This window comes from Cyanistes caeruleus, chromosome 11 (genome assembly GCF_971803275.1).
Source record: "Cyanistes caeruleus chromosome 11, bCyaCae1.hap1.1, whole genome shotgun sequence".
NCBI lineage: Eukaryota > Metazoa > Chordata > Aves > Passeriformes > Paridae > Cyanistes > Cyanistes caeruleus.
This window is the reverse complement of record NC_141711.1, coordinates 10054353-10197339: the sequence shown is the minus strand read 5'-3', so window position 1 is coordinate 10197339 and position 142987 is coordinate 10054353. Positions and strand designations below refer to the sequence as shown.

Genomic DNA, 142987 nt, shown 5'->3' with positions numbered 1-142987 from the left:
GTTCTCATCTCCACCCAGAAGCTGGCATTCTCAGGCCTGCAGTAAGCCATCTACCACCAGCCATCTGTCTTGCTGTCGTCCCCATTAAATTAAACATGCTTTATTTCTTGCCATTTACCTCGCCTTGATGCGTCGCTGGAAAACAGAAGCCTGCAGTTTGGGAAAATTACTCCTCTGCATAATTTGAAGACTTGTGGTTTGACGTAAGCATTATAAGAGAAACAGATCTGAAGATCAGCGCTCCTAGACATGCACTCCCCCATCACCCCAGGAATTACTGGGGAGAGCAGTTTGGCAATGCAGGCTGGGCTTCTATGTTGGCACCTTTCACAGAGTGCAGAGGGTCCCCTGACCCTTTCCCACAGCAGCTCCCCAGCTGTGGCAGCACACACCACACGCTCTCAGTGCCAAGATCTTGCACAATTTACTTGCAAGCCTTTAAGACGGACTCTGCTGCCTGTTCTGTGCTTAGGCTGGAGAGAAAGGGAATACTCCCATTTTAGCTTTGGATTATTTTGAACACATGATGACAGATGCTCTGCAGTGAGGAGGGTTCTGCAGCACGAGAGCACACAGGCACAAATGCCTATGAGTGCAGGAGATGGGGAGAAGAGCTCACACATGTTCTTGCCCAGCCAGGTGTCCCTGCTGTATGCTGAGCTGCAGTGATACAACCTGGGCTCCAAATTAGGCGTCTTCTGGTCACGTGTTTCTGCCATGAACACCACACATTAAAAAACACACGGGAAACAAATCAATGTGAAAGCAGATGAAAGCTCACTCCATGGTATTTGCTTCCATCCCCTCAGTCCAAATGCCTAGGATTGCCACAGCTCAAAGACACTCTCTGCCAGACTTCAGGGACGAGCACTGGATGGTTTTGGTGCAGGAAACTGTACTGTCTCTCTTCTTTGAACTTCCACAGCTCTGTATGAACTGGATATAAATTCCTAAACTTGGGGGAAGAAATATTTGAAAGCAGATTTAAGCATCACAGTCATCCCCCTTTTGTGGAATGGTCTGAGCTAACTTTGTCACCTTTTCGACTGACGGAGTGCAATGCAGATCTGTCTTCAAGTCTCCACAGCATCAACACCTTCCACAGGCCTTTATGTCCTCTAAAATCCAAGACAACACATTTTTTTCCAGTATTATTGGAAACAAGCATCAAACAAATCTGCTTAGACACCGAAGACTTACGTCATATTCTGTGAAACAAGAATAGGCCTTCAGCCTAGCACTGCATTGAAGAGGATTTCCCAGAGCTGGAGGACACTGACATTTTAAGTCTATAGTCAGCTCTCTACCTGTAAGCACAGCTGTTCTCAAGAAACCTTGCTTGACAAAGGACAAGGTCCAAGATCAGAGCAGAAACAGGACTTGGAAAATAGCACTTGTGAAAAAGGCTTGCAGAGCACCACACCAAGATGTGCCCACTGGCAGCAGGCACTGAGGAGCAGACAGATCTTCTGTGCTTCTCCCTGGAGCACGGACCAACCTCTGCCCCATGCTAACTCAGAACCGCCCAGCTGCTCCTCTTTAGCTGCAGAAAGAGCCACACACATCTTATTTTACCAAAGGTTTTAGCACATGCTGAATCAAAAAGCCACAGATGTATTTCAGAACTTCTCACTCTGCAGAATGACTCTGGTTCCATGCCTTCCTAAATTCCCTTCAGACAGCACCTGGAGGTCCCTTTCATTAGATATCCAAGGTGACCCTACAATACCCATTACTTTGTTGACATTGAAGATCTCTGCCCATAAATCCCTTCACACCAAGTGATGCTTGAACAAGACCCTGTGAGACGGAGATGATCACCTTGCCACATTAGAAATTGATCCCATCCCGTGTCAAAAGCAGCTATCACAACTTAAATTATTTTTGTTCTGCTTCCTTTTTTCCTAGAAAAAGGACTCTCACTCAGACACAGTAAAATGGATGCATTTCAAGAGCAAATTTAAAGCACATCAGAGGGTTACAAAGAAAAAAAGCACACACTCTCTGGGACATTTTTCTTCAGTTCTCTCAGGCTGCAATTATACAAACACATAGGCCTGTACTTCATTTTAGTACAGAAACCAGCAGGTTTTGTATCACAGATGTGGAAAGGGCAGGCACACTCCCATCTGAAGAATCAGGGCCAAAACCGTGGCCTCTTACTGGCGTGAGGGCTGAGAAATCTCTCCCTCCACAAGACAGAAGTGAGCAAAGCTAGGTCACACAATTGGAGCAGAAGCTGTAGGGGAAAAAAACCAACCTTGTTGGTAAAGCCACAGTAGATGGGTCTGCAGCACCAGTTTAATTTGGTTCTTTAATTTGGGGAAAAACTGCAGTCTGAAGAGCTTTCCATTTCTATCCACATTCACATGGGACATTTAAAAGGATTCCAATACAGTACATTTTACAGAAAAAACGCCAAAGGGTTAAGCTCATAATCACACAAAAGGAAAACTAGGGAAGCACAAGCCTAGAGTATTCCTAATCCCAGCTCACATATTGGAGCAGCAGTTTTAAGCAAGTGCTGTGGCCACCTTCTTGCTGTTGTCCGGCTGGAACTCATCCGGGTGCATCTTACCTCCCAGAAGCCTTGGGGAAAAAAAGAGACATAAAAAAAAAAAACAAACCTGTTTTTTACAATCTGGGAGGCATCCACTCAGCAATAAATAGCACAGCATTCATTTAGCAATATCCCCTTTCCTCCACCCACTCAGCCTGGGCTAAGCTTTTAGCACCTCATAGTCTATTCATTCTTAAAAGCCATCAGGATGCAAACAAGTACTCAGAGGGGATCAAGGATCTGTGCCTTCCTGTGTATGAATCATTACAGCAGACTCACCGTGTTCAAGTGAGTCTCAGTAAAGGTACTTTCATGAGAGTTTCTCTCCAAGAACATGAATAGAACGGTTGAGTAGAACATTCTAGTCTGCACAGGCTCTTGAAATGCAGCTGCCTGTCCTCAAGTGCCTGGCCCTGTGACATGTCCAGCAGCATCAGCAGGAGCCAGGGGACTCAGCTGAACTGTTTGATTGTTCCCTTCCCAGATACTGCGACTTCCACGCAGGACTTCTTACAGCTTCACTCCACAACTTGAAAGTTTCCTATCACAAATGATTATCTAGTCAATGTTTTAGACAGCTTCACAATCTGAGCTGCATTGCTGGTTTTCCAGAAATTTGGCATAGCATGTTAGCAGATGATCTGTTTGGCATTTGAAGAGCTTTGCTTTTTTACATTGGTCAGATTTAAGAGTTTGGCCTGCCCCAGGTAGCAGCTTATTTTACTGGCTTTCTGTATTGATACAGAGATCAAGGATCTCAATCATAAGCAGTCTTGCTGAGCAGGAGCTGTACAAATGCTGAACAAAAAGACATCTCATGCTTTTTACTTCACTTTGAAATAGATATTTCAATGTGAGACAAAAAGATCTTTCTTCCTCACAATAAGTACTCGGAGCAGCCTAAAGAGAGATGGCCAGCAGAAAAAAGTTCTTTCATGGAACTCCTCAGAGGAGGGGCTGAATAGATTGGTAAGCAGGCCTAGATCTGAAGCAGGCTTTGGGAGACTTCTACAAAGCAGTGGTTCACTGTGTTTTTTTCTCCCATCACTTAAAATCACCCATATAAATACATACACAGAGCAAACATTGATTTCACTCAGCATGTTCCCAACAGTGTCTGCTTAATTTTTTTAATGCATCAATTCTTTGCTCATAAAGGCACCAAGTGTGTACTCATAAAAGTACACACTAAAAATCCTGTGAATTTCAATCTTTCCTTTTGGGTGACGATTTTACTGTTATTGTTTCTAGACAAACATGCTCCTGACAACTCCATAGTTCATTGCAATTCCCAAAAAAAGCCCAGAAAATGCTGACTAACCCTGGTTTTGAGGGAAAGAATAAGTGATGATGCAGACAGCTGTGAGACATAACCTGGTCAAAGTATGAAATTGCAAGGCCATGGAAACAAAACCCCTGTGAATGCCTATGGAGAGCTGTATCTGGCACGATAGCTCTTATTCACTGTCACACACACACCGCTTTTGCATCAGCTGCTGCTGTGGACCTCAGATCTAAAGAGCTGCAGAGCCCATTAGATGTCTAATCACCCATGATTAATTCAGATGGAGCTTTCCCATTCACAGGAACACTCCCTGCTTCCGAACAAGAACAGCAGTGTTCTCAATTGTGTCTCAACATGCTCTATAAAGTGTGATGAAAGAGGACAAGAAATTTTCCTCGAGAAAGACAACAGTCTACTCTTGTTTTAATAAACTTGTACATTTAGTTCTTCATGAGTGCAGACTTTTATTACCTGTGGCAAGCCAAAACTGCTAAGCAGCACCCGCCTCTGGGATAGCCCCTTTAGAGCTCTCAGAGCCCACATTAACATGCCAAACACGCTAAGGTTTACTTCTCTTTGTCCCTCTCACAGGCCCATCTGCTATTTCCTTAAAGTGAGACCCAGTTTCAACAACACACACCACTCACACGGAGAAAGATACGTTCTGGCAGGTTTGTAGCTACATCTGCTGTCCCTTGCATAAAACTTGTATATTTTAGAAATAGCAAGTCATGTCCTTGGCAGCCCATTCTCACCTGTGTACTACAGCAGACAAAAGCTAAGTAGGTTTCTCTGAATCAGCCTCTAGCTTTAGGGTACACATAGATGGAACTATTCCCCGCAGGTACTTTAACTCAAGGAAGAAGGTGGGTTCAGGGTAAGAATTTTTCAAATTACATATATTATTCAGACAATTCACTTCTACAGGACCCAGAATTGTGCACTGAAAAGGCACCATACACCTCACAGACAGGAGTGCACACCTACAGTGGAGAAAGGGAACAAGATGGGGTACACAGACAGGGCTGGTGCAAAACAACAAACAGATAAAACCCAAAAAAACACACACCAGATTCTATTAGGGGTCTTGCACTGAGACACCCAAAATCATCAGTTCTAACTTAAAGTCCCACCCCAAACCCTTGGATGACATTCTAAGCTCTCTCAATGATTTCTGTGTCACTCCCTGCCTCAGTTTCCTCAGTTACACAATCAAGAGATTAAATCTTATTTGCCAATACTGAATGTGGATGGCAGCAGTTTGGGGGGCAGGGCGGTGATGGTGGTGCTGTTTTCTTCTTTTAATCTGGGACACTGCCCATGAATTACTGCTTCATTTAATGCAAAAGCTCTGACTTTTCTTTTTAACAACTGCAGAAGCCCCAACCTTGAATTGGGACATGCAGTTCCAATTGAAAATACCCAGAAATCCTCTCCCAACCATAAAATTTCAGGAAGAACCATGCCAGCTGCAACAGCCAAATTCTGCTTCTATATACATTTCTATGTGGAATGTAAAGAGATAATAAACCCAGCGTGGAGACCAAAAAGCTCCTCCAGTATTGTACTGAGACAGCCAAACCTTTCTCTTGCCATCAGTTGTACCAAACAACCCCTTGGTACTTCAGTTCCAGCCAGACAACAATGTGAATGCTACCTTATGGAAAATGAATTGTAGTAGCAGCAAAAAGAGGTGTTACAAGTTTCCAGGTAAGCATAGACAAACAGGAAACTAAGATGGATAAAGCAAGAGCAAATCAAAGAGAACAGCCTAACATTACAGAATAGATGTCAGGAGCTCTACACTCAGCTGCCCCAATCCAGCTCTCCAAACATACCCAAAGGGTGAAACAAGCTGCTCCCACCCACAGGCTGTGACTAGAGTCTGCAGCAGCAAGGTGACACTGAGACAAATGAACCCAGAAAGTACAGAGAGCCTTCCTTACCTGCTGCCCTGCACCTTCCCCACCTGGGCCTGCCAGCTCCATCCAGGCAGGGCTCTCCTCCAGTGCCTCTTGGGATGAGGGGACAAGGCCAGTGCTTCCCTGTCCCAGCCAAGCTGCTCATTCCTACAGTAAAGACAGTTTAACACAGCTGGTTTTTAGTGTTTGAACGCTCTGCAAACTGAGCCCACACACAGTCCTCCTGCCCAGCTCCAAACCCTATCAGCTGAAGCGGTGTCCCTGAGCACCTGGGTGCTTTCAGACAGCCACAGGCCCTGATAGCTGCAGCCACCATCCCTCAGCTCTCACAGGGGAAGAAGGAAAGAGAGAAATTGCTAGAAAAGAGTCACCTTCCTCCCAGTGTCCTGCCCAGGGCTGTTATTGACTCCTTGCTGAGAGAAGTGTACCAGTCCCTCAGCACTTTTCAGGAGTAGGCTCTGGAGCCTGTGGGGAAATGACAGCTTTGCCCAGAGCTGAGAAGGGCATGGGCAGAAATTTGGAAGCCTCTTTCTCCTCCTGGTAAATTATGAAGTGTCTTGGGATCCATTTTCAGATTAGCAGAGTACTTCAGGCATCACAGGGTTTGTACTCTTGCAGTACAGAAGAAGCCGTGGCCTACTGTGGGTTGGCCACCAGCTGAGGTACTGCATTGCTTTGAAAATCATGAGGTGATACAAGGCCAGAGCACACAGTTAATGCAGTTTTTAAAAGATCTCTGCACAGCCACAAGTCACTGTGTGATTTTACATCCTGCTCTGGTCATCCTGTGAAACTACCTCTACCTCTCCCTTGAGTTCACTTGCATCTTTACTGTGAGTAAGAAGAATAAATGAAGCTTTGTTTAACAGGGAGGTTAACCTGCCCTCTCAAACCAAAGAAAATGTGTGGTTAAGGCTGTGAATTTCCCTGGTGCATCAGAATCATCAGTTTCATGGAAAGAAAGGAAGAAAGCTCTGGCCTACTCAATTTCCCAGGAAGAAGCCTTGGTGCTGTAAAGTCTGTCCTCTGTCAATAAAGGAAGCTATAAGACTAAGACTTAGTTCATTCCTCCCACACATGACTCCTTTAAATTACCACATCACTGCCCTAGGTTGATGCAGTTTATTCTGTTTTCTTCACCATCTCCTGTTTGTCCTTAGAACTGATGAAATAATTTGTCCTGTAACTTGATAGTAAAATTCACCTATAGAATGCACACAAGCTCCCAACTGGCTGCCAGATGGCAAGAAAGCCATCTGATTTCTATTAACTCCATTGGATTTGAACCTGGGAGCTGAAAAGCCCCCACATCTCACAGCCAGTCCTTGGCTGAGTCCCTTCCCTGCTGCTCTCCTTTTTTTGAAGACTGAGATTCCATTCTCACAAGTCTGGCCAAGCACCACCTCCAGCCCCAGCTAAACTAAACCCAGCTACCCAGGTGAATGATGGGCACAAACTTAACTATGCAAATCTTTGAAATAGTGTCTGAGCAGACACTTGGAGGTGAGCTCTCCCACAACAAGTGTAGCCAAGCCACCTGCATCTGCGTCTTCCAGAAAAATAACTTCAAATATAGTAATGATTTTAAATTCAGTAATTGTGACAGCTCACACCACATTGCAGTTTGAAAGCCATGAGGCAAAGGTATGCTAATCAACCCAGATCTATGTCAAAGCTTATAACAAAACCCAACTCTCTCTGCCTGTAGTGTTAAGCTGAGACTAAAAACACAACCTTTCTTTATATTAACACCTCCTCTGTGCAGTGTCATTGAGAATAATGAGATAAAAATTGCAGCAACTGTAACTGGAATGGAAATTAGTTGGAAGTCCTTGATAAGATTGTCTTCATTGGAAGGTGATACTGCTTTGTTAGCTTCCAGCTGACACACAGAGAACTGGCAGTAGCTCTGTGGTCTTGCACAGGAGCCTGAAATGGATCCACTCCCACCTCTTCAGTTGAATGAATGTGTGTGAATGTCATGCACTGATTTTTTATATTCAGCCCAGAGGTGTCCTTCACGACCTGGGGGCTCAGGCAGTTGCCCTGAGAACTCACCCTAGAACTGGAGATTTTGACAGGAAAGTTCTGTCAGATGTTACACCACAACTTTGTTTGAAGGGCGTGGAGGAAATGCTGTCCAACCTGTTAAATGCGTAAAAGGCCCTTTGAACTGTAGTTACCTGTTGGCACAGAGCTCAGTTAGGCAATCTTAATTGTTTGCATTTAATTAGACATATAAAGAAAATGTGGAGCTGTGTCACATTGAACTAAGATATTTTCAAAAAGACGTGGATAAACAGCTCAGGAACACACTGCATGAACACTTGGAAGTCTGCCAGGGGGAAAACAGAGGAGACCTCAGGTCAGCCTTTTACATTCATTCATCTGGTTGCATCTATTTTACATCTATTCACATCACCATCCTCCTCCTTAAGTGCTTAAGCGGGTTTTGGTAGAGCACAAAGAAGGAAAGTTTTGAGTGGACCAACACAGAATCAGTATCCTCATATTTGAGTGGACAAAATTCAAAATCAGTATCCTCACGGTAGCCAGTCCTCATGTTTGGACTGGGTTCTTCCACAGCATCCACATTTTGGGAGAGTGAGGGCTCACGTTCCAGACCCAGGTTCAGGTTGCACACATGCAAAGAAACACAGCAATAGGAACTTATCATGGGGTTTTATGGGACTGGTGGTAGCCTACAAACACACCGGGGAGCACAAAGTGCTCTGGTCACCCTGTGTACAGGCATCCCCCACTCCCTGTGGCCAGGCTCTCAGAGGGCATTTATTGTGTAGTGTGGGAGTTTTGGTGATGGGGAGACTACCAGAGATACAGAAAGGCAGCTAGTTTGGTTAACAGAGGATGTGCTGTGATTGTTTTGTAGAGGAAAAATATAGTGATGACTAAGGGAGGAAAAAAAGGAGAAGAAGAAGATATTTAATGTCAAAGGGCTCCAGTGTACATCCTGATTTTTAGCATCAGCCTTCTCGGGCTGACACACATTTATATGGAATAATTCCTGGATGGTGAGAAAGCAAATAAATGTAGTCCTGTAGGCTATATGTCAGAATGTTCATGACAGCTGTAGATGATTTATAGCTTACCAGACACTGAGATCAGTGCTTGGACCACACTGGCTCTTTCCCTAAGACAAGGCACAGGTCTACATAACACAGGGAGACTATGGCCTATCTGTCCATCTGAGACACTCATGGGACATCAGATTTCTGATGCCAGGGGAAAAAAAGTTTCCATTTACTGCCTCCTGGCTCTGCCCCATGAGCTGCAGCATGTCCTGTGCACCACTTGAGCCGCTCTGTTTGCTTACAAAGCAGATGTTTGACAGGCACAGAAATAATGCCTTCAAGATCTGCAACAGCTGTGGCCAGCTCTTATTCAGATAAGAGGCCCTGTATTTCTACAGCCACCCAGCCAAGGCCTTATGCAACTTGGTTAAATTGCCTTTTGAGACGCTGCCTTGCCAGCTCGAGTAAGTGGCAGATACCTCTCCATGGGAGAAGAAAATAAGTCTTTTGTTAGACGTCAATTTGCTTTTCCTTTGGGCTAACATTTTGAAATACTTTATTTTTTCTTTGTTTTGGGAAGGTTTTCATAATGTGGAGACTTCATGCATCAAAACATGTGCTGCTCCTGCCCCTGCCAGCCTTCTGTGCTTTGGTGGGGAGGCATGTCAGTTCTGTACACAGAGCTTTCCTGAGGTCCATTGTTGGACTCATCAGTATTGAGTGGCCATTTTCATAACCCCAGACCTCATCCTCTCTTGCTGACACTGTTCACTCTGTATAGGGTAGAGTCTACAGCTGACATGGAAAATTTAAAAGATTCTCTTTCTGGAACTAAAATACCATTCCGTAACTACCCTTTAAGGAAGGGGAAAGAGAAACCTGGCTGAACTCGTCAAAATCCTTCTCTCAAGAAGCAGAAGAGAGTCCCAAGACATTTTTGCACACAAATGGGAAATGTAGGAACATATAATACAGAGGTACCCACCCTGTGTGGACACAAGCCATCTGTAGTAGCTTAGCACTGACCTAGTATTGTACCCACACAATAGAGCAAACCCAGCATCAGGGATTAGTGCATGGTCCCAACAGCACCAGGTGCTACAGACTCAGCTTTTGTTGGTTTAGATGAGTTTTTCTCTAGTCCCTATCTATGATGTTATCAAAACATCCTGGTTCCCTGAAATGACACCTGGCTCAGAATTTAAACACAGGAGCTGTGTACATGAGGCAACAGAAGGTCTACCTGGCATATTTCACATGTGGTTTTTTTGACCCTAGAAGTAACAGGATATGTGCTGATGACATGGAAAAGCTGACACCAAAGCAGCCAGAATTAACCACAGTTCTTTAATTAGGAACACCATGGGAAAAATGCAGATAGAAGAAAAACTTCCATATTTCCAATGAGAAGCTGAGAATAAAACTGAGCGTCATCAGCTCAGACATGAATTTCCTCCAGGTTGGTTGCTCCAGAAGAGGCCATCAAAAAGGCAGATCTAGGAAACAGAAAAAACGTGAGTAAAGTTCAAAACAACAGCACATGACTACTCTTTGCAAAACAGGAGTCATAAGAAGTCAGAAGAACTATAACCACTTCACCCCTCTATTGTACCTCCTCTGGAGGACTTCACTAGAGACACATGCCAGATTGTGGCACCTTTACTCTGCACCTCACTATCTACATGACCCCATTTGATTTTATGGTTCAAAGCAGTATCTGAAGTACAAAGGGATCAGACTCCTGCTCTAGCTGGTGCAGTGTAAGTCAGCTTAGCATTGATGAAAACAGAGCAAAAAATTACTGTCACTTTCCCTTGGCATTAGTTTTGATATTCAGAGTCCAGTGTAGCATCACTTACAAATACAGAAGTCTGATAATCAAGGTACTTGTCAAGGAAAAATTGAAAACTCCCTGAGGTGTTAAGCACTGCTCTCAGTGGTTGATAGACGACATATGCAACATTATTTGCTGCATGAAAAGGTATGAAGGGCTCTGGCCTGCTCTCACACTTGATCTTCCAGATTCATATGAGGGACAAGCTCAGCTCCTCCTTGGAAAGGCCACTGAGGTCAGGCCCCCTGAGGTAAGGGAAGGTGAATCAGGAGCCTGCTCTGTGCTGCATTTCACCCTTGCTGAAATGAAGGTCACCCACAATGGCAATTCCACGGTGAGTAAAGTGGTGATCATTAGATCATCACAGCATGGCACAATCCTATTGTTGTTATAATGATCCTAATAAAAAAATCTTCATGAGGCTTCTCTTGGGTGTAGCTATCATTAATAAGCATTTCCTCTTGCAATTTATCTCAGTTAAGTTAAATGAAAATTCCACTAAGAATGAATGTCCATATAGCAATGGTATGCATGACATGGTCCTGCAGGTAGCCAACATTTAAAAGAACTAAAAATATCTTAAATGTTTTTATGGACATTTCACAGCACTGAGAAATTAAATTACTTTAGATAGGAAGGGATTAGAATAATTTTTTTCTGGCCTATATTGTGGGGGATTTCTGGGAACCTGAAATCATATGGTGAATCCATTCTTCAAAGGAGAAAGACATGGAGCAGAATTTCCTAGAGATTCTCTGTTGTTTTCTCAACTCTCAGGTGCAAATTGTGTTGATTCTTCCCTTTTGGCCTCCTCCTCTGTATTTTGAGTGTTTAGAGGAAGTCCTCCTTGGCTCTTGCCAGGCTTATTGAGGTAGGGACTGCCTGAAGGTCCCCTGCCTGTACATCCCCTTCACAGCCCAGGACTGGGGGTCCTCTGCTCTGCCATAATCAATCAGCATCTCAAAATCCTCATTAGAATCTTTCTGACTTTGTGTCATGTTCAGGTGTTGAAGTGCCCACTAATACTAGAGATGCTTCAGTGTAGGAATCAGACGTAATTAGAGCCTGTACCTTCGTGCTTCAGCCAATAGCCCACATTTTGAATCAAAGCAAGCAGCTGAAACACTGATGGAGGGCAGTGACCCTCTCATTTGTCAGTGGCACAGAACAACTAAAATATCAGCTGCCCAAGAAGATGAGGAAGAATGCTTTGAAGCACCAGTGCAGACCTGGGAGCTGTTTCACAGTGAAGATCTACATTACAGTGGTGCTCTTTAACCAAGTATTTCCATTTCTGGCTCTCATTGCTGGTGTTTTATCTTATAGACGTTCTACGGAATGGGTTAGATCTTCACTTGCCCTGAACAGTTGCTCAACATGCTCACAATTTTGAGACCATCTGTGTTAATCAAGGGCAGAACTTGGACTGCCATGCCAGAATTTGGCATTCGCAACTTTTTTGCAAGCATAGTTTTTGGTTTAACCCTCAGGTCCAACATCTAGCTGATATATATAGAAATTACTTTCTGTGGACCCAACTCAAATGAATCTGAGGGAATTATTATTTGCAACTGATTGCACTTAGAGTTGCAACACAGTGGAGAGTGGTATTTTTCCTTTTTGCTTTTTTCCCCCTTGTTGCCTTTGGAAATTTCACAACCGTCAGTTAGCCAGACTGAGTCCGAGCTGAGGATCTTGCAACACTGGTTCATCAATGCCACTGAAAAACAAATCTGTACAGTGTCATAACTTTCATTGATCCACCGGGTTGGATCCAAGCTGATAGCAGATCAGATGAGAACTCAGGAAAAAAAAAAAGTCAGATCTCTTGATTCAGACTGATGAGGACTTGCAGCCTGGCAGCACATCAGGTTTCTGGCTAGCACAGAGACCCAGGGCCCAAGGCTTCACCCAGAACTAGCTCTGGCACAGTGCAGTAAATCAGGCATGTCCCACCACAAAGAGAAGGATTCTCACATCCTGGGACCTGTGGGGCACAGCCAGGAGAGGCTCTACAGCCATGTTATAGTGCAGGGCCTCAAAGCTATAGCCCAGGCCACAGACCCAGATGCCATTTATCTAGATAACCCCATATAATCAATGTTCACTAGTCCTGCTCTTGCCCAACAAGACAAGCTCAGGAATGCTCTCATTGATGCTTTTGGAATATGTGACCTAGGAGCTGTTGGTTTTGTTTGCATTTTCCTCTTTATTTGCTCTCTGTTACTACATTAATGTAGTTCTCCCTACATGTACCATAGCCTGGATCCGTCCCATGGTCCTGTTAGTGATGTCACAAGCAGGGTTATGACCACTTGTGACAGGACATGCTAAAACAACACTTCAGAAGATAAGGAAGCCACTGGGGGGACTGACATCCTGGAGGCAGAAATCCCACTTCTGTGTGAAATGTCCCATGTCAGTAAACCTTTAAAGAAGGGAGAAAAATGTAGAGCTTAAGGAACTCTGCATCAAGCACTGGATTTTCCTTTATATCTCATTCCAGGCTCAACAGAGAGACAAAGGATCAGGGGCTTCATGTTGACTTCGTCTCTTTCATTCTGTATTCATGAAGGAAACAACTGAAAACGTGAGAACTGACCTTTCCTAGAACCCCTTCCGCTTTTCCTGGAAATCAGTCTTCAGTCACATGATAGGGTTTTGCTGCTCTTTAGGAATTCCAGATCCTGAATGAGGCAGACTGTAAACAAGGAAACCTGATACCTCAAGGACAGAAGGAGAGAACAAGATGTCCATAGACACACTGGAGTGTTTTCAAGCATTGCAATGTGTTCTGTGGCTTGTTTATAAATGTGACTCTAAATGTGTCTCTGTGTGTATATACACACATATATACACACACTCCTACAGAGTACATACTATTGTTTTTTCTCACACATCAATGTGATGGTTTGGCATTTAAGAAAAATCTACTACAATCACTGTGAGCAGAGAGACTCAGCCATAAACAAAGTGACATTCTCCAGGACAGGCACTTCTCTTTCAGCCCAGTCCCAACCACAATTTTGTGTCTGCAGCTCTGTGGTTTGATACCCAGTTATTTTCTAACATAAGGCCAAGATTGCAGGGCCCTGTTTGTGGGTGCAAGCAGGTATATGAGTACCCACAAGCTACCACTCAATACCAACCTCTCTTGACAAGCTGGCTACTTAAAACCTGTCTGGCTTTTAAGGAATGTATCTGACTTTTTGGTTGCTGGAGAAGAGACATGGGGTAGGCAAAGAATTTTTTTGGCAAATAAGAAGTGTGGTTAAAAAAGAGAGGGCACAGATTCTTCAAAATGCACAAGGAGAAAAAAGAAACTTGTGGAATCAGGGTAGCAGCTGAATTGGTACACCCCAAGGGAAAATGAGAACTGCAGGAGAAGCTGAACCTTTACACTAGAGCATGTTCTTTTTCCTCCAAGTCAGATGCAGTTTGCAGTCCTGTGCCAAATATTCACATTAACTACTAGGAGCTCCTTATTTCTAGGATATTTTTATTCTTAATATTAAACATTTACCCCTTATCAGAAAACTACCCTTAAACCTAATGCAGCTGGAAATCAGTCAGAAACAGGGTCAAAAATGGCTTATTCACCCTCCATTTATAACAGACAACTTTCAGACAGTTGGAGACAAATATTTGTTAACAAGAACTTCCCAAGTGAGTTAATTTCTTGCCATTTGCAAAATGTTGATTAAGGAGCCCTGCTTACTCAAGTCTGTTTTGGAGGCACAGCTCTGAGTGGTACTGTAAGAGGAACACTCACAATCACAGCATCCAGGCCATTAATTAAAGCCTTATAAAATCCCAGCAGAAATGACTGGAAGGATTCCCATTGATCCATTAGATTTTGGATAAGTCTTGAAATACAACAACTCAACTGATAAAGACAGAGACCTCTTCCCTCCCTTGCAGCTTTTTTCCTGCTATTTGAATCCTTTGTATGTCAAATGCCATCAGGATCAGTGGCCAAAATCTCTGCCAGAAAGGAAAAGTGTCTGGACACTTCAGGATTGGTGTTAGGGCTCGGTTTGAGCTGCCAGGTGCTGTGTCTCCATCTTCCTTTTGTTGTGGGATCTCCAAGGTCTTGCAATCCCAACATGAGTGTGCCTGTACTTCACAGAGTAAGGAAAGAGCCCTATGGCCAGTTTTGCCATATCCAACTGAAACGGGCTGAGCTCTCCTGTGTGAGCTCTCTCAGTGTGGGTAGTGACCTCTGGGTATTTATCTGAACAACTTCACATAACAAAACTGTTTGTTTACACTGCATGTGGAGCCACCTTGTAGAATCTTTTCTCAGTCCTCTCCATCATCAAACTCTGCTTTAGCCGAGGAAACACCAAGACCAAAATAGTGAAGAGGTGTAAATCTGAAACTACTGGAAAGAAAAAGCTTCCATCATCTCAAGGACTCTGGCAGTGAAGCTTCTTGATTAGGCAGCTGCTGGGAACTCATTTTGTTCTAGCCCTGAGCTAAGCACCTGCCAGGCCATTTCCCTGCTGCAGTTTTACTTTCTGTAAAAATAGAACTAATTATTAGATGTCACTAATACAATTTATACCCATCTTAAGAGGCCTAATAAATAGTGGCAAATTCGTGAGGAGATACACTTAGACTTGAAATACAATGTTAATACTAATCACATAATTGAAAAATTCAGCTCCCCTGGAAAATCAGTGGGGTTATGATGTTCCTGTTTTTCCTGCTGTCCAAGTACAGCTACACAAACAACTCTCTGTGACTTTGCCATCCAGCAACGAGCTGCCTCTGTGCAGTTGGATACACCCTTGGATAAATGTCAGCGTGCTTCCTTGGCCATGGAAACATGGGAAGATGCTTTCTACCCTCTGCAGTGCCATAGTGGGCAGCTGGACTCTTACTGGGACAAGCCAGAAATCAGCTCAAATTTATCTTGCTCATGCAGTCATAGCCTGAAGCTGCTGCAAAACAATTCTGGTCACAGATTTTCATCTCTGGATCCTCTGGAGATAGTTCTAATGGGCTGAAACATCTCAGAGGAAGATTAAAAAAAAACCCAAAAAACAGCCAACAGCAATATCTTTGGCCAGTCAGCAATTTTTTTTTCCCCAAAAATCCACCAGCATGTGGATGCCTGATAGTTTATGTCCTGATATTTTTGATATTTTTCTCTCCTATCACTTATAACTGTGAATCCCCTCATTAGTCATACTGCACTCATTCCAGCACATAATTTAATCTTTCTTCATCAAAACACCGTTTAGACAAAGATGATCTGATTTGAAATGTGGCTGCTGTCATTGCTTCCCTCTCTGCTGTATTTGTTCGCTGCTCTATTCTTTTTTTAGGTAGTCGTGCCAGGTAGCTTTTGATGAGTAACGTGCTGTTCATCTGTTGCTGTCATGTAGCCAACAAAGCCCCAAAGATGCCATTAGAAGTAAAAATAAAGCCCATTGCATGATACTGAAATAATCTTTTCTGCATGAGTGTGAGCTCTTCCCCATCAGACAGTTCTTTTCCCTACCATTCTCTTAATCCCTCTCAAGAAAATATCTTATTTGCACAAAAAGGAAGCACAAATCCCCTAGAGTTCATTTGAAAGAAGCGTTAGAAGAGTAATTGCAGATAAAAGTTGCTAGAGAGGGTGCAGGATACTGCACAGCTGCTTAGAGAGGCAAATTGTCCACACTGAGCTTGGTGTGAGCATGACTCTTTCTTGGCTGAAAAGTCATGTATGCATCATGGATGTTTGTAAACATAAGGTAATTTATGTCATTGATGAAAATGTGTTTGCAAGTAAAGGACTCAGCTTCAGAAACCTGCTGTGTTGCCTTGCTGGTCAGAAGTGGCCAGCAGAATGCACTGTACGTGCAGCACAGATAGAATCTGCATCATTGCTCAATGCCCACAGGGCCAGGGTTAATAAAGCAAAAGGGAACAGAGCACCAAAGCACTGCTGATATCTGTATGTGCACCAGGGACCATTTCATTGGCTTTGTGGAGGAGCTTTCTGTCATGTAATTGCTCAATATCCAAAGCAGTACTTGATACTGCTTTTCCAGAGATCTACAGTTCCAACCAGAAAAATATATAGACTGACAAAAAGGGCAGTGTTGGGAAAGTCATAGCAGGAGTTGCAATGAAAAAGCAAGTAGCCAAAGAAAGAAATTCAGTAATCAAGCAATATGACATAAAGTTTGGTCTAGGATCTCAAATGAAACTCAAATTTTGAATGTTTGGATAGCATGGATGTAATTCTGGAAGGAATTAATGGATTCTGATTTGAAGTGGGCTGCAAATTATTCCTATCACAAAGGTAGGAATGAAGGTTAAGCATCTGCCTAACGTTTTGTGGCAGACAATTAAGCAAATATGGACTTCTGGTGACTCCTGCATGTGAAACCAGTTCCTTTCAGCAGGTACCTCCCCCTTGCCTAGAACAGTAGTCAAATTTGTGAGGACACCCATGGAGAAAGAACTGCTGTTCAAGGGAAAGTTTTAAACAGGAATGAGAAGGAAAAGAAAACTGCTGTGTCTTGGTCATAGCAGAAGTGGAGCTGGGGGTGCAGAAGGATACAAGACTGGAGTGAGCAGGGCTGTCAAAACAACACCCAGCCATCTCTGGAAGGAAGGCCTGGGGCACCCCCACGTTCCCTTCTCTAACACACAGGAAGAGAATTTGGGATCTGAACTAGAGGGGGTAGGAGAAGGAGGAGGAAAGAGAGACACTTGCAGGCCAGATGTGACCAACATTGCCCCCCAGAGTCAGGTCCAGCTGGGGGAAGGAAGGAACCTGGCCAACCTGGGAGTCAGCTGTAATTTTCACAACCACATGGCAGGGTCCCTGCCCAGCCTGAGGGCAGAAGCCTGGAGGTTTTCCTCCAGCAGCCAGGTCACCTTTTCATTTCTCACCCTACACTGACAACCTCCTCTTCAGCATGATGTGCTGTCACAAAGACACAGAAACCAAGCCAGACACTGCCAGATTTAGAGAGCTTTGAGACAGCCACGTAGTCACACTCATGTTGGTGGAGGAGCAGTTTGAATCCATCTTTCACAAAGTGGCCTTCCATGGGACAGCGGCTCACAGCACTTCTCTCTAGCACGGGCTCACAGAGGGTCTCAGCTGGGCCTGGCTGGGCCTGACACAGTTTGTCTTGCACATGTTTTAACCAGCAGAACAGAGCTTCCTGAGCTCTCTTGTACAGGCCAGAAACAACCCTCCCAAGCAGAGCTGTCAGGGATGTTAAACAGAGTGAGGAGGCGAGAGGGCCCAACCTGACACGGGCCAGAGCCGCTATTTTCAGGGTCAGATCAGGAGCCTGAGGGCTGGGCTCGGACTTAGGAGATTTCCCTCCCAGTTCTACTGGACCGAGTGAACAGGCTCTGCATCGTTCTGCATCTGAGGATGTGGCAGGGGCAACAGGAACCCTCTGCAGAAGCTTTTTATGACAGGCAGGAAAATCTAAGGTTCTCCACAACTGCTTGAATGAGCAAGTGGCTGTCTTTGCTGAGTTTGCATTTGTTCTTCTCAGCAGTGCTAGATTGCTGTTCTACTACAGCCCAATGGCTGATGATAATAAAATAATGCAGAGTTTGGACTGCTCATTATTACTTCTTTGGAAAGTAATTGTAAGTATATGTACGTGTTCTCACACATATACATGCACACACATGTGCACGTATATATGCTCACATATTGATACCCTGCATATCCTCTGTAAAAAGCAGGGAGAAGAAAATAATACTTAAAGACACTAAATAATGAGTCACAGATTGTAGGGGCTTAACCCCTTGTGTTGCCACTAACAACAGAAGCACTTTTGCCCTCAGTGGGGTGAAAAGTCTACTGTAGTGTTCTGTGTGGAATCTATGCTCAAACAGTCACAGACTCATAGATCCTTATTTGATCCTCATTGATCCTCATTTGATCCTCCTTATTTTTATTTATTTTTGGCAAAAAATTATCTTTTTATTCCATTTGTAGTAATACAAAGCTCCTTTTGAGCATTATAATAATTACCATTGGGAATAATTTCTGTAATGATGAGTAGCAAACTCCTCCGGCAAAATACAAGAAATACCTGCGCTCTCCCCTAAAATGATGCCAGGGAATGCTCAGGGTTTCTAACTATATTCTCCCATCCTTTACCACATTGGAAGCAGGAAGAAATGACAGCAAAGCCAATTGTTGTTGGTTGTTCCCCAAAACTTGTATCCACCACCAAATCAGAACTAGGAATGCTGGTGCACAAATGGAATCTGCCATGGGAAAAAAATCTTGCTCTCAGCAGCTTCCTAGGTTTGCTGTGGTGAGTGCAGGGTTTCTCATCTGCAGGTCTAATCCTGTCCAACACAAGCAATTTAAGTACAGACTGCTAAAGATCCCCTCGCCTTCCATGGGCTCATGATCAACTTGTAATTGCGCAGCTATTGCATCTGTTTGCCTAATTAAAACCAGCTGTCTCTGTGCGAGCTCCCATCCAAGAAATAGCTGTGCAAATACATTTTTTACTGTTAATGTAAAGAACAAATCTGTGCCCCCTGCCCTAACTGGCCCTTCAAAAGCAGCATTGGTGTTTTAATTCCTTTCAAGTTCACACAAAAATGTGATCCCCCAAAGCAATCAGTTCCTGTCCTTTCCTACTATCCAGCACAAGGCCTGAGATATTTCCCATTTGTATGGATTTATGGCCTAGTAATTATAGTTCATGAAATCCATTCACAGTAAAGTGTGTCCTGGATACTCCCACTCATCCTGGCAAGCCAAATGTTTAACATCATGAGGGGTATAAAAATATAAGCAGTCATGTTTGAGTCACTTTTAGTACAACAGATTAGTTTGCAGGGTCTGGCAGTGTTTATAGTATAAATCACACTTTAGAGATGGGAAAATACTCTGAGATTATCTAGTTCAACTGAGTTTTTATGTAAGTATGTATTTTCTGCTGCCTTCATCAAAATCCAAATTGAGAAACGTCTCCATGTACAAGATTTCCACCACTTCCCTTTGGGATTATCCAACAACTTGACAGAAATCACTATTAGGAAATATACCCTGACATTTAGATCTACAGTCTCCATTGCTCAGTTTAAGTTTTTTACTCATTTTAGCATCCCATTCCCTTCCTTTTTTATATCCTTCAGCATTCACAGCCTCCAGATCCTTACAGCGGGTTCAAACATCCTGTCACTGTTACTGTTTCTCCCAACTCACCTGAGTGACAGTATAGACAAGGACACTTCTCCAGCTCTGCTTCCCTTCAGGTCAGGAATCACCCTACAGCTCTTGAACATGGGTTTGTCAGCAGCAGAGAAAAAAAAGAATTGCTAAGGACTGGTCAGTGGACAAATCAAATAGGTGTGCTCACATAAAGGAGCCACTTCCAGTTTTGAATTATTTCATTTTTAATAGGTGTTTTTGCCCTCTGGTAATGGTTCAATCACCTTTCCCTTAGCTGAACCACTCCCCTGACAAGAAAACAGGAGCAACCAACCGAGACATGTTTGGAGCTAAAGGCAGCTGCTGTTTACTTGCGTATTTTGCTTTCTCACAGAAGTGCTCGGTACGTTGTGGCCTTGACGCTGGGCAAGGAGAGACTGTGTGCATGGGGCATGGAAAGGGCATATTCCCCTCCTTGGCAGGAGTCCCTTGGCAGCAGTGGCAGCTTAATGCACAGCTCAGTGCCCTGACTTCCTCCTCCTGACCCCTGCTTTATTCTGCACTTGCCCCAAGCGAGCGCTCGCCCCTCTGCTCGCTCAGTGCCCTTGTGGGGACAGGAGAGCTGGGGCCCTGGCTGAAGGCAGTGCAGAATTCCCACTGACTCCTCTGAGGACAGGATTTCATTTTAAATGACCATTCTGCAGAAGCAATGAAGGATTAAAATTGTGCCATGAGTGCATTGGTTAAAATGGAAGACTTGCTAAGCAGTTGCAGGGTCCAAAAAGAGTTACAGAGGGTCAAGTTTCCAGTTCAGTGAACCCTGTCAGCTGTCCCAGGGCACTGCCTCACTTGGGACAACAGACACACACACCAAGGAGAGTGACACACACAGGCACACACATACATCCTGAGATTTCCAAAAGTCAGGGCATTGGACACACAAAATCCATTTGCTTTTATGCTGGTTGGGAATCAGACTCCTACCAGAGCTAAGCCCAGAAAGGCACGCATTCTCCTCCAAGTTCTGAATCAGGTTTTCTGGATCTGTCAATGCCTGGCATTGGCACAGCACCTGCAACATCTCCACTCACCACCACACATCCCACATGGCTCCTGGAGAAGCTGCTCCAGGCAGAGCCATGCTGACTGGTGCAGTCACTGCTTTGGTGGCCACAGGGCTTCACTGCTCCCTCTGCATCACTGCTTTTTGGCACAGAGGAAGCTGATAGCAAAGACATCAGGGAGGGACTGAGATTAGTGGAAAGGGAAGAAATGAAGGAAAGAATCCAAGGCAAAGAGAAAACCTTTCTCTTTCAGACGGTCTCACCTCTTAGCAGTTTGATGTTCATACCACTCGAATATAAAAAAAGGCAGTTTAAGGTGCACATCATGGAATTACCGGGGTTATTTTACAAATGCAGAGGTATCTTGCAGCAAGCACTGAACTATTTAGCTGCCAACAATTTAGCCATATTTTGAATAAGTGCAGAACAAAGTATCTCTTTAAAAATGTCTGAAACAAGCACCTGGCCAAACTAGGCAGCCCTGTCCCTCTGTTACTGAGGGCAAAGCTCCTGCTTGATCATCTTACAGCATGCTGTAACCTGCAGCTGGGAGAAGAATAAACCCTTTGCATAGAGATGAAGTGTTTATAAAACAGTGACCTGCAGCAATGGTAGAACAAGCACAATAGAAAATATCAGGTTCAGCTACTTCTGTGCCCACTTTACCTGTGTGGAAATGTCACCAACTAGACAAGGTTGGCACACAACCAGAAAAGCACCTCAGCCCTTTGTACAAATTCCTGCTCATGAGGAATTTCCCTTCTTAGTCCCTAAAACACATATCTCCAAAATGCTGCTTTCCTCACCCTAGCACCCAGGTGAGGCAGGATGTAAGAAGCAGTACAACACAGAATGCCTGAGCTCCTGCACACACTGCTCCTGCTGACAGCCTGAAGCAGAGCTGGTCCCACCAGCACAGCACAAGCATAGGTGTGTGCCAAAACCCCTATTTTGACAAAACAAGACCTATCTGTACAGAGCTCTACAGGGCCAAGAGTGAGGTGCCAGCGAACCAAATGTCCTCACATTACCTCCTCTTCTGTCATAGGCTTAGTGCTCTAATTGTTACTCTGAACATGTACCACAAAATGCCTCTGCTGTGCTGGGATCCCAGTTATACAGGATGGAAAGTTCTTAAGATAAAAATTTCTAGGGCTTAAATGGAAAACCATTCTGAATGCAAAGCTGAATTCAGTTCAGAGGTCAGAGTTTTTCTTGTTCAACATATCAGACCACAACATCATTTGTAGCATGAATATGCCAGTCAAAAATTCTGCAGTTTGCTGACAAACTCTTGCCCTTTGCAATGTGCACCTCTCTCTTGGGACAGTGCAGTGTGAGGACCTACACAGTGTCCTGTCATCTCTGCAAGGTATTTCATCAGTCACCAAGCTGTTCTGCAATATGCTTAACAGCAATATTGTGTAAGCTCAAAAAAAGTGAAGGCAAAGAGCAACTTTGGTAATCCCTGGCCAGGCCAGTGAAGGCGATGAAGTCTGGTAATGGTCCTGCCATTCAGTCACGTTAAAGGTGGTGATTAGATATTTGCCAAGGGTTTTGAAGGTGTTTGCAGCACTGAAGCAAGGAAGCAAAGGCTCTGAAAAAAACATAGATTTAAGCTCTTTTATTGCATCAAGCTGGTTGACTAAATACAGAAAAGAGTGTAAAGTGTCATGTCTGTGTTGCTTCCCTTTGCTGGAAATTATACCTTAAGATAAAATTGAGCTTTATAATATCTTTATCAAAAAATGGTTATCAGCAGTAATCGTAATCAATATTTTGCAAAAGAACAGCCAAGGAAGGAAGCTGAGCCCAAGGGAATGGATTTAATCAGCTTCATTGACATTTGGCCTGGTTAATATCGAAAAAATTGGAACTGATCTCCTGTCCTGTTTAAGGAAAGAAAGTCTTGCCAGCTCAGCACTAGTAAACCCCAGACTGTTCATGAGAACCAGTCTTAGCATTAGAACAAGGAGGGGGAGGAAAAACCCAGCAAAGCACCAACACCAAACCATGTTTGTCTTGTGCTTCCAACAAAGCTTTCTCCCCCTCTGAATGACACTGCAAAAGCTGACAGTGGCTTCCTCCTGCCCACAGGATTTCACTTAAAAAACACCTCACTTTACTCCCTGGAAATGGATACACTAATGTAGCTCACACTAGAGCATGAGATGGGGGTCTTTGTAGCCTTGATCTTCCTTTCATTCCCCCATGCACTGGGGGTGCCTTTCATGCTGCTCTTCTAATTTGAGAGATAAACAGCAAAAGCCATGGTTTCCAGGAGCAGAGGCTCCAGACAGGAACCACTCCGTGCAAGCCACCCAACAGGACACACGTGCTGCCCTGAATGGGAACTTGGGATGCACCTGGATTTTTTTCACATGTTAAATGCACGTGAGGATTGTTCCAATGAAAGGTGCAGAAGTCCCGTATTGATCTCCCTAACAGGCAACAGCAGCACAACGTGCCCTGGCCCTGACCCCAGGGGTGAGCACTGGGCCCCTTCAGGGCCAGAGCCAGCACAGAGGGCAGGTAATGTCACCAGTCTGGTGACCAGACAGAGGACACTTATCAGCTGGGCATGTGAACCCATTCCCATCAGGAGACAATTTTGTTTAACACTGCTAAACATCTCCAAAGGACTTCTGAAGGCTCATAACCTGGCACTGCAAGCTACTGAGGAAATCTGTACAGTGGGTGCTTTCTATGGAAGGATGACATTAGGGCCAGCCTCTGGCAGTTCATGCAGCAGCATCCTGCCTGCTCCAGGGGTGCTGCAGACAGCAAATACCCACTTACTGATCACAGACAAGGATGCAAATAGTCCACAGAAAAACCTTACCTTCAATAAAGGTTGAAGCAATTAAAAGCTGAATTGTTTTGTGCTGAGATACAACATTTTTTTGGCTCTAGATAACCAGTGTTAATGACACAGATTTTATTTTATGATGATGTTGCAGTCAAAATAACTCAGACAGTTCCTAGGTGAAATGAGCCCAGTTCAGCTCAGAGAGGGCTTCAGGCAATGAAAGCCCAAAAGCAGTTGCCTTTAGGCAGAGCCCTGGCTTGTTACCTCAGCTTCAGGGCCAAGGCTTGGCAATCCTAAAACAAAAAGGCTTTCAAAAATGGCTCTTCCCTGTTGAGAAACAAACCATGTTTCTGCCATTCTCCCAACAGCACAGTGGTAAAAAGGTGTTTTACAGACAGTCTTGAAGACAAGATTCCCCACATTAAAGACTTACAGTCAAAATAAAAAGCTAAAGAAGTAAGAGAATACAAAAGGGAAAAAAATGGAAAAAATGAAACAAGAACTGGAGTGCACTGATTGGGGTCCTTTGGGACACTCTGCCAGAGTTGTCCTGGGGACTGGCAGATAATCCCAGAGCTTTGACTGAAAACTTTTGCCAGCAGCATCCTTTGGTCTGAGTAACAAAACAGTCAAACACCTCAAAAGGGGCTGCCAAAGGCATTTGGGTTCCCTTGTGACTAATTATAGATTTTAAAGCTGTTGAGGGAGCGGGTGTTTCCCCATTAATAAAAAAGTATAATTGTATAACTCCACACTCCCTTCCTTTCTAATGCAGCACACATAGGGAACCTCATACATCAATTACAAAGTGTGCATTGTTCTGTGTCAGCAGATAAATAATTTGCCATCTGAAGACTTGGAAGCTGTTCTCTTAGTTCAGGATTATTGTTCCACTTGAAGCATGAAGTTGGCAGCTTTACTTTCTTCTTCTTCTCAAGAGAATTGGATCGCTCTAAGACTTGAGTGACTTCCAGGCTAATAACTCACCAAGATATTTGTGTGAGCACACACATGCATTCTCTGGAAGGAGTTAGGTGGAGAGGTGATTTCATTTGCCTTTTATTGTCATGCATTCTTAACTATACACTCAAAAAAAACCCCAAAAAACCCATGGTGTTGAAACTATTGCCTCTTGAATTTCTTTTGGTCATCTTTAAAATCTTTGATGTTCTATCAGCCAAAAGTTTCAAGGGAGGACGAAAGGGCTGTGCTCCTGTTGGAGGGTTTATTTTTGTTTTGCTTTTATTTTTATTTATTTTTGAAAAAGTATGGTTGTGAAATTCTATTAACACACATCTGACCAGGTTATTGCTTTGTGGTCATGTCTGTCCATTATGACAGCCTGCCCCTTGCTAGACTGCTGCAGCAATCAAAGAAACACATGTTTTTTAGCAGGCATGGACTGGTCTCATACCCCATTTTTCAAACCAAGGCAAAGTCCACACTGTTATCCAGTAGCCCCATTCCTAATTTTGAGTAGTCCAGAAAAACAAAAAATCAATATAAACCTCCATCAAGAGAGCAAATTTTCAATGTGGTTATGCTTTTATTCTGGTACTCTTAATAGTAATTAAAACCTCTTGAAGAAGTATGTTTTTCATTGACTTCAGCAGGCTTTGGATGAGAAACAGTCTGGAGGTTTTTGACAAAATGTTATTTTGACAGAAAATGCAGACTCGCTAAAACTGAAACAGTTCCTGGGAATAGCTTTCACAGTGACAGCTCAGTGAAAACGCTGTTGTTATCTCAGGTCCACAATGTACCTTTCAGAATCAGAGCTGGAAGAGAAAACATGAAGTAGCAAAGTGCTCTTGGCCAGGCCATCCATCCTGACGCAGCAGGCTGAGTTGGGTTCAGACTGTGGATTTAAACATCTCTCAGCTTCTCCAAGAGAACACAAATTACTGGGGCTTTAAGTAGTTATAATGGGCTGCTTCTTCTCTGCAGTTTGGGAGCTGTCAGTCCATCTCTGCACAGAGCAGGACTATTTTTTGAAGGTTTCAAGTGTTCCTCAGGATAGGAAAAAGCATTTCCTCCCAGCTGTATTTTAAATTGAGCCATAAAGCTTTACATTTAAAAACAATTGTGAAACATGACTCAAACAAGATGCCCTCAGGGCTGCACACTAAAGACAACAGCAGCTCTGGCATGAGCTTTGATGAGCACTCAGCTCACATTTGCAGCCCCACATTTCATTAAAATATTTATACCTCTCTAAGAAAGAGTGTGAGCATTCTGCCTAGAAAGAAAAATGTGTGTAGTGCTCACAGTCTCATTCTGGATCTCTGCCTATATCAGGGATGGAGATGCAATTGCCCAGATTAAGAAAAAATTATTGACATTGAAAATCAGAGAATTCAAACAACATGTTTAAGACAAACATTCTGAGAAGTAAACAGGACTGAGGAGGTTTTCTACTGCTGGAAAAACAAGTTGCCAGAACCTCATTTGGTTTTAAGTGGCATACTTGCTGTGAATTCAAGAAGGCGATATTGATTTACACCTGCTTAGAAGTCATCACAAAAAGTTCGTAAAACAGAACTAGCATTCAGGGGAAATTTGAACATTTCAAGTCTGGGAGAGGTCCAAGATGGAAGGACCTTCTAGCCAGAAGTTGTATGTGAAAGGGAGAGAAAAGAAGCAGCTGAGATCTGGCATGGTGCTGTGTCCAAACACACGCTGGAAGGGGGGCACAGAGGAGCTCTGTCCCTCCAGCCGTGTCACACCTCAGACACCGGGACATGGCACACCGAGGGCAGAACTGCAGAGTGTACAAAGATAACCCTGCAAGAGGAACAAACCAGTCTGTTTGCTTTCTTAAAACAACATCACTGAATGGCTTAGTGCATGTCAGAAGAGGTTTGTTGGTTTGTTGTGTTGTGTTTTGTTTTTTTTTAACAGCGCACAAGAGCCCATGGCTTGGAATGGGGTTGCGCAAGGATTGCATTAAACCCTGTGGTACATTTCCAAGCCTTGTTTGTCTGAACAATTGACTCTGAGCACAGACACTTATCAATAGAAGCCTAAGCAAATTTCAGAACAAGCTTTAATTTTTTTTTCTTACTTGAACATCAAGGTCTTCCAGGGCTGCAGTTGCTGTAGCAACAGAAAGGAGCTCATTAAATGACCAGCCTGAAGGCCAAAGCTATCAGAGTTGAAATGACCAAAAGTTAATATTTAACCAAAATTCTCTTATTTGTTTAAAAACCTGCACGTCACTTGTATTAGCAGCTGCCTCATGGACCTACTTCAAAAATAAATGTAGAACCACAAGATGACCAAAATTTTCATGTATGTCCCAAAATAACGTGCAGTTCCTCAGTGGGGCAGGCTCTGAAAGCTGCTTCCTACCAGAAATCATGCAACAGCATACTTAGGTAGAGACCTGTTTCCTCTGATCTTTTGGGTCTGACAGTCCTTTGTCACTTTAATGATTTCCACAGTTAATTGGCATTATATGTTAAAGGAGCATGATCCTTTTTTGGCTTCACTAGATTCTGTCCTTTGGACAACTGCTCCGGGGACAAGATTTGCTTTGCCTTGGGCCAGCAGACCCAAATGGAAATAGATTGCTGTGGCAAAATTATGTGACCTATCTCCTACTATTGCTTAAACGTGTCTAGACTCCCTCACTGCTGTTTCAAGTGCCTGGCAGGCCACTCTTTGCACAGCTTTCTGTGCTAGCTGCCGGTCTTCTTCAATGAAATAGTATCTGTGGACAGCCAAGAGGGACCTATTAACTGGGACTGCTTTAGGCTTGTCCACCAGTGGAGCAAGAACACATTACAGATGGCACTCACTTGGTCAGCTCCAACTTGAGGAACATACACATTTTCTTCAGCTCCCAGATGCCAAAGGACCTCAGCAGACCATTGCTTTCAGTGATTTCTTGTGGCTACATGGCCAGACTAGGTCCCACATGTCTCTGACAACACCCATCCCAACTGAACATAACTTATAATGAAAATACTAGGAGGAAAAAATGCTTCTCTAATTCCTACTAGCAGTCCTGGGTGAAAGAAGGGTTCTGCCAGCCCTGGATGTATTCCTCTGCCTATAGTTTCTTTTTGGGAGATCTCATTGCAGGTAGCAGCTGCTGACACCAATCATTTACACACAACCAGAAATTAGTTGGACAGTAATGTTCAGGTCTGCCCTGTCCCAAGGTAAAGGCAGTTTCTCAGGGCAGATAGGGCATGGCAAGTCTACTTCATGGGATTTCTTCAGGCTATTCAAGACTTTTATTACACAGAAGAAATGACAGTTCACTGCCATTTGTGACTTAATTAAACACCATTTTTGTGATTCTGATTAAACAGCAGCTGACCCCAGGCAGAAAAATGCAGGTCGTGCAACCAAGTGCAGTGACATACACATCACTGAATCACAGCACTTTCTTACATTTCTGATCCTCCTTCCACTAGGTGTCAAATCCGGAGTGAAGACCGCATGAATAAATCCAACATTTGGGTTTTGCCCATTAATGGTCAGCAAAATCACCATTTAAGTAAAGCTGCGAAGCTGATTATGTTACCCAACAGCTTCACAATCTTTATTGCCACTGCTGATGGAGTGGGAGGACCCAAAGCTCTATAAATATGTCGAAGGAGCCCAGCCCAGGTGCAACTGCCTGTCCTGGGCTCACACCATTTTCAGGCATGAACCTGAATTGCCTTTGCACCAGCTGGAGGCAGTGGGGTGGGAGGCTTGGTCTTAATCCAGTGCAAGACTATTTGTTTAATTCTAAAGAGACATCATCCTTAATTAAACTTTTGGGTCACTTGCAGAGCTAGGAAACAGTGTAGAAAGACCTGAGACACCCACCCACACATCTTAACGTGTCCCAGTTGCTTCAGTTTTTTTTGCTTTCCTTTTTCCCCTTGTTCAGCACGTTTCAGCTGACCCTGTGACAGAGCAGAAATGGCAGCATGGCTGGGAGGGTGGTACACCACAGCTTGCAAACAGGAATGGGAAGGAAGAAAAGGAGCCATAGTGATGGATGCATCCACTTGGAGTTTTTCAGTCGCCCTGACCTCGCAGCACAGGAATGATACTTATCACTGTGAGACCCTGGGCCAGGGCCTGGCATGCCTTGGGCACACTCCTCCCCCAGCTTCCTCCTGTGTCTCCATCATCCTTTACTCCTATATTCAGCTTTGACACAAATGACCATGAAACCAGCCAGGACAAGTTTGCTTGAATCACCTTTACACTGATGCTGTGAAAGGAATGCTCTGCAAATCAGCAGAAATATTTCTGCAAGGATAAGGCATGCTTTGAGCCTTCCCAAGGAACAGCCCCCCCAAGCAGTAAGCCCCAGAAAACTAATAAATAAAACAATAATTTTAAAAGCCTCCACAAAACAAAGCACAACAGCAAAGATGAGCTGTGGTGGTGGCATCTCCTGGCTGCTTTCTCCAAGCTGCACACTCCAAGGAGGAAGTGCATTTGGACTTTACACGGGTACAGTCAGCATGGAGAGAGGCTGGGGACGACTTCTTGCCCATCTCATCTCTGAAATGCTCCCCTGTGTGATCCAGCTGCACATCTGCAGCTGGCATGGAGTCATCTCTCTCCCTGTGCTTGGTAATCCGAGGCTCTGCAAGCCAGCAGGAGCTGTTCCCCTCGCCTGCCTTCCTAAGGCAACACTTGCTCAGCAAACACAAATATGTTTACTGTGGAAACTTTGTACTTGCCTTGCTGCCCTCGCTCTTTGCCAGGTGTTTTTCTTTTTATACCCACAGGAGACGCAGAGCCATGTTCTAATATAGAAATATAGGTTCATGTCCGTGTGTTTATTAATAAACAGGTGGGCAAATCTATTTGCTTACTGCCTCATTTGAGTGATTTATTTAGTTATTTTTAGACTTGGTAGCTGTACAGACTCAAAGCAGCAACATCAAGGGCTGACTATTGTAATATATTGAAGCTACATTCAAGACTGATTTTTCCAGAGAGAGAAAATAAGGAAAAAAAACAACAAGAAAAAGGAGACATATTTATAAGGGCAGCCAGCACGAATCAGCCCTGCTTTCTGCTCACCAATTTTAATGTTGCTGTCATTATTGTCTTTCCTAATGGTGCCTTGGGGATAAGCTGGAAAGAAATTCAGTGCCTAGGTATACCAGGATGCCCCTCAAAGGGCTGCAGTGCAGCATCATGTCAAGGCATCCTGATTGCCTTGCTTAGAGCAGCAACTTTCTGTACTATCTATGGGAATATATATGCACACATGTAGGAGGCCATGGTTTTATCTTCTGCTACATAAAGGAGCTTGAGACATGGCTTTTATACCCCCAGCTTCAGGGGACATCAGAAGCAGACCAGGCAGCCCATGAGAAAGCCACACAAAGCAGAAGAGGATGGTGCCAGTATACAGCACCTGGTATCTCCCCTTCTTCCCTCACAAGGAATCTTGAGAGATGCTAGGCATTCAACACAAACAAATCCTTATCACCTGAGACCTGTCTGCTTAGGGATTCTCCCAGCAACAAAAACTTGTGTTATTCACAAGTGAAAGAAGATAAAATGCAAAACCTCCTTTCTTGGGGTACTGCTTTCACTTCCTGAGGATAAGTCCTGCCCAGATCCGTGAGGACACACCACAAGGAGGGGGCCTAACACAGCACAGCCAGACAAGAAGCGCTGGTGAGATGCAAGAGCTCCTGAATGGTTATGGGTCTGACAGGGTCCCTCAAAAGCTTTTGCTTTGACAAGACCATTCTTGCTGGTTCCTGGACCCCGTCTCCCTCTGAAAATTGCACAGAGCTTCCCCAAGGTGTCTGCCCTGTGCTTTGGATCCCCCTGGGGGTGCAAACAGAGCTGAAGAAGCACTTACACTGTTTTGAGCATCCTCCCGGCTGCCCTGTTGCAACAAGCAGAGTTGCTTGTCAACTCCAGCCAAATAAGCAAGTATAAATGCCAGTAAAAGAAAACATTGCATATATCCCTCATCTGGAAATTATTTTTGTTTGTATTTATGTTCCCACATGTTGTCAGGGTGATGTCTGGGCTCAAGCCCGCACGTGGAAAAATCTGGACTGTGCCCTGTACTAGGAAACTCTCTAGCTCAGAGGCAAAACTGTGTTTGTTCCTCCTGGTCTCACAAAAAACAGCCTGTGTGCTTGTCTCTGTGGTTCAGAGCACAGCCTCTTTTATCCAGAGAAGAAGAAAATAAAGAATTTAAAATAGGTTTATTTTTACACTAGGACACTGGAGAAGGAGGAAGCCCTCTCTTCTGTGCCAGGAGAAAGAAAAGGAGAACAGGTCCAGAAAGGAGCATGATCCCCTGAGTCATGATTTTTGGCACAGCCTAGGCTCAGCCACCTGAGCTGAGCCAGGGACCTATCCTACATCTTTGAGCAGAGCCAAAGACAAACAGGACACTAAGCTCAAACACCTCACTGAGGGAGCACCACAACGTCCTGCCAGCCAATAACAATTCATCATTGCCTGGCCTTAAACACCAGCAAACTGGCTTCAGCCACCAGCCTCGAGTGCCTTTCACACCTAAATGGAACCCATTTTCCCAAAAAACTCAAAAGGTTCAACCATGTCAATCACAGCCTTCCCTACACAGTGCCTGTTGAAGGTCCATTCCTCACAGCATCTCACTACACAGGTCTAGTGTCTACACCCACACCACCATCCCACCCCTTCCCCTGAGCTCCTCAGCTAAGACCTCTGATTAAACCCAGGCCCAGGTGAGGCTCCCTGTTCCCTCCCAGACCAGCCCAGCAAGCAGAGTCATTAGCCCTGGGAGGGAAGGAGGGAGGGAGGGCTGCCTCAGTACAAACGGGGCAAGAAGCCATGGCTCTGGCAAACTCAGTGGGGCTTTTGCCTTCACTGACAGAAATGATACTTCAGCTGGGTGAGAGTTCTTTTTTTGTGGCTCCCTGCACCCAGAGCCTGAACAGGAGAGGCTCCAAATCCGTGTGCTGCTGTTTATCAGGCTCCCACATTAAAGATGAGGCAGGGCATCGAAAGCTGCTGTTCCACCTTTAGCAAGGAGGCCAACCTCTGTTCTTGTGCCCATCCAAAAAATTAGGGGAGCAAATGCCTCTGCATTGCCCCAACAATACAGATGGGCAAACATAGCAAAGGATGGTGGAGAATGACTGAACTTAGGAATAATATGACCTTGAATGTTTAAACCTCTTCTCTCTCCAGAGTTTTTCTCTTTGCTAACATAGTTTTAACAATGGTTTCATGAGGAGTCTTCAAGGACAAGCTTAGAGAAGATTCCACTCCTCATTGTCTCTGCACAGTTGTGTGACCACAACAAGTCCCCAAACAGCATTTCACTTAAATGAACCCCCGGCTGGCTGCCACGTTCTGCACTGGGAACTTTATTTGTCTCTAACATTAGCTCGCTCATAGAGCCCTTCTGGCAAAATCACTTCTTCATTTCACAAGGGGAGCCTCAGTGGAAAGGAAATGAGGAAGAAGGAGCACCACCTCAAACCACCCCACTTGGGCAGGTGCAGGTGTTGCATTGCCACAGTGAGGGACCAACAAGCCAGCACAGTCAGCAGCCCCAGTGACTGCCTGCCACCATATCACGAGTCCTGCTGTCTCTCTTGCCTCCATTGCTCTTTTGGTGAATACATTAATTTTTTTCCTAATGAGAAATAATTTCTTTATTATTTATTTATTTTACTCTTGCTTTATTTTCTCAACAGCCCCAAATGTGCTTTTTAAGTCCTGTGCATCTTCTTAGACTGCCAGATGACTCAGGCTATTAGCTTTGCAAATATACTGCAAAGAGACCCTACTTGCAAGTTTTCTCTGTGGGTTACAAATACCTCCTTACTCACTAGAAGGTAGAAACCTCTCTGTGCCAACAGCACATCACTCTAGCTAGTGACTTGTTATTTGTTGATCAAACAAACTGCCTGGAAAGCAATAATTAGACCTTATCACAACAAAGAGTATAGTTTATTAATTCCCACACAAATTATCTAGTTCCAGAAGTTGAATAAAAGATCAGGATAAACAGCATAGATTACATTGGACTAGTTCTTCTGTACTAACTTTCAAAATGGACACTCTTATGCAATCTAAAATGTTTGGGTTAATAGATAACAGCTCGTGCACCAGCAGCAGGTAATTTTCTTTAGAACAAATGTGTTTGAGAAGAGTCAGCTGAAAGTACCAAAGTTAAGGAGGAACTATTTTAAGTAGATGTTTAGGAAGATGGTACAAGGTGCAAGTTGAATCTTAGTGCGAGGAAACCTCTGAGGGTGCTAATCAGCCTCCTCTTGGTCACACCATAAGGGTGACAGCTTCAGCTGTGTGGAAGTGCTTCATGGGGGTGATAAAAGCAAGAAAAAAACCTGAGCTGAGTTTCTTGCTACTTACAGTGGGAGCCAACAAGTTTCCACAGAAGATGAAGAACATCACCCCATCTCACAGATGTGACCAAGGGCCATTGCAACGACCCAAGAAGTCACAAGCAGATACAGCCAAGTTGTTCCCCCACTGCTCCCCAGGTCCTGCAAAACCTGAAAGGGCCACACCTGCACCAGCATCACTCCTGCTACATCAGCAAAATAAACTTTTGTCATTCCTCACATTTCACCTCATACGAGTCTTAAGCCTATCCAGAGGGCTAAAAAGCATCCTCACTTCTCCCCCAGTGTGCATCTGTACATCCACGTGTAGATGGCTCCAAATCACACCAAACCATTAAGCTGTGGTTGACATCTGGGTCTGAGGAGGAACTGGTACATTTGGGCTTCCTCAACAGCTCTACCACAAGCTCCCCAAGGACTAGTGGTCAAATAATTTAAATCCTTTTTCTGACTTTGAACAGTGAAGGTGACAAGTGTTCTTCAAGGGGCAGGAAAGGCTTAATTTCCCACCGGGAAGAGTGTCCCGCTCCTCAGCTGGAAGATGCTAAAGAGCTGCCAAATACCATTATTAATTTAGAACAGCTAATGTGATTCAATGAGATTGGCATGAAAATGAAGAAGCAAAGCTAGGAAGGTGGCTCCAGCTCTCCCTGTATTCATGGTCCTTCACCCACACCAGGGGTCAGTCACAGGGTATCAGGTCATCAGGACCAATTCTAATTCACTAATCTCTCCTTTAGGCATGACAGAGATTGATTCACATTAAACTTTCATGGCTATTACTGATCTCAAGCCTGGATTATCTACCAGGCAGCACCAGGGACACTGAGTGAGGAGTTAGTGCTCGGGAACTCAGGCAGGGCAGTGCTGGAGAAGGGCAACTAGAGTTTCAGTACCAAACAAAATCCACCCCATGCCTTACTAATGTGTGTTTATTTATCAGTTGTTGGAATACCAATACCCTGCAAGGAGACTAAAGGTCCTGGATAGCAGGTAAATGAACACCCTCCAGTTGTGCCATTAATTCCTAAGGAGCAAGTGGGAGAGCTTACCAGCAAACTTGTCAGCTGTGACTAACTTGGCTTTTTGAGAGGGGACAGATTGCTCATGAGTATTCCCTGAACTGACAGATTGCTCCCTGTACTCCCCTTCCAGCCACAGTGGACCCAGGAACATCTGCCTCTTCCAGCAGCGGTGAGCCCACACCAGAGGCCATTTCTATGTCAGCTGAGGCAGAGGTCTCATTAGAGCAAGGGGCTCCCCACATCAGCCTGTCCCTGGATGCCCACACGCACTTCCCAGTTCCATGGAGACGCAGTGTCCCAGGCAGAGCCGAGAACTGGCACAGGGAGCTGAGGTCCAGCACAGGCAGGGCTCCATGGGGCCACTTGCCCCAGCGCTGCCACCGTCAGCACAGCCTGGGTGTTATTCCAGCCATGCTGGCTGCAGGATCACTATTCTGACATAACAAAATTTCCAAGCCCTTTGCCCTCCCTGATGCATTATCTGCCACCAGGGACACAGGATCTGAATGAATCTAGCTCCGGCCAACTCTCTGAGGTCTAGAACACGTTGTCCATGGAAAAACAACACACACCAGAGAAACAAAAAGTGAGAGACTACCTGGCTGCTGTTTATAGACTTCTCAGAAAAAGTCAGCAGTCAACAGCCAAACTCAAATATTCACGTCACTCCCTTACGGAAGGTGAATTTATAAAATGCCTGGAGGCTTTTCAGCCCAATAGCCCAACTCCTGTACTTGCAAGCAAAATGTTGGAATAAGTAGCAGGGCTTATGCTGGGGCCCACTGGACTCAGTAGGAAAAGCAGATGCCAGAATCTTTTTTAGATACATAACAGTAATTCTTTTTAACTTTTCTTTTTTGTGCGCTACTGGACTCCACCCTCAGTCACATACAAAACAATTCCTGGATAGATTTTTCTACTAAATGCCTTGAACTGCTTATGAAGGTTCCTGGTTTATATAGATAAATAATATTTCTGCTTTGGAAAGTGCTAAGAATCCCTTGAGTCCACTCCAAGAATCAGCTACAGATTCAGGAGAAAGGCAATATCATACAAGGAAGGGGCCTGAGGGACTGAGAGCAAGCAATCCCAAGCCCTTCTCTTTGTGACTGCCAACGGTCCAAGGCACAACCCTCTGATTATTATTCACTAAACCTCCTCATGTAAAGCTGCTGTTGCCCCAGAACAGTGCACAGCAGCTGCTCTGACGCTGGATGCCAGCTCAAACCTTTCTCCTGCGCAAGCAGAGCCCTTTATGCAAAAAGAGCCCATCACTCTCTTTTTAATGGAAGACAGAACAGTGCCTCTTACACCATAACTTGCTCCAGCTTCCATTTTCCTTCCTCAGCTCTCTTACAGAAAACTATAGGCCACATTCACCTTGATTTTCTTTCCCTTTCAGGATGCTTTTGAATCCAACATGAGCAAGGCAAGGGTTACCAGGGCACACCTGTGTGAGCAAGAGGAGAGCCGGCCTTCCCAACTTGTCACTCCTGTATTTCACTCCCATTCCACCTAATACCTTGTCTTGCTGTGCTTGGGCAGAGATGCAAACCCTGCCCTCTTCTTGTGATGGCCAAGCTCTTGTCAGATGTTTCTCCAGTCTTCAGGATGGTTTGAACAGCAGTCTGGGGCTCAGTGAGATGCTGGCCAAGGCACACACGCTCCACAGGCAGGGTGGGAGAGCTGATGAAAGCTGTCTGCAATAGACTTCTCCAAGAGCTAAGAGGTTCCTCCAGCCTTATCTCTTTAGGAGATCAAGTACTTACATGTGCTTTCAGTCAACCTAACCACAAAACTCTCAGAACAGTAGAGCATAGTCAAGAACATGGCAAGAGATGAAGGATGTGCTCCAGCTCCAGCTGGAGGAAGACCTACACTGATCTGGCAGAGTAGATGAAAGCTTAGACCTGTGAAACACTGAGCACTGAGGAGCTGCAAACCTCATGATCTGGATAAATTAACCAGAAGAGGAATTATGTCTCAACCCTCTGAATATTCTTCAATACCTAATTTTCTCACATCACACACCTGCAAACACCTCCCACCCTGCCCACTCCCACACACCCCAAAAAATAGGCAAGAACAAAACTAAGACCCATGGAAAAAGAGATTAGAAGCCACAAAAGCACGAAAGTCCCAGAAGGGATGAGCAAGAGAAGCCGAGGACCTGTTGGGATTTGCAGTTCCTGCCTTAGCTGAGAAATTTTTACCCTGGATAAGCCATGGCAGTCACTGTCTTTGGCTTGTGCTGAAGCCAGTGGGAGCTTAGCACAACTCATTCTTTAAGAGCAACGTCTCTGAATAACAAGCAAGCATGGCATGGCAATCACTGAACTGAGTGAATAACGGGTTTCATAGGTGCTGTCAAAAGGAAAATCCCAGCTGGCTCCAAAGAGCTTTCCATGTGTGTTGGCAGGTCCTTGGTATTTCTCCCAGACGGGGAGGGCAGGTCTGAGCCGAGAGCTGAGTACAGCACATCCAGGCTTACATAACCCAAGGGGCCCAGGGTAATCATTAACACTGGATTAATGCCACTGGCTTTGTGCTGGAGTCACCTGGTTGTTTGGATTAAATGTATAGTGGCCATTTAGACAAGGAGAAGGCTCCTGGCACAAGGACTTCAGTGAAAACAACCCCAGGGAGGGTGGGAAGCAGAAGGCTGTCGCAAATATCACAGGATCTAAACCCAAGCACTCCCCCAGGGAGCCAGAGCTGCCACCTTCCATCACAACACCCTGCTCAACGGGCTGGTTTGATTTCCACCGGGGTGCAGCTCTCCTCAAAACCACCAGGGTAAAAAGCCCACACACAACACAGGTCAGGGGGCAGAGCTCTTCCTAGGCAGCTTTACCTTGGTGACTCCCACATGTGGCACACCAGCAAGCAAGATGTCATTCCTCTCCCCCGGCATCCTTTCCAAAAGCACACATTATCACTGCAACCTGACTTTACCTGTGTCCTGTCTTTATCTTTCTTTGCTTATCTGATGTCTCACGTGTCCTATTACTCTTTGCCTCCTGTAACCTGCTGTGTGTTACTGGTGTGTGGTCTGGGCCACTGTCGGGGCCAAAGGAGATTTAGGACATCTTGGTTCCGCTCCCATTTCCCCTCTGTGTTGTTCTGTAGTCTCAGACACATCACTCCACTGCACTGTTTAACCACAGGTCACGGAAGTCAGGTCACCTTACAGAAAGATCACTTTACTCCTTTTTCTCCTCCTTACCCTGAGTACAAGTTCCCCACCTGACAGCTCCTTTACCTCTCCTAACACCACTCCTTCACCACCAGTTCTGACAAAGGGACTATAAACCTCTTAAAATCACACAAAGTTCTGGCAAGCATTAGGAACCAGATCACAATCATTTTGTGAAGGCTGTGCCACTGCACACACATCCATTCACACCTCAGAAACCAAATTACAGAGGTTTGAAGTCAGTGAGGCTTAGGCATATATATAACCATGCCATGCTATGCTTTGCCATGCAGAGTTGCTTAAGTTGAAACAACTTATCTAGTTGCGGCATCAAAACACTTAAATATATGTTTATCTTCAGGTGGATGAAGTCAGGCTTAAGGAAAGGCCACATATTTCTCCTGAATCAGCAAAGCCCAGCCAGGCTAGTAATTCCACATAAAACAAACATCAAAATCTCTTGGAAATTTCTACCTTTTGGGACAAAACTCTGAAAATGTCAATCACTTCATGCAGAACTAACTCTGCTTTCATAGCAAACATGGCCCTACTCTCTTCAGCAAAATATTGCAACTTTTACATAAACTTACATTTCCTTAGGTATTAACTATAAAAACCCACACAATTCACACTCAAATCCATACTTAAAACAGACAAAAGAGAAAGGAAAAGAGAGAGAGAATATGCATTTCATGGAAAATATTACAGGCTAAAACAAAACTGAGATCTTAAATTCCTGCCCTGCTGTGCTCCAACAGTAGGCATTTCGCATTACTCCACTTCAGCTTTAAGTATTACCTGTTGCAGAAAAATAGCAAAAGTCTTCCCCAAAGGTCTTGCAGGGTGAATTGCCCAACTTTACAGCGATATCAGAACTCCAGGTGGGATGGGGAAGACACTGAGATGCTGGTTAAAATAAAGCAGCTGATTTAATGGATGAAGTGGATAGGGTGAGAACAGAAGGGAATTGCAGATCCTCTTGGTGCAGGCTTGCTAATTAAAGCTTAAAACCACTGTCCTGAGCACTCTGGTCTTCAAGTTACACCTCAAGAGGTAACAACAACCTGGATTGCACAGAACTTAGGCTGCCTCATCCCTTGGTCCTCTTGCCACACTCAAACAGATTCTCTGGGAAAAAATAATCAGGGGTCTTGAGAGCCCTGGCTCATCAGCTGGCGCTTTTTGGTGGCAGTTCTTCAGGGAGAGACTTTAATCCCTCAGTGCCTGTTAGTCTCAGAATGATTCTTGCCCGGAGAAGATCTGGACCCACTGCACCATTGCTCCCATGGAGACTCAGAAGTGACTTTAACACCAGTAATGTTGCTGGTTTCTTCTTCCAGTGGAGGCCAAAGTAAGCAGAAGCACGGTGCAAAAGATGTCCCAGCTTGCAGATCACAGGAGCAGGGTGTTCATGCCCCTGTTGTTAGAAATGGAAGCAATGGCTTTTGCAGAACAGGGTGTCTCCTCCTCAGGCCTGAGGCAACGCTTCCTACCACAGCTCCTTCACATCGCTCTTTCAGGCGTGGGATTTACAGAAGAGCCAACTGAGGCGCCCTGGCACCAAGACCTCCGTCCTGCTGGGCCTTTCTTTAACAATCTAATCCTGTGACTACTTGTCTCATTGCTTGTTCCTTCCACCCAAGGATCACACAAACGCAAATTAAGTCCCACAGTATCACTGTGATGCGTTATTATCCCTGTTTTACAAGAAAGGGAACTGCAGAGCACGGCAATCGAGTCCTCTGTCCTGGGTCACACAGCGAGTCACAGTCCCAGTCTGAAGCAGACTTTGGAGCCCTTCCTCCTCCACACTAATCACTAAAGCTGGAATTCCCTCAAAACCTGCTTGCTTTGCTTTATTAACCACAGTTTTACTGCATCTGTAGACCTGTTCCACAGCAGTCAGGAGCCATGGAAGGCATTTGTGTCCCAGCGTGGCTGCCAAGCAAGGCATGAGGGCTCCAGTGGAGAGAGAGCTGAGACATCTTGTGCCTCCCTAGAATTTCCTGAGATGAGAAAAACTCAGCTTCAGAACTGATCCATCATCTCCCTGTTACTCAGCACCTGAAAAGTTACATCTAAGTGAACCAAAATTTCAACTGCTATTGTCCTGATTACAGAGCTGGCTATAAAGGAAATTAAAGAATAATAATTTCAAGGAGGGATTTAAAATTTCCATTTTCATTTTATTGTCAAAGTAAATATATTTTTATGAAGAACAAAAGAAAATATACAGAATTGTAACTTATGTACACTGGCTTTATAGGTATTTTTGTTTCCAATTTACACAAATTTGATACGTTATTAAAAGATATTTTATATAGATATGCATCTATGTACAGTTTTATTTACATACATTCATAGGATGTGATATAAACCAGTCAATAGATGATAGTTCAATTATATTAATTTCTAGAGGACAAAAGGAATGCATTCACTTTAGCCAGACCTGCTGCTCTCACACAGCGTGGGCTTCTGCTCTGCCTAGCTCTGGGATCACACTTTCCTACTTCCCATTTTGCCAACAGAAAAGACAAACAGAGGCTGTCTGCGAATGGAAAGGAAATGCAACATCCATTATAAAATCATTCCTAATTACTGAATTCTATTTTCTTCTAAAGCTTCTTACAATCGCCAGAGTTCAAAAGGAAAAACAAAACAAGAAGAAACACAAAATCACTTGCCTGCTGCCGTCTGATTATTTGCTTGAATTCCCTTCTTAGCCAGCTACCACACAAATTTGTTTCTTTTGGCTACTGTTCTCACCCATTTGCCCACCCCAGCTGCATGGAGCTCTGACATGGCTGTCGGGAGGGAGCACTGAGGATCACCCCCAGACCTGGGTTTCACAGCGCTGTCCCACCAGCTCACAGTTCCTCCCACCCTCCCTGGGCACAGGCACATCCTTCAGACCCTGCCAGCAAACACAGACAGCTCCAGCCAGCCAGGCCTTGACTCACGCTGCATGTGGGGATGCCCAGTGCTCACCAGGCACCTTGGGGCTGGGGCTCTGCTTTCTCCCCCCAGATCACACAGGAGGGCAGGAGCAGAGACAGGAACAGAGCTCAGACGCTCTCACAAACACCTTTGTGCTGTTTTGTGGGCAGACAACAGCTCTTCTGCTATAGACAGTGGATGCTGCAAACCAGCCTCAAAGGAAAGCAGCATCCTTTGGCACCTGGGCATCCTTTCACCCCTCGGCAGCACAGGACAGAAACACACACACAGTTCCAGAGGCTTCACTCCAAGCCGTTCCATGCAGCCTGAGCTTCTGGGTTTGCTTGGGACGTGTCTTTCTTTAAATATATATATATATGTATGTATGTATGTATATGTATACATAAATATTTATATATAGCCCTAGCCAAGGGAAAGGTAAATGTGAGCCAGGAAAATCCAGAGATGCATGGAGGCACATTCCAGTGCTCTCCAAGCCTTGTCTGCCCCTATCCCCGACTCCCACTGTTCTTCCTCCTATGGCCAGCCCCTACAAATCCTTGGCTCAGGCGACCCAAAAACAAAGGAGTTGTTTTCATTTCAAAAGGAATTTGCTGTTTCCAAACTGGACAAATAGAGCAGCTTAATAAAAACTCACAATGAGTGGCCTGTACATGAGCAAAGCCCTCAGGAATGCCAGGGCTATAATTAACTAGCAGCAAGCAACTTTTACATTTTCCTGTGCAGCAAAAAACAGCTAAAAATAAAACACTGTAATTTCCAAAAGAAGCAGCAGCAAAGGAGAGACATATAGAAGGAAAGGAAAATAATATCCTTAAAAGAAAAAAAAAAACAAAAAAAAGAAAAAAAGAAGGAAGAAGCGCCCCGCTCCCCTGACCCAAAAAGAGCTTCATTCTCAAATCCTTTGAAGGACATGGGGCACTCAAACATGGTGGTATTAAGTAACAGCATTGACTGTTCTGTGGAGACAAATAAATTATCACTAGAAACATAGTGAGCAAAGTGCTGTCATCAGCTGCTGTAGGATGGCTGGGCAGGAAGGGGAAAGCAGGACCCATCAGTTCATGGAGCGGACGGAGCGGTTGCTTCGTGGGAACCGGTGCACCTTGACATGTTTGGACAAGTGGTCACTTCGAGCAAACTTCTTCTCACAGACTGGACACTGGTAGGGTTTCACCCCCGAGTGGGAGCGCCTGTGCCGGGACAGCTCATCTGACCTGGAGAACCTGCAAGAGAGGAGAAGCCTTTTCAGATAAACGGGGCTTTATGATGCCAGGGCTCTCACAGCAGGTTAAAAAAGTCCCCTCAGGCCACTGGGAGACTCCAGGAGGTGAAAGGGACACACGGCAGGGCTGGGCTGGTCCCGGCCTGCAGGCAGCAGCAGTGATGGAAACACACAGCTACCAACCTCAGCTCGTGTCAGCTCTGGACTCAGGGCAATGTTTGTACCAGCCTCACCCTGGACCCCACACCACAGGTACAGCTTGACAAAAACAGTGCTGCTCTTGATCCCCCTTCCAGTCCCCACCAAAGCCATCCCCACCATCTCTCTCCTGCAAATCCAAGCACAGACTCCTCCAGCAGAGACAGCCACCACTGCCCTGCAGGTGAGGTCTGCTTCAAGCTCCCACTGACATAAGCACAACAGTCACCCACTAACTGCACCCAGTTTGAGAGGGATTCCAGACAAATCCAGCCATAGCTACCTAGAAACATGACTTATTAGATCCAGATGAAAAGTTGGCTTCTGTGTGTGCTCTGCAGCCTAAATAAAGTCATTAATAGTACTAGAGATGCTCAGGATCTCAACAGCTGAAATTCAGGTGGGCCCCAATGGCCATTAGCATAGTTATTTGCATAGTTAGCATGGGTAAATTCAATCAAGAATGAGCCTTTAATTACCAAAACTGTATTCCATAGTCCTTTGAATTTTACATATTTTCCACCTTCTATCTCCACAGAAAAATCGCCAAACAGCCACCATGAATCCCATAGGCTTAACTGAACCCAAATGAGCTAATCTTTTGGTCTTAAGAGCAGGGTTGGCTCTATTTCCACTTTGGACAAGACTGGGAGACAGAGGGTTAATTAACAATGTCACACTAAAACAGTCCTATCCAGATGGGTACAAAAAATTTGCTGCCTGACAAAGGGCAATTAAGTGTTTTGTTGCCAGAGCAGTAACAAAGAGCAGCTCAGAAAGAGAGCTTGCAAGAAATGGTATCAGCTGTTTATTTACAATAAATAAGTGAAGTCATGGGCACTAGCTGAACAAATTGGGGAAAGAACATGTAGACAAATGTGCCCTTCTGGAGCAAAATATCCTATCCCCAACAGAGCAAATACACTATTTTTATGAAAGGGAAAAAACAGGACTACTGGACTCCTATGAATAAATTCCTCATGCAAGAAAAGTAAGTTTCCACATAAAGGTTTTAATTAGCTCTGATCTCCTGCCAACAGCTGAGGACCAGGGCATAGGCACTGGGAAAGCTGGTAATGGTTTCCTCAGTTGCTGCAGCTCTTCAGTCTGGTCATGCTCCACAGAGAGAACTCAGCCCATGGAAAGCAGATGCAGGCACTCACCATGGGTGAAATGTGGTGTGGACTTATCTCTCCCAGGGGCATTTCTAGGGAAGGTTCTTTCACCTATTCCCTTGCCTCTCTTCCCTTCCTTGCTCTGGTATCTTCATGGTGAAAGAGTTAAATTCTCCATGATGAACAGGCAGTTGTTATGGAACTCTCAACCTGCTGCTTGTCTGGGATGAGTCTTCTTCACAAAGGCTGTGACAGAAGCTTCTCCTTATGCCTTCTATTTGAATGTTTGCTTTCTCTAACACCCTTGGTCCTTTCAGCCATAGCTTCCCAAAAACACAGTGTGGACGTGGGAGCAGCAGGGTCAGGGATTTCTCCCAAGTCCTTAGCAGTGAGCTAGTCCCAGTGCCAGATCCCTGCAGGAATGCTCCTGTAGGGCTATGGGGGAGTGGGCTTGGAGACTGTAGGATGCTGCCTGTGCAGACTGCCTCAACAGGAGCGAGTGCTGGACAAGGAACAGACCTGTGCCACATCCAGGGAAAAGAGGGAGCAGAGAGGGAAAAGCACTTTTGCAAAGAGCCATCCTCTTATATACAGACTTCAAAGAAGTAAAACCAGATGTGGCTGGGTTGCCTTGTCCTATGTCCTTGGCCATTAAGGTCACCATCTGCAACAGAAGTGCAGTAGCACTTGGCTAATCCTGCACAAGAGCTTCACAAGTGCATTTTGAGGGGAATTGCATGGATGGTGGGGGAGAAAGAGCGCATGTCAGGAATGAGCTTGGATGAGTTCATCCGATAAAAATACACTGCCTCATAACGATGTCCTTAGCTGAAGAGGCAGGAATGTTGCAATACTGTTCCCCAGCAGTGACGGAAAGATCAACTTACAGAGCCCACAGAAATAAACCTCAAGCTGTCTGTGTGTTTACAAAAAAACAACGCAAAGGTTTGGACGAGGAAGCTGGGAGGATCTGGCGGTCTGGCTCTGCAGTGAAATATCTGCAACACACTCTGGCACTGGGATCAACCCAAAAAAAGTGAAACTAATCCACTGTGGAATGCAAAATTCAAAAGGAAAAAAAAAAGGAAGCCCCAAGGAATACCTCACTATTCTGTCACTGCCATTTCTAGAAGGATTCCTCCTTCAAAAGAAAAGTGAAGTGATCTGGGAAATCCCAGAGCCTTCTTCATCCTTCTGAAGGATCCCAAGGGACTGTAACTACAATCCATCTGGCAGGACCCCAAGGGACTGTAACTACATCTCCCTTGAAGAAAAACCCTAGAGCTCCCTGATGTGCAGGACGTGTCCTGTGTCTCCCGGCCATATGGGGACATTCCTATGTGGCTCACGGGGCAAGAAAGGTCAAAAGCTTCAGCCTGGTACTCCTGATCCCTGCCATGGCCACCAGCCATTAAGGCCAAGTCAGGCTGTACCTCTCCTCCACAGTGGAGGGGAGGCTCTAGATTGATTCCTCCTGCCCACCCCCAGAGCTTTCCTACATGAAACCCACACAGCTCCTGTGTCTGTCATCCCCTTGCACAGCAGCAGCAAGAAAAGCCAATGCAAGATGCCTGCCCTGCCCCACATATGGTACTGCCCATGGTCACTCAGGCCCAAGCACACTCCTGGGCACAGGTGTTACAAGGCTTTAAACCCTCCCAGCCAAACCAGGCAGAGCTTATGCCTCATGCTGTCACCCATGGAGCCTCCAGCCAGAAGAGGCAGTGGGGCATTTCAAGGTGATTGCCTCATTCCCCATCCTTGCAGCAACTGCAGCTTTGCAGGGGAGCTGTGCCAGGGAGGGGAAGCAGGAGCTTGTCCTGCCCTGTGCCATAACACAGCTGCTGGGCCCAGCCCATGCCACAGCTCAGCTCTCTGGCCTGAGCAGTGCTAACCAGAGGCTGGGGTACCAAAGGCAGAAGGTGGCACGACACAGATCAGTGCCCTGACCCATCCAGGGAACAGAGCAGGTCACTGGCCACTGCCAGATGAGCACCACTCTGCAGACTGCCAAAAACAGCCCTTGCCCCGTGCCTAGGAAGCAAGCAGGTTCAGCCTTCATGAGGGAGGTGCTAGGGGTCTCCAGCCACCCTAGGGGTTAGCAAAAGGATTTGCTGAGTGCACACTCCAACCGTGGTGAATTTAAAACATCATAGCAGGGCTGCACAGAGAGCTGAGGAACCTTTAACCCTCCCACTGAGCTCAGGCACTTTGTGCTAGGCAACACTTTGTTTTGGTTTTGAAATTACTATCTCCAGTGAGATCAGTTCTTAAGTGTCTTCAGTGAAAAAATAAATACACAAGCACAAGAATGCAGAGAAAATAGGGGGAAAGCAGAGCCCAGCAGTGTTTTAGTGTTGAAATTCACTTGAGATTATGTAGACCTGGGAGCAGACAGAGTGGCCAGATGCATTGGACTTAAGTCATGTGAGACTTAAGTCACAGCTCTCACTGAACTTCTGAAAAAGTAAACATGGTTTATTGATGAAAGGGGACTGAGTAATTCAATGCTCAGTTGGGTCTGGCCTTTGATGTGGGAGCAGCACACAGGGGATGTGCAGCAATCTCAGGCTGGTGCTAAGGACTGCTGTGAGCACAGAAGGCAGCTCCCCAAACACAGCCTCTCCCTCTGGCTATAAACTTCTCCTCCTGTAGCAGGGCCCTTCCAAAGTTTGGGGGTTTGGGAGACTGGGATTGCAGCCCAGGCTGTGAAATTCAACAAGACAAACAGCAAAAGAGTTTGAAAAGCCCTTTGCAGAAGCTGTGGTCAAGACACATGTCCTTCATTACGAAGGTGATTAATTTCTCATTTCTGTTGGGCTCATCTTTAAAAAGTTGTGGTGGCTGAAAGTTCAGGGTGCTCCAGGTTGTGGGACCTGCACTTTTGGCCCTCCGGCATCCTGCTTTTGATGCAAACCATTTGCCACAATACTTTGAGAAGAGAGGCACCTGTTGTAAATTTAATCATCCTTTATCACTTAATATTTTTCCTAAATGTCCCCCTTGGTTTTGTGTCTTGGGGAACACCAGCTTTGTGATAAGACAGAGCTGGAGAAGGTCATCCACAGGAAATGCTTCAGGCTCCTGATCCTGAGCCACAAAAGTCACTGGGAGCGTTGGTACAAATCTCAGTGTGGATTAGACAAACCCTCACGTGCCACGTGCACTTGTCACAAAAAGGAGAGCTGTGCTCACTTCCCAGCAAGGAAAGCCAACATGACAGGCACATCTGCTGCCTCTGCACACCTACTCTGGCAACCAAGTAAAAAGCAGCAAGTGCCTGTACTGCAGGTCAGGAGCAACCAGCCCCCAGTTTCTGGGACCAATCAGCTGAAACACGTGGCTTTGGTGAGAGGTCACCCTGAGCAGCAGCAAACTGAGCTCATGAGAGGTGCTGCCAGAACAAAAGGAAACATATCACCAGCAGTTTGTAGAGAGACTATAATCTGATCTCCTCAGTACTGAGAAGCAAACTTCAGACTGGTCCAGCTGGGGAAGAGAGGGTTCAGCTCCACTGTGACCTTTTCCCTCAAAACAACCCAGCCATCTCTAACTGCTGCATGTCTCACATACTTGCATTTTTACACAACACTCCTGTTACTTTTTACCTCATCTGTTGCCCATGATCACGGCCCATATTCTCATTAGACATTGCTCACTGAAGCTCTGCAGCATGTTATTTGCAAGAAATTCAGTTTAATTTAACACAAGGTAGTTAAGATTATGTTTTCTCCCATCATCATTTGTGGTGCTGTACATTAGCACTTGCCAGAAGGCAAGCCAGTAATACAGCTAACTGGAAAGAGTGAGGAAGGCACCTGTCAAAGCTTCCTTAAAATAAAAAGTTGATTTTAAAAAAAAAAAATACTAAATTTTTCAATTCATATTAAAAATAAAATAAAATATTTTTAAAATCCCTCTGCCAAACATTTTCTCAATCAAACCCGCAATCTTTCATTCAAGCAATGCTTAACTCCACCTCAGCCTTCTGGTTATGTTGTTACATCTGACAGCTTTTTTGCAACTTTGAGTGGCACCCACGCATTTTTTCTGAAACAAGACAGAGAATAAAACCCAGAGTATGCCAGAGTGTCACTGCCAGCATTTTCAGAAGGAGTGGGATGGAGCTCATTTTCTATGAAAGTGCACAGAATACTGCTTTTAACCACTAACTTGCTTATAACAGCCCTCCACTGACCACGTTTAGTCCCACACAGGGCTGTGCACAGCAATTCTGCCCTAAATCATCCAGTTCACTCAGCCTCAGCTGGTGCCAGCCACTGGTCTGCTGGGGCTGGTGTGCTGCAACCACACCAATACAAACATCACGTCTTACCTGTGGTAACAAGCCTAATCTGACCCTCTAGAATGAAATACAAGTTATGATGGACTACTTTTATTTTTTTTAAGACACTAAAACTGTTGGTACCAGCAGATGATGCTGTGCTATTTAATTTTTCAAAACCCTGGGTTGCCTAACAGGAAGAAAAAAGGCCTTCATTGTCAAACCAACCAAACAAGTTCTGGCAATAGAAACAGTTTATAAATCAGAGGACAAACCTACTTGCTCAGCAAGTTAGGTCAAGTGTGCAAAAAGGGGAAGGGGGATTGGACAGAGCTGCACCCCAATACTGACCTCCATCCACAACCCGGCCACGTGCATGCAAAGGGCTTTTCTCCTGTGTGCCTCCTCAGGTGGGCTTTCAAATGGCTGCTTTTCGTGTACATCTTGGTGCAACCAGGAAAAGAACATTTATGCATTTTAATGAGTTCAGCTGCAGGGTTCTTTTGAAATTTCTGCCCCATGATGATTCCCGTCTGCCCCTGGATCATGCCTCCTGGCCCAATCGGCTTGGCAGCGATGGGGACGGGAGCAATGCGGACAAACTTAGAGGACAAGTTCAAATTAGAAGACTGAACTATCTGAGGCACAAGGGCAAATGTCTGTCCTTGGATGTTGACTAGGAGCTGTGCAATTTTAATGTTCTCCTGTGCTGGTCCTTGGGAACTGGGGCTCGTGTTGGACTCCTGTTTGATCTGTACAGGCTGAATTTGGAGCATAACCGGTATTCCATTCTCCAGGGTCATTCCTCCATTTGAAGCTTGGCCACCTTCCGTTGAGCTGGTCAACTGTTCATTTTTACTGTCTTTTAAACTAGTACTGGGTAACATATGGTCTTTTTGCTGCAGCGAAGCAACAGAGACCTGGCTGCAAGCTCTCAAGTCCTTGGTCTCGCTTTTAGGTCTTTCTTTGAGCTCCAAGTCCATGTTCTCCTCCAAAAATTCCTCAATTTCCTCAAGCGTGGGCTGAAATGGTCCTGAGTCTTCCATATCCACGTTAAATTCAGGCAACCTAAAGTACTCCTCTTTTACTATTGGCTGAAGTCTCCTTTTGTCCCACCATGATGCAGTGGTGCTCCCCAAAGAGGCCTGGGACAATAAATAGTCTAAGATACTGTCCTGACTTTCTGCACTGGATGTGCTTCCATAGCTGGAGCTGAGGACCTGGGAGTCAGGGCTGGAACAAGAACAAAAGCTGGACGAGTCACTGTCATCTTCTGACAGGGGAGAGGGCAGCATTTGGTAGGACCTCACGCCTGCTGTCATGTCCCCAAAGTATCCAAGAGAAGATCTTGTGGATGAAAAGGATTCATCAGTAGGCAGCAAGTGATCCACCATTCCTGGATGATCTCTTAAGGATATCCCAACAGCATATACCAGGCAGCCAAAGTTCAGGTGAGAGCCTGAGTGCAGGAAAACAAAAAAGCAACAGTCAGAAGTTGGTTTAATCATTTATCTCCATGAACTGCAGCTCGTAAAGCCCTCTAGCCCACAGGAAAGTCCAGAGCATCCAGCCTCTCTGGGTACACAGGCTGTTACAAGCTTTGATATGACTGCACCACCCCCCAAGGACTGTCAGGGCTGAAGCGTTTTGCAGGATTGCACCACATATTCGTAAAAGAATTCTGTCAGAAATCATTTCCCAACCATGTGTGCTCCAGATTTACAGCTCCCTTACAGAATATTACCAGCAAGAGAAAATAAATAATGAGCTTTCACCTAGCAGTGAAATCCAGAGCCAAAGAAGGGAACGGGAAGAAAAAAATAAAGTGTTGAAATTTTTACCACCAAAAAGAAACAAATAAAAAAAGTTTATTGCTGGTGGCCATAAAATACAAATCCTTTCCCTATCTTGTAGCTTTCCACCAACCTTATTTTTAACTTCCTCAGTTCTACAAATATAGGCTGTTCAGCATAATGCAAGGATCAATCTGGCAGGAGCCAAAAATATTTACTGTGCTTCAGCATTTACTAGGCGGATTTTCCCCTCCAGATGTAATGAATCAGTGTGCCAACGTCATCATCACCTGCGCTGTCCTTAATAAGGCTGGCACTGCACGGAGCTAATTACTGTGCCCTGCCAGCCAGCTGGTGGCTGCTTTCACCCCTCGGCTCCACAGGCTGAGCTGGGCCCCGTGTGGAACCGAGAGGGCTGCACGGTCCCCTGGCATCCCAAGCTGCCCGTGCTGAGGCAACGAGCAGGCAGCATCCCACAGCATCCCACAGCATCCCACAGCATCCCACAGCATCCCACAACATCCCACAGCATCCCACAGCATCCCACAGCATCCCACAGCATCCGCTTCCCTGAGCCCCTATCCTGCTGCAGCCCTACAACAGCAAAGCCTACCTTTCCCACCGTGGGGCTTGCTGACAATGCTTTACCAGCTAAGACAAGCAAACTTCCTCGAAAGGGGAGGGCAGGCAGGAGGGACATCTGCGTTTTTTTTTTTTATTCCCCACCTCCCCAAGGGAAAAAACAAAAATTGCTTACGGACCAAGATTATGCCCCTTAGAGAGCAAACGCAGAGACCTCGGGATAGAGCGAACACTGGCCCTCAGTCATTTGCTCAAGGTGACTGATTGAAAACAGAGCTGTACATGTGCATAATAAAACAACTCTTTCTGTGGAAGGTATGTGGACTGCAGAGATAGAAGTCATTCGATCAGCCTATGAGGTTGTGTGTGTGTGTGAATTAGGAGGCATGTGACCCAGCATGAAGGAAATGCCAGTCAATCTTGTTACACGCTGTCATTTTCCACAGGCTCTGCTGCTGCGCTTTGGACGCTTTGCCATGAATAGTCAATAGCTCCCAGTTTTGTGCAGGCAAGAGGATGGCTGTTAGTGCTGTTGCAGAGCATCTTTGCTGCCTCATCTCTAAAATTTGCCCTGTCTTTCCTTCTCTGGAAAAAAATCAAAAGGTGTCTGTATGCTCAGTGCTGCAGTGAGCATAGAGTGAGGTATTTTACACAACACCCTTAAAGAGCTCTGACCCATTGGCAACATCTATTAATATTTCACAGGAAGAGGGGGGAAAAGGCATATTTCTTAAAGATATGGCTTCCTCCTTCATAGACACATGGAGGAAACAGGGATAGGTTGCAAGAAAGACTTTAAAGTAAGATTGCAGAGTTTCCTGGTCTGTCTGTTCTATCAGTCAGCTATGCCTCTGAACCAATAATGAAATACCTACATGTGCTGAACACGAGGAAGTTCAAACAGAGGTTAGTGGCTCTGTTTTGTGACCTTAACCTATAATCATGTCTTATAGTAAAAGCAAAGAGTCAGAAGAGCTGAACTATTTCTAACACACTTTTTTTTTTAATCTTGTGTTGATGGAAAGTTTCCCCAGCAGAAGTCCCATAGCTGAGTTATTCCAGTTTTGAAACAGAAGGCACCATCTGCTTCTGACAAATTAGTATTGGCATCTGGTGAGAACTCACCCAAGATGACTGTTTCTATCTTGCACCAAAACCTGGTGACTGTCTTGAGAAACACAGGGCAGAAAGGAAGACTTGCCCTCAGATGGTTTCTGATCCTCCCTCCAATGTCTGTGTCATTCCAGCTTAAACTTCTGAAGAATGGGGCTGTGAGGGAAATCTGGACTGCAACATGTGCTTTTCTAAGAAAAGCTGGCGTGCTCTGCATGCACCAAAAGCAGTTGATGAACTTCTTTTCAAAAAAAAAAATAAAAATTAAAATGTTCAAGGTTTTTTTAAATGTCTGCAAGAGCTGCGAAGCCACATATCAAAATATCCATATATTTCCCTGGGAATAGAACTAAACTGTAATTTGAATAAGGACTTAAACGAGGGGGAAAAGAAAACAACAATGAACCCCTAGCAACTGCAGCGGGCCAGTTACCTCAGCAGAAAACAGCCAGCAGCCTTGTTTCCCATCTCTTTTGACAAGGAACAATGTCACTCGATGTAACCAGAGGCTTTTTAAGAGGGGACTCTCAGAGCCAAATAGATTCAGGCACATTACGGGCCAGTTCTGCTTTCTGTGCACTCTCAAAGCTTGCAGAACAGCCAAGAAGATTTTGGAGAATGCCTGGAATGCAGGATTGGGCCCTGGCTATATTTTTCTCCTAAAGGCCAGGCTAACAACCAAAAGCTTTTTATCGTTACTTTGCCTGAAGACACAGCCAAAAACAGATTAGAAAACAAAACCAAAAAAAGCCGGGGCTCTGAAGGCTATGAAAATTAATGATGCTGTTTCCATAACACACTTTCACCTCTAGGAACGTAAAAAACATGTTAGAAACGTAAGCACCCATAGCAAGACCGCAGTGCCTGAGCCACTGGAAGCGGCACTTCTGGAGTGAAATACAGCAGCTGTTCAGCAGCACGACCGTCTCCAACTTTTTTTTTAAAAGTTCCCTGGGTTGTTATGATGTCCTTTGTGCCAAAAACATGTTGTTCTGTTAAAAACCTGTCCATCTAATCACCAGCTAAAAAAAAAAAATTAAAAAAAAAAATAACGAAAAGCAAAACAGAGAAAGCATATTCTGATGCAGAACAACATTAAAATGTAAAGTCCTGGGAACTTGCTGAAACACGGGGCTGTATTTCCCAGCCTGTCATTTCTGGACAGTCAGCCCTGATCACACAGAATACATGAGACACTGACAGTCATTTCCTACATTTACTGCCACAGCTTTTTCTAGTTTAAGACTAATCTTTTCAGGGTTTTCTCTTGTTCCCTAGAAGGCTTTAAATCTGTTCAGGCTGACTTCTGCTCCACAGATAGAGCTAGAAACAAGGCAATGAAGCAGGCCCAGAGTTTCTAAGAAATTAAAAGAGAAATGTGGGGGGGGGAAGAAAAAAAAATAATACAAAAATAACAAAAAGAAGCCGTGAGCCAGGAGTAAATCCATTTGCTCTCATCTCTTCCGCAAGGTGGCTGTGCTGCTCCCCGGACACAGTGGGGTGTTCAGGTTTGTTTTTTCCAAGCCCGTTGCTCCTGGGAAGCTCCAGAAACATTCCCAAAGCATTTTTTTCTGAAAACTATCCCGCTCCAGCCGCAAACTTTGGCTTCCACAAGAGGAAGCACTTCACCTGCAGCAGGCAGAGGCAGCAGTGCCTCTGCACCCCGGCAGGGAAGGGTGGCCCGAAATAAGGCGTGCAGCAGCCGCCGGGGCAGGGAAAGGGGAGCCGGGGGACACGCACACGGAATTCCCACTCCAGCAGGAGCACAGCCAGGCTTCCGTGGCTGAAAAACATGTTCGCTTGGGGGTTTTTTAATCGTGCCTTTTTTTGTTTGTTTGTTCCGTTTGTAGAGGGTTTTTTAACATTATTATTCATTTTATTGGTTTTTCCTTCCATCCCTTCTCAGGAGACTTTGGGGGCCCGAGCTCCCTCTCTGCCCCCCAGCAGCGTGGTCGCGATGATCGGGAATAAACAGCCCGCACTCGCCGCCTGTCACTCCATGGCACGGCACCGCTGCAGCCCGAAAACAGCCCCCGCTGCCCCGCCGAGGATGGAATTCCATCTGCCAGCAGCACGGGCACAGTCCCCGGGCACAGTCCCCGGGCTCAGTCCCCGGGCTCAGTCCCCGGGCTCAGCCCCCCGGGCACAGTCCCCGGGCACAGTCCCCGGGCACAGCCCCCGGGCTCAGCCCCCCGGGCACAGTCCCCGGGCACAGTCCCCCGGGCTCAGCCCCCGGGCACAGCCCCCGGGCTCAGCCCCCCGGGCACAGTCCCCGGGCTCAGCCCCCCGGGCTCAGCCCCCGGGCTCAGCCCCCCCCGGGCTGCGGCAGCCCTGAGGCAGCGCCGGCCCCGCGCCCCCCGCTCGCCCTTACCTGAACTCCTCTGCGAGCCGGAGGGCAGCAAAGACAACCAGAAGAACGCAACAACAACAAGGAAAACGAGGGGGGAGAAAACCCAAACAACACAACCGAGCCACAAAAAAAAAAAAAAAAAAAAACAACAAAAAAACAAACAAACAAAAAAACCCACAAAAAATATAGAAATAATAATTTATAAAAAAATTTAGAAAATCGAAGAAAAAATTCAAAAGCCACACACGCACAATAAAAACGCAGAACTACAACCAAGCAAAGCCAAAGCAGCAGCCCGCAAAGGCAGGAGCGGCCGGCAGCGGAGCGGCGGGAGGCGGGCGCAGCTCCCCCGGGAGGCGGGTGCGCGGCTGCGGAGCGCGGCCCCGCTCCCGTAGTACTATATCCCCCTCACATGACGGGCGCCCGGCCGCGGAGGGGGAGGCCGGGGAGAGGCTCGACCGCGTCCGCCGCCCCCATTGGCCCCGCCGCGATGGGGGCCGGCCCGGCAGCGGCCTCAATGGGAGCCGCGCTCGGCCCCGGGGCGGTGCCGCGCGGGGGAGGCCGCGGGGAGGCCGCGGAGCCCCGGGGGTGCGCGGGGCCTGTCGCCGCAGCACGAGGGGGCATGGGTTCAAACCGAAAGAAGGTTGGTTTGGGTTCGGGGCGAGGCAGAATGTTTGACAGTGAGGGTGGTGGAACACCGGAGCAGGTTGCTGGAAGAGCTGGTTGATGTCCCGGCCCTGGAGACGTTCCAGGTGAGGTTGGACAGGGCTCTGAGCAATTTGATCGGGTTGAAAACGGCAGTGCTCCCTGCGGGGAGCTGGGCTGGTGGCCTGTTAATGTCCCTTCCGACCCAAACCGCTCTGTGAGTCTGGAGGTGTGCAAGCCTCTGGACGTCTCCTGGCGATCAGCGAGGCCCGGGGGAGGTGTGAGGAGAGCCGTGCCCTCTCTCCTGCCCCACACCTGCCCCTTTCCTGCCCGCCAAAGCGTGATGGGGGCATTGCCGACATGCTAGAAAGTACTGGGACGTGTGTCCCACACACACACCATTGTTACTACAGACATCACTAGTTCTTAATAGAAACGCGCATAATTTATGGATATAAATATTATTAGATTATTTTTATTACATACATATATACACAAACACACTGTAGTAATGCAATACCTGGTATGGATCAGGATCTATGTTCAACTCCTACAGAAGAGGATCACAGTGGGGCCAGCTGCAGCAGCAGCTTTTCTGTTTTTCTGCTCAATTAGACATTTTTCAATTTCAGTTTTCAATTTTTCCTTTTTTCAGATTTCTTAGGAAGGTGCAGCCTGGGATATGAGGATGCAGTCCTATAACAACAGGTCTATGCACCCTTTTTGAGGGCACTGGGACAGCACACCATTCCTTCTCCCCACAGAAGGCCTTGCTGTCCTGCAGGGAAAATGATAATTCTCATTTTATGGGGAAAGTGAGGCACAGAGGGTCAAACAAAAGGTTTGTGGCAGAACCAAGACACAGTCTCATCTCTTTTCAAATCCACCTCAATTTAAACTCGCAAAAATATCCTCCATCTGCATTTCTTCAGAATTGCCAGTAACACATCCCACAGCCTGGCACACATAAACCAGTCTCCTCTCAAGAGGACATTGAGCCTCAACGAGTCATGGCCAGGCAGCAGCATAGGGCTGACCCTACAGGTGCTCCTTCATCCCACTGGGGATGAACAAAGGACCTGGGAGTGCTCAGGGCTCTGCTCTCCTGCACAGACCTCGTTCTTCCTCTCCACATTGTCTCAATGAATAATGCATGAATATGTACTCATCAAAATCCTAGATACTATATTTATACAAATACACCAGGGCCAAATTCTGCATTAGTGTAACTTCACTGACGTAAAAAGGATTACGTTGGTAAAAAATGTTGGCCTTAAATATTTTTACCCAAAATAGATGTTTGGCAAACCTCGCTTTACTGCTTTTTCTCAATTAAAACCCCTTTGTTGCCTGAGTAGGTGAAGTTTAGTGTGATTTAGCAATGCGAAGGACATGAAATTTAGGTACAGCTAAAATCTAAGCCCTCAAGGCTGGAATTTAATCGAATTTGAATTGTTGTCTCTATGCATACAAAATTCCATTTTAATGTTTATTACATGAAAACCACCAAAAGTTGTAATCTTAATTTTTTCATTACTATAACTACCTAGGCACTGGGACATGTTAGAGATTTCCCTAGCTTGCATTTTTCCACTTGCAAAAGGCAATGTCTTCACATTTTAGTCACAGTAGTTCTGAACTTCCTTTAAATTGCTAGAGATGCAGTGAAGTCCCATGTTTACCTTATGTGGAAATAAAACGGTGTTTTGTTTCCCAGTTCTGCTTTTCAAGTTTCATCCATTTTACTGGGCCCACAGCCTTTTGGCTTCCCTAGAAGCACCACTGGAGGCTGGGTCCTTTGCCCACTGTGCAGCTGCAGGGCTGTGCTCTTGGCTGTTTCTGAGGCTGGAGATAGGAAGGTGAGAAGTTTTCAGTGGGCTCAAGCAGATCCAAACGTGCTGCTGTGGGACAGGATGCACTGCCACCATCCCTTTTGCCAGCACCTGCCCCTGAGTGGCTGCATGTCGTGACTGAGGAGGGATCTGATACTTTCTTCACATCTGAAGAACCCTACTGAGCACCTCAGCCTTTCAATACTGCTGTGAGGCGAAATTCAATGGAAAATACCAGGAAAGTGTAACTAAGGCATTTGTATTTCTCCCTGAGATTTCTCTGTGGGGAAAAAAATAAAGTATTAGGAATGCAGGCAGGCAGTGCACAGCACTTGGGAAGTGAGTCTAGAGCATGCAGAATGAACCCTGACCCAAGCTCACTCCCACACAGTGTGACAAGTTCTGGATGCACCAGACCTTTCGCATATGTCCAGATCCCCTTTTCTGTGCACACAGAATCCATGGGAACCTTCAGCACAGCCCTTGTGTGCAGGCTCAGTGACTGTGCCTTCAGCATTGCTTCATGTCCAGAACTCTTGTAGAAATTGCTGCCCTAACCAGGCTGTTGGACATCAGTACACCCTGGGCAAATATCCAAAGTCCTCTTTTTCTGCCCAGGCAAAATTTCTAGACAGAGACAAAGGACATGTTAAAACCAAACAGACAGAATGGCACAAGTTCTGATGCCTCAGTACAGCACAAACCTGGCACCTTACAACAGAGAATAATGGGAAAGTGCACAAAAGTCACTGTCTCCTAGAATGCCAGTCTGGGGCTGTCCTTGCTGGAACATCCCCATAGCTTTATCTATTACAGCATCTTTCCTGAGCCAAGATTTTAACAGAGAAATTTCCATTCTCAGCTAGACCATATTTTCTTATCCATGAGTCTTCTGCAAGTGCTTTGAACTGCAGACTTGGTTTTGAGGACTGCAGGCACACTTTGGGGCTTAAACCCAAAACTGAAGGTTACAAGCTACAGGGGCAGGTGCCAGCCTCTGAGCCGCTCAGCCACTTTTCCATCCTTCCATGATCTCTGCATGTACTTCTTAAGCTGTGCACTGGTTAATTCTTCTGAGCCCCATGACAGTGAAAGCAAGTTGACACACATCTACGTTTTGCTCAAGGCTTTGGACACACTACAAGCCTTTATTAACAGCAGGGGAAATGCACAGATCTAGACAAATATAATTACTTCTGATCCCTTTTTTTCTGCCAGCTTTTCATGAGAAACAGCAATGGCTGTTGGGCTGAGACAAGATTTTGGGAATTAATTTTTGTGCATCTGTGACTGATGTCTCACATTAGTGCCCCTCATTTGGTACTGTAGCACAACTGAGTCCTCATCCCATGCTATGAACTACATCTGAATTTTCCCAACCCATCTTTTTTGTGCATCACTAAATGATTTCTTTATTTTCACCTCTTCAGCAACTCCTTTGAAAATCTACTGTTACTTCTGTCCCTTGATATTATTTGGGCATTTTCCATTCTCTCTTTTGCCACTGTTCAGGAGAGAACTTCAGTCAAACTGGTTGCCCTGCTCAGACAGCATTTCTGGCATTGGCACAGCCCAGTCAAACACTGGGAAAACACAGAGTTAAGGTCCCTTTATCTGGCTTTTGTCTCTTGGCTGTGTGCTAAAGATCTAGTCAGGAAAGGCAGATAAACCTCAGCACTCAAGCTTTTAAAAATTTTCCTGGAGATAATAATTGCCCTGTTTTATAAAGTTAAAAAGGAGCCATAGTCTGAACTATTCATGAGTTGTTCTGTGCCACATAGCACAGAGCCATTCAAGGTGGGAAAGACAGCAAAGGGTTCCTCCACACCACACTCAGCAGTTTACACCTAACAATTATCTGGCTCTGCTCATAATTTGCCTTTCTAAACATGCTCTACTGAGGCTCACCTTTCCTGCCTCAGATTTTCTCCCCTTTTCTATGTTGCTTGCACAGTCCTGTGTTACAAATTACTTCTTGTTTTTGAGGGGACTTGAAGGAAAAATGTTTGAACTTCATGGATGGGCAAAAAGAGAGATTGTGTTCCATTGAGTGAGTGCTTTGCTGTCTTTAGAGGTCACCTGTGGTATTTCTGCCCCAGCCCTTGCTATATCCCATTTACTGCAGCAGCAAACTATTAGTAATGTGATGAGCCTACTAGCCACCTGGCAAAACAAGGGTTAGTCAGGCTGAATTGATTATTTCCATCTGATTTACAAATCAAGGTTGTTCTTTTTCCAATGAAAGAAGCAAAAATAATCAAGCAGAGTAAAAAAAATAAATAAATAAAAAGGAAGTTTGAATTCTATTTGTTGGTTTTGTGTGTTGTTTGGGGTTTTTTTGGGCCCTTTTTTTAAATTAATCTCCTACAGATCAAACCCTTCCATGTGCCACAAAGCCCATGGTCACATCCACCTGAGCTCTACTGGGTTTCGACTTTCAGCACCAGAACAGTGACATGGGGACAGAGGAAACAAAAAAAGCCTGTCAGACTCTCCAGTAATTATATGATCATGTTATCTTAGCAGTCCTTGACACTCACAGATAAGGACTGTAAGTTCCCTCGGTACTACAGAAATATTGACACAAAGAATATGTTTATCCCTGGCTGTGTCTCTGCAGGACAAGGTGGAAACAGCAACAGCAATCTCAGGACTTAATTTCTTTGGCCTTGCCAGGGCATCTGTGCTGCAGGGCCAACAGTTTATTGATTTTTGGGTTTTTTTCTTTCCTCCACTGGTTTGGAAATTATGTTGTCTTTTCAAGTCAGAATCATAGGTCCAGGAGGAGATAAGTTGGAAGAAACTCATTTTAGGATATTTTATGCTATTACGTTTTTGACTGTTAAAGACAGTGGGGGGACCTGGGGAGAGTTTCTGATTTTCTCCAAAACTTTCTGTTCATTAATACACCGAGAGAGAAAACATTAGCCAACTTTCTGGCTGCATTTCTCTAGCCCATCTTTAGCCAGGTCCAACTCCAACCTCGGGTTTCCATGCACAGCCCCTGCACTTTAATCTGGCAAAAGCACCATGGGGCAGAGCTGTTCCTGCTGCTATCATGGACATCCAAGGGAATCAGGCCACCCTCTGCAGGGACAGGAGTGTGCTGAGCGTGTGACACACAGGCTGGCCCATCGCTGCCTCCCCTGGCTTGATGGAAAGGTGAAGCACAGGAGGTGGGGCTCGGCTTTTTAAATCCAGGTCCTGAAGCTGCCCAGCAGCCGATGCCTTCAATGGAATACACAAGACTCATTGCAAGGGGTCCAGGGCAAGGGGCACAGCCCAGCCCAAGCCGCCCCTCCCGAAAATGACTCAGGGACAGGCAGGTCTGTAAATGTGACAAAACCCTCTGACTCACCTGGAGGAGATTCAGAACCCACTTCTGCTCATCCAAGTTTAGGAAAGCAAAATATACTGGAAGACGTACAGGGAGATCTGGGATTGGATGGACGTTGGCTCCAGTTCAGGAGTGGATCTGCGATAAACTGTATTCCCCTGCCCTCTCCTGGAAGGAATACGCCAGGGCTGGGTGCGTTTGTGCAGGATCCTTGTGCTGAGCACTGTAAGGAAGTGGCTCAAGGAGGTGTTGAGAGGAGATGGTGGTTTTGAAGACAGTGTTTACAGGACTGAACAACTATGACCACGTTGTGTCCACCGTGCATTGCCAACACCACGTTTGCCACACGCTGGCACACCTCTTGAGAATTTGAATGTCTTCAAGGAAGAGCTGCCTGCCTCTCTGGCTGTTTGCATTGAATTGGGAAACAGAGAGGGTGACCCAACCAAGGGAATTCAGAGCCTCTCACTCACCTTAAATAGCAAACACAAAGTGTACATGCAAACACAGTAACCTTCGCTCAGGTCACAGCTGGAGCACCGCCAGGTCAGAAATGCAGCACCATGGCACCAACAGACAGAGCTCCTGTGGGTACCAGTGCAGAACACACAGCTGGGAGCTCAACTTCATCTTCTTGGAGGCTGTAGAGAAAGCACGAAAGTCCTCAAAACTAGGAAGATGTAGGTCTGGTGCCTGGTGCTGAACCTTCAGCTGAGATGTTACTGTTACTGCCCCAGGCCCATTTACATAGATTCACACCCAGATATATGAGGAGATTTTGCAAAGCTTCCTGCTTCTCCAGAGATGCTGGAATTACATTCTTCCTTTTTCCAAACATCAAACAGCCAAAGCAATACTAGTCCTGTTCTACAAAGGACTGATTAGCAAATCACTGCTGTTGAGATAATAATGGGAGCAATGAACCACAAAAGCCAAGTGCAGAAACTATAAATAAGTCTCTGCTTCAGTAGTTACAGCACAGGACTATGGATCAGGAGCTCTGGAATGGCAGAACCAACCACATGGGCACTAGATAACCTCAGAAGTGTCTCACATGCTTCAAGATTTCTTTGTAGTTGTATTCCACCAAGTCTTTCTAAATCCAGCAAAGAGTTATGCAAAGGGACATCCTCTGCCGTGTCAGGTAGGTAAATCACCTCCTTCCAGCTGGGGTGCTCTCAACCCAGCACTGTAGACAGGCTGTGAGCAAAGGTTGGTGGGGACATCATCTTTTAAACCTTAATTAACTGCTCTGTCTTCATGATGGGGGAGTCTCTAAGAGCAAAACAGACCCCACCTAATATCTTGACCAGTTCCAAAACTGTTTTTTTCCCTGTTCCACCCAAACCCAAGTTTTTTTGTTTGCTGGGTTTGCAGTGTTTTCAGCACCTCTTTACCCTCTCCTTTACCTTCTTATCAAAGAGATGAACAGCAGTAAAGTAGTTCCAGCCGTCTTAAAAAGTAAGGTTTGTATTTCCTGCTTCAATACAGAGTTAAAAACAATGTTTCTGTTCATCACAGAAATAAATGTTAAATGAAAGCTGAGTTATATCTCTCCTGTGACTAATGTTCTAGCTTGTTTTCCAAAGTTAATTCTTCATACGCTTTTTTCCCCCGTCTTGTTCCTTTTTACATTTGTCCAGACTCTTGTGTTCCCATGGGACTAATTACCCACTCAGCAGTTACTCTGAAGTCCAATTGTAAGAGCTGGCAAAACTCTGCTCTTCTATGCAAGCTTTTAAAATATTTCCTCAATTTATTTCAAATAGCACCACTCTCCGGAGCGTCTTCCCAATTTGTGTTGCCCTGGACTGAGATTTATTTTGCTGCCGTTGAGAGCTGACTGCTTTGTTTGTCCCAGGGCAGATATTCTCAGCAGAATAATTAATAATAAAAAACAGACAAAAAACCCCAAGCAACTGGATCACTCAAGTCAAAAATTATCCACTGTGATGAAATCTTCTATTTTCTCATCCAGTGGGTCCTTAGTAGCAATGTAAGTAATGAAAAGCCAGTGATTCAGACCTGGATTATTCTTCTCAAAATACAGATATGATCATAGTGTTTTCATTCACATCCACCTTAGACTTGCCTAAAAGTTTGGGGAAAGATTAATTACATATCCTGCAATCTAAAGATACCCATTTTCTTACTCTGTAAGTGTTTGTGAGCAAAATATTTACCCCTGCTGGTGTTACAAGCAATAATGGAGAGCTAAATTCAGATTACTGGCATATATTTCTTTTCCCCACAAACACTGCTTGAGAGGAAAATATGTCCTTTTCCAATTCTGCAACTATTTAAATGTCTATATGGCCAGAAGTGACTCACCTCATCTCCTTTCTCTGAGGTTTCACCTCCTGTTCCTTAAGGATAACAATTTTGGCAAAGTACAATTCAGAAAAAACTGATGTTCATAAAATGAATTTCAAGTGCCTGGTGAAGAAAATATAGAATATTTTTTCAGGACATCTCAATTGTGCTAGAGGCAGAGAGAATATGGCAGCTTTTGTGAGAAGAGCCTGTAATCACTGGATTGGGAGAAACATCACATCTTATTGAGTGATTTAATTCTTCCACAATTTCTGCACATCACCCAGTTTTTGTCCAAGTGGACCTGGGATCTGTCTGCTGCAGAGGCTGGCACAGCAACTGCCCTCAGCTCTAAAGCCAATTTACTCAATGATCAAGCCACATTTAGATGGTTTTGCACAAGCTTGCATTCGATGGTGACCATCCTGTGAATTACTGCAGGCACTCAGGTTTCCCTGGATACCATTAGGGCTCCTGGCCACCAGCAAGCAGCATCTCTCTTACTACAGTGAGGCACTGATCATGCAAACCTGTCAGAGTCAGTGGAATTTCACTCTGGTAGTTCCCTTTGGAATTCCTGTCTAAATATCACAATCTCTAAGGGAAACACTGGCCAATTTCTGCCCTGCAAAGTATGAAGTGTTGCCACGCCAGTCCTTCTCCTCACAGCCTTGTTAACACAAATACTCAAGGCAACTGCTTTTGCTTTTACACCTAGGAATAAACTAGTTATCTCTATCAGAGAAGACAGAAAGAATGATGCTTTTCGAATGTCAAGTTCTTCACTTCAAAGTCTGTTATAATCACAATAATTTGCTGATGAGACCCACAGCAAACCAACACAGCAGCACCAGTTCTAACCAGGGATTTTGCTAGTGAGCTCAGCAGAGGTTAATGAAACCAATTGCTCACTCTGGATCTTTTAGCAAAATTGATTTGGTAACTAAATATCTATTTTCAAGACCTGTCTCAGTGGTATTTCCAGCTCAAAATTACACATTTTTAAAGATACCTTACCCCTGAACCTATATTGGTTAAAAACCAGTCTTCCCCATTTTTGTAATGCTAGCAATTTTTTAATAGCTTTCTACATCTTATAGTTATTTCTTTTCATGAGCCAATAAAAATATTCCTGCTAATGTTACAGACTCTTTTTTCACTTTCATCAGGTCATACATACATGTGGTCACATCCTGGGAGCAGCTACCACCAGCAGCCCTGAGCTGGCTAAAGGAGAGGATGCTGCACACAGCCACAGGCATGCTGGAACTCCTCCTGCTGGATTGACAACTTGGAAAACCTCAGTATTTCCAAAATCCCAAACTGGGAGCTGGTCTTAATCTGTCATCAGCTTTTTAAGAAGAATCTAAGAACTGTCAGGGCATTCATATGAAAATTGAAAACGTCAAATGCTCCTTCCTTCCCCCTGACCTTTGTGCAGAGCTGTCAAAATGGACCATGGCTCGGGCCAGCACGCAGCTGGATCAGGAACAGCATTTCATCGAGCTCGGGCTGGATGCAGCCCACTGCAGGCTGGGTCTGGCAGATGTGGAGTGTCAGCAGTGCCTCAGCAGCGGGCAGGGCTGGCCAGGCACAGGCAAGGCTGGCAATGGTGCCAGGAGGTCACCGTGAATCACATCCTGTTCCAACCCCTGCCCTGCCACAGCCCCCGGGGAGCGCAGAGGCTGGGGTGCCCCGGGGAAGTCCTGCCCCAGGGACATGCCAGTCTCCTTCCCTGCAGCACTGGGAAAGCTCCCCGTGGCAAACAGTCAGGTGCAGCAGCGTGTGTCACCCCATGTCACCACGGCTTGCTGGGTACGAGCTGAGGCTGCTGCTGCCTTCAGCAGCCCTTCACACAAGCATCCAAAATAGCTGCACACAGATAATTCCTGTCCTCCTAATCAGTGCCACAGAGACGGGCGCCAAGTCACATCCAGGGATTTACTGATACCCTCTGCTGTGCTGGCTGCTGCAGCTCCATTACAAATGGCATTTGTTTGTGCCAGCCTGTGTCACAAGCACGGGAAGGGCTGTGAGTTTGCTGGACTTTCATCTGCTCACAGGTCAACAGCAGAGGATGCTCCTTTTAAAATCAAGTCCCATTTGCTCTCAGTCAGGGGTTTCTAGAGTAGCAGGAATTTACAAGGAAGACCTAGGCATGTAAGCAAATCTCCACCGTGCAAAGTGGCAGGGGCCACCTGTGCTGGCATTTGGTGACAGATTAGTGCCACTGCACGGGGCAAGGCAGTGGCCACAGCAGCCCCTGGCCAGGCCCTGCCAGCCCTGGGAAGAGGGACAGTATTGCAGCCTTTGACGTCATTCCAGAGGGATCAAGCTCAGACATCTGTCCCGGGTGGAGATTGCGCATGGCCCCCCAGAGAACAGACACGTTGTGCAATGCCAGAACAGGCTTTACCCAGGGATCGGCCACATCCCTGCCTCCAGCAACTCAGCACCACCAGGATCGGCCTCAGGTGGGTAGGAATGGCAAAAGTTTGGCAAAGAAATTGGTGCAAGTCTGCTCAAAAACATGTTTAATAATCTTCCTTCAGGCAAAAACATTTTAAAATAGAGTGGTTATCAACATGGAACAGCAAAATGATGGACAAAAGACCTGTTTGCCCTCACAGGCAGGGCTGTTTGCACAGGGTAGAGGAGAGGGTTTCAATAATCCTTGTTGATTTTTTTTTTTTTGAGGGGCACTGCCTAATACAAATGGGTTTGATAAAGAGAAATAAATGCTACAAATATTCCAGGGACCCATAAGATGGCATGAGTGTGTGGAAATGTTTAGGTCTTGTCAAGGCAAGAGAATCAAAAGAAATTCGTGGGCAGCCAGAAGATGATTTTGGAGTTGGTGGGAGGGAAAAAATCAGAGCACACAGAAGATCTCCAATCCAGCCAAAGGAACTGGACACAGGCAGGAGTACAGAAAGCCCCAGGACACTCCCAGGCTGCTTGGGGCAAATGGTTCAGTGCTGGACTCAGGTGTGGGATGTTACCTCCAGGGAGGACACTGAGGGCCAATATTTCTGTCCAGGCAACAGAAGACAAGCAACAGAGGAACCATTGGGCTCAAAGTCAGGCCAAAGAGTCGAGAGAGTTGTAGGTTTTTCAGAAAAGGAAAGAGAGTTCTGCTTTTCCCATAATGGGCTGAGCAGAGCTGCTGGTGGAGCTCCAGCCGGCCGGGACAGCGCCGGACCAGGCCCAGGCATCCCAGGGCAGCTCGGCTGTGGCACGGCTTTGCTGGAAACCAGCAAAGGGAAGGTGGCCCAGTGGGTAAGATGAATCCTCATAAAAGTACAAGCCAGCAGAAAAACTTCAGCAACCCAAACAAGAGGTGCAAAAGGAATAAAAATGCTGACAAAAATCACCTTGAGCAGAGGCTCCTGGGCCACACTGGAAGGCAGCCCCTGCAGGGAACAGGGCCAGCCTGAGGACTTGGCATTTCTTGACCCTCTTTTGAAGCCCATTGAGACCCAGGCAGGAGACAAGAAATTTTGTCAGCTCAATAACTGCTGCCTCCTCCTCCCTCACACCCACTTTCAAGAGGAAAATGTGCCAGGAGACTTCTTTGGCTGCCTCTAAGCCTGCAGACCTGCTGAGGAGCCACGTGGGCTGCTTCAAGGGGCTGTCTTGAGCAGCCATACATTATGGAGCTGCAGGATTCACCACCTGAAAGAGATCAAGCTGTGACCCAGGATGAGAAGAGCATGAAATCCCAGATCTAACACAGTGTATGGAGAGTGGAAGGTAAATCAGGAAAACTGATGGAGGTTTCACTGGGCTTGGCCCAAAGAATGCTGTGTATTCAAACATGGAAACTCAGAACAACTTAAAAGTTAAGAACTTCTGCTGTGACAAAGCACAGATGTATTGTAGTGATAGAACCCCTTGATTCCTTCACCATTTAACATTCTGCTTTCAAAAGCAGAAAACTATCAACAAGATGCTAGAAGCATCAATAAAATAATTCAAGTAATCCCTTGAGTATGGTTTGGCCATAGGTCAGAAGGCATTAAAAAGTACAGGAAACTAAATACAAGGATAACAGAAGTCTAAAGACTTTTTTTTTTTACAAGACCCTTTCCCACAGCCACCGCTAATATAATAGCCTGAATAAACTCCATTAGATCTTATCAGGGAAGTTTTTAAAATGGGAACTGGCAAAGGGGCCTGAATCTGAAGGACAGGAATCAGATGCTTTCCCTTCAGGGTACAGTCTAGGAAAATTTGGATCAGTAAATGTAACACACATGTGGCAGACCATTGGAGAGGGTCAGCCTGTTTTCCATACCTGGATGGTGTTCTGCTGCTATATCAAAAAGGTTTACAGTAAGACAGAGGCTGCCAATCTCAGCAGGACCCAAAGCTGTTCCAGAACCAGGTAATTTACCTTGGCCATGCTGCTGCTGACTGGAAAAGCCATGAGCAGGCAGAGAGCAGAGTCCCTGCTGAGTCAGCCAGTGCCCAGGGCCCCCCAGAGCTGCTCCTCTGGTGCTGAGCTGACCAGGTTTGCCAGTCTTGCTCAACCCACGGGTGATGGGGTGAGGAGGGAAACTATTGCACTGGTACCTAAATGCATCAGAACCTTTCAGCAGCAGGAATGGCTCTTGTCTCTGTGCCTGACTCAGCCTCTCAGTATTGCAAAATCCCTGCCCATATCAAATGCAGGTGGTAGGATTTCTAATTTAGAAGCTGCTTTGGAACAAGAACAGAGAAGTCATTCAAGGCTGATGGCTTAACCCGGCACAAGTCTGCATTCAGCCAGGTGAGATCGTTGCCATGCCCCAGAGAAACTCCCACTGGAGACTCTGAGAACTGCTGCCCCCATTTTCCACAGGGGAAAGTCTGGGCTCAGGACACACCTTGCGTCTCTGGGGCATGAAGGCAGAGTTAGCAGCCACAAAGAACAACCCAAGGAGCAATCCTGAACCTGTCCTCTGCCCCGATGCAGCAATGCTAATGCTCTCTCCAGACAGGTCAGCTGCAAACACAGCTCTGGGGCACCACAAGGGAACGGCTGCCCCGGGGCAGGGGTGGGATGGGCTGCAGGGATGAGCTGTGGAGGATGCAGGGAAGTTTGTCTCCTGCTGGAAGAAAACAGGCTGGCAGACTCTAAACCTGAACCTGCCCAAGAGGGAAACCAGGACAGGCAGCAGAGCATAGCAGACTTGGAGGGCAGTGACATTGGGGTGGATGCTGAGGAGAGAGATGCTGACAGAACATGGGAGGCAAACACTAGGAAACAAGTTCCCATTTTATCTCCTAACCTCTAAATGTCTAAAAATGTGCCATCAGAGTGTGAGCCATTCACCTGTGGCTGTCAGTAGTCAACAAGACACATCCAGAAGGCAGACAGGCACTGATAGCTCAGTCAGAAGGAGAAGGAGTCAGAAGGAGAAGGAGAACTTACCTGAGCCACTGGCCCCAGGAGATGCCTGCCTGCAGCTGAGCTAGGGGGATGTCTTTCCTATAGGCTGGAGGGACCCATGGGAAACGGGTGTCATTTGGTAATGACAGCATTCCCATCTAGGAAGAGAAAAGCAGCCAAAAAAAAAGCAAAATGACATTAAGACAAACATTGGCAGCACTGCTGAGAGAGACAGCCCAGAGGCAGGAGAGCATTTTTGGGGCAGAGTCCTGGCTCTCCAAAAAGGGAACAGGGACTGAGTATTTCAATGATGAACTCAGCATCACAGGAAAAAGACCTTCACCCTGCCTTGGGAACAGAAGTAATCTCTCAGAAATATCCACCTCCTCCACCAGCAGCAGTTCTCAGGAGCTAATTCCTCCTGCAAGCAGTGATGGGTTAAGTGATCTTCAGGTTGTTTTCAGGCGAGAGGCCTTTGAGTTAACAGCAAATACAGGCCTGCTGTGTTAAATGAACTTTATTCCATTTACAAAACATAGTGAGCTCCTCACACAGCCGCTGAGCTGGCTGCCGGCTGCATCTGCCAGGTCAAACTGTGTTGGAAGGATCAGACTCATTTCTTTCATCAGACCTACAAGAGTATGAGTCAGGAATAATCTGTAATATCTCAATCAGCCCTGTAATCCTCCACAGCTCTCCTGCCTAAATTCATCACTCTCTGGCAATCTCTCAGGTAGCTGACTTCGAGACTCATTCAGTGCCAGTAAGGTGTGGGAAATGACAATAGTTATCACCCAAGGAGGTCAGCAAAAGAAGAAGGGGTTAAGGGATATGCTCCTCATCATCCACTGGAAGCCAGAGAAGATTGTGTTTAGATGGGAACACTGGTGCTCATGACAGCACCACAGGACACATCTCAACAAGGATTGCCAGACCTGTGATGGACTCAGTGAGCCCATGGAGGAGATGGGATCCAGCCCTGAGGGAGAGGGAGGAAATGGGGTTTGGGAATGAAGGGAGTAACAGGAGCTTGGGGTGGAGCGTGAGCACAGTTGTAGAAAAAGTCCAGGGCTGTTCACTGTGCTGAGGGAGCCTCTGCCTGTTACAGGGAGCAGGGAGGGCAGGGAACAGTGGAAGAGCCTCATTGTTCAAACAATGTCTTTGCCTGATTGGAGATTAGGACAAAACTAAGGAACTGCCAATCTGGAACAGACCAGTGGTGCCTGCATTCAAGCACCCAGTTTCCAGCAGAGCAAATTTGGCTGCTTTAGAGGAAAATCTTCGATAGCATCCCAGTTCCAGGAAGAGTGTGATACACTGAGTGCTTGCTCCGTTGGGATGGCCACAGAACTGTAGCAGGGCAGAAAGGCTATTTATAAGTGTATCAGATGTCAGCTGAGCTCTTTGCACTTTCTTTTCTTGATCATACATCAAGTCTAATGAGAAGGAATACAGCCTGAGGGGAACAAATGAGCCCAGGTTAACGAAGAGGTGTCCATCTAATACAATACATACAGGGAAGAGGAGCAGCTGGCTCTGTGCCCAGCACTGCTACAAGGCCTCTGAAAGCTGAGCAAGATCACTTTACTGACAACACAGTGAGAGGGAAGGGTTGAGAGTGCTGTTTGTGATGATGGTTCTGCATTATTAGACAGACAATTGTTTTTAGATGAAAAAAACCTGGATTCAAACCTATTCATAGAACATCATGCTCTCTTCTAAGGACATGCTGTGACTAAAAAAAAAATAAACAACCTAAAGGGTTAACTCTTTCTCTCTAAACCTGGTATGAGAGAGCTAGAATACAGACTGAAGCACAGAGAAAAGTTGGTAGCTGTTGCAATTAATGTTCCAGCTAGCATCTGCTTTTTTAAATTAGTTGAAGTCTGGTGTTGTCTGGAGACAGATCTGCTGAGTGGAACTGCACTGGATTATTTTCTGCTTACTATTCTGGTCCCTCTTGGTCCTTGGAACTTCTTCTCCATTCCACAGAGGCCAGAGTCCATTGTGTGTGCTGCTACTTGGGCTGTGTCCTCAGACACGTGTAGATGTCTCACTGCAACAGGCTTCAAACCTGTGTTTCCCACTGGAGGGAAAAATGTCAGAGGAAGGTACTTCATATATGGCCTCTCTCCTTCCCAGGCACGTGTTTGTACATTGCTTCACCTGTTGAAAACTCAGTTTTCATCTGCAAAAAGGTACTGCCACAGAACAGATACAGGTGGATGGAGAAGGCTTCCCCAGCACCTGCAACCTTCCTGTTTTGCTGGAAGCTCGCTGATCCTTCACCTCACTCTTTGAAACATGACCTTTGAGGATCTGAGTGTTTCAATTACACACAGATGAATAATTTACAAGTCATGGCTGTTGCAATAAACAAGTCCTTCTGCTCTGTCCAAACATCCAACATCTTGTTTTAAATTTCCCTCAATTTGCAAAAACCTTCAGGACTTAAGCAACGTTCAAAAAACTTTGGAGAAGCAACGGATGAGGTTGGCAGGGTGGCATTTCACAGCAGCAAACAGCACTGGCAGCAAAGTATTCCTCTTATCTCCCGGCAGGGCATTGACCTGTTGTACAAACTCCAGGTAGGAAAGCCACTGGCAAAGCAACCCCAGATGTAATATTTACCTAAGAAGAGACATTTCAGTGGAAAACAAGCTCCAGGATCTGCTGACATCCCGGTGGGGAGGAGAACAGCGGTCATTCACATCGGTGCAGGCAAAAAGAATAGGAACGGGATCTGGAATTTCAAAGTATTTCTGAGTAATAAAGCTGTTGTTGCGTGAGGAGCATGTTTGTGCTGTCCATGATTCCAGCTAAACAGACATCAAATGTGGATTTGGTGCTTGTCCTACAGGAGATCCACTGCCCAGCATCAGCAGTCACTATGTTTCTATGTGCCCCAGTATTCCATATTTAAAATACAGATGCAAATAGGCAGATCCTGCAAGAAAACAACCAGGCTGACACTAAACATTCCTGAACCACTGCAGCTTGTACCCACTGATGCCTCATTCTCTGGCAAGGAGAAGTGGATCCCATGAGCTATCCTGGAAATATGAGCCACAGTTTTGAGTTACAGATAATAGTTCCTGTACAAGCTTCTCTGGAGAAGAAGATAGACAGGATCGAAACAGCTCAGGAGCAAAGCGCATAACAGGGTTGTTTTTATCTTTAATCCATTCCACATGAGCAGAAAGAGCTTGGAGTCGTGAAGCATGTGCTTCCTTTTGCAGCTCAGCCCGTAACTTTGGTTTATTAATCCCTTTTGCTCTGCTCTATAAGCCCCTGTTGAAGAAAATTTGTCTGTAGGACTTGCAGGATCAGCCCTTTTTACCAGCTGCAGTTTCACTATCTTCCTAAGTGATCAAAGCACAGGCTGTCACTGAGAGGGCAGTTCCATCTTTCCCTAGCCCATGTGTCCCTCTTCCTCAAGCCATAACAGTGATCACAATAAAAAAGGATCTTTTCCTCAGGCAGGGTATTTTTCAGCTGGATCAGTTCCCATGCAGTGACAGCAGCTGAAGTTCTGCCACAAAGCAAGAGCCAGGAAAAAGGCTGGAACCGTGCCTCAAGAGCTTAATGCAAAATCATGAAGTTTCAGTCTCAGGTTCCTGGGTCATTTGTCCGTGCAAATAGTGTGGATTTATAGTCTAGCTTAAGAAAGTCTCCTTGGCTGCAGCTCTGTGGCTCTCTTTTGCGCAATGGGCCAAATGCAATCTCTAGCTCCCAAAAGTACTGAGCTCTGAGGGAAGTCTGGAACTTGTTACAGCTTTCATCTGGGGACCAGGTCTACATGTTGATTCAGAACTGGCCTTGAAATTGCAACCATATTGTTTATTTATATCTTTACCAGAGCAAACCAGGGGGGTCGCCCTACTGAACCCAGACTCCTGGTCTCACCCTTCATTGTCCAGAGACAAAATCTCCACCCTTAGAGATTTTCAACAGAGCTGGGCAAGGCCTTGAGCAGCCTGATATGACTTGGAAGTTATCCCTGCTTTGAGCAGGAGGCTGGACAAAAGACCTCCAGAGGTCCCTCTCCAAGAGCATTGTGCTGAGATTCTGTCAGCTTGCAGTGCATCTGCACCGGGCTCTGCTACAGCACCACCAAGCAGTCCCACACAGCCTGAGCCACAGCTCCGGGAGCAAAAGCCAAGCGATTCTCCATGGCCTTGGTTGGTTTTGTTAGCTGGGAGCCAGAGCAAAGCACACACCTTATCTCTGTGCAGATGTCTCAGCACACACCAGAATAAGCTTTGCATTGCAAAAGAAACCGTCCCAGCTCTGGCCAGGATCCCAGATTGAAGACTGCAGAACATTTTCTCTTCAGCAGGAAGGAGCCTGCATCCTCAGCAAGAACAAGTGTGAAATACAAATCACTGAGCACCTGCTGCTCGTTGTCCAAGTCATCACACAGCACCCCTGAGTAGCTGCAGTGAAAGGAAGAATGACAGAGACTTAATTTCCATATGGCCCTTCAGAAACTTCAGCAATTTTGATCCACTAGGTTGAAATCTGAGCTCTTGAAAGAACTGCGCACATTCATTTTGGATGAGACATCCCATGAACGCCCTGGGGCTGGGGATCAGGAGACAGGACCAGAGAGGGCTCTGCTCCATCAGCTCCATCGCAAAGAGGCGAGCTGAGCTCACAGGTCTTCTTTCAGAGCCTTCCTCGGGGTCACTTCTCCTTTCACCCAGAGGATGGAAGAGGGTTTCTTGGTGCTCGTCAGACCTGAAGACCTCGTCTAGAAGGTGAAAGGGGCCTGGAGGAGCCGGAGTGGGACACGCAGGACAGAGCCAACAGCAGCCCGGCCATACAAGGCTGCTGCCATCTCGTGGCTGGCTCTGGCCATGCAAAGGTGACCGGGGACATTTCTCCAGCTGGAAAATTCTCCTTTCAGATAAGATCCTTCCTGCAAGTAAGTTTCAGCTGGAAGGAGCAGGGGGCAAGCAACAGTGCCAGTGTTTATACGCCATGGGGCCCCGGCACTCGGGTAGCAGAGCTTTGCTGATATTCCTGAGCTCTCCTGCTTCGCCTGCTGCTGGAGCTGCTCCTCTGCTTTGGGATGGCCTCACCCCAAGCCATGGTAATTCTTTTTCCATCAGGCCAGCACCTCCCTGTGCCCTGTGCCCTAAGGAGAGAGGAGAGATCCCTGTTGCTGTTGAGAGGCCCTGGGTTTGCTGTGCCCGTGCAGCGTGTGTGGCCTTCACAATGGTCTGGTGCTGGAAGGGAGATGATCCACAGTGAAACAGAGACATGTTGGGATCAAAGGGGATGGATATGGTCTCCAGCACTGTTTCTTTTGGTACCTTCCATTGAGCTGTGGTGCTGATGCAGGGATTTATTCTGTGAATAAAGTACAAATGGAGAACTACATGGTCACTCTTTTGCCCCCTTTCAGCCTCTCTGCCAAGCTCAGCAGTGTGCACAGTAGCTGGAAGAAGTGTGAGAGCAGCCATATAGTCCCTGTGACATCTCCACAACCACCTGCTGGCCCACAGGCAGGAGAAAGGCAGGAGAATAGTGTCTCAAAGAGATCCACCAGCAGAAAACTTCTGCTGACAGCTCACCAGAGACCCTGCTAAAGCAGAGAGCTGCCTGGATCACCTTCCACAGAGCTCTTGTAGGTCATGTCTTGTGGGCATTCACTCAAGGATACCTCCTCCTTCCTCATCTCTTACCATGGGAATAGGCTCCAACTTCCCCTTCTTCCTCCTGGGATGCTCTAGGTTCTGCAGCTGCACAACTCTCTGGGAAAGAGCAGAACAAGAGCTCCAGAGAAAGAATAAGTTCCCAACTCATTTGGTATTTCCACAGATTGACTGGTTGCTGCCAGGCTGTTCTCTCTCTATGGCACATATTGGGGCTCACATCACACAAACTGAAGTGGAATACTGGAATAAAGGAGTCCCCTGGAGAAGACTCTGGGCAACAGGGAGACAGGCCCAGCAACCTGTGCAGCATCCTTGGGTACTATGGAGTTTCCCATAGTGATAAGACTTCAGAGGAAGATTATATCTAGCTACTGATTCAGCTTTCATCTCTGTCAGCATTTCTCAGTCATCCATTCCAAAGTGTTTTGCCAGCACTAATTAAGCCCCGCAGCACCTCTGTGGAGGGGATCACCATCCCTGTGTACCAACAGGGGGACTGAATGGAGAAGACAAGTAGCCCCTTCATGAAAAAAATGAAGGGAGCAAAGAAATGACAACATCCTGAAATCCCAATCCTGCATCCTAACAAAATCACAAATCCCCAAATCTCAGACATTCTGCTGGAAAGATAAGCAGCCACCTGCCATTCTTACCATGCCAGCTGCCTGGCTTTCTCAGCTGGGCACCAAACATAATCCCAAAAACTGGGGTGCCCTGAAGCACCCTTACCCCTAAGGAGCTGCAGGGATGGTCAGCTGCACAGCCTGTTCCTTGCAGGCAGATTTTCCCATGATGTTGCACATGCTATTTATTCCATTCACTAACCAAGTTAATGGTGGCTAAGAATAGACCCCAGATGTCCTTCTGGCCTTAAAAACTTCTTTGCCCTCAAGGAAATGCAAAGCCTAACTAGCTCATGGCATGTGTGGGACACAAGTAATGAACCAAGATATGAAGAGCTTGCACATTTCCAAGAATTCACAAAATACATCTCTGCTTTAAATAACCTCTGTTCTGCTTTTGGGAAATAAGTGGTTAGCAAGGATGGTTCAGAGCAGAGCAATGGATGTACAAATGTTTAATTCATTGATATAGAGGTTGTGCCAGTCAGAGCCAGAGATGTTCAAATGCCTTCAGTTTCTGTTATCTATTTCTGTGATGTTTCCACTGTGACAAATTCACAATTCTGTAATAAACTGGTGTTTCTGAACAAAGACCACTTCATGTCAAGCCTTTAGAAAATATGCATCTTTAGTACAATTTACTCCTGATTTTTTTTTTTTTTTTAATAGAAATTATTCTGTAGTGCCATTTTTATACCTACTCCTCAATACTTTTGGGAAATATCCCAAAATATACTAAAAAAAGCACTATGGTTTTCTGCATCACTGCTAGAAATCAAAGCATTCATGTGCAGAATAAAGAAGAATTTCTTTCTGTATAAGCATTTTTCTTCTGTTGCCTGAATCCAGTCTCTTGATAATCAGCAATTACAGAAAAGAATTATAACAATCAAATGGGAGTTTGCACTTATAGAAATTCAAGCTATTTTTTGCATGAGTTATTCAGACAGAGAAAGCTGTTTGGAAATTTATCAGTAAATGAAAGAAACTGCTATTTCTGAAAACTGAAATTGTATTAATAGAGATTCTAAGGGGTCTAAAGAGGAGCAGAATCCATTTGGAACCAATTTGGTCTTCTCAGAAACAGGAAAGGTTAAATAAGGGGATTTAAGGAGCTTTTCCTCTATGAAAACATATTCTATCATATCCTCTGTAGAATTCTATGGTATTTCAGAAGGTGATATTTGGGGTTCCATAGCATTTTTAACTTGGGCAACTTTTAGTAAATGGCAGCTTGTTCACCCATCCCACACATACTCTCCAAACTCTGACTGCTCACACCTTGCAAAAAGACGGAGCGAGGCAGAGATTCTGAAATTATAAATTGTGGTCATTCCACAAACAGGAGCCCCAGCTCCCATTTCCTCAACCTTCTGCTGGCAGACAATGGGTTAAATACCCAATTCCCAGGCCTGAATTAAGGGGGAATGCAATAGCGAGCAGAGAGCCCGGCGAGGCGGGGACACCTCTCACAGCACAGCAGTTTTGTCCCTTTTAGAGGGAGATCCAAACCCACACGTCGGAACCGTGTCCCGGGCGGGGCTGTGCTGCTGGAAGGTGTCGCTGGAGCTGGGACCATTCCAAGCCCAGTGGCCCGCGGTTCCCCGCGCGCTGCCGCGGCCGGGAGCGCGCGTTTCCATGGCAACGCCGCGGGGACGCGCTCCGAGCGCCGCAGAGCCGCGGGGAGCGCGCCGGTGAGAGCCCGGGGTACCCACACCTCTGCCCCACACCCGATATGGGGTACCCACACCTCTGCCCCACACCTCATATGGGGCACCCACACCTCTGCCCCACACCCGATATGGGGCACCCACACCCGACATGGGGCACCCACACCCGACACGGGGCACCCACACCCGACACGGGGCACCCACACCTCTGCCCCACACCCGATATGGGGTACCCACACCTCTGCCCCACACCCGATATGGGGTACCCACACCTCTGCCCCACACCTGATATGGGGCACCCACACCTCTGCCCCACACCTGATATGGGGCACCCACACCCGACACGGGGCACCCACACCTCTGCCCCACACCTGATATGGGGCACCCACACCTGTGCCCCACACCCGACACGGGGCACCCACACCTCTGCCCCACACCCGACTTGGGGCACCCACACCTGTGCCCCACACCTCACATGGGGCACCCACACCTCTGTCTCCACACCTGATATGGGGCACCCACACCTCTGCCCCACACCCGACTTGGGGCACCCACACCCGACATGGGGCACCCACACCTCTGCCCCACACCCGACACGGGGCCGCAGATTCGGCTTTGCCTTTTGTTTTACGGGGGTTTGTTTTGTTGGCTTTTCCTTTTGTTTTACGGGGGTTCGTTTTGTTGGGTTTCCGTGGTTGGTTGGGGTTCTTTTGTTTGGGTTTTTGCTTGGTTGATTGGTTTTTGGGGGTTTGGTTCTGTTTTGTTGTTGCTTTTTTGTTTGTTTGTTTGTTTGGTGGGGTTATTTTGTGGTTCTGTTTTGTTTTTTGCTCAGCAGCCTGACGTTAGGGAAAAGCACTGAATAAAGGTTTCAGTGAATTAAAATCATGAATGCTTAATCTATTGATTCACGTACTATGGGTACCCAGCTACTGGAACATAATGTCAGAGGCAGTGAAATATATGCCAAATTATTCTAGCAATGAAGCATTTTTTATTTGCTTTATTGAGCTTAATAATTATAAATTAGCAGAGCTAGTGCTTCTGTAGCTTTTGGCATTATTTCCAAAGTGCTGTGCAAACAACTTATAAAAAAACCAGCAACCTCAAACAAAAAATTACCTTAATAAAATGAATATTTATAAGTTAATTATAGACACAGTTTCCTATATTTAGCTAAAATTATATTATAAAGCACTTTCTATCTCTGAGGGTTGCACTGACAATTATTTTCCATATACCAGTGTCTAGTCCTGCTTTTCAGACTCATTGCCTGTAGGAGGAATTTAAATCAACCATAGGAACAAGAAAATTCTTGTGAGAAAGGTTTTAGATTGCAGAAATCAGGGTGTGCACGGAGGGCTGAAGCTCCAGGTGTTTGCTGCAACTGCTCTGCAAGATTCACAAACTGTAATTCAACTGCCTGCCCACCCCTGCCCTGCCGGGGCTTTCTCCAAAACTCACATCAGCAGCAGGGGTGATGTTGTTCCAGGACATAGATGAGAGATGCCTAGAGAAAAATATTCCCTTACATTAAGCAAAGGTCACAGAGGTTTGAACTCCTTAGAGTCAAGGAGGTTCTTGGTAAAATGTACCTCAAGAACTGAAAAGGAGAGAGAAAATATTTGGGATATATTCAAAAGCCTAAATTCTACTCAGCCTCTGTGTCTCATCAGCAGTGAAAGTTTGACACCTCCAAAGAATAAGGTACTAATTGGGCAGCTGCAGAGAAAACACCAAGGACAGACATGGAAATTAGGCCAGATGAGTTTAGCAAAAAATACATAAAAACTGGAGGCTGTTCAGAGCAAAAACTGATGCTCTAAAATAGCCTAAAAGTAGTGCAAGCAGAAGAGGATATTTTCTACAGCGTCTTATAGCAGTGCAGATCAGGAATGGTGCCAGCAGCAGAATTGCATCAATTGAACTAATACCTCGCTGAGCCCAGCTTGCTGCCTTTGGTGATTAAAGGATAGCTTTAACAATGGTCTATCTGTTCTTTGTAAGTGAGATCATTCCAATTATGCCTTGTCCCTTAGGATCCATAGCAAAAACTACAAAAAGACTGGAGTCAGAGAAACAAAAAAATAACCTTCAACAGTTTGCCAACCTAAAATGAAAGGCAACAGAGCTCTGTAAAGTGTGTCTGTGCTGTCCAACAATCATTCAGGCTTATTGCAAGAAATCCACAATGCTGAAGCAATTACTGGGAAGAGCTTTAGTGAGTAAAAATGTAGCTTGTGAACTAGTGACAGAAGGATGAAAAACATGGGTGTGGACCAGAACTGGTGACTGGATGGAAAAAGAGACAAGGAACTTGGGTTGCTTGCTATCTCCAAATTTGTTTTGTTGTTGCTTTCCCATCAGTTTACGTGTAAGGAGGCTGTGTTTCACACAGCCTACATGTGAGGCAGGGATGAAAATCTTTTGGAGGTCAGAACATATATGTTTTCCAGTTTAATGGAGCTCTTTGTGAATTACCACAGACACTAAAGGCTCAGTGGCTAAGATACAGAAAGCCCCTAGGCCTATCACTGCTGTGAAACTTATCACTTCAATTACTGGCAGATCCCAGCTGACTGATTTGTTTATGATTTTCTTTGGGCCAGGGTCAAAGACACCATCGTGACATACAACAGCAACATCTAAAAGTCTCTCTTCCAAACTTGAAATGGAAACCCACCTTACGCTGTCAGGTAAGGACACAATGCTCCAGCAATGTTTCCTTGTCAGGTGAGGGGCCTGAAGTCAGGTTCTTCTGCCCCAAAACAAATGAAATGGGTAAAATAGCTACAGACTTACAAAAATCCCTGGCTGAAATGCTGTTGTTGATCACCAGATATGGTCAAATGACATAAACATACAGAGGTCTCACTTTTATCACTGGCTTCTCAGAGGCCCCATTCAGCTCCCTGCTCTTGATCCAGCACTGTTAGACATCTGCAGCTGGGAGCACTGCCCACACTCCAGGTGTGACACAGCACATCCCACTCCCTTTGCACTGGGTCCAGAAATTCAGCTTCACATCTTCTACATCCTCATCCTGGGGTTTTTTTTTTTTTGTTTTTGTTTTTGGTTTTTTTTCCTCTAGAAGGCACAGAAGAGGATGAAGAAAACGCAATGAAAAATCCATTTAAAGTCCCACCAGATACTGAATTTTTCTCAATGAGGGACAAGGACATTAAGAAGGCAGAAGTGGTATGTACACATGCTTTAGGCTGAACTATGTAACAAGCAGTTACTAAGGCAGGCACCCACCCAACAGAATACCAAAATTTAGCACATGAGAGATCAAAGATGAGAAAGCTGTGGATGTTCAGCCTGGAGAAGAGAATGCTCTAGAGAGACCTGATTGTGACCTTTCAGTACTTAAAATGTGCTTATAAAAAAAGAGCAACTTTTTACACAAGCAGATTGTGATAGAACAAGGAGGAGTGGATTTAAACTAAAATAGGAAAGATTTAGATTAGATGTTAGGAAGAAATTCTTTACTGTGAGAGTGGTGAGACACTAGCACAGGTTGCTCAAGGATGTTTTGGATGCCCCATCCCTGGACCTGTTCAAGGCCAGGTTGGGCGAGGCTCTGAGCAGCCTGGTCTAGTCATGGCAGGGGGTTGGAACTAAATGATCCCTAAGGTTCCAACCCTTTCTGTGATTCTGTGATCTCTGAGAGGTCAGATTGTTGCGTGGGGTGCACAGCATACACATGGTGTGGAAGGAAGCAAGAGGTCTAAAGCAAGACCTCACCTCACACTGGTGACTGATACAGTCTGGTTTTTGCTTGGGTTGAAGGTCACTGTACAATTATGGGGAAAAGCTTAGGAAGCAGTGCACTAAGAATGTCTGCTGGGTGATGTCCTCAACATAAACCAGGCCCAAACTCTGCAGACAGCACTGAATTACACTTCAGTCCATGTGAAAGAACTGAGCAGGAACACCTTTTACCCTCCAGAAGGTTCTGGTGTGGGTTTGAATAGATCCTCTCAATCTGAACTTAATGGTTTAAAATGTCTTTGTAAAAGTTGGATTGAGTTAGTTAAGTGTGAGCTGTCCCCCTTTAACCAGGGGACTCGAAGGATGAATCTCAGAAAATTTCCATTTGCTCACAGGAATAACCCAAGAAGGAAAAATGAGGACACTGAGTGGGTACATACTGGCACAGCTGGTGGAAGGGTGAAGAATACAAATCAACAAAACAATGACAGCAAGGGCTAAGAAATTTAGTGTTTCAGTTGCCTCAAGAGGGAATATTATTTGGATTAGTCACATAAACCAGGCAAATATGCATCAGCAGGGTATCACCACTCTGCAAATTTCTAGGCTGTCAATAACTAATTCATGTCTTTAAAAACCACAGCAAACAAAGCACAGGATCAAACTGTACACATATCTGACTTCTCACAGGAACGTGAAAAGAGGAAGACTATGAAAGTCCATGAGAAAACTACTTATTCCACAAAAATGAAGGCAAAAAGCAGTTTGAGGAAAACTTTGAAAAGGGAGGAAGAAGAAGAAGGCAGAAAAGAGGCGACATGTGAAGAGAGACTGAAAGTTCTTCAGGAGCTGCTCTCACGGAAGTTAGGCATGAAAAAAGGTGAGGACCAGGCTCTGTCTTTGCAGAGGTGCTGGGTAACAGCCTAAAGCAAAGGCCAAAGAGGGGATGGGTGGAGCAGCTGGCTCTGGCTGACTTTGGTGAGGTCATGCAGACAGACAGACAGTTCTGTGCTCTATCTTGCCCACCTCTGTGTGGCAGAGCCATCTCCAGCTCAGGCATTTACACACAGAGCCATTTACGTGGGCCACCCCCTCACAGTGGCCTGGCTTCCACCAGCCTTGCAGCAGCTGAGCTGATAGCCAGTTGAGGTTTTGCAGGATCTTTTATAGTGGAAACCTTTCTACTAAGCCAACCTAAAGTTGGTTTTTAATGGATACTTTCTGCCTCTGACATGAGGAGTAGATTTGCCATTAACATATAGAGGATAAGGACCAGATTCTCCACTCCATTCTCCCTGGTTTTACTCCATGAAAACCCACGTGAAACTGATCCTAAACAAGGTTATAACTATAATACAATAATCAGTATTGCTGACTCCAGCACCAGCCAGATCCATGCTCATGGCAGCCTGTATATTCATTGTGTTTTTTGCGTTGGCCACATTTCTGCCTCTCTAGTCTAAGCAACCTTATATTTTAATTTCAGACTATGCATTAGACAGGGAGACCTTCCATGGCTACCTACAGGACAGAAAACAGATCTTTTTTCTTGAGGTATATGGCTTTCAGCATGTTACTTTCTGTTCATTTAATTACTTTTCCCTGTGTTGCTTTGTTTTGATGCTTACTCTCCCGAGATCCACTGCCTAGAGATCTTTCCAAGGTGGCACACACCAGACCTCATGAACTGACTGTCCAAGTCCTGTGTTACAGTCACTCAGAATCTGTAGCCAAGTAGTTCCCAGCCAAGAAATAAAGGAATGTAGATCATTCCCATCATTCAGTAGCCACCATGAAACTATTCCATTTGTGAGATGCACAGATACACTGATCTTTGGCTCCTGCTGTCCTATACATAAATTGTAGTTGAAGGAGCCATTCTGAACTCAAAATAAGGGAGTGGACTAACTGTGCTCAAATATTCCCATTAGCCATCTCTATTACTGTGCTGTAACACAACTGAATCAATCTTGGTCAGCCAGGAGTTAATGCAGAGCTGGGACTTCTGAATTCTGTCTTTAGATTCACTGCTTATTTGCTATGTTCCTTCTGATATAACTCCTGGCCTCCATGTACCTGGCTTGCACTAAGTCACACACCTGGGTTTGAAATCCTTACCCTCTCTGCCCACAGCTATCAGGTAATTTGGTAGCCAGGTACAAAGCTAAACCAATGTACCTCTCAAACCAACCAACTGATGTGGCTGTGTTGCCTTTGGGGCTCATTTCAGCATGCCATTGCAGTAAAGCGAGGGGAGATTGAAAAGATGGAGAACATAGCAAAGAACGAGGAAAAAAAACTGGAAAAGGCTGAGAGAAGAATGGAGAAGGATGCTGCCATGTTTGATGAGTTCCTGAAGGAGAACCATAATAGCTCTGTGGAAGCACTGAGAATGTAAGGAACATTGAAGGAACCACCTGTGTGCTATTTCATTCTGGGCACTGGAGATTTGCTGCTTGACCTCCCTGCAGGGTTTTGGCTGAACACTGAGTTTCCCAGAGTTACAGTTCTGGTGGCACTTTCTTCCCACACATTCAATAAAAGAGGAAGGAGAACAACATCCAGGGAATACCCTCATTGCAAAAGCCCTTGATCTGGTAGCAGCAAGGAACCTGCTGGTGGCTCCACCACTTCCATTCTTCTCACAACACCCTTTACTGGAGGGAGATGCCTCTACCCAACCCCTCACAGCCCCCTCAGTGAAGCAAATTGAGCACTTTGGCCCATTACATTACAAGGACAGAGCTGCAACTGATGCTCAGTAGCAGCCACATTAGGGAGGCCCAAACACTGGGATGCCCTACTTTTCCAAGAATCTTCAGGCAGGAGCCAAGCATCTCCTGGGATACGTCTGTAACACAGATTTCCAGGGCTCATATCACACCTTTTTCACTGTTACTGGCCACCTCAATTCACTACTCACTACTAGATTGTTTAATGGCTTGTTTGTACATCCTTTCCTAGAGCCAAAAGAGAAACCTCAGCAAAGACAAAGAAAATAACAGAGATCCAGGGAATCACTACCGAAATAAAGAAAATACAAAGGTAACATTGCTCATTACTCCTGCCTCACCTTTAACAGCCCCTACAGTGCGATAACTTCACAGTCCTTACAGGGGATTGATTTTGAAAAATATTCCATTTTGAGAGTCAAAATGTTTTGGCTTTTGTTTTCCAGATGCTGGCTTTGTTTCTAAAACAACTCATCTAGTTTTCTAATGACATTTTAAAAAAAGTATAAATGTTCCAAATCCAAAATTAAATGCCTAACGTGAGATTAAAATCCGAACAAAACTAAGTAATGCATTTTAATGGAGATCTAACTATAATTACCGTTACGAGTTGAGCTGGAAAAATTTCTCATTCCTTTTCAAGTAAAAATTCAAAAATTAGCAAGCTCAGTACCATAGCAAGAGATGTGACCAGGGAATATGACTGATTCTGAGTTTCCACATGAGAAACCACAGAGAGCACAGAGCGCAGGTTCCCTTCTGCCTTTGCATGTCCATGAAAACATGTGCCCCCTCTCCCTTTCTCTGGATGAAACTCAATTATCAAGAGCGAAAAAGAACCTGTTCAAACAGGAGCTACCCTCCCTGCTAACAAACTTTGTCCACTTCTCTCATCCCAGTGATATCTCCAGATTCAAGGACACTCTGCAGGATTACAAGATGTATCGGGACATCCTCTACCAGCTATCTCCAAAAGAGTGGCAGGAGGAACACAGAAAAAAACACAAAAAAGAAAAGGGTATGAGAACAGAATCCAAAATTAAAGGAAGTGCTTCACCTGCCCCCACTGCAGAGCAGGGTAAGTGCCAGGAAAGTGCTGCTGCTCCCCCCTGGGACAGCCCCAGGCTCTAAGTGGACTCCTCCGCTTGTCTCCAGACCAGGATCTGACAGGCAGGACAAACACTGCCCATGGCACCAGTTTCACGGATATGCCAAGTTCCCTGCTGTTCTCAGAAAGTTTGGATTTCAGGTCACGTGATGTCAGGCCACAGCTTAAACACTTCCTGAAGCCTCTTTTATCAAGAGACCTGTAAGTACCAGATGATGTAAACAACAGACTTAAGGACTGTAAAGAGCACTCAGCTGACTGGGGATCAGCACAGGGAAATCCTACTGCTCACCTTTGCTGGGCATTCCAAGATCTGGGGCTTACTGGGACAAAGTCAGACACCAGCAAAAAGTTGTCAGGTACAAGTCAGTACGTGCTCCAAGTGAGCTCCATCCTCAAATCCTCTGCTGAGAGCCTGCCCCAAGTGGGGCAGTCACTGAGACGATGCAAACAGAGGTTTTTACCCTTCATGGCACAGGGTGACAGGCACAAGTAAAAGTGATGAGCAGACTGAGCTGCCAACAGCAACAAGGCACCAGTTCTCCCTCTTCCAGCTCTTGTGTTGAGGGAGAACCATTCAACAAAGTCTCCCAGTGAGTTTAAAGGCATCTGGATCAACACCCTCAGTTCAGGTTCATGTGTCATGTTCCAGCCCCACAGGAGCAGCAGCACAGCCCAGAGCAGCACAAAAGGCAGCCTGCTCATGGACACAAAGTGGCTCCTGTGCTGCTTGCTCCTGTGACCCCTAGACCTTCCTGACCCACAAATAAGCCACAGGGAGGCAAAGGTGTGAACGTGCAAAGGACTGGTCAGGAGTAAACAGAGACAGTGAACAGTAACAATGTTCATATGTCACTAATGAGATTTCTTCTGAACTGTCACTTCTCTAAGGGCCTAACACACAAAATACTTTTTCAGAAGTTCATTGGAGGATGCAGAGAGTGAAAGCAGCTCGGATGAAGATGAGGTCAGAAGTCTTATGTTGAAATATTTGCATTTTCTGATTGTCCTGTGTCATTTATCAGTATTACTAATTTCCCTCACCTTCTAACCATTAGTTATAGTATTGAGGAGTTACTGTAGTTACAAATTATAAATGTATGTTTGTACAATCATAAAAGTTCACATTTTGGCAATGCATTATAAATATCTTAGTTTAACTTTCCTCCTTCAGTTTCCAAAAACCTACCATCATCTCTAAGCTTGTCATCCTCCAGGGAGATATGGCATCATAAAATGAAGGATTTTTAAATTACTCCAGTTACTGGTTTATGTCTGAAATTGAAGTCTTCCCACTCACAGATATTTGCAACATTTTTTACCCCTCAACATGCAATTTGTTTAGGGGGTGAGCTATTGAGGCAGAATTAAGCTACACACTTAGCAGGAAGGATGTTCATGTATGTTTTTACAGGGACAAATGTGGACCTCTCTAGGTGGAAGAGGGTTTGAACAGCCAGGGCTGGTACAGACCAACCTCCCTGTAGTTCAGTGGAACAGAAGCTAGAGGAGAGAAAAAACTTATCACACGTGTTTTCCACTGTAGGAGCCTGAGCTTTACTTTACTGATCCTGAACAACTGCTGGTTACTTTCATGGAGATGCTGGATGAGAACTTATCCTTCGTGCTGAACTCCCAGGATATTGCAGAGAGTTGGAACAAGGTCCAACAGACTTTCATCACCACACATGAAAACATGTAAGTGTGACCCTGCAAGTGATGGGAAGGGGTCCCAGTGCTCCAGGTTTCAGACATAAGTGACCCCTCTGCCCCCACAGACACCTCACCGTCAGGCAGACACCGCAGAGCACACGTAATGCTGTTCACACAGCAGGGTCTTTCTTGTGAGCTCCTGGGAAAGGGTCCCATATATGCTTAACTTAGGAGATGAGACTTCAGCTTGGGACTAATTCCTTAGTCCTCAAAACACAGGCTAGGGAATGATGCATTAAGCATCCTGGAGTGAATATAGGTATAGTGTAATTCTCATGAAGGAAGACCAAAGAAAGAAACAAGGCAATTCCTGGAGTGATCCAGAGCAGCACCAATGCTGACTCAGTGCAAAACCCTCCTAGAGGAAGACAGCAGGGAACCCAAGTGTCATTATAATCTACAATTTCAGTGGCAGGTAGACAGATATATTCCCATTTAAAATGTATCTTATTTACTTGTGGAAGTTTTAAAGGTAATCTGGATCCCCCACTGACTTACTAAAAAACTTGGAATGTTTAGCGATGCTACTTCTCCCTCCCCCACACCAGCCCAGTAACTGCTTTTCTAGAAAAAAACCCCGAAGCTCCCTGTGCTTTCAGGGCTGTGGGTGCAAGGAAAGGCTGAAGTGTTACCTCCATCTGCCGGCAGCACGAGGGACCAGCCCAGGCTGCAGAGAGCAGAGCCGTGTGTTCCAGAGGTGCCCTTCCCAAACACCTCCTTTCCCTCTCTCCCCTAGGGAGAAGGAGTTGGCAGAGCTGAAAGAGCAGGTGAACACCCTCCAAGCCTCCGTTGACAAGGAAGAAGAGAAAGCAGCCGACCTGAAGCTCAAAGTTCAGCGCTTTTCCTCTGGAGAACACGAAGCTGATTACCAGGTACACGCTGGGATCCAGCAAGGGGGGTTCACAGGTGCACAAGGGGTTCCTCTCCACCAGCCACATCCATCCCGGGAACAGAGCAGACAGGGCTTGCACTGAGCAGGGATCAGCACTGTTTCCCAGCAATGCAGCCATAGCAAGGCTGCTTTGGCAGCAAACTGGGGCAAACCTGTGTGCTCTGTGCAGCTGCTGCAAGCTGGGAGCAGGGCTCACAGAGACAGCTGGGCAGCTGCCACCTGACCCAGGTCACAGCCATGCTGGGAAGATGAGACCAACAGGAGAATGCTCAGTTTGGCCATCTGTCCCTGCCACTGTCTTTAGTCAACCAGGAGACAAGCAATTAAATCTTATTGAGAGGATTAAAGTATTTCCTTTACAGATTTGCTTTGGTTTTGGAGGGATATTACGGTTCTACTTGGCAGAACCCAGCTGTGCCACTCATGTATCTCCTGTCACCTCTAGGACAAAATGCTCACAAGCCTGAACAAGAAGGTGCTGGAAGTCTATGTCCACTGCACTGGAGACAATGAGACAAACATGCCAACAGTAGAGATGTTAAAGGTAATAGAAAAACAGCTCAACGATTTACTGGACAGTGTGGAGAGAATCCCACCAGCAAGGATAGAAAAGGCTGTGAAAGCCATAAGAAAGGAACAGAGGGCAAGGTAAGGCAAGACCCTCTTTTGGAAATCATCTCTATTTTAAGTGTTGACAGCTGAAAGAGCCAAATCAACCCAAAAAACTGTAGCAGCAATCTGAAATCCCATGTGAGCAATCCATCCAATTTTACTCCTGTAAGGGATCTGTGCTCACAGTACTTGTATTTCCTTGTCAATAAGCAGCAGCACACAGCTACATTAGAAAAGACCTGCAAACTACAGTAGAAAAATCTAGAATAATAAAAAATACTACACCCACAAACAAAAACAGATTCCATGATAAGACTCATCATTTTAAGAAAACAATTTACAATAACAAAATTTAAACAGAATAAGTAATAAATTAAATCTCAAGTTAACACAGTCTGCCTTGCCCTGATATTTTGTCAGACTTTAATATGTACATAAGGGCAGTTATCAACAACTCCAGCTTTGAAATGTTTCTTCTACAAAACTTTTAAGTTCGACTTGTATTACTAGATTAAATAGTAACAATTAACTCGATCAAAATTAACTCAATCAAAAGTGCAAGTCTCAAGATGAGACACAATCCTGTAGGCCCAGTTACACAAAATTTTACCTCACAAGTAACAAAGATAATTAACTGATAACTGTATCTGGTCATCCTCAAGTGAATCAGACAGATTAGCATAAGGATTTAAAGCCAGAACAGTGACAATTTGCTTCTATTATTCTCTTTCTCTGCATCTTTATTCACCTGTGTAGTAGAAAAGGTATGGTGCATCTTCCTGATGTTCTCCGAATGGGTTTGTACTCTTAAATTGCAAAATAAGTAAGACACACATGGGGATGGAGAAGAATAATTCAAGAAAGATACCACACACCCTACTCCCAAATAAAAATCAAAAACACTAATAAAAACACCCAAAACCAAAAAACAAAACAAAAAACCACACACACAAAAACAACCAAACCACACCAACAAAACTAAAACACAACAAACCCTACAAAGAACATTAAATGTTTTCCTCAAGTTTGCACGGTTAAGACTGCAGTTCCTCTGCACCAGTGTTCTATAGCTTGAGCCCATTTCTGTTCAAGCACTTCATTTTCATAAGGAACTGGAGCAACAGTATTGGCCTCCACTGTGCCCCTGTGGGCCAAGTGTAGCTCCATGGGTGTAAGAGCCTGCTGCTCACACCTGTGTGTTACAGACCTGGGGGTACAACAGGCTTCCTCCCTCCCCACAGCTGGTGAGCATCCTGGTCAACTGCAGGGCGTAAGTCACCTGCTGAAGGGGGTGCAGAGCATGTCTGATAGAACAGCTGTCTCACATCTGTGTCAAAGCCTGACAGGCTTTTTCCACCCATCACACCAGAAAGAGTAGGATCAACTGCAGGCAGTGCTTCCCTCTTACCCCCCCTTCACAGCAACCAACTCCAGCAGCAGGTGTACCCAAACCCCTGTGCTCCAACAGTTAGATGTAAGGTGTGATGTAAGATGTTATCTTCGATCTTGATGCTGTGTGTCAAAAGCACAGCTGATGTAGCTGCATGTTGCATTTAACCCATCCTTTATTCTCTCTTCAAAAGGCTGAGAGAGGAAAAGCAGAAACAAGCAAAGCAGCAGCAGGATGAAGGATTGAAAAGGGACATGGAAAGATCACAAGAAGAAAAAAAGGTAAGTGCAGTGGTCTGTAGAAAAATCTCACCTCAACAGCTCATGTTGGAGAAGCTGAGGGTACCCAAATATCAAGTGCTTGAGGGAGAAGTGTTATTAAGGGGCCCCTACAGCCTTGTGAGGATGGCACCTACAGCCAGGTGTAGCCCAATTTACAGGAGTGATGTAACTTAAGCCAGTGCTGGGAAGTCAGTCACTTTTTTTTATTCCAGCTCAGTGTCCTTCCATCATCCTTCTCTCAAGCACACAGCCCCCTCCACTACTTGCCAGCTCTCTGGCAAGCTTATTGAGACTCTTTAGCTTAGTTGTATTAAACCAAGCATGAAAATTGGCAAATGAGGAACTGGGCAGCAGCACAACACTCCTGATAACAGCAGCAAGGCCCTAGATCAGCTCAGCCATACCATCAAACTACACCTTTTCTGGCATGTTCCATATCCTCCCAAACTGAGCTCTGGCCCCTTGGGAGGCTCAGTGCAGAGCTTCTGCCATGGCTTCTGTTGCATCTTCCCCAGGCCAACACAGCTGTGAGGAGACCCCGGTTCTGTCACAGTGACAGCACAGGTGACATGAGAGCAGGGGCCACGAGCCCCTGCCCCTTTAGCCAAGAGAAAACAGAGGGCTCTGTAGCCTCCAATATTCCTTTGGATCTCCAACTTTCCCTCCTCTTCCTGACACAGGACTAATGAGACTTTAGTCAGAAAGCAGTTGTAGGTACAACAGTGAGTTGTGGAAGCTGAAGCAGGAGCACACAGACAGCCTTCAGGCGCTTGACATTCACTTTCCAATACAGAAAGCACACTCAGCAGCCAGCCTAGAGCACAGGGCACAGCCCCTCCCAGCCTGGCAGCACAGAGCAGCTTTAGCTGCCTGCTCAGACACCCTACTGAACACTGATGCAGCACCTCTTCCTCTGCAGAACTTCAAGACCATGGCCTTGCCTTCCAACCCAACTGCCAGGAAGGAGAACAGCCAAGGAAAAAGATAAAAAGGAAGAATAATCATATTATTTCTCCTGATGGCATAGCCTTAACCACAGCTCATAGGGCTGATGATGCAGTCTTTTGTAGATCTACATTCTGTCAGTCTTTGTTCAGCTGAACTCTACTGTCCCATGAAATTTCCTGCTTCTCCTACCCTAAGATTCTAGGGAAAGTTTGCAACCCCTTTTCCCCTCCTTAGCTATTTTGCTTAAGAAAATAAATAAAAAATCTCTCATTTTGCTTCTCAAGCTCCTGCTAAGCACCAATGCTTTTCTCATTCAGTTTTTGATGCAAATAGCACTATGCCTACAAGCCTGAACAGTGAGATCTGTGAGAGTTCTAGGTGACAATCTTTGTTAAGGCACAACTAAGCCAGGTACCTCACAGTCATTTGTGATACTCAGAGGTCTTCTGAAGGACTGTAAAATCCAAGGACTATGCTCCAATCCAAAGCCATTATTGACTTCACTACAGTGGATAAGACACAACCAAAGGAAAAACACAAGCTCTCCACAGAAATCAAGCTGCCAGTAATTAGCTTTGTGTCAGATGCATCCATGCAAAGAACAATACCCAGTGACAAACTGACCATAAAAAAAAAAGCTTTATTAACCCTTTTGCACCAGCAGTTCTTCAGGTATCCATTGCCAGCAATGGAGCCCAAGCCAAGTGATCCAAGTTTCCGCCCTCAAGAGGTTAGCACTTTACATTCACTTACAAAGCTGAGTGAGGTACATTTTCAGAAGTAGAAAGATTTGGTTGCAAGTCCCATAAAAAGATGGAGTGCTCCTTGGCCATTTTAATAAGATTACAAACTGGTATGGTCCTTGAGAACAGAATAATGCAGGCATTGGGAGCTCAAGGTGTCTCAGCTTCCAGGGAGAGCACGGTGAGCACTAGAGCAAGACCCTTCAGCACAATTCCTCCTCAATCCTTCCACCTCTCAGGAGTGGACTCCAGGCTGCAGTCACAGCCACCAGGTAGATCTCAGCTACCAGGTGGTCTGAAAACCCAGCCTGAGAGGGTTCAGACTTTCCCTGGATGTAAGCTGTAAACTCAGAGTGAGAGGAACAGAGAGACCTCAATGCTCAGTTAGGCTAAAGATAGAAAAATAAAGCTGGTTCAACCAGAGATATAATACTGCCTAAAAATCAGGAGCTGAAGTTCATTGTAACCTGTATGCTTTTTTCCTCCCCAAGTCTGCAGTCAAAAAAGCATTTATATGGACACATACATAGTTCAAAAGGCACAGGAAGTAAAAGCATTTCTGAATGACCTCATGTGAATTTAACATCAGTATAACTGTAAAATAAATAAATATGTGCAAGTTTAAAAAGATCACAACGTTCTCCTCTGTGACATATCTCATTTTGTAAAAAAAAAAAAAAAGGTAAATACACATACGTGCATACACACACCTCACTGAGAATAAAAAAAAAAGTACAAACAGCCTTTTATCAAACTCCTATACATACTTTTACAGGCATTCAGAACATCACCATAGGAAACATTTAAATTACTACCTTAAAACGTAACCAAAGGTGGTTTTTTTCCCTATACAACCCTTTACTTATTTATTTAGGTGTATACTGCTAAGTAGAGTACATACAACCTCTCCCCCACCCCCAAGAGAAACTGCAGTTTTTCAGGGGCAAATGTTCCTGGGCAACAATTCTTTCCCCCTCACAAAATACTCTGACAACTGCATTTTTTGTAAACCAGCCAGAAGCTCCAGGTATATGTGACACTCTGGGATAGCAATAAAGAACATGGGCTAACATGTGTTCAATTAGCAAAACAAAAACACCAAACAACCCTAAATAAAAAGGTAGTGACCAGTTCACAGGTAACTTGGCAGCGGTTTATAGATGAGATAAAAATCAAGGTGCTTAAATTTACATGACAGTCAACATTCCTCCCAAAAAAGGGAACACAAAGATAAAACAAACCTCTCTCAGATGCTGTTGGACTCTTAGCTAATCACTTACAGTGAGTACAGTTCTATTGCAGTTTTCTTTTTCAAGTTTTGCTGGAAGAATTCAGCAAAGTATTTAGGATGCAGGAGCAAGGAAAGGGAGAAACTCAACATGAGCTACAAACTGATTCACAGCTAAGTTAACATTTAGAATCTAGCTTTCTAAAACAAAGATTTTAGAGCATCTCATTTTCATGGCATAGAACATTAACTCTGTTACATGTGACACTTTATTCCGGTTTTCTGCCAAACACAGGGGCCGTAACAATCCTTTTTTCTGTGTGTTGAAAACACCTGCAAAATTTAGCTCTTAACTCCTTGATGCACTGGCTCCAGGAGGAGACCAATGGAAGGAAAGTTTTAACTTTCATAGGCAGGATTATAAATTTGCACTTGTTAGCTGTAGAATACTTGCTTTCCTGTGAAAACAGTAAATATTACCTCAGTTTGAAGTGTAATAAAGTACTTCTCCCTGAAACAACACTGTACAGCAGTCTGCCTCAGCCTCCCAACCACCAGGCAGACAGGGTATCTTACACAGGCACATCAAGTGGGATTTACATTTTTAAAGAAAATCTTTCACCTGCAACTGTCTTAAGCAAATCACAAAGAGTGCAACCATACTTCAGTTCTCCTACTTTTCATATTTTCCTTGGAAAAAGATCCACACAGTAATCTCACTCTGTCATGATTGCTCAACTTGTTTTCAAGTAACTGTTCATAATAATCATCATTCCAGATCCTGTAAATTTATTGTGCTTCCAGTGAACTGAGAGTTATCAGAACCTGCATCATCTTCAGTGGAATTATGTGGTTCCTGTAAAAGCAAACAGACAGCATAAAGTACTTTCACCTCTAGATGATTTCAATGCTTATCAGCAAGATTTTCTTGACATTTATCCAACACCAGAGAAATGCTTGGAATGGCTCAGAGGAAACCCAAAGCTTTTCCACTTCAGAGGTCCACCCAAACAGTGGAGATCAATCTACAGTTTTTCTATGGAACACTTCAGATGAGCATTACTAATGGAAATAGATTTAAAATCACTTTTTCCTCCATTAGTTCCCTACCATGGCCAACAGTCCCACTCCTCTTGTACTTCTAGGTTTTGAGGAAGGTGCCCCTCCTTAATAAAAAAAGTTTATTTTCTATCCAGGAGAAGGACACTTGGCAGGAATAGGTACACTGCAGAGTTTATAAAAAATGAGGTCCCCAAGCAGGCAGGCTTTTAAACATAACTGACACTCCCATAAGGGTACCACTCTGAAATCTAGCTTCAAGATTCTATTTCCTACTTCTCACCCCTCCTGTAGCCTCCAACATTCCAATTCTGATCCTGTTTCTTGACCCACCTAGTATCTGCAGGATGGGATCAGGAAAACAAGGGTGGGGCGTTTCAGAAAAAAATAGTAACACTTAGTTTTTCATTACTCAGCAACAGAGGAAAAAAAAACAACCTCTGATGTGCCAAAGGTTGGTAACAGACACAAGATAAATCGTGCAGTCCAGCTCTCTGCTTACTATTCCTTGTGAATGGAATTCAATCCCCAATGGAAAACAAGGTGTTTTCATCAGGCAGAACATGAGAGTGCTCACACTCTTTACTTTCAAGCAAGGCAATAAAACCCAGTGGCTTGACATGCTGTACCTGAAGTATGTGAACAGGTAAATCCACTGTAAGCTGAGAATGTGATGAAGAAGACTGAGAGCTCAGCTGAAAGGGAAGATCTCCCTCTCCTGGGGAATCATCCTGTGAATGCAGAAACATGATGAAACTACACAACCCCTGGTATCTCAGCACAATATGACAAATTTCATTCAGCCTCACAATCTTAAAATATCTGATAAAGCCACTGCACTGTACTAGTAAGGCCTAGCTCCACAAAGATGTGGAAAGCTAACTACAACTTAAATCTAAACCTAGCTCAATGTACAGCATATTATCCTGTCCTCATCAACTTGGAACACTGGCAAGATCTGAACAGAAAAGAATGGTCCTCTTTAAAGAAATCTAACACCCAGAAAGAAACACACAATTTTCATCATGTTTTCATGAAGCTGATATTTAACATGAAATACCCATCAAAAAATAGATCCATGGAGAAATCTGCCCATACGTTTCTCCACACCAGAGTTGCTAGGAATAAAGGAGAAGGAATTTACCCTTTCTCTGAATACTACACAGATACACCTGGCAAAAAAACATTATCTGCCATGCTCCATTAATCAGTGTCCACCAATTATTAGGTTTTGTTGTTTTGTTGTTTTTTTTTTTCAATTATAAGCTTTATTTCATTGGATAAGAGAAATAACAGTTTAGGCTGAAACTTCTTTTTGCAGAAACATTTTCATGTCCATCTCATTTACTCTGTAAATAAGGCATGGAATAATGTAAGAATACTGCAGAGCTCAAGATCCCATCCAGGGACAGTAGTACCCGAGTTCACAAACACTCAAATTCTTCCATAAATGTGAGTCTGGATAACAGAGAAATTGAGTACATTTTTTTTTTCTCCTCAGCTCTTACCTGAAGAAGCTGAATTTGCACATACTGGGCTCCAGTGGCAGGGTCCCTTATTGTCAGCCCTCCATTTGGCAGAACTATGTTACCACCCACTCGACTGCCAGGAGCAGATGAAGAAAAGTTGGTAGGGCTTACTTTACCACCCTTGTTTTTCCTCTGCCCAGAGCCAGATGCCCCTAAAAGAAAGCAGTTTTAATATTTAGATGGTCAGGAAGAATTTGCCAAGGTTTTCTGCTAGTATTTTTCAACTTTTAGCAGCTCTATGTACCACACAGCAAATGCCCACAACAGTGCAACATAATTAAGCACCATCTAACATCTCTGGCTAAAAGGCCAGAGAACACTCAGTTGGTGAACTCCAGCTGCTAACTGAGCACTTTCTTACACAAACACCATTGAAAAATCACTGCTAGGCCTAGGGCCCTCCCCTGTGGTAGCACAGAAATATCAGCCTATTTGTGGTGTTAGAGAAAGGAACTAGGAAGTAGGATTGCATTTTCTATTTTTTGTTTTGCAACTCATTTCCCGAGAAGTCATGCACATGATTTTTCTAAACTGTAAAATAAAGCATAGTGAAGATCATTATTTACAGAAAGATTTCAAGGACTACTAGATAGAACAGGCTACACAAGTACAACTATAACAACCTTAAGTTTTTTTTCAGTTTAAAGCAGGATGAACCAGCTGCTGTATCACGAGCTGACAGCCAAAACCCTAATCAAAACAAATGTAAGAATACAGTCCTGTCAGCTCTTCAGTTTTTTGTTTGGATTTTTAAAAAAAATCTGTAATAAACAAAGGGCTTGGATAACCTATTTTTAAACACTGGACTTCCTTCTACAGTATTCACTCAATCTAGTTAAACCAATAAGAAATACAAGACTCTCTAGACCACTTTGAGAAGCACAGCATACCATTAAGGCAACAGCTGGTGAAAAGTGGACTATTGAGAATCTTGAACAGGAATAGAGACAGGAATTTTCTGAGGTCATCTAAGGAGTCATGCAAAGTGCAATCATATTTTTTAAACTGATGTCCAAAAGATGTGTTTGATGATACATGCACATGTTTGATAATACAAGGCCCCTCAGAACTAACCTCATAAAGCACTTATCCTTCCATGTGATGATTTGGTGAACCAGACAGAATGTATGCACGTGTGCATTTTACAAATACACAAACAAAACAGGTCTCAAATCAGAACTAGTCTCTTAAACTGCCTCAAAAACTATTGCCTTGATTGTCAGAGAAGGAAGGTCTAAGAGACAGCAAGGCAGCACTAAACTCAATCTATATATATGATATTGATAAAAACATGATATTCTACCCCAGCCCCAAAGGCAGACACAGCTCAAACACCTGAGCTTGTGCAAGTCCAGTGAACCATGAACCATGTTTGATCTGACAAATGAATGGTTATTATTCACATCAAATGGCTTTGAGTCAAATTAAGAGGAGATATCTGGAATCATGGCTAAACTCACCCTGCACAAGAACCCCCTGCAAGGCTAAAGTATAAGAGAGGTTTGAGTACATCTAGAAAATCAAAAAATAAATTCCTTAACACTGTTACTACGTGAAACACAAAGCAAAATCTAGTTGATATTTACATTGTCTGTATTGAGTGAAAGAACGCCTGGATAAGACCAAAAGCATAAAGAGAAAGCACAGTGACATTATTTTTTGTTTTAATAAGAAAATAAGAAGCAGATAAAGAGATGGACAGCTAATGTCTTGTTAATAATCATGAAACATAGGGCACTGCTTTCTTTGTAAACTTCCTGTGAATCTGATATTCCACATAATGTGATTATCCTAAGCAACAGATGGTACACCACATGCATAATTATTTTAACTATCAACACACAGGGTAGGACATTTAAGAATGTTATTCAGAAACCTGTTCCCACTGCACTGCCACAATTACTAATTATTTTTATTTAGTAAATTTAACAGAATTAATAGCTTCTCACCTGTGCTGCTGCCATTCCCTTTTTGTTTCTTTTTCTTGGCCAGCTGAATGGCTCTGTAGTCTGTTCTTGCAGACCCACTGCTCTCCTAGTTTAAAGAAAAAAAAAAAAACAAAAACCCAGAGATGCAAGGTTTTTGGAATTAAGAACAACACAAGATAATGAACACAGATTAATGAGTTCTCAGATGCAGTTATCTTCTATGCTGCAAACACTGAATTCTAATTTCCCCCATCTTTTGATTAGAGTTTCAATAAATTCCATGAATTTATTCAACATCTGGAGTTCAACACAAGAAATAGTTAGCTCCACCATTTGTAAGTGTTCAGATTTTAAAAGTGTAAACATGTACTTTGTAATGTAAACAAAAAGTTAAGTCTGCAATAACACAGTGAAGCAGAAAGGGAAAAGTACTTGAGGAATGAGGACTGGGATGAAAATGCTGCAGTTACTGTTACAGCCCAAATCTTTCCCTGGAATGAAATGAACACGTAACATTTATAACGTTTACTCTTGGGTGTTCTTGCGAATTCTATTTCAGATGGACAGCTGCTTATTTTGAAAGGTTCTTCCTGAACTGTTCCCACCAGAATTTCAGTATTTCTTAGAACTGAATGTACCTGCGAAAACACACTACTCAACACATCCATCTACATCTGTCATCAACAGAGAGCCAAAATGCATGATCTGCAAAATCTGGAAGGTCTCCCTATAAGGTGTGAGCAGTCAGGGATATCCCCAAGGTCAGGCTGTCTCATCTAGGGGTGAACACAGTTACTCCATACCAAAAATGAGCTGCCAGTCACTGCGCCAAGATCCATTTCCTTCTGTGCACTGTAACTCCCCGGGGGGTTGGAGAACACAAACTGTGTCACTACTTTGCTGCCCTCCTGCTGACCAACCACATCTGAGCTGGGAAGCAAATTCCGTTCAGCTTTAGTTGGTGTCAGTAACTCAGGCACAGTGGTGCTGCCGAGGCTGCTGGAAGGAGTCAAAGTGGCTGTGTCTATTGCTAAATTATTGCTGGATGTCAACCCATGCACATCCTGACCAGAATTCCTCACTGACAGAGATGCCAGGGAACCCAAGGCTTCGGCATTGACAGTCTGTACATCATCCAAATTTAAAGTGCTTTGCTGTAGAACCGTTGCACTGGTTCCCAGCAGGAGAGAACTGTCCAGGCTCTGGGGCATGTCGCTGCTCGCCACCAGGATCAAGGGATCCACTGCCTGGTTCAGGGAATTGTTACTGACAGGCAGGTTCCCTCCGAGCGTCGAGCCCACCGAAGCTACATCGATCGTGACAATTCCAGAGTTCACCAGCGCCATGTCCATGGTAATTCCAGAATTGTTACTGGACACATTGGAAAACAGGGATACGAGGTCGATGTTGCTGAGATCACTCTGCCCTGGACTAGTGAGTTCGCTGCTGGGGGTGAGGGAGCTGGTTGCTTCCAGCTGGGTTAGGAGATCTGGAAAAGAAGGGTTTGGTTGTAAGACAGAGCTTCCACAGACAGCAGGAAGAAAAGGAATCTTAAAATTCAATAAAATTCTATGTTCTTAGCCTACTGAAACACTTCCCAACTTCCCTGAGAGCCGATTTAAGGAAAAGCAGCCTACTGAAATAAGTTCACTCCTTCACTGAGAAGTGTGAGTTACAAAAGCACTGGCCAAAAAATAACACTAAGGCAGTGCAGGCTAAGAACAGGTTGTAAAAGGAGTGACAGGGGTAAAAAAGAACTCTTTTTAGAGTTTGTTTATATTTTACAGAATGCATGAAAAAGAGTAAGCCCTGCTTCATTGAAAAATGCTGCATTTCCTCACAATTTCAGAGGTTGAGCTCAAGTATCACTTTCTGATACTTAGAGATCCCACAGAAAATTTTAGAGGAGAGTAAAACAAACTTCAGTATCAGAGAAGATTCTGTTATTCATATCAATGGAGCTCATCAGTAATTACACATTTCCCTTAATGAAACATTTAATTTTTCCACTGCACCCTCTGATAGATAGAGACAAACACTACCTGGGCTGAAGTTATGCTGCTTGACCATGTGAGCCTTCATATTGTGTTTGGAAGTGAAGAGTTTATTGCAGCTGGAAACAGGGCACCGAGTCTTTAACGAGTCCACATCCTGAAGATGTTTTTTGGAGTGAATATACAGACTACTTCGTGCTGAAAATTTTGCACAACAGCCTGCAAGAAGATATATAAGGCTTTGAAGTTTCAAATTTAATGAAGTTTCAATTTAATATTAATATTTAATGTCTTAACAAATCACTTGCTATTTTGCAGTACCTGTGCATGCATTCAAAGACACCACAAGAAAGTAAACCTGTCAAGGGTAGGACAGTGTAACAAACTCTTTCTGACAACACAAAGCTCTTAAGTCATTCAGTGTAAAGCACAGCCTTTTCACACTATGGCATCTGAAATTTTCCATGACAACTGCTGGAAACACCATAAAAAGGAGAAACAATCATCAAGTAGAGCTACTTTACTTTAAAAAGCTGAATAATCCAGATCACACCCAAAACCCTTTGCTTCTGGAGTCCCACTGAAGTGGTGAGGGTGGTCAAGCTACAGTACAAAACAGTTTGCTCTGTCATTCCTAACTCTGGGAATGATCACTTGTTCAGTCTTCTGTTTAGTTTTACCTCTTCAAACCCCGTTAGAAGACTCACTCTAAATTATTCCAGTGCTGTACCATGCACACATAACCTTTAGACAGAAATACACACCAGTTACCAGGAAACACATGAGAATGGAGCAATACCTTCTACTGGACACTCAAATGGTTTTGTACCAAGGTGAGTTATACTGTGGCCTTTCAAGTGTTCTGCTCTTGTGAAGGACTTCCCACAGCCTTCTACTGGGCACATGAATCTCCTGTCATCTTCGTGTTTCCTACAAGAGAAGGAAATTGTCACTGGCATGATAAATCCACTACTGCTTAGCTACTGGAAGATAAACAAAGACAAGCAAAACAGCCAGTGCCTTAGGACAGTATAATCAGAAAAAGCTTCCTTTACCTTTTATGCCTCAGAAGCTTGGACATACTAGTAAAAGACCAGCCACAGCCTTCAAAGTCACAGATAAAAGGTCTTTCACCTTGAATAAAAAATGGTACATTAATAATCTAATACAAAACCACATACTGCTACTAGAAAATCTTAAAACCTGCTTAAGCTAAATTAAGACAAGACAAAACAACCAGGCTTCTCCTGGAACACAGGAGTACTATCATGTCCCTTCCCCCTCCTACAATCTGGGCTTCCTTTAACTCCACGTTATTGTATCAGAGAGCACAGGTATTTCTCAATCCACCTAATATCCTGAAGCTGCTTCAATAGGCAGTAACAGCATCACAGTCAGAAACACGACTGTTTTTACCCGTTTTCATGATCTGTCACTGTGTCTTGATTACAAGACTGTGAAGTATGTGATATTGGCTTCCATCACACCTATGAACCTCAAGTGACACTTTAAAAGACCTCAAAACTGTAAAACCATTAAACCAGGAAAAGAGAGGACAGTAGAGGACACAGCAATAACATGACAAGGCTGTAATTCAGCTTTGCAGTGGTCCTTGCGAGTCAGGCATGCTTGCCAGAGCTGAAATTTATCTTCTTGCTGTTCCAAACTGTACATTCCACACGTTCTGAGAAGTTTTTAGTTGTTTGTATCTAAAGTAAAATTTACGCAACATTCTGAACATCTGTGAACTTGGGAATAGAGCTGAGATTGTTTTCTCTGGACAAAAGCCACAGCTTTGCACGTCCCTAACTACTCTGCATATGACAACTTCATTCAGTGGACTCCCATCCCCAAAAGAATCAAATACTTTCCTTGACTCCAAATAACTACTGTCACCCTTCCTGACTTTCAGTTTTTCCACCACATTGAAGTCTACAGTTCTCCCTGTACTTCCCCGTTTACAAGTCATCCCTGTGAATACCTGTGTGACTCCTCATGTGGATTTTCAGTCGGCAGGCCTTGTCATACTGCTTGTTACAGCCAGGGAATGAGCAGGAGAACTGCTCCTGCTCTCTGAAGTGGGCTCGATTGTGGGAGAATAATGCACTCACTGTGATAAACGTTCTCTCACAGCCTGGGGAGAAAAGGGAAACGGCACATCTGCTTGACAAAACTCAGTCAGGAAAACTGCATTCTTTTCTCCCTCCCAGCTTTTAGCGAGGTACTTTCATGATTGTTTTTCAGGATATTACATCGGGGAAAAGGTAAAAAAACCGAGCAGTGAAATCCTAAATATTATTCCCAGGAATTCCAATTGCTTTGCCAAGCTGGGCAATCAAGTATAGCCTGGGTTAAGAAGCACCCACTGAACGCTGGCGCCGTGTCTTGCGGTGTTTCACTGCACCAATAGGAGGAAAGGCACAACATCATCCAACTCCCTATTTTTTCCTCTTGGTAACTGAGGTGGCCCGGAGGAGAACTTCCCTCGACACTCCGGGGAGCGTCTTCCACTTCCACGGAGAGGAAGGAGAAGCGGGGGGCAGAAGAAGCGAGCCGAGCGCCGCACGGCCTCAGGGCGGGGATCCCAGTTTCTGGAAGGGGAGGGAAGGGAGCCCAGCCCCAGAGGCGGCTTACCGGGGAAGTCGCAGCGGTAGGGCCGCTCGGGCTCCAGGTGGCTGCGGCGGCGGTGGGCGGCGAGGCGGGCGGCGCTGGGGAAGCGCTGCCCGCACGCCTCGCACTTGTGCGCCGCCTCCTGCTCGTGGGCGCGGCTGTGCGCCCGCAGGTTGTACACGGTGGTGAAGCGCTTGGCGCAGCCGGGCGCCGCGCAGGCGAACGGCCGCAGTTTGTCGTGCGAGTGCAGGTGCCGCCGCAGCTTGTAGGCCGTGGCGAAGGACCAAGCGCAGCCCGGCACGGGGCAGCTGAAGGGCCGCGCCGCCGCGCCCCGCCCGTCCTCGCCGCCGCCGTGCGCCGAGAGCCGGTGCAGCCGCAGCTGCTGCTTGCGGGGAAAGGCCTCTCCGCAGCGCGGCTCCGGGCAGGGGAAGGCCGGCGGCGAGCGCGGGCGCGGCCCGCCCGGCGGCTCGGCGGGGCTGGCGGCGGCGGGGGGCGCGGTGCCCGCGGGCTGCTCGGCGCCGGGCCCCAGCGTCAGGACGCCGTTCTCGATGCGCACCAGCAGGCTCTGGTTGTTGATGGTGATGGTCCCCGAGAAGGCTCCGTCCTCCGCCCCGCCGCCATCGCCGCCCGCGGGGGGCAGCGGTGCTGGCGGCGGGGGAGGAGGCGGCGACGGGGCCGAGCCGGGGGCCTCCTCCGGCAGCTCGGCGGGCGGCGGGCCGGGCTGAGCTCGCCCAGCTTCGCCGCCGCCCGCGCCGGACTCGGCCGCACCGCGCACCACGTTGAAGACGAGCAGGAGCCCGTCGCTGTCGGGCGCGGGCCCCGCCGGCGGCGCGCTGGGCGCCGGGGTGGCGCCGGGCTCCGGCTTCTCCTCCACCAGCAGCACCGGGAAGCTCACGTAGAGGCCCGGCGAGGCGGTGCTGCCGGCGGGGGAGGGGGCGGCGGCGGCGGGCGGCGGGTCCCAGCCGGGCGGCGGCGGCGCGGCGGGGCCGCCATGTTGCGCGGCGGGCCGGGCCCGGGCCGCCTCCGCGGCCGGCAGCCCCTGCGTTTCCATCTTGGGGGTCCCTGTAGCAGCGCCTGAAACCGGAGCCGCGGGGCGGGGCCGGCGCGGGCCGCAGCGGAAACGCGGAATGCGGAGCCACGGAGCGGGCGCGGCGCGGGCGGCGCCGGGAAAACCCGGAGAGAGGAGTCGCGGACGGGACGGAGCGGGCTGGCCCGGGTGGGAATGGCGCAGCGGGGACAGGCCCGTGCGACACCCGGTGTGGCACCCCTGGAGTCGGGTCAGGCCCTGCAGGTTGTGCTTGTGTCCCTGTTAGCGGCCAGGAGGAGCCCCAGAAGAATAAAGGTTGAAAGGGACCTCTGGAGTCCGACCACCCTGCCAAGGCAGGGTCACCACGAGCAGGTGACAGGAACACGTCCAGGTGGGGTTTGGGTGGCTGCAGAGACACTCCACGCCCTCCATGGACAGCTGTTCCAGTGCTCAGCCACTCTCAGGGTAAAGAAGTTCTTCCTCATGTTTAGATGAAGCTTTTCATGTTTTAGTTTATGGCCATTGCTCCTCATCTTGCTGCTGGGCACCACAGCACCTAACTTGGAGATATTTATATGGATTCATGAGATCCCCTCTCTCTTCTCTAGAGTAAACGAGCCGCACTCTCCTCATTAGACAGAAGTTCCAGACCTCAAATCACCTTTGTGGCCCTTCACTGAACCCTCTCCAGTAGCTCCATTTCCTCCTCATACTGAGGAGCCCACAACTGGGCACAGCACCCCAGATGTGGTCTCATGAGTAGCAGGGGAGGATTGTGTCCCTGGACATGTGGGAGCAATGCTAAAGGTGCAGCTCAGAGAGCTGAGAGGGGAAAATGCTTTAGCAAAACACCCTGCATTCCATGAGTGGAAATATGGAAACAGCACTACAGGCCAGCCCTAGGCAGTGCAAAGTCACTGTTCAAGCATCACCATGGCAGGCCATCACTCAAGATGGACCAGCACCAAAAAAAAAAAAAAGGAAAAAAAATCTTATAAATTCAACTAATGCTTTATTATTATTATTTATTTATTCTTGGGTAAAGCTTTCTCTGGGAGAATGTTCAGCTGCCTTATGGCTTTCCAGCACTTAAGGAAAAGGTAAAATTATCCTGTATTTGCTATGGGAAATTTACCAGTTCCATGCTGCTGTGGGACTGGTGAGCAGTCCCAGCAGATGGTGCTGTGATCCTTCTGCTCAGATTATTCCTCCTTTCTGAGCATCAAACCTCCTCTGGCCAGGGTGTGAACCCTGGCCAGGCACACTCATCTCCAGGGAAGCTGGAGCTGTGGTACACCCAGAGCTGTGGTACACTGGGCTGAGTGCCACTGTGTGTAGGTCTTCCCTGTCCTTGGTGGCCCCAGCCATCCCAATCTCTCTGTGGAGGTGTTTGCAGTACCTTCCTTCACACTGCTGGGAAAAGATAGGTCTGCAACCAAGTTTATTGCTTAACACAAAGGTACATCCCTGGTTGAAGGATGTAAAACCTATGACCAAGCTCTTGCCTCCATCTGCAACCATTCACGAGGTTGTCAGGATAAGGGTCTGCATTTTTGGAAAGCATCATAGGAAGGATGGTTCAGCCTGGCAAGCTTGAGACTTCACTGCACTGCAGAAATTCACTGATTGTACATCCCCTGCCCAGATCAGATCCGATGCACTGCCTACAGATGGATGGATTTAAAACTCTTCTCCCTTTGTCCAGCAGCAAGGTCAGCTACCTAGAAATGACATCAGCACCACAATAGCCTATTCTCAATCTCAGCTTCTCTGTGAGCCAGTAGAGGACAGATAAACTGAGACTCAGCAGGGCTCAGAGAAGGAGCCTTTCACTGGGGTTGGTTATAGTTTCTGTGTGCTGCAAACCCCCTGCTATTTCACCCCTGGCAGAAACAGGTTAGTGTTTCCCTGTGCCCTCACAGAGGTATTGTAAACCTCAGCCAGTTCACATTTGTTAGGTGCTTGAGATTTGCAGTTAAAAGACCAAAATAGACTTAAACATCTACATATAGCTACATACTACATCACTGAAACTCCTGTGAAGTCATATATAACTGCTTGCCAGTTCACTGCCTTTCTCTACCCCCTTTTACCTTAACTCATGCTGCCTCATTTAATAGACTTCATTATCTGAATTTCAACTTGTAGCTGTTTATAGCACTCATACATGTGGGTTCTGTGTGTCCCTACAGGCAGTCCAGAGTTATAAACTCCCAGGGAGACATTAAACATGGGTACACTGGTAAGGTTATGTCCTCTGGGCAATAAGGCCACTAGGACAAAAATAAGGTTCCTTTTGTGCCTGGGATGTAAATGTGGACTGGTAGATGGTGGCAGGTGGCAGGTACCCTGGTACTGAATAGTACAAAGGTGAAGAATTTGTGATAAATATTTCCTCAGCTTCTTGTCTGTGGTGTATTTTCAACTCAGAATTGAGATGAGTCTATGGAACAGCTCTACATTCCTCAGTACATGAAAAGCTAGTGTATTTTCTGGTTGTTCCTCTTGACAAAGCAAGAAACACCAGTGTTTTTGGTCTATGAAGATTAGAGTGGTTTCACATAATACCAATACCCTAACTTTGGACCTAGTCCACTGTGATTATTAATAAGGTAATGCATAACATATGTCAAAGCAAAGGCTGTCAAATCTGCCTGACAGCTACTCCCATCTCAATCATATAAATTGGCAATGTGGGTGGGTTTTTTCCATAATGTAAAGCCATTCCTATCAACTGCAGATTGTACTTCACAGAAGGCTCGGTTTCAAGCAGATGCCAGACTCTCACTGTTCATCTGGAGACAGACACAGTACGTGAACAGAGTAAAGAACTCATTTGTGATTCAAAAGAAACACTTCCCTTTCCTTAGCAGCAATGCAGAGCTGCAGAGTGCTCACCTGTGGGTAGCGTGGGCTCTAGCAGGGGTAGAGTTTCATAGTTCTGAGGACTGTGTGCTGTCCTGAAACTTCAGCTCATCACATCCCCTCTGCAGCAGCACAGGCAGGTTTATGTGTGAACACCCCTTTCTATCCAAAAGGTAATGGATACAGTGCCAGTGACATTCCAGAGCAAGTCCATGGGGGCAAGGGACTGCTGCCACTGTGTTCATGTGGGAATGAAGCCTGTGTGCTGTGAAAGCGCCATGCTTAGCATGAGACAGGACAGCACACATTAATTTATATATTAACAGGAGTAAGTGTTTTGTTGTTGGGGGATTTTTTTTTTTCATTTAATTTTCAGGGAAAAAATTCCCATTCCATTCCCATCATGAACAGTTTCTTATTGCAAACATTGTTCCAAATACGTTGGTGAAAAGACTGTTCCTGGTGGACCTGTCACAAACGCAAACAGATTTGCCCCATTAATAAGTAAGAGAAAGATAAAAAAAAGAACTCACATGGAACAGACATTTGCAAGGCTTTTATCATTTGGCCAGAGAGCAGAGCAGGATATCAAGGAAGCAACTTCAATTATATCTGCAAGAGCAACATTGCACTGGGAGTACCACTAATGTTTCACGGCTTGCTCCAAGATGTTCTCATCCACCACCTTGTGAGGGAGAGTCACCCTCAGTGTGCCATTTTCCTTCATTGCCTGGCAGATGGTTTCATAAGCAAAGGCATTTCCCGACCAGCAGCGCCTGGCGACCTGTCAGACAGCAGAATGAAGGGGTGTAAAAATCAGACATTTCTCTTGCCACACCCACCTTGCACCATATTTGCGTGAACACTGGCACCCTACTTGTGACAATAAATCTTTCAGCCCTCTGCCAGTTTTTAGATTCCCTTCTGATTTTGCAAGTAATTTTTGTAATATTTCAATTTTATGAGTGGTATTTGGGTAGACATGGTACTTTTCCATGCATAACGTTGGACAGATAAACACTGGTAGAGACAGGTACCTTAAAAACTTACAGAATTCCCTCACCAGAAGTAATTGTGCACTCCATCCCAGCTCTGTAAAACTAGCTTTAGATAACAGTGTCATTTAAGCAGTCAGTGCTTTTTTAGTGGGATAAATATTTCCTTTTAAATTCAAAAGGAAAATGTCACTTCAATGCATTTTCAACTATGAAATCAAGTTGCTGTGCCAGCATAGAAGGGTGAAATTTTACCAACAGCTAGAGAAATCATAAACCCCTTTTCCATCAGCAAAATTCTGTGTTTTGATCTGTGTACAAGCAAGATTCCCCAGATTTAAAAAAAAATAAAAATTAAAGTATACATATATGAGTTTTGCTTACTCCATTGGAAACATCCCAGCTAAGCATCATCTTAGCTCGTTCTTCTGCTTCCTTGGACCCATCCAAAACCAGGCCAAATCCCCCATTGATCACTTCACCCCTAAAATAAAATGTGAGAGAATGAAACAAAAATAATTCAAACTAATACCACCAAATTTATAGGAGGTAATTTGTTCAGTTGTACTGCAAAAAGGATGAGAATACAGAAATTATTCTGAATAAAAGACTATCAGCAATGTTTTATACTTATGAAAAAAGAAAAAGAGCGTTTAGCAGGCAAAGGCTGAATTTCCTGATCTGCAGCAAACCTAGCCCACCTTTCTTATAATGCCCAGCTAGCAGTCAGGGTCTGCTCCAAGCAGGGACCCAAAAATTAAATTTGCTCTGTATCTCCTGAGTCCTGCACTGAGTACTGGCTCTGAAAACAGGTGAAAAAAGGTTAACAGATCTGATGGGCCAGAGATTTACCTGTCTTGGAGTGTTTTTAAAGGTTAAGTTCCTCACATTTGCTGCACTACAGCTGCCACCTAGCCAGGATCCTGAGGGTGACAGTGTACTTACAGCAGCAGACAGATGGATCTATTTATATTCTCTTGGGACAAATGACAGAGCATAAGCATTTTATTAAAAAAGTGTTAACCACCACTTAATACACATCTGCCTCAATCATTTCCAAAACAGTCATTCATTTTGTATGAGATACAGAGATGTTTAAATACATCAGTGCCAACTTTTCAGGAAGCAGACTTATTGGCAGGAGAAGAACAGAAATATGTTAAAACGAACAGATTATTCTTGGGGAAAATAACAGTCTGGTTTTAAAGGACAGGGAAAACACGTAGAGCAAAACATCTTGTCTTGACTTCAGAATCTGGCCTGCTTGAGCTCCCATTCCATGGCATATGGTGAATAGTGGTGGATGCAGCTGGGAGATTAATCTTGCTGTAAATCTGTGAGAGTTCTGCCATTAGAGCTCACATCAGCAATACCTGAGGAACAGGGCATGTCACACACCAGTACATGGTATAAGAGACTAATGGAAATCCCTGGAGGCAGGATTTTGTCTTCTGAGTTTTATAGTTAATATAAGTTTACAAAATTTACATGGAACAACATCAGACATGTCCATTAATCAGATAGGAGTTGGGAGTCTTCCAGTCCAGGAAGGAATTGTTTCTTAATGTGTACTTTCCAGCAGTAACTTGAGCTTCTGAGGAGACAGGGAATTGAGGCTAAACTAGAGCCTCACAGACCTGAGATCTACTTCCTGAAACTAGAACTCACATTTTCTCAGTTTCAATGGAATATTGTTACTCATGTGGTGTTAATTCCCTTCCTACTACTTATATACAGTACCTGTGTGCTAAGTAGGACCCTATCACAGAGCTCAGCAAGGAACACAGGGCTCCACATCTCACCATCATCACACTACCATTTTCTGAATTCCCTTCACTTTTCCATGTCACTAGTACAAATGCATTTTCTGTTGAAAGGCAGAGTTTTCTTGAAAGTGACAGTTCTTACAGCAGAACATCACCGAATGAATTAGCTTTTTAACTGGAAATTTTGCTTCAAAGTCACGAGTTAAATTGAGATGTTTGAATATTTTAAGATCTGACTCTTCAAAATAAAATTAATTCTTTTTCATTGATACTGTCAACTCTTTTCAGCCTGGAATTTAATACCCAGGCTGTTTTTACTGTTTGAAGTCTTTCACTAGTTCTGCTCTTAGTCTCATCTGGGGATGAATACAAACAGCCAAACATCTGCATTTCTTGCAAATTCTACTTTTTGAATAGTTCATGTTGTTACTGTTCTCTCCAAAAGAAGGGACCAGACTGGATGACAACAAATGTAATTGTGCCAGGGCCAGTTACTCCACCATGCTCTGCTGCTCCTGTGTACAGAGACCAAAGAACAGAGCACTACTCTTTACTGTCAGAGTTCAAAGCCACAGAAACCCAGACCTCTGGACCAGTGCTTTATGATGCCATGTAGGAGGATGATGTTCCTTGAGTGGTAAAATTTCCCCCTGCCTACAGCATCCCAAAGAGCATCCTTTGAAGCTTAGGCATGAACAAGGAGCAGCTGATCTGCTTGCAGCTGGTAAATTTAAAGCCTTTCCATTGATTTCCATGAAGTTACTCCAGTGCAAATCCAAAGCATTCACCAGGATCCATTCTACTGTCTAAAATCACTCCTACACTAAATACCAACGTTTGTCATGATGGATTTTCTACCAAAACCTCTCTGTGCCTTCATTAGTATTGGGTCACATTTTCAGGTAATTAAAGAAACATGTGGCATTTTGACCTAAGCTACCTCCTATAATTTCCAGATGTCTTCTTCTCAGATGATCAAAGAAAACAAGGCCTCTCTCACAATCAAGATGTCACATTGTCAACAGTGCAGATCAGTTCTGCACTTCTGCCTTTGTTACTACAGTTATCCAGGCTGTGCTAATATACATTCTCCTGCAAGCAAACAGGCAGCAAAAAAATGAACAATCATTTGCTGTAATTATAGTCAAGACCATGTTAATCTTAAATCTTTCTCAGAGTACATGTGATGCAGATTCCAGCTAAATAAATATTAATCCTGCTTTTCCTGTTTGTCCCACAAGGCTGTAACAGAAAATAAAGCATGTAAAAGGCACTTGTGCAGTCTCAATGGGAAGGCACAGCTGACTGCCAGTGCTTCCAGGCAAGCCCAGCCTCTGCAGGGAGGACTGGCAGCTAAACACAGTGAAATTACCCATGTCTGAACTCCCAGGGCAGAACCTTGCCAATGACAACTGGATTTCTCTCTAATCACATGTATTTTTGTTTTATAAAGATACATAAACTTCCACTTTCACATTTCCAACTCAGCTGATGACAAGAAGAGTTTATCAAACGTGGAGATTTCTTTATGGCAAAGTCAGGTGGATTTTTAGTGCTCCAGAAAAAAAGCAAAACAGGGTCAAAAACTAAAGGTATCTGTCTTTTCCAGGCAAAGAAAGCAACTTTTTATGGCTGGGGGCTGTTTTGCTTCTTTTGCCACCTTTAGATTATTCCTCCCTCTCCTCAGAAGGCACAGGGGTGCAGCCCTTTCACCAGCCAGGGTGGTGCCACATTAGTTAGGGCGAGCAGAACCACCTGCCTGGCCTGGCTTTGGGGGCTCTCCAGGCCAGGGCACTTAATGACACAACATGTCACCACAGCAGAGCCTCAGCATGCTGGCTTGGAAAGGCTCTGCAGAGACACACCTAATTTTCAGGTGAATTCTTCACTGGGACAGAGTAATTTGATCACAGAGAGCTATGACTGCTCCAAGAACAAGGTGAGCAGATACTGTTCTGCAATGACAAGCCCCCAAGCAGCCATAAGAAATGATGAAAAGGAGAACCAAACCCTGTTTTTTCCAGAGAAATTTTGATTTCAGTGAATAGCCACACACTAATTTTGTGATGTATTACATAAATTACAGCATAAATCTGCTCTGCCTTGTGGCAAAATGGATGTAACTCCTCTTACAAAACAACTAAAACAGTGTAATTGAAATTGCAGTGTGGTCAGGGCCAGTTTTCCAGAACTAAGGGCAGTCTCACCATTCAGCCAAGCTGCCTTTGAGTGGCACAGAGGGGTAAAAGTATCCTGGAAGGACTGGCCTTAGAGAGATCAGAAAGGAATAGGATCATTTGCATCCACTGAATTAAGCATCTTCAATGCACAGAACATTAATGGCATTAGCAATTATTTTAGCAATTCCAATTATTAGAATTGTCATAAAAATATCTCAAATACAACATGTTGTGAAAAGTTATTTTCTTTGCTTGTATTTCACAAGCAGATATTTTAAAAGGTTAAACTCAGCTGAGGAAATTTAGACAGAACTTATCTGGTGCTGCCTCTGGACCCTCAGACTGAGATGACCAGAGTAGGGAGACGTTCTGATATGTGTTTTCCATTCAGAATTATGGAAATCGTGAATGAACTCATGGCTGTGGGTCCTTATCACTGAAATCATCAAAGGCTAATCTTTACTCCATGTACTTAAATCCTCAGAAAGCTTTCTTTTCCCATTGTCCAGATTTGCTCTCTTGCACCCTTCTATGCAGTAGTTATGTCACAGAAGTCAAAGGAATTATGAGTGCAGTGAGGGAGTTCTGCAGCTGACCTGAAGGGATGTTTTTTATATTCATCTCATCCAGATGAAATACAATTAATTATCCTAAAATGTCTCTGAGGATAACATCTGCTACAAGTTCTTTGGCTTGCTTTTTTTGGCATATTCCAGCACTGTTTGAAACAGGGAACCATGAGAGTTCACCACAGTATTTAACAGAGGGTTGTACCTGTCGGTACCACTAAATGAAGACATGAGTAAAATGGGAGAAGCTTTGCAGGAATATGCTGGAAAGTACAACCAGAACTAAAGACTGCAGTGTGGCCAGGCTTTCCTGCATCTCTGCCAATCCAGGTAGCCTTTCAGTGCCATATGGAGGAGATTTGTTTCCATCTCCATTTAGAAAATTTCTTTCATTCTGCTTTTCAGTTCAGGCATGTGTCTGAGTTCTGCATCTCATGTGAAGGAGGTGTTTAACCCAGCCCTTACTTGCCTGTGGTCTTTAATGCTACCAGGCACAAGCAGAGAGAAAAAGACTGGGGTTGGCACCTGAGCTGGTTTGTCTCAATAACCCCTCATTGCACTTCAGCACGGGGTCATTTATATTGGGGTCCTAAATACAGCTTAAGAGGAGACCTGAACATAATCCATCCACTGACACTCTGGCTGTGCATGTGTGAAGACAAGGATGGAAGCAGGATCTGTTCAAAAAGACCACAGCAGACTGTTCTTGTTCAGCAAATTAAGCTCTTCAAACTGTGCTGTGGCCAGTTCAAAACACTTTTCTGAAGATGGGAGCATTAATTAGAAAAAGAGTCATACAATACCATACTTTGCTTTATAATTTGTCCTTTCAGTCCTTGTTTCCAAACCCGTCCTTCCCACCACCACAACACAGTTTTCTCCTCTGGTACTACACATCTCCAGCAGTTCCTGTCTCTCCCCACACACACACAGAGCAGAAGGAGCAGGATTCAGAGCTTTAGGAACACAAACAAGCTCTTACCAGCCAACTCCACCCCCGTTGTGCAGCGCGACCCAGGTGGCTCCTCTGAACGAGTCTCCCACGAAGTTCTGCACTGCCATGTCTGGGAGGAGAGCAAAGGTGTTACTCATGGGCCACCTTCATTTTTGTGTTCTGCTGCTCCCTCCTTCCACTGACACCTTCACTGGGGCTGTGGGAAGGCAGGGTTGGAGGCAGGTTTTACTCACAGCTTCTTTCACAGATACACACTGAACATCTCATTCCTGGGAGGAACAGGCAAGAGAGATTTGTCTCCCACTCTCTGTCCTGACTTGGGAGGAAACAAATTCCAATTTTACTCTGTGGTTTATGAGGAGGGTGGTGATTCCTGCATTTGGCTCCAACACAAGCAGCTGAAGGACCTACCACTCTTCAGCTCTGAGATAGTTCTTCAGGGTGGAGAGAAATACTCAGGGTGGAGAGAAATACTGAGCACCCCTTTGGGATACCTCAGTCATGGAAGAACAGGCTGGGCACATCCATGTGTATGGATTCAAAATGGGCAGGGCACCTGGAACACTGCACACCTTGCAGTTCTCAGAAGTTTGAAATATTTTCAGATCAGAGTGCAGAGTTACTTCAGCCCTGTGCAGAGAGCCAGCCTAAAACTAAGGAGTTGCATTTTGGAGACAAAAGTTGGGATGAAAATGATATCCACCCCAATTCTCTGAACATGTGGGAATTTTATCCTGAACAGGAACTGCTAAAACCACTAAGAAGGTTTTTCTATGAAAACCCCCAAAGAAACATAATTTAGCAAACAGATATGATTAGTGCATGATTTCTACTGAAATATTCACTAGAATTTTGTATATACTCTGCAATTTGTACTAAAGCATATACCCAGAGAAGTGGAAAGAGGTGCACATAGAGGATAAGAGTAAAATTTACTGAAAACATCCAGATTTAATTCAGGAAAGATTCAATACATAGTTCATCATATTTTTAACAGGAAAAATAAGAGAAAAACAACAATATCCCCACCAGCCACATCTGCAGGCGCACAGCTATGTGTCTGATGGATAAATGAGTTTACTTGAGTGCTAATCTATGTTAAACCCTTTCAAAAGCTCCATTATGGCATCTTTTATCTGACATTATGTCACTTTAATAACGCAATTATCATAATTACAGAGCTGTCAAGATTGAATGGGAGAGATCTAAATCACCATATTCTCTAATGCACAGATTTTCTCCTCAGCCACTGGCCTGATAAGAGTGGAGGTTGGACAAGGAGTGAACTAACAATGCAATAACTTGCTGCTCCTTGGCTTTGATAAAGGTCATTGGCTGCAAATGTCAGTGCTGAAATACACTTTGCAGAGCAGCAATAATCCATCAGGCTGAGGTAGTTTAAAACAAAATGAGACAAGCAAACATTTTGGAAATGTTGTGTGTATTAAAGAGGAGCAAATTTCACCCAAACCAGCTCAAAAGTTGTGTAAAAACAACAGGATAGAAGGGAGAGAGGAAGACCTAAGGTGTTCTTTTATTGCCTACAGAGGCTTATCTGGTCAGATTTAGGCCTGGTTTTAAAGACCAGTGATATCAGTGGCCAACAGGCTTTGGATAAGCCCTTGAAGAGGGCAAATGGATCATATAAATCACAAAATGCAAAGAAAACCACAAAGCATGATGAGCAATGGGGTTTATCAAGCCTTGTTTCTATTTCCCTCTTCTGAGGGCATTGCCTAATGATTACTTACGTTGCTAAGATGGGGACATTACTTTGAATTTCTGTTCTCTGTGCAGCTGCACCATTTTCTCTCAGCTTGTCAGAAGCAAACATTACTGAAGGCATCTATCTATTTGGCCTATTAGAACTAGCCAACATGCTCAAAAAGTGTTGAAGTGGGTCTGATGGACACAGTTAAAAGCCTCATTTCACCAGGAAACCCAGTTAACAGGGAACTTTTCCCCTTAAAATTGAGCCATAATTTGGTTCTATTATGAATTCCCATAATGGAAGTAATTCAATATGCTCAGCTTCCTCTATCATAATTTCTCCTTCTACAGCAGCAGATCCTCCAGTCACACACCTCTTTGTGATTGTCAGTTCATGACATACAGAAACACCACTGGGCTAAAGCTATTACCCTAATTTCCACTTTACAGATGGAAAATTGAGGAAGATTTAGGGTTAAAAAGTGCTTAGTGCTTCAGTCATTTTTTCAGGTCTCCAACCTGATATTTCTTGGGTCTTTTTCTCTAAAAGATGGTTTCACAAACTGAAAAGCAGGGTCTAGTTAGCACAGGTCAGGTGTGCAGAATTAAAAGCTCTTTTTGTAGATAAAATCTACATGATTTGCCCACAGTCACACTTCAAGTGAGCAGCAAGGTCTGACTTTTATTCTTATGCCTTTACTATCAATATTCCCTTATGACCAGAAAAGTCCCCTTCAGAAAGTCCAGACTGTTTTCTTGAGTCCTCAGGCAATCAAACGAAAACAGCTGTAAACCCCTTTGCTTTAAGCAAGATACTATTATAAACCTGATTTTGAGCCTGTGGATTCCAAGGAAATATGGCTGTAATCAGATCACCTGTTTGAAATATTGATTCAAAATTAAAATCAAACAGAAGGCACAATCCTCTGAGACTGCTCTCCCTTTGTATGCAGATACATCTGGTGCATTTCCATGGAATTTCTAGCAGTGTTCAGAACCTCTTCTATGTAACCAGCTCCACATTCGTGTCTGTATCGCTGTTAAATCCCACAAAGCTTCTCAGGAAATCTGATTAATTGAGATTAAAGGGTGTTTTTTAAACAAAACATTTAAAAAATGTTGCATGAAAGAGCTATTTCTGTTTTAAAGTCACTTCCTCGCTGACCCAGGCAGACAAGCCTCAGCTGTTCCACTGACCTGCACAAAAAGCTGATCCGTCGTAAATGTTTGACGTTTCTCTGAAAGGGCTGTCAGTCCCACTCACATCGTGGTGATCTCTGCTGAGGACTACTGGAGCCTGGAAAAAGCCAAGGACAAGACAGTGGAATCCTTCACAGATTGACACTGCTACTGAGGACCATTATATGCTCAATTCACTTCTGTCTTAAGTCTTACTATTTGGGGCCCTGCTAAGGAGTTAGAGTCCCTGTTTGTGCTCTCAGCAAATCACAGAATGATAAGTTGTGCTTGTAGGTGTCCAAGCAGAAAATTAGGCAGTCTCATCACGAAACAAAATTTCAGAGAGTTTCTAAACCCACCTCATGTTGTGTTGTGTGACAGAGCACAATACTGGTGGCAGGCAGAGAGGACTGAGCTCTAACACGAACTGGTGCCATGTAAATGACAGGCACTTCTGCTCTCACTGCTTGAAGCTTTCTCCTTTCCCACTTGCCAGCCCAGTCTCAGATATTAAACACAATTACCAGAGCATATCAAGACACGGGAGACAAACCTTAATCTTTCCTTCAGAAATGGCTCGATTAATAGCCACAGCTATAGACACACGACCCTTCTGATCGGAATATAAGATTCTGGCTTGAGAGCCAACGACCTGGAAAAGAAAAATGACAAAGGGATAAGGTTCTCTGCAACTGGCTTATCTTCAGACCCCAGATGAATGGAGTCACAGCAATGACCCTTTTCCTTGTATAGAAGAAAGTGCAGATTATTTCTTCACCAACATCCAGCTTCCAGAAAAAATAAAATTAAATCCCTCTTTGAACTTAGTTTTATCTCCACTCACACAATCCATGAGATGTATTTCTGTATCCAGCTGCTAGTGTCCAGTAAATTCCAATTTTAACTCAACCTGATTGCTAGACTATGATCCCCCTATCAACAAATCCCTTACCGACAGCTGAGAAGCAGAGGTTTGGAACTGGTGATGGTGGGCTGGAAGAGAAATGTAGCAAAGAACATCTGCCCTGCACAGCTCTGCTGTGCTTCCAGATTAGGAGAGCACATATGTGCTCTACACCATCCCTTGTTGGCTTCACAGGGACAGCCTGCCCGAAAAGGAAAACAAAGGATGAGCCACTGGTGTCCTGTCCTGCTTCCCATAATGCAGGAGGATGGCAGCTCTCAAGCCCCATCATCTGTTTTGGAAAGGGCTCTGGGAACTGCACATGTGAGGAGCTTGGTCCCCAGCAATGCCAAGAGGATATTTTGAATAGCACTGTGAAAGAAAGGTGGTTACAGCTGAGGTGGAGGGTGAACCACAGATATGTTTCACTCCAGATCCAAGAGGAGATATTGCTGGATTATTTTAACATTTCCAGATGGGGAAGTGAAGGGAAAGAGCTGCTTCAGCTCAACCTAAAATCCTGCTGTGAAGAGAAGGGTTTCAATTGTCAGCCCCAAGAGTTACAGACTATGTTTTCATTCCTGTCCCTTCCTGCTTTTGACCCCAGCATTCAAGAAATGCATTCAGGACCAGGAGCAGCCACATCTGCTGCAGGAGGTTGTGCACTTACCAAGCTGTGCCTGCCGGCTTCCCGAATCCAGCGGATGTTGTCATGGTACTGCTGCTTCACAGATGTGCTCACTTGCAAGAGAAAACAAGAAAAAGTACAGTTTGAAAATTAATGCAATATGTTCTAAATTTACTTAATTCATCTGGCAGCACTAGGGAGTCACATTCTACTCTCAGATACAAGCACGCATATAGGAAATGCTGTATAAAGCAGCTGATGCAGCAACTGCATCATGTATTTAGAGAAAGGTACAAGATGCCACTCAGAGGACAGCTGGAATGGTAACTCCCACTTGGATCTTCAGCAAACTAAATTAAACCTTGAAATATGGTTTACATGTACTGTCCATTTTTGGTCTCCTGTTTTATTGCCTCCTAATGCCAATCTATTACAAATCTTTGCTAGATTAGTAGTTTCATCAAACTCTGTGACATTGGGTGCTAGAATCCAACCTTGTACCACATAGTGAATAACTCCTTTGAGGCAGCCAGCAGAAATTCTCAAAAGCAGCTTGCAACACACACTTGAGCATAAGTTACACCAATGGACACCATATCTGGGATACAGATTTACACAGCAGTTATTCTGTATAACACAGTCCTTGGATATTTCCAAGGTAAAACTGAGGTCTTTTATCCAATGAAGAGGTTTGTATGTATTTGTATTCGTCTCACATTTCTGTGGAACTTGAAACCACACAGGAGAATTTATTATGCAGCAGTTACTTTATGTATAAATCCTCCCTACACCTTGTTTAGATGTATACATTATCTAAGAAGACATTTCTATGTAATAGGTTAGCATTCTCCAGCTTCTCTTTTCATTTATATCTGTCTCATTCCATCTCAATCAGCCAAAATAAAAAGGAATAGGAATAAAGATATTTCAAGTGAAAGACAGTGAAATATGGCACATATTAGTCAGATACATGGTGACCTCAGCACAATCAGCTGCCTCCAAGGGCACAGCAGCATCTCTAGTGAGTGAGTCACAAAAGGGTTAGGGGTAAGGAATGAAAGAAATGTTTGACTGTCCTCATTTAGGGGGTTTTACAGCTCAGATGGGGTCACTGTGGCTGCAGAAGCTAGTGTCTGTAAGCTCTTTCTCTGTGGTCTAAACTATGCCACATTACCTTGCCCTGAGGGTCACACTCAGCTACCAGGGCTCATCTGGCCTGTGACAACAGCTGAGCCACAGTGACCTGTTCCTGCATTGGAGCTTCAAGTCAGTCATCTCTGCAGATGCCAAGACAGAATGTTCTCTGTTACTTCCCAGCTCTCACCCCTTTTCATGGCAAATTATAACATACAGATAAGGCATGTTTCAAAGTCAAGCTGGAGAAACTGCACACTGCTGACTTGAATTGGTCCCTGAGAAGAGTGTGTGGATACTGCTTCTGCACTAGGCAGTATGACAGCAGTTATGCAGGGTAAAACTAGAAAAAAGAAAAAGGACAATGTAAGAAGCTCACATTGAACCTGTGTTAAAACACATTGTTTAAGGGAAATGAAAAATATGATCATTCCTGCAGAGGCAGGCCTTCCATACCAAGAGCTTTAATGATGCTAAAAAGACCTGTCAGTGCTTGAGAGGTTGGCTTCAAGTGATAGCTTCTAAACTCTGCAATGAGGATTAACATGTCAGCACTTCACTTTGCAGGGAGTGAAAGATGAAACAGCTGCTAGTGCTGTCCTAATAGAATTGTGCTGCCACTCAGAAGCTTTAAGGAAGCAGCCTCTATAAGATAATGGGTACTGTTCACTTAGCTTAGTATAGATATGTAATGACAGTTTATTGGAATAGCTCAAAAAAACCCCAACAAAACAAAACAAAAAACCCCCAGAGAATGTGTTCCTTTCTATCACTTTCATAAGCTGTATCAGAGAACACTTACCATATTTCCTACTTCACACTGCACATGCTTACAGAAAAGATCTTAGAGAATCCAGGTAAGATCCAGAAGAGAAGCCAGGTGAGAATACTGGCTGCAAGGACCTATCTCAACACAGCACATCTGTCCCTTCCAGCCAGCTCAAATAAACAGTTGGATTTCATCAGCTATCCCTGGGGAACTGAGGAATACTCCCTTTTATTTAGTCTTATTTCCTGCAATTGGAAAAAAAATCTCACCATTCTTTTCTAGAAAGACTTTCATTGTAGAGTAACTCCATGTACCTCATCTGCTAAACTGCTGCCTCCACCTTCCCATGCCAACAGGAATGTGTTTAGAAGTCAGGCAAGCAGCTGTATAGCTTCTGGTACTTCATAGGCCCTTGTACACACTGAGGGTTTAAAATACACTGGAAAGCATTGTGCAGCTAGAGAAATTATCCCAAGGAACACAGAGAGAGATTTATATTGTTATGCATCAGCTCAGCCTTCAAACTACCACAGGAGTCCTAAATGCACATTACACCCCAACCATCAGTGCTGCATCTCTCATGCAAAGGCCCTCTTAAAAGCTCAGGTAGCTTAGAAGCAGATAATAAAGCTACATAAATCTCACAAACTCTGAAAGAAATTCATCTCCACAAAAGAAGAAGAATGGTTAACAGTGGACCCAAGGCAGAGTCAAAGGTTTAGACCTGGAATGCGAGAGAGTTCAGCTCTGTGGAGTTTTCACTCATATTTCATAAGAGTTTCTTTCATGAATTTCAAAGGTAGGTTCAGATTTCAGATATGTATATGTGTGATGCTATCCACATTCAAAAAATTTGCTCCAAACCCAGGCCTCATGGAAAGTGGACTGCAAGGGGATTATTCAAGAATATGTATGCATGAATGGCTGTTTATTTTCTGATCAAATTCTGTTTTTCTTTCTCTTTGAATCAAATTCCCATTGCCAAATTTTACAACAAATTGAATAATAGCCTTCCCCTTAAGCCTGTTTTCACCTGTTGGGTGTATATATGTAATTTTTTTTCATTTAAATCAAGAATATACAAGCAATAGTTCAATGCTTTTTGTTTGTGCAAGAGACTTCTCTCCCTAGATTTACATTACATCTGCATAAACACCCACACACTCTTGCACACACAGGAACTGCTTCATTTCCCAGTCTTGCAATGCAAACCATCCAAAGGTCTTACAATGGCTCAGTCCTGAGAGATCATCTCTGGAAGCTGCAGTACATGGCAGAAAAATCACTGCAGATTTCTGAAGACAGATCCAGCACTGTAGTAATGGACTTCACCCTCCCTTCAATAAATCCAAGGGACCAGGCTTAAAAACATGGAAGTTTCAATACCCACAGAACAGAGTAGGCACTTCTGGGTACTGCATTAAACACAACTCATGCTTCAGTGCTACTTCTTGAAATTTACTCCTAAGGAGAGAACAGGGGACAGACAGAAGGGGGAACAGACAGAACCAAGGACCTTGCAGGGTCAGACCCACTGCACCAATAATTCACCTCTTGGGAGGAAAAGGAGGCTGGACACCAGCCTTACATTATAGGAAGACAAGAGTAGTTTTATTCCAAATGAGAGGCATCTGAACATGGTATATCCTTTTCAGAAATAGGATCCTCCCAGCACTTATTGTCCCAGAACAAACAGGAGAGCATTCAAAATGTTCACACTTCTATTTGTATTTCAATGTTTTTCATGAAAAAAAAAAGCAACAAATACTTCAATATTACCAGGAAAAAAAAAATATTATGCCCTTATTCTCAAAAAATGGTTTGGATTTCTGATCCATTTCCTTTTGATCTGGCAGGATTCCCCAGAATTCAAAGATTCTTTTGTTGATTCTGGAAAGCACAAACTTTGTTGCTCAAAACAGAAGAGCAGAGGACTTCAGTGCCTGGGGACAGTGGCAAGCTTTGAGCCTGCTGTCTGGTAACTGCAAAGGCAGACAAAGAAAGGGAGAGAGGGTAGGGCCTTCCTCTCCATCCTGGGAGATCAGGATCAATGTCTGCTGACACAAACTTAGCTTTGTCTCAGTTCCCATTCATAAGCAGGGGATATCAGTAGTAGCCCGGTTTCAGGGATGTGAGGAGTGGAAGAGTGCAGTTCCTAGATCCTAGAGCAGCATACAGAGCCATGCAGCTATTCCAAACTGGTTCCACCAGTGAGTACAAATAGCTGTCCATCAACTAACAAGTGATCTCAAAATTGTAATCACAAAAAAATGACACTGGATGGAGCACCACACCCAGGAAACCTGGGTTTCCTGCCACTGAGCTCCCTGCTAACTCTTGAAACCTCCCTAGATTTTCATGCCTCATTTACCTGTGAGACAGGGGCAAAGCAATTTGACTCCTTAAATTACTCTTGGAGACCTGATGGTGAAAGTTTCACCTTAAAAGTTTCAAGGTGACAAAGTTTAAAAACACCTGTAACAAATAAAAAGAAAGGCTCTTAGCCAAAGTTGCTCTGGGATCAACATCCATGGTGCTTTTGTTTTACCTACAGGCTACACTCCTACCAAGAGTTTAGTCAACAAGACTTCCTGCCTACATGGAAACTGGAGGAGCCTGCTTTCCATGTTTTCAGCCAAAAGCTGACACACATTTCAACTCTGGGCTTCCTTTTCTCTCCAAAAGCCCCCCAGGGAGGGGAGCATGGGCTGATGCCTTACCTCCCTGCCGTATGGCATCTTCCAGCACTGACATGGCAATGGAATCAGTTGTAGCAAGGTCCTGTGGGTCACCTGAGGTACAAACCCAGCGGAATGGCCCAAATCCCAGGGAAAAAATGTCCCTGGGAAGAGAACATGTTTCATTAAGAGATAGTTGAAATTCTTTCCTTATTTATCCTGGCTGCTAGCAGTGCTTTTCTTTCATTAGCTGGAGACGGAAGAATTTGAAACATTTTCAGTGCACTAATCTAAACAGAAGCATCAAGGACCATTAATTGAGAAATTAAACAGTGCTGTTTCATGCAGCCATCCATTGGTAGATGAAAGTATAGTCAGCCCAGAATTTCCACAGTCATGTTAGACAGTTCAATCAAGTGCATCATCAGATGAATTGCAGCTTTTCTTCAGTTTCATCAAATATACTCTCCCTGCTGCCTGGTCTTTGTGTCCTTAACCCAGGCTAACCCTGAGTGCATCTACACTGTCAGACAAGTGCAGGTTCTGACCGAGTGCCTGAGTCCAGACTCATTTGCTGTCCACATTGTTTGCATACAATAATGAGACACGCTTCACTTGAGGGCCGGAAGAAAAGATCTAATCTGGTTGGGGCCTTACTCCACGTTCAGGCTCTTATTCACATGGCATAGGCAAGCTAAGCATGAGTCAGAGGAAAAATGAGTTATAAATCCAGTCCCTCAACAGATCTCCTGAGCTCAGCTGTTTCTACAAGCAGCATGTACAGTGTGGGTGAGAGGCACAGCTGGTGACACAGGCAGAAGAGTGTCCTGTTTCCATCATACTTTTAATTTCAGGGCAGATATAAGGCTTGGATGACTTGGAATTGATCTCTACTGCTCTGAAGAGACAAGCTCTCAGCTTTTAGCACCTAGAAGTGAAATTGATTTTAGTCACACTGTGAGGCTGTGACTTGGCTCTTCTTGAGCAGAACTGCTTAAGGAAAATTTGTGCAAAGACAAAATGTAGCTATTCATGTAAAGGAGTGAAGAGTGCTGATTTGACAATGGCTGGCCTACACTAACTCTGGCATAACACTTGTGAGAGCAATTTTCCTGCTGCTCTTGCCTCCTTTTGATCACTTACAGTGCACTGTCAATCTGCATTAATTTCTGTAGTACTCTCCCTCTGAACAGAGGGAGTCACAAGGTACTTGACAGCATATTCCCAATTCTGCCCAACATACCCCATGATGTGCTGAACATAGGAAGGGTATCGAAATTCTGTTTTATTTCCTCCTTTTTTTGCAACATCAGCACCTATAAAAGAATTTTAATAGTCAGTCACTTGATGGAGGGAAACTATAAAATGCAAAACCAGGCTGCACAGAAGTTCCTATGAAGGTTGTACCTCAGCCAGACAGGGTTGGGGTTTCAAAGAACAAGAGAGAAAGAAGGATTAGAGATTAGAATTACAGTGGATAACCCTATCCTACTTGACATACACAGCTGGGAAGATGAATGCAGGATTGTCCTTGTTTCCACCTACAACTCCAGGATCTACTCACCAGCTCTCTGGGCTTCCAAGAGAAAAGCATTGCCATAATCCCAGAAAAACATGCCCTTGTCAGCTAGCTTGTTAATAGCAGCCACATGCCTCTTCAGACTGAAATAAAGAAGGAAACAGTAATTCTTGAGGTCGATGAAATATAAAAAAGAGTAATATCATTAACTAACCAAAGGCATGGGAGTAGGGGGAGACAGAGGGGATGAAAAGACCCCAGATAAATTCAGACATAAGACATCAACTGAGATGCTTTCAGTCTCTACAGCACCTGTTATCCCCAAATCTTGAAGTGATTTACAGTCATTGAGGAAACTTCACTAAATAGAAAAGAGGTGTCACATCTTTCAGCCAAGCTATGCAGCCAGCTCTGGAGATGGAAGCTGATAAGGAAAAGCAGCTTGCACAAAACTGCAAAACAGTTTAAGCAGTTCACAAAGCAAGCAGAGAAAAAACTGAAAAACAGAACATCACTGTTCTGGCCTCTACCTTGGCCCAGACTGCCCAATTTACCCTTTCCAGTAGGGGATCATATCCCAGAACTGCATGGCTTGAAGAGCAAACTGAGCTCAAAGGTGAGGGAGATGAATTGTCAAAACCTTTACCTCTCTTGCACCAGCGTCCGGAACTTCCCTGGGTTGGAGGAGAGGAGCTGTTTCCCCTCCTCAAAGCTGAGCTGTACTGGGTAGTACCCCCCATTGAATGGGTTGTGACAGGAGGTTTGGTCAGAGCCCAGGTCAACCAGCAGCTCTCCTGTTGTGTCCAGCTCGTGCACCAGCCTCTCCCTAGGGAGGACAGCAGATGGAACACAAGGGTTAAGATCCCCCTTCTGACAGCACTTTTTCATGAGCATCTAGAGTAATGTACTCAGCACTAAATTTAATGCCACTACCAAGTTTGGGAACTAATTCCACATTGGCCAAAAAGACAGAGCATTAATGTATTCATTATCCATTCATACTACTCACCACAGATCTACCACATTCCCATGGTAACCCAAACTGAGGGCAATTTTATTCTTTCTTGCTTCTCTAGAAAATAATAAAAAAGATTGGTTGAAGAAAATTCACCTCATTCTATCTTGAAATATGCAAATCACACACAGACTCAAACCCAGGAAAAAAAAAAAAAAAAAAAGAAAGAAAAGCCTGTATGTTGTTTTCAACACTTATCTCAGAAACAGATCTCTCAACATTCACATGATTGTTAATCACAGATTCCATGAAGCTTGAATGATGCTGCAAGTGTAACATTAGTTGTAATTGCTCTGTGCATATTCATGAAACTAAATGAAGACATGTTTAACATATACAAATGATGTGAAGCATTAGTGGTCACTAACAAAGACTGCTGCAGCTTGGGAAGTCAGACTCACATTCCAAAGCAGACCTGGAATAAGAAGAGGTGTCCCTCAATCCCTTCTGTAAGCAGACTACAATGGCACAGTGCAGAAAGATGTGAAGGGGGGGTTAGGAAGCAGAGATAAACTCACTGGGTTATGTTACAAGTCGTACCTGAGGCGAGCAATGCAATGGTCCAGGTTGTTGGAGATTTCCATCAGCCATCCCTGCTTGTGGCGTTTCACAAGTGCTGCTTCATCAACCTAAGAGAAATAGCAGAGATCTTAAAACTCCTCTTTCCCCCATGCAGTCATTTTTACCTAGAGTTTTTCAATTACCCTGCAGGAAAAAGCAACAAAAAGCAAAGGTAATAGCCCTACTATTACTTGAATTATCCATATACATGGCAAAGATATAGATAATACATATATACAACTATTGTTCAAATGCTTATTTTATACCTCGTATTTTTTTAAATTTTCTGTTCTTTTTTACTCCAGGTTCAAAGCAAGAAATACTTTTTTTGATACATCACTTCCCAAAATACTTAATGAATCAAAATTTATCATTGAAATTGGATAACAGGTAGTGCATTTCTGAAAATTTCAAATTTTCCTATTGTTTATTTTCATTATTATGTTAAAAGGCAAAAATGTTTCCAATTTGTTTTTCAAATCTGGCTATTTTTGGTGAAAATAATACTTTTTAATAGTTAAGAAAATGTTTTTGTTTTTGTTGATCAGCCCAGAGATAAATTTCTGCAATGCTGCCCAAGATGAAGGTAGGGTTTGCTGAATAAAATTAACCTTCACTTTTGTTCTTGGGCTTCTGGTTGAAAAGCTCAACCAAATATGGAAAGAAAAGAGAAAAGCATTTTCCTGTCCCAGCTGCCTAATGCCACTGAAAAATAGCACAGAGGAAAACAAAACTATGTCTTTAATTCCCCCTTGCCTGAATTTTGAAGCTCCAAACAAGCTCAATCCCAAATCTGTACTGTCTTCTGGGCTCAGCTTCTGTGTGTGCCAGTGTGTGCATGCCTAAGAGACAGCTGCATAAAAATATAAATGGATGGACCAGCAATGGAGGCTTTGGCACAGATTCCATATTAATGGTCCAATGTACAAGCTTGTACATCATTAATATGCTTATAATGAGCTATCAGTGGCATAAGGCAAGTGGCAAAATTAATTTAAACCAATATTCTGTGGTAGCAACAGATTTAAATCCCCCACAGTGATGTGTCTTCATGAGAAGACATAACCTGAGTATCTTCTGGTATTTCATTAAAGCATTTTTTACTTCCTTATAATCTTTCCCCATCATTTTAATTCTTTCTCATTAAGAAATTATTTATATGTAAATTAAATAATTTCTGTATTCAGGGGTTTCTTGAACACCAGGAAACCTTTTCTTTCCTAATTATTCTTAGCATGGAACACCATCCATCATTTTCCCCATCAATAATGAAGACTATCTTTCCCAAACCCCAAATTATAATAATAAGTGTCACTGCCAATGGAATTATTCAATAAAGTCAGGTGCCATGGGGGACAGCTTCTTCTGAGATATTTAAATCAGCCCAGGAGGAAAAATATTAAGTGGTCTCTATGAATTACAGGAATTGGGTTAATTTAAATCCCCACATAACACAGATCAGGTCTTTTTAAATGTTACCACATCCTACATATTTTAATTTAGTTTCCTCTGACATTCCCAGTCTTTCACAGACTTGCTGGCTCAAGAAGACTAGCTTCCTTTGAACCACACTTTCAAAAATATGTTCATTTTTGGATCAGCATCTCAGTAGTTTAAAAACTGCATAAAGATGAGCTAATGTTGCCTCCAGTGTAACCCCAGAGAGCCCAGGGCAGTTCAGAGGAGATATCTGGCCCTCCACACAATTATTTCATAAAATCACAATCAGCTTCCTGTCAAACAGGAGAGGTAAAATACTTGCAGCACTAATCCCTTCTGTTGGAGCTTCAGAAGCCCTGGCTGACAAAATGATCTCTTGCACAATTCAGTGTCATTTGCATAAATAGTTGCTTAAATAAATAATTTGTACATATATATAGCTATCCACATGTGCTCCTGAGACTCATTTCCGACAAGGATCATCTCACAGGAGATAAAAACCAGGCGATATTCAGTCTCCTGAACAAAATCATCTGCAGCCATGGAGATGAAAAGGACAAAGGATGGCTGTCAGTGGCATTCACTGAAATCTTTCTTTTGTATGCCAGTGTTTGAAAGACCATGATGACAGAAGTTTGAATAAAGATAATTCATTCATTAATTATTTATTCAATAGTAAATTGAATAAATTTATTTCATCTGCAGGGAGTACCTGCTGAGATCTCAAATACATGCAAAACCCACATGCTAACAAAAGCACCTTTGCTCCATTGTTGTAAAGCTGACAAAGCTCAAGCCTTCCATGAGAGACCTGAGGTAGCCAGAACAGCCAGGTTTACTGGCCCTGACATGGGCAGTCTGACTCATTGTGTTTTGCAGTTTAATTGTAACTAAAATAAGTCAGATTGTGATATTCTTACTCTTTCCACTGCAGTGAGACGTGCCCACAGTGTAGGATTTCCAGCTAACTGTCTATAAATGACCTCAGCTGAGAAGGCCAAGCTCCCACTGCAGTCAGCTCTGACTGGAAGCTTAGTTCTCAAAAATCCCTTTTTCTGTGGAGAAATAAGAGCCCATCACATGCAGATACTCAGAAGAGCTCAATGCATTTTGGTCAGTCCTGGATCTGCTCATCCAAGAATGTTTCTCCAATGTATTGAAATCAAAGCCAGCCACGAGGAAAGACATGCATGGAAAAGTTTAATGTTTCTAAGCAGTCAATATCACTAAATGTGAGGTGAGGGCCCTAAGTGCAGCAGGGTCCCCAGGCAGGTGCAAAAGAGAGCCACTCTATTCCAAAAACCCAGCCTTTTCAAGCCATTAGCTGATTATCAGTTACTTTTAAACCATAACAAACCATAATTCAATCACCAATTCACCACAATGTGAACATGCAGTGGTTATATAATATATATTTTTTCTTTTTATATAAGAAAAACTTGTTTTTCTAGCCCTAATTCAGCTGAACCTCTTTTCCATAGCCCTTTTCTTACTTAGCCAGAGTAACAGGCCTGAGCCATGATTTTACAAGGTCTCTCTTCTGTACAGCCTCACTTACCAGTAACAACTAAACATCATCACTACGTTTTCACAGAACTTCAGAGCAACAACCTCTTCTAAAAGTTGTTGGAGTGCTTGTGCAATCCCTCCTTCCATCTGCTTGCTAGAACAGAATCCTATGGTCAGCATGAGAGCTGAGAAGGGGGGTATTGGGAGAACTTTTTATGTGAAAATGTCTCTCACTCAAAACGTGCAGGCATATGTACTTTACCAAATGATGATATTTGCATTCTCCATTATATGATACTTTAGGCTATCTGTGGATCCAGTGGATCCTATCATCCACAATTCTAACTGTGTGGGCATTAGCATCCTTCCAATCACAAATCATTATTAGATTCTCTTTGTTTATGGGAAGAAATAACTAGGATATTTTAGCATATTAGGGACAGAGAAATTTTCCACAAGATGAAAGACTCTCTACAAAGATATACTGTGGGAGAGTTTTGGGAACAGGGAAAATGATACTACAGAACTTATTCACCACAAGAATTTTCTCTGAGCAGAGTTTACCTTCATTACCTAAAAACTGGGATTCTCAGAAGTGCTTCTGATTAACCTCAGATCTCAACAAAGTCCCATGGACTTCAAGGAACCACAACATCAAGCAGCTTCATTAGTACCAATCTTGTTAAGTGAACCATGCCAACATTTTTAATGGGTACTTCCTATCATGTCTAATAAGGGTGCTGGGGGCTTTAATCAAAATTAAATAACACAACACCTTCTTAACACAGACTAATTTTATAGGCATAAGAGAATGTGGTTCTCATGGGAACTGCCTGTGGAGGTTACACTTTTTCATACATGAAATGAGGGTAGTTCAAACAGAGGGAATAGCTCATCTGACAGCATCATTCTGCATCATTTCTGAAGCAATTATAAGTCCATATCTTTGCAGTCTGATCCAATGAATAAAGAATGGAATAGCAGTGAAAAATGCCCAGCAATGGAAAAGAGGAGACACATATTATAAAATAGTATCTTTTCTGAGTTTGGTTTGTCAGTGTCACTTCAGGAACCCGGCAGATGAGCAGAATGAGGGCTGTGACTCAGCACAAGGAGAGAAGACAGAAGGACAGCAGCACTGCTCACCTCTGCAATGATCCCCACACAGCCAGCAATGACTGCAGCCTTTGCCTGAGCCCCGCTCATCCCTCCAAGGCCAGAAGTGACAAACACCTTCCCGGACAGCTCCTCGGCCTTCAGGTAGCGCCGGCCCGCGTTCAGCACCGTGAGCTGCGCACAACAAACACTGCTGTCACCAGGAGACATTTCCACTGCAGTCCTGAGAGATCTTCTGTCCCTTTAGCAAACAGACTTTGAAACTCTGGGGTCATCAGCACCATGAAGCACTCTAATCCTTTAAGAAGGAAATGTGTTAACAAAATGATGTTGTGAAGCCATCTGTCCTCATTATGCTTATTTCTCTCATCATGAAATAGAATAATCAGTGGTTCCCAACATGCTGCTCTTGAGGCATAGAGATTTAAGGGTGGCTGAAAAGGACAGCTTTGGAAAACAACCAAGGAAATGTTTTTATATAGCACATTTGGTCAATTCATACTTCACATATTGTAGCTAAGTATGAGCTCAGATTGAGACCTTGATTGCAAATCCCTTCAAGTCTGTGCTATGGACAAGACATATCTAAGTGAAAAGACATTAATTTTTTATGGAGCAGGCAATGAGAATTTCTTTAGTAGCCAGAAGTTCCTCTCACAGCAGTCCAACCCCCTCCCACAGACAGCCTCTCTATGGGAGAAAGCCTCCTCCAGCAGGTGCTGGCAGGGAGCTTTCCCAGGTCCTTACCACAGTCCCATGGACTATTCCCTGAGGCCCAATGTAGCAGTAGCTCCCTGCAGTCATCTGACCATACCTGGGGACAGCAAGGAACACGGTGAGACCACACATTGCTCAGGCTGGAGTGGCACTTGCTCTTGTCTTGTGTTTCCAGTACAACAAAAAACCCTCTGGGCTTCTATTTGTCGTTAAAGGTCTGCTGTTATCAAATTCTCAGCTTGGAGTTTTATCATGAGCAATGCACCAGCATCTTTTTGGAAGAGTGTTTAGCTCATTAAATTGAGCTCAAAAATACATGGATCAAAATCTGAGTGTAAAATGGTCTTGGCATTTAGCACAGTGACAAAAGGATTCCCTTTTTAGACCTCACTGGAATCTCTGAGGGTTTCAGTGGCACTCGTGCCTCTCAGACACATGGCCACTCTGGAAGCTTTTAGCCCAGAACGACTGACCACATTTATACTGAATTCCCAGAGAAGTGGGATAGCTCTTTGGCTGTTTTAATTTATTCTCTCCTCACAAAAGGATGATAGTCTTGTGCTCATCAACAGTAGAAGAGTATGTAAAAATCATTTTAAAAGGAACACTTTCTACTTCAAAGTTTCTCTTAGCATGAAAGAATGTTTTATGACTTGTTTTTTCCATAGACTGCAAAACAACCACTGAAAATTAGAACTAGCAAATGCTTTAAGTGGTTTGTGATTAAGGCTTTAGGCTATTTTTCAGCCAAGCCTCACACATAATATTAGTTCCTAACAGACCTCAATTACATCCTTGTATATGTGGCTGAACATAACTCAAACTCTGAAGTAATTCCATTTAAGTGTTCATTAATGCTTTGCAGCATCAGTGCTTCATGCAGCACAGTTGAAATCCATCTGCATTAGAAATTTTAACCAGTCACTGCTTGATGTCTGAATTTTATTTTAGTTAAGTATTTGATATATTTTAATAGTGAGCTATCTTCTTACATTGTTACACCCAAAGCAAACATCTTCTCATATTCATCTCTGGAGGAATAGTTGGGAATAACCTAAGAAAACAACCAAAATAAAATCCACATAAGCAAATTAGAGATTTACGCAGGTCTTTTAAAACAGCCTAAATTTCTTTAACTATTTCTGTAACTATTGCTTATGCAGAAAAACAGCAGAAACAGGAGAAGTAATCCAGGTGTTTTATTTCACGTTTTCTAGTATTAGAAACAAAGATGTCCAGTCTCCCTGGCACTGTGACTGCCACACAAGTTTTAAGGAGAGCACTTCCCCAGCCACAAAACTAACCTGCAGGGGAATGGATACTGAATGGCTCAGCAGACTGGCAGTGAACCAGTGTTTCCACTTGTCCACCTTGTCTTCCAAGAAAAGCAGTCCAGATGTCTGAGGCTCTGATTGATCATGAAGCATGTTTGCTTACTGAGGGCTTTTAAATCTTCTAGGCTGAGCCTAGCTGAACTGTTTGGGGCAAGGAAGTGTCTCAGACTCAGTCAGAACAGAGGTTTTCTAATAAGGAGAGAGTTGTTTCCTCCATCACTGCAGATCAGCACACATGAGGTGACAGCAGCTGTGCTGGAAAAAATGCTGCAAAATTTGGACCCCAGATTCTCCTGTGTGTTGCAGTAAATTCACCCAGTATAAATAATATTTTAACATATATTGACTTAGCCAACACTTGAAAATGAAACAGAATAGGAAGAAAAAGAAAACAAGATGCTAATACCTACCATGCCATTGGTGATGATTAAACGAGGAGCGTGCTGGTGGCTGGGGAAGAGCCCCAGGGGATGCCCACTGTACATCACCAGGGTTTGCTCTTCTGTCATCTCTGACAAATAGTGCATCACCAACCAGAACTGAAAAGCAAGCAAGAGAGGGACTTTGTCTGCTTCTTACCATTACTGGTTTTTGTGAAGGTGCTAATTTTGGAGAGTGAAGGCAGCTGTAGAGATAACAGGGTGCATTCACATATGGAATAACAGAACTCAACACATCCTTGCTTTCAAAGTCCTTTAAGGGATATCACTCTTCAGGAAACACAAGTCCTCAACTAACAAAAGTATGAATAAGTTCCAGAATAATTTTTCCAGTACAAACCCCAGATATCCTTCACTTTAAAAGCCATTCTAATTTTATCTTGAGATTAACCACTTGTATTTGGCACTTTTCTGGCAATTCTTCCAAAGCCAAACAGCATAATTTTCCTTATAGAAGTGATTAAATAGTCATGCTTATTTTTGATCCTAATCTAAAATTCAGCATCTTCTAATGCAATAAATGGTTTTTACAATGTGTGCTTTAAAATGAAATAGCTTTTCTTCTCAAGGGAAAAAAATCAGCTTTCATTGTGGACACAGAAAAAATCCTTGATGCACCCTGGAGTACACAAATATACTTCAGCTTTGTCTGCATAATTCAATATTTACTCTTGATTAATGCCAAAATGTACACTTTGACCATCAAAACTGACTTTAAATTTAACTTTAATCCATCATTGTCTATGACAAAGCCCATTAAGCTCCACAGGACTTCTTGTATGTGTTAACTAGGCCTGTGAGAAACTGCCCCGTGTAATACTGGAATTCAACCATTGTTTGAAACTAGAGTTTGTGTAGGGACAAAAACAAAACTTTGAGGGGAAAAATACCCCCAGAATTGTAGATCAAAGAGGCAGCAGTATCAGTGACAAATAAACACAGGCACTTAAGCTCTGAGGTTGTGGCTTTGATCTGAATTAAAACAGTACAGGTTTGATGCCAGTCCCTTCTAACACAGCCAATTCCCCAGGCTGCAAGTTCAGCTGAAGAGGAAAAAGTTAGTCAAGTTACTGTCTTGCTTTTTACAATTGGGTTTATGAAAAATGTTAAATAATTGAATTCATGTCATAGGACACAACAGGCAACTAGCTGAACTCTCAAATCCCCAGCAGTCTGGGAAAAGTATCCTGATAAAACTAGAAGCTGTAAGATAAATAGGTCTTTTGGAATTGAAAGGCATAACTAGCAAGAGGGAAGGGAAAAGCCTTTCCTAGTTAGTTGGTTTTTGGTTTTTTTTAAATGCTGTTTTCAAGCTACAAACAGAATAAAATGTTCTGTGGTAACTGAATCATTCATGTGATTGCTACTCTAAGTAAACAAAAATAAAAAGGTTTTGTTTGCTCTGCTGTGAAACAACTGCAAGTCATAGGACTGGCTTGGATGAGAACAAGAGAAAATATTTCTGACTTTGGCAGCACTTCCACCTCACCTTGTAGCCCAGCATCTGCCTAAGAATTGTCAGACCAATAAAAGCCACTATATAAACTGCTAGCCCTGCTCACCACAGAAATGCTGTAACACTCATAGATAACAGGCAATAGTTAATGGGCATTTATTAATTAATGCACAGAATAAAGAAATGGTAATTGCCATTTACCTCTCGTTGAGAAGACAGGACAATTTTGCCTCAAAATCTGCCTAAGGCTTCCATTTAACTTCTAGATTAAGTTTACCAGATTATGAAGCTGAAACATGGATTTTCTTTTAATCACAAATGAGAAATCCCAAACTGGGAAGAAATCCCAGTTCACTCAGTCCCATGCTGCAGTGAGGAATCCATTCCTCTCCCTTAACTGGGAACTTCATTCACATTATTTTTGCTTGGGCTCTTTAATAAGCAAGAGGCCAGATTCAGATAAAGCCACAGCAAGGTGCATGTGTGATTCTTTATGACAGAAGCTGGCTCCTTACATCAGCTTTTGCTAATTCCAGCTACAGTCAGACATCAAGATTTCCCCAGCCTTCAGGTGTGATGCTGCTCTCCAGGGGGATGTAGCTTCCTGCCTGTGCTGATTCTATCCTGCACTGCAAACAGAATTCTAAATATGTTGCTGATTCCAAAGATCTCCTGAAAGTGTTTCCCATGTGCATTTTTCAGCACTTAGAATAAAGTGAATATATTTATTGATTTTTTTTAATATATATATATAAAAGAACAGAGATTATGCAAACACAATTTAAAACATTCTCAGATTTTAGAGAGGCTTTTAACCAGTTACCACTGTTCTTAGAAGATAAAGTCTAATGTCCATAGTAAAGTGCAGCATGAACTGGCCAGCTAACACGAATATTAACAGCTAATCTGATTTACTTGGAAAAAGACTCAGAATTGCACATTCTTCAATCAAAGCCTTTTTTTATTCCACTACTTGTGAAAAGTGTTGCGGAAGTACCACAAACAAATAGAGGATACACTTTTTTGTTTCCTAGATGTAGACTCTAAAATTATCTGTGCTAAATATGGAGGCACATATGTAGGCATCAGAGAAAGACAAAGAACTGGCCTTTTATCACCCTACACAGCTTGGTGTGTTTATGGTATCGTGTTTAGTATTTCTGTCGGGCTATCTGTGCTCTCCTTACTAAATAAAACTCTCTCCATCTACACAGTTCATAACTGAGCATTCCCCTATCCAAACAGGATACAAAACAAGGTTGTTCTGGAGTATTTTAAGGCAGCAACTGCCAAGAATTATCCCAAACTACCTAAGCAGAATGTTCATGGGGGAGGGTGAAACAGGCTCTGTGAAGCAAATTGCAAACCCAACAATGTCCTACCTGTGCCCAGTTGCTGAAGACCTGCCCATTTCCTCCATAAGTGACGAGCTCCTGAGGAAACTAAAAAAGGCAATTCAACATTAAGCTTTTCTCAAACCTTTTACTGTACCTCTGAGCTATTTTTGCCATCTCAGTAATAATTTTTTCTAGTGTTTACTGCATCAAAATTCTTGAAATCAGAAATTAATATGGTAAAAGTGGTAAGTTAAGAACAAAAATTTGTTTTTCAAAATTTAGTGTAATTCTGTTACTGTAACATTGTCACTAGGATAAGCTTCCAAAAGCACCATCAGCATCAGCACAAATTTTTCAACATAAACTGTAGAAGCAATGTACCAAGAGCTGAGCTCTGTCTCAGGCAGCGACCTAGCTCCTGTATATAGTGCCTGTATGTCTAAATTTTTCAGTATTTATGTAAGAACACATACAGGAAGAATTTTGCCAATTTGCTGCTGCTTATGAATCCAGATTCTTTTTACTATACCTTACCTGAGCCACAGAGGGATCCAGATTATTCATGATCATCAGCATGATGGCAGCAGCTGATTTGGTCTTGCAAGGGTATTCTCCTATGGGGTACGCTCTGAAAGGGTAGGCACAAAAATTTAGAAGTGTTTCAGCTTATGAAGGCAGCCAGAACAACACACCCCACTGGAATATCTCTGCATGCCAAGGATACTCAAACTTTTCTGAATTACAGGCTTTTATTCAGGGGAGAAGAGTAAAGAGAAAAAAGCACAGATCCAAAGTTATATATGTACCTTAACAGGCAAATCAGGTTTTAACTATTATCAGAACAAAGCAAAACCAAGGAATTGCATTCAGCTTATCACTTGCTGAATTATTTGATCACAATTGATAAATATGGTGGCCAAGAATGCTCACTGCTTTTTAACTGCAGGGTTTTTTTCCAGGGGTGGTGGAAGTGGCCTCTGCAGCAGTTTCCAGGCCAAGCAGCCAAGTCCTGCAATGCCAAGGGAAGCAGCATCCCTGGAAGCTGCTCTCAGGCTCATCCATCCTTCTTACTTAAGATTGTATCTAAGAAAGAAAAAATTCTGCTTGAGTTCAGACTACAAGAAACTCTCAAAAACTGAACTAGTTCTGAGAAATATGTGCCTTTTTGTGTGGGTGGGGATGAACTTCATCCACTAGCCGAGAGGTGAGGTATGAGAAACACTGGCAAAGTTATCCCAGGTCAGGTTGCCTGGCACCAATGTCCTTAATGCCACCTGCTGCCATCATTGTTATCTTCTCCTCCACCATCTGTCTCTGTATCAAATTGTTCTAAAACTTCTGCTTGGGATTTATACTGTAGCTGTTTAGGTCAGAGATGGTTCCTTCACCGTGTCTGCACAGGTTTTAGTACAATTGTGCTGGGTCCTCCAAGGTATGACACCTAAAGGAAGTAGTACCACTGACCAAGAGCTTTACTCCTTCCCTTTCTGTGGGCAACACCACCATTACTAATGCTGAAAATTCTTAAAGAGGGATGGGATCTCTTAGCATGGTTTCTAAATTATCATCCCTTTATTGGACCACAGATCTTCAGTGGCTGGACACTTGCTTTGTGCAGGAGAAGTTACACTGAAAAGGTCTGGCTAAAGAGTGATAATGACAAAAAAATATAAATTGGACATCCACTGTCCAGATCATGAGCCAAGATCTGGAATGCATATTCCACAGATTCAGCAAATGGGCTCCTCCCATGATCCCATGCACTTTATCTTGGCTTTTTACATCAGGATACTAAAACAAATGCCTTGTAGTCATTGCCAAACTAGGAGGGAAAGCCTTTGAGTTTTTCCACAATGCTTTTTTTATTAGGGATTTCTGCTGTTCTAGAACTGATAAAAGAGCGTTTCGGTGGAATGATACCAATTCATAATGAGGAGATATTTACACATAATTTTGCTCTGAACATAAGAAACCAAACATCCAGTATCAGGTGAGTGCTCTGGCATAGGAACATGACTTCAATGGAGCAATGGCCCCTGGGACACAAAAACCAAAAATCAAATACTTTCAGACTACAGAGATCAAAAGGAATTCTCTCATTATGAGACTGCAATAATCTATTAGAAAATGATCAGTGAAATGGTCACAAAATAAAAATTACTTGAAGCTATCAAAGAATCATTGATGCCAGTGATGGAAACAAGCTGCTGGACTGACTCATCCAAGCCTACTTGGAAGGGGTCATCATCTGTAGTTTAGTACAGGGTCCTCTGAAGTCCAGCTCTGCAAAATCTTTCAGATAGTCTTCCACTTGTCCACTCTTTAGCTGCATTCTGCAAGATCTGTCCCCAGGCTAATATGAACAGCATAGAAACATGGTTGCCTGTGGAAATCAGAGTGCTTCCTACTGCTTTATTCAGATTTCTGTATGGATATTAACCAGGCCCCTGCTGTTGCAAAAAGGAATCAGTCAGTCTAAAAAAAGCATCTAGCCCCTGGCAGCCCTCCCTAAATCTGTTCTGCTTCACAAGCATTAGCCCCAGCAGCCCTAGAATGAAGTGATGGTCCAAGACCAACAGGCACAGCTTGTTACACACCAGGGTCACATAAAGGCTCCAATGGAAAAAAATGGGAAAACTGCCTTACTTTTGAAGCCCAGAAAGTTTCCTCTGCTGTGAGAGCACAGATTACCCAGCCAGCCACTCACCTGGTCTTACTTCTTGGTTCAGTTGGGGCTTGACTTGCAGCAGCTCAGAACTACTGCAAGTTTTCTGCCAAGTTGTCATTGGAGGTCTCTGAGGAATGGCTGGCCCCTGGAAGCTGAGCCCTGCCATGGGGCAGAGCATTTGGGATCCCTGTGTGTGTCAAAGCTGGCATTGTCACACACTCAGCCTGGCTCAGTCCTTTCCCTGTGTTACTGAGCTTCCCAGCAGTGAGACTGCCCATACCCTCCACAGCCTGTCCAGAAGGGAGCACACTGCTTCCCTCCCAGTCCCATGGAACTTCCCAAAGCATGCAGAAGTGCTCCCTAGAAAGGAAATCACTGCAATACACAGAACGCCCAAATTAACAGATGCTGAACTTCGTTAACATGACAGCTTCTACAAGAGATAAGTTAGGAGGCAGCAATGCCACTCTTTAAAGGTCAGTTCCACAGGTGAAAGCTGGCAAGCAAATGCCAGCTGAATACAATGTGAACCGTCCAGTCCTCACCTCATCTCAATATCTGGGCAGAATCTGTACATATAGATGTGGCCATACAGCCTGAGTTCTTCAGCAAATTCCAGCACCAGCTTCTTTTGGATTTCAGGTGGGAAATAGCGCAAGGCATTGCGCAGAGCCAGCTGCCAAAAAACACACACAAAAAAATAAACAAGAGAGAAAAAAACAAGCTACAAGAGAAATGGAGGTGAGTGGGTGGCCCTGAACTTTAACCAGACTCAGCTGAAAGCCTGTCTAAGCTGTTGCAAGGACAGTGCAATGCAAAAGGCCAAGCTCACGCCAGGGAAGATTCATCCCTGCTTCCCTGTTGAAGTGTTTTATCTACTTTATCTTTCCTTGTAGGTTCAGTTGGGGTAAACATGTAACCATCCTCTTCCCACCTGCCTCCCCAATTCTGCATGGAGAGACCTTGGAGATTTGGCAAGTAGTGCTCAATCTTATCAATATCAGACATGGACAAATTCTCTTTAGCAGTGCTGGGAGGCACTGAACTATCAAGGAAACATTGTTCAGAAATCCTTAAAGCTAAGTCCCAAAACTCCAAGACACTGAAGATCCTCCTGTACTTTCTGTTCAAAAAGGGAACTTAGCCCAAAGTTATGTGACATACCCCCAGATGAAGATGTTTGTGGGCTAAGTTTTATTGCAGATTCACTACATTTAGCATCCTAATGTATTGCAGAGGGTGTTGGGTTACATTATTTTATTGATGTTACATGTATCTCTTCCAAATTAGCCGAAGTGATTACTAGGCTCTCAGCTAAATTCTGCAGATGATACTACGTGGCTTTCACTCCCTATTGCCTTCAAAGACATTAGCCATGGTTTGCAAAGTACAATATGTCCTTTTGGATGAAAGAATCCATAAATAAATCACTATCTTTAGTAACAGCCTGTTAAGGCATGTCTCTGTATTCTGTGTTTCATTTGATTAAAACCATAATGAGAACAAAGATTTTGTCATCTTTAAATAGCCAGTTTCATGCAAAGATCTTATAAGTCCCCTGACAAGTGGCAACACCATCCAAAAGACTTTTAGATGAAAAGATTCATATATCATATGGAATTTCATATCTTCCTTTGGCTGATTTTTAATGGCGGAGGAAGGGATAGAAAGGGATCAAGTTTACTTCTGAATCAGATTTTGAGAGGGCTGAGTAGAGAGTTTGTGACACCTGCCATGGGCAGTTCAGTTGTGGAATCATGTGCCTCCTGGGGGGGATGAAGGGTGGGCTGTAGTGCAGACACCCAGAGCAAAGGCATCTAGAAACATCCAGTGTAATTATCATCTCCAGCCACCCTGGTAAGCAGTGCTGAGAATCTCCACAAAACCCTCAGCTCAGCAACAAAACTCCTCATTCCACCTGTCCATGGTCTGGCTGTGATGGCTGGAGCTCTCCAGCAGCTTCGTCTGAGCACGCTGCTTCACATCCCCTAGAGCTCACTAAAGGAACAATAAGTCTAAAATGCCTCATTCTGAGAGAGGTTTGTCTTGGCACACTTGCTCCTGAGCAGGCATACAGCTTCAAGATCAGTGAGTCTGTGATGATTTACACCACCTGAGGATCAGACCAGCACAAGCCTACAAATTAGAATTGCCATTCCACACAGAGGATGACAAGGGGGAAAGCTTATTTACCCGATGAGAAAATGCAAATTCCATCTTCTAATACCATTTCACTCTTCTCCAGTTAGATAAGCAGTCATTTTCCAAGGGCACCTTACTAATAAACACAAAAGTACCACCTATATCCACACAATGACAGAATACACAGGGATTTCCAAAGTCATTCTCAGAGGTAAGCAGATAAATATGAGAAATTTCTAAAGCAAAAATAAAATCACCTGCACCCCTAAAACCAAAAAGACCAAGAGGCAAACACTGGTTTATTGGCTGTCTTTGAGAACTACAGAGAACTATAAGGCTTCCTTTGTGGCAAGGATCACTCAGAGTCTTTCATCAATATATTTGTATTAAAATGAAACTGATAGGCAAATAATTTCCCTCACCATTTAATTCAAGCAAGAAAAATCTGTTTTGACTTTCAAGTAAATTCAGTTAGACTGAGCCTCTATCCTATTAATGCTGCACATTATCAGAAGCCTGAATTTTGATGATGCAAACATTAATGAAACATGAAGTCGAATGTTACATGAAATGTGGGAAAGGCACCTTACACAGACAGTAGAGATTTTATAAAAGAGGATTAAGACCATGGCTTGTTTAGCTGAATGGAATAATGGTGATATTTGATTGCTGTCTCACTGCAGGATAAATGTCAAAGCAGGAAAAAGCTTCAGGGAAATGCTGAAAAAGGAATAAATAGCTGTGAATTACCTGTAAAAATGTAGTCTTGAAAGTAAAAGGATTTAAATGTAAGAGATGGTGACACAATCTTTCAAGAAAAGAGCCAGGGTGCTCAAAATTACTTAGAGGAAGCCTGGCTGCTTTATGAAAGGGCAATGGCCATGTGCATTGGGAAAAATTTTACATATTCATTATTGAGTCATAAACTTCATAACCTGAGAAAGACACTCAAGGAGCAAATTCAAATAGGCTGATCATTATGCTTTTGTGAGAAGACAGTATATTTCATTAAAGTACCATAAAAAACATTATCCTAGCCTTTTAGGATTGATTTACCTCTGACACATTGTATTCTGATTTTTTTTTTGTATTTGATATATACTATTTCTCTCTTTTCATGACTTCCATTTACAAAAGCTTAAATTGCACTTTCTCAGTACCTTTGAAAAAGCCATTCCAGAATTCACTGCTGTCTTAAAAATATTATTTGTGGTTATAAACCTGAGTTTCATAGGCTGTTTTAAAAAATTATCTACTCTGAATTTGCTGAGTTACTGATTTAATTCAACTCTACACAATGTAAGCAAATGAAAAGTCTTCCTCTTAAATCTGCCAGCTGGATCTAACATTTGGCTCTTGTGCTTAAGGTGTAATCACAATTAGGGTGTCTTTTTTTTTAATATTTCCTAGAATTTTTATATTGTAACAGGAATCTATTTCTATTTAATCAAGATTTAGACCTCTCAAGGTTAAAAATAAATCAAGAGAGCCCATGAAATCAAATCAATCAGCTGTAAATGACTTTGCCCCGGGATTCTCTTGAGAAATCAAGTAAACCAGCCTCTTTGTTAATTGGTGTTTGTTAAGAGCCAGAAGGAAGCCTCTTCAGAAGGAAAGTAATTCATTTCCATTTTCTGAAATGGATCATCAGGACTTCCAATTTAAGACCCTTGAAACACTCAGGCAGTAAGGGTTGCAGTCTCCCTGTTTTCTGAGGGAAAGGGAAGCACAAGGAGAGGAAGTGACTGGTTTAACTCTACAATTTCATTCTTAGCTCTGCCCTTTCTCCATTGGAGATGGTGCTTCCCTCCCCCTTGTCATCCTCTGCCTGATGACATCCAGACCCAGGATCTTTGGTGGCACTTCTCTGGGCAGAAAACAAGACTGTTTCATTTATTACTCTGCCTGATATGTCCCAGTTTCAGTCAGCTCAGATGGGAAGTAAACATGGAGATTTCTTACTGGCCATTGCAGTAAATGGGTTATGAGCTGTGAAAGTGTAAGCAAGTTCTTTATCATCCAGATGTCCCAAAACAGGAGCTAATATGTCAGCCTTCCCAAAGCACATATGAACTTGTTAAAGTAACCTGATTTCTGGGTGTGCAAAGAAATCATAAAGGTCAAACATTCCATTTCTTTACCAGAAGGCTGAAGAACAGCTACAGGTGCTGAATGAGTTTTCAGGCTCTGGTTTTCAGCTCTTCATCCTAAGATGTCCCCAGGCAGGAGGTCCCAGCTGCTCCCTAAGGAACAGCGAGCCCAGCAGAGCCAGGTCAGGCACCTCACCTGGCAGACCCCAGCCTTGTGCTACCTGAGCAGGGCAGCCCAGGGGTGGCAGCCAGGTTCCACCAGGAGTCCTGCTCAGCAGGCAAGACCAGGCTGACCTGCAGCTCCAGGACCAAGCTGGAAGTGCAAGTCAGGACCAGGTCTGGTGATGGCTCCCATGGAGAGATGGAGCACAGGAATGGTCAGGGAGGTTCAGAGTGGAATGTCAGCCCACAAGTAGGAGAGCAGACCCATGAGGTCCATGGCTGCGTACAGGGACACCCTGAACAGGACCAAAGGCATCACCAACATAGCTGAGATTGAAACCCCAGGCCTGAATGGAGCCCCTAAGCCTGCAGGCAGAGGGTGTGGGAGGAGACCTCAGGAGAGGCTCATCAGTGCCCATTACTGCCCTCAGGGCCCCTCCAGAAACACAGGACACTGCAATCAGGGGAGAGAGGACCCTGCTGGGTAGCAGCAGAACTGTGACATGACTTGGCTCTAAGATCCATAAGGGAATTGCTGTCTGGATAAAGCAATACCATTTTTTCCTGATCCTGAGCAAGACAGAGAAGTGCCCATTATTTCCAAGCTGCTCCAGCTTTATTGGAATGTCAGTGAGTACAGAGTATGCAACACCCTTGTTCTGCAAAGCTCACACCACACCTAGATCTTAAGAGTAGTGTCTTTGAGGCATATTTACACTAGGATACAGATGCTGAGGAACAGAAAGCTGGGGTTTCCTGAGCTGTGGAGGGAGGGAAAGAGAGAGGATGTGGCTGTTTCAGGCCTCAGGCAAAGAATGCTAAAGGAAGAGAATTCAGGAAACATATAATCAGAATCAGTTCTGAGATATGGCTCAATTTATCTAAGGAGATTAAAGTTGGTATGATAGGAAGAGTTAGATACTTCTTCAGCAAGTCCCAACACACACAGTTCTTTATAAATCTCACTTACAGGACTTCTATTATAACCACAAAAGGACACTCAAAAAAATAAAACATTGGCAGTGGTCAGGTTTATTATTGTAACAAGAACTAAAACTGGAATGAAGGCAATACAAAAAGAGGGACAAATCCAGAGGAAATCAGGAGAGCATTATTAACTTCACTTCTGTCAAAGCTTCCTCTGAATATTTCAATTAGAAAGTGTACATGAAGCCATACATAAAGACAAGTCTTATGATATGCTCAGCATTACACACTGTCAACATCTGGAAGCCTGTCTCAAGACTTAAAAAAAACTTATAGACAGACAATCTTTCATCTACATGCTTTTCTAAGCATGGGGCACTTCTTAAAAAAAGAGATTTGACCTTCCAGATATGAAACAAATGCTAGCTGAGCCTCTAATTCCCTTAAGAGTTTAAGGTGGAGGACTGACCATAAAGTAAATCATAAAGGAAGCCTTAAAATCTCTAATAGTTTAATGAAATATACTCAGCTAACATGACTTTTTTATCACATGCAGCAGGTGAAATGGAGAGATGAGAGATGGATGTTACATAGTCAGCTGGGGCAGAAAATCAATCTGCTGCTTCAAACCTTAAAGGAGGCAGGAAACTATTCCTGTTTCTTTATAGGGAGCGAAGACCTTGTCATTACCTTCCCCTCCACAGGTTAGAGAGCAAGGTTTGGCATCCTCTCAAGAGACACCATCTCCTCTCCTGAAACATGGACTCCTTCCTGCTATAACAGACTTCTGGGGAAAAGTGATTTAGGAACAGTAAAGAACAAAACAGAGATGATTGGCAAGGTTCTGACATGCAGTGAAACTCACTCCCCACTCCTTTATCTTCACAGCCATCACCTCAGCCCTTCTCCACACTTAGTAACCACATTTCCATGGGTCTGAGCTGTCCCAGGCACAGACAGGATGCCTCAGCCATGAATGCTCCTGACATTGAAGTAAATTCTCTTTGGATATCTCACAGCTGTTCCTCTCTCTACCCTTTGACTAGACTCTCCTCTGTTTGTAGAAGTGACTTTAAAAGAATTTGACTGCTGATGCCAGGGGAACTCCCACGAAGGCAAGGAAGTTGTGTGCAAGCTGTTATTGGGGAAGGAACTTCTGTGTTCTGACCAGAACGTCTCAGTATAAGTGATGTTACATGTGATGAAGCACAGACTTCCAAACTAAGGAACCCACCTTATCCTCTCCCACACAAATTCCTAAGGATCTCCACCCATTGGCCATTATTTTTGTCTGCTGCTGATTTTTTTAGTCTTGAACATGAAGTGATGCAACTATTACTTTGGTGTGTACGAAGACTATTTAAACAAAAAGAGACAGGAAAATAATTATGCAACTAAAGACAAATAATTAACTCCCTACAAACTCACTAAATTGCATGCCCAGACTACTGGCTAAAATAAGTAATCTTTGGATTTTTTAGGCAAATATAGAGATGTATAGCTGCTACCACGATGCTGATTCATGACCTTTGATGTTTATTTTATTGGAGGGGTTAGCTTTCACTCCCATACATATGCAATGGTTTTGCAACAGCATTCTGAATTTCACCTCTGAGAAACAATGCTGGATTGATGGCATTGAAATCTAATGCTTCTTGTTTGGCCATTAGAAGTCATGGAAGGTGTTGTGCAGAAAATCTTCCTCAACCCCATTATTCTGGAGGAGGAAGAAAGGAAGCAAACAGAAGAGCTCCCAGTCCTTTGTCCCATTACAGAGTGAATTACAACACCAAGGAAATACATTTGTCACAAAGTTAGCTTCCCATTCAGAAAAGAATTTGAGGCAATCAGGTTTGCTGCCCCAGGCTGCCTTTATCTGAAAAGAAATGAGGCCCTGTGAAACCCCATGTTACCTTTTTCTCCTGAGCAGTGAGATTGGGTGTTCTGACAGGTGCATGGGGTATTCCTTTTCTCCGACCTTTGTTTTCAGGCAGAGGGTTTAGAGGAAGACCACGACAGATTTCCTTCAGGCTGGTCATAGCTGCTGAGGAAATAGGAGGAGGAAAGGCAAGGCAAAGAGGAGAGGAAGGGTTCAGGAAAGCAAGATGCTGCACGATTCAAATGCACCTCCACTCCAGGGTGATCTCCAAGAGGACAGACTGTCCTCTGGCTTTTGCAAGCAGGGCTGTCAGGCAGAGAGGGCAGGTGGTACAGGTGACACACCTCCCTGCTCTGTGCCATGCCATTGGCTCTTCCCTCCTCCCCCAAAATGAATGATTCACAGTTTGGGCGATTTTTCTTTGGGTACTTTGTCAACTGGTGCTAAGTCAATAGAGAAAATTCAGTCACCTTCCAAATAACCTGATCCCCCCACCAATGTCCAAGTAAGAGTCTTGGTCTGGAGCAGGAATATTGACTGAGACATCAAGAATTGTATATTTGTGTTATTATAGTTTAGGAACTAATGAAAGTTAGGGATTATTCACATCACTGTTCATACACAGTGCTCAGTTAAGGCAGGCATTCTCTGTTTGACACCCCTTGGTATGGGCAGTTCCTCAGATCTCATCAATTCCTCTTCTAGACAACAGCAGTGGTCATCATAACAGCAGAATTTCCCCCTTAGGTGTTAGCTCCTCTCAGCTCACAGGCATGAATGGATTTTCATAGCATTGAACTGGAAATGTACTCATTAGCACTGGAAGTGGATTTCTCAAGACAGGCAATAATTGGGAGGAATAATAAAGGCTTTCAGTCTTATGTCACTTTTATACCCTACAGTCAACAACAACTAGAAAGTCTTGTATTGCCATCCAGTTATAACAGGTAAATTAATGTACTTAACTCTGATTTTCCACATAACAGTGCAATGTGAACTTTGCTCTCCATTCTGGCTTGTTGTTTAAATTATACAAAAGCTTCTTGACCTTTATTACATGCATTGAACTACATGTGCCACCTTCTAAGCCTGGTGAAATTAACTGGGCAAAGCATTTTGGTTAGAAATGAGCCTAAACCCTACAAATGAAAAAATATAGCATTTCCTCACAAAGGCAGCAATCAACAAGCAGTGACAACAAAGCACAGTTATTAAACGACAGCATCTCATTAATGTCAGATCTGCTTTAGCTTCAGGACATCCTTCACATCCCCAGCTCCCAGTGAAGATGCTGAAGTTGAAAGAACTCAGGGCATCCCAGGGGAGCTGAGCACACAGCAGACTCAGACTCTCTGAAGGATAATGTCATTTACAGCAGGAGAATTTTGTTTTGTTATTATACAGTATTTTAGCTGCTTTCAAACAAAAGGAAAAGACAAAAAGGAGACAGAAAAGCCTCTGTAATTTTAAGTTTTCTATTGACTTTTCATATTAAAAATATAAATTTAAAAAAAAAAAAACAACTAGAAAAGGGTAAAGTGTAGTGGTTTAGGTTTGTTGATTTGCTGAATTGAGTTTCCCAGCCAACACACCAAATCAATTAATTATCAATTAATGTAAAACCAGCACATAAAGTCAGAAAACTCTACCCCAAAATCTAACCAGGTAACCCTGCCTAATATAAACATATCCACCTCAAAGGGAAATAAATCTTTCCTTACTCTTCTTTGTATGACCTACATTCTTCAAATCCCTTTACAGTCTGATCCTGCACACACAGGGGCACAAGAACAGCCTCGTCTTTATCTGCACGCCCGTCACACCTGCTTCCCTCATGGCATCCACAGAAGTTAACGGCGTTAGACCGGTGAGAAACCGGAGAGAGAAGGAAAATGTGGGGATCTCACACCCTGAGTTAGGATGTTTTCTAGGGCTGGACACTTTCACCCCGCGATGGCCACACGCTGGAGCGTCTCCGTGTCCTGGGTTTGTGCCAGAGCTCCCGAACCCGCTTCAGGGGCTCTGCCAGAGCGGGCACCGCAGCCCCGGGCACCGCAGCCCCGGGCAGCGCCAGTCCCCGCCTGTCCCTGGCCTGTCCCGCCTGTCCCTGTCCTGTCCCGCCTGTCCCTGTCCTGTCCCGCCTGTCCTGTCCCGCCTGTCCTGTCCTGTCCCGCCTGTCCTGTCCCGCCTGTCCTGTCCTGTCCCGCCTGTCCCTGTCCTGTCCCGCCTGTCCTGTCCTGTCCCGCCTGTCCCTGTCCTGTCCCGCCTGTCCTGTCCTGTCCCGCCTGTCCCTGTCCTGTCCCGCCTGTCCTGTCCTGTCCCGCCTGTCCCTGTCCTGTCCCGCCTGTCCCTGTCCTGTCCCGCCTGTCCTGTCCTGTCCCGCCTGTCCTGTCCTGTCCCGCCTGTCCTGTCCCGCCTGTCCCTGTCCTGTCCCGCCTGTCCTGTCCTGTCCCGCCTGTCCCTGTCCTGTCCCGCCTGGGGTACCGGGCAGTGCCGTGCGCCGGCCGGGCGGGCAGAGGGTGCTGCAGGGACAG

At 44.4% G+C, this 142987-nt stretch overlaps 4 protein-coding genes and 3 long non-coding RNA genes across 9 annotated transcripts; 3 read left to right on the top strand and 4 right to left on the bottom strand.

The window, feature by feature from the left end:
- Positions 1–10127: 10127 nt before the first annotated feature.
- On the bottom strand, positions 10128–13317 carry LOC111935061 (uncharacterized). The gene is made up of 2 exons (XR_002867577.2): positions 13236–13317; positions 10128–10295 (listed from the first exon to the last, which is right to left on the bottom strand). It is a non-coding gene; the product is annotated as an uncharacterized LOC111935061 (long non-coding RNA).
- On the top strand, positions 12964–16090 carry LOC147650992 (uncharacterized). The gene is made up of 3 exons (XR_015275190.1): positions 12964–13051; positions 13140–13223; positions 13309–16090. It is a non-coding gene; the product is annotated as an uncharacterized LOC147650992 (long non-coding RNA).
- A 23303-nt stretch (positions 16091–39393) lies between these two features.
- KLF15 (KLF transcription factor 15) lies at positions 39394–53437 on the bottom strand. Of its 2 annotated transcripts, none has more exons than XM_086846926.1 (3): positions 52869–53437; positions 47361–48468; positions 39394–41412 (listed from the first exon to the last, which is right to left on the bottom strand). In XM_086846926.1, exons 2-3 carry the CDS (start codon positions 48401–48403, stop codon positions 41244–41246), a joined length of 1212 nt encoding a protein of 403 aa, XP_086703052.1. In that variant the 5' UTR covers positions 48404–48468; positions 52869–53437; the 3' UTR covers positions 39394–41243. The 2 variants fall into 2 exon arrangements, with proteins under 2 accessions (XP_086703052.1, XP_023791080.1); XM_023935312.2 differs by lacking the exon at positions 52869–53437 and adding an exon at positions 49564–49635.
- Positions 53438–53459: 22 nt separating this feature from the next.
- On the top strand, positions 53460–64956 carry LOC147650991 (uncharacterized). The gene is made up of 2 exons (XR_015275191.1): positions 53460–53599; positions 62144–64956. It is a non-coding gene; the product is annotated as an uncharacterized LOC147650991 (long non-coding RNA).
- Positions 64957–74130: 9174 nt separating this feature from the next.
- Positions 74131–87974, top strand: CFAP100 (cilia and flagella associated protein 100). 2 transcript variants are annotated; one of them, XM_086846924.1, is made up of 15 exons: positions 74131–74328; positions 76911–76997; positions 77393–77499; positions 78706–78895; positions 79502–79569; positions 80246–80409; positions 80980–81060; positions 81647–81825; positions 81903–82056; positions 82774–82822; positions 83402–83553; positions 84305–84440; positions 84906–85108; positions 86656–86743; positions 87663–87974. In XM_086846924.1, the coding sequence occupies exons 2-15, from the start codon at positions 76973–76975 to the stop codon at positions 87729–87731; spliced, it is 1665 nt and encodes a 554-aa protein (XP_086703050.1). In that variant the 5' UTR covers positions 74131–74328; positions 76911–76972; the 3' UTR covers positions 87732–87974. The 2 variants fall into 2 exon arrangements, with proteins under 2 accessions (XP_086703050.1, XP_086703051.1); XM_086846925.1 differs by having other exon boundaries at positions 74306–74341.
- Positions 87975–88311: 337 nt separating this feature from the next.
- Positions 88312–99833, bottom strand: ZXDC (ZXD family zinc finger C). Its single transcript, XM_023935685.2, has 10 exons — positions 98807–99833; positions 98154–98306; positions 97228–97306; positions 96972–97102; positions 96221–96391; positions 94982–95667; positions 94200–94284; positions 92230–92402; positions 91351–91452; positions 88312–90518 (listed from the first exon to the last, which is right to left on the bottom strand). Exons 1-10 carry the CDS (start codon positions 99831–99833, stop codon positions 90432–90434), a joined length of 2694 nt encoding a protein of 897 aa, XP_023791453.2. The 3' UTR covers positions 88312–90431.
- Positions 99834–103215: 3382 nt separating this feature from the next.
- On the bottom strand, positions 103216–140703 carry UROC1 (urocanate hydratase 1). Its single transcript, XM_023935310.2, has 20 exons — positions 140488–140703; positions 133799–133929; positions 131120–131213; positions 130631–130690; positions 127763–127891; positions 127011–127072; positions 126049–126115; positions 125332–125475; positions 121216–121304; positions 120670–120732; positions 120307–120486; positions 119706–119803; positions 119385–119457; positions 118184–118305; positions 113603–113673; positions 112582–112680; positions 112047–112146; positions 109167–109248; positions 104054–104153; positions 103216–103458 (listed from the first exon to the last, which is right to left on the bottom strand). Exons 1-20 carry the CDS (start codon positions 140611–140613, stop codon positions 103318–103320), a joined length of 2031 nt encoding a protein of 676 aa, XP_023791078.1. The 5' UTR covers positions 140614–140703; the 3' UTR covers positions 103216–103317.
- Positions 140704–142987: the final 2284 nt, after the last annotated feature.

Coding starts and splice junctions, on each gene's coding strand:
- KLF15 (XM_086846926.1), bottom strand. CDS start 48,403: ATGGTGGATCACTTGCTGCCTACTGATGAATCCTTTTCATCCACAAGA. Junction 41,413..47,360: donor TGGCCGGGTTGTGGATGGAG/GTCAGTATTGGG, acceptor CCTCTCTTGCAG/GTTCTCCAGGTCAGATGAGC.
- CFAP100 (XM_086846924.1), top strand. CDS start 76,973: ATGGAAACCCACCTTACGCTGTCAG. Junction 82,057..82,773: donor CCTCTTTTATCAAGAGACCT/GTAAGTACCAGA, acceptor ATACTTTTTCAG/AAGTTCATTGGAGGATGCAG. Junction 83,554..84,304: donor ATCACCACACATGAAAACAT/GTAAGTGTGACC, acceptor TCTCTCCCCTAG/GGAGAAGGAGTTGGCAGAGC.
- ZXDC (XM_023935685.2), bottom strand. CDS start 99,833: ATGGAAACGCAGGGGCTGCCGGCCGCGGAGGCGGCCCGGGCCCGGCCC. Junction 97,103..97,227: donor AAGCTTCTGAGGCATAAAAG/GTAAAGGAAGCT, acceptor CTTCTCTTGTAG/GAAACACGAAGATGACAGGA. Junction 94,285..94,981: donor TGACTGGCAGCTCATTTTTG/GTATGGAGTAAC, acceptor TCTTTAAACTAG/GAGAGCAGTGGGTCTGCAAG.
- UROC1 (XM_023935310.2), bottom strand. CDS start 140,613: ATGACCAGCCTGAAGGAAATCTGTCGTGGTCTTCCTCTAAACCCTCTG. Junction 118,306..119,384: donor TATGTTCAGCACATCATGGG/GTATGTTGGGCA, acceptor TTCTCTTCCCAG/GGACATTTTTTCCCTGGGAT. Junction 113,674..118,183: donor AGATGCCATACGGCAGGGAG/GTAAGGCATCAG, acceptor TTCTCTTGCAAG/TGAGCACATCTGTGAAGCAG.